At 47.1% G+C, this 118,133-nt stretch overlaps 3 protein-coding genes and 1 non-coding gene across 6 annotated transcripts; 2 read left to right on the forward strand and 2 right to left on the reverse strand.

The window, feature by feature from the left end:
* The first annotated feature begins 740 nt into the window (after positions 1–740).
* On the forward strand, positions 741–60,841 carry PDXDC1 (pyridoxal dependent decarboxylase domain containing 1). Of its 2 annotated transcripts, XM_062180304.1 has the most exons (24): positions 745–866; positions 17,764–17,837; positions 18,315–18,380; positions 20,944–21,024; positions 24,709–24,855; positions 26,358–26,547; positions 31,108–31,176; positions 32,560–32,638; positions 38,820–38,904; positions 39,803–39,851; positions 40,005–40,106; positions 41,622–41,747; positions 44,776–44,826; positions 49,080–49,143; positions 51,066–51,154; positions 52,049–52,154; positions 53,310–53,481; positions 54,682–54,800; positions 55,070–55,191; positions 56,237–56,329; positions 56,413–56,509; positions 57,353–57,457; positions 57,757–57,980; positions 60,754–60,841. In XM_062180304.1, exons 1-24 carry the CDS (start codon positions 846–848, stop codon positions 60,778–60,780), a joined length of 2,358 nt encoding a protein of 785 aa, XP_062036288.1. In that variant the 5' UTR covers positions 745–845; the 3' UTR covers positions 60,781–60,841. The 2 variants fall into 2 exon arrangements, with proteins under 2 accessions (XP_062036289.1, XP_062036288.1); XM_062180305.1 differs by lacking the exon at positions 60,754–60,841 and having other exon boundaries at positions 741–866; positions 17,768–17,837; positions 57,757–59,444.
* Positions 28,159–28,292, forward strand: LOC133751134 (small nucleolar RNA SNORA70). The gene has a single exon (XR_009864768.1). It is a non-coding gene; the product is annotated as a small nucleolar RNA SNORA70 (small nucleolar RNA).
* On the reverse strand, positions 60,152–76,468 carry NTAN1 (N-terminal asparagine amidase). 2 transcript variants are annotated; one of them, XM_062180306.1, is made up of 10 exons: positions 76,351–76,468; positions 70,343–70,445; positions 70,201–70,266; positions 69,787–69,895; positions 66,542–66,615; positions 64,808–64,861; positions 64,118–64,171; positions 62,977–63,074; positions 60,807–60,920; positions 60,152–60,445 (listed from the first exon to the last, which is right to left on the reverse strand). In XM_062180306.1, exons 1-10 carry the CDS (start codon positions 76,429–76,431, stop codon positions 60,266–60,268), a joined length of 933 nt encoding a protein of 310 aa, XP_062036290.1. In that variant the 5' UTR covers positions 76,432–76,468; the 3' UTR covers positions 60,152–60,265. The 2 variants fall into 2 exon arrangements, with proteins under 2 accessions (XP_062036290.1, XP_062036291.1); XM_062180307.1 differs by lacking the exons at positions 70,201–70,266; positions 70,343–70,445 and having other exon boundaries at positions 76,351–76,466.
* A 2,892-nt stretch (positions 76,469–79,360) lies between these two features.
* RRN3 (RRN3 homolog, RNA polymerase I transcription factor) lies at positions 79,361–117,835 on the reverse strand. The gene is made up of 18 exons (XM_062179735.1): positions 117,709–117,835; positions 114,458–114,563; positions 112,750–112,806; positions 107,906–107,995; positions 107,670–107,799; positions 107,221–107,280; positions 105,941–106,004; positions 105,176–105,245; positions 103,036–103,134; positions 99,952–100,044; positions 97,573–97,711; positions 94,730–94,860; positions 91,379–91,509; positions 89,683–89,867; positions 87,196–87,304; positions 84,109–84,261; positions 82,742–82,829; positions 79,361–81,106 (listed from the first exon to the last, which is right to left on the reverse strand). The coding sequence occupies exons 1-18, from the start codon at positions 117,795–117,797 to the stop codon at positions 80,924–80,926; spliced, it is 1,977 nt and encodes a 658-aa protein (XP_062035719.1). The 5' UTR covers positions 117,798–117,835; the 3' UTR covers positions 79,361–80,923.
* Positions 117,836–118,133: the final 298 nt, after the last annotated feature.

Below are 118,133 nucleotides of genomic sequence, written 5' to 3' on the forward strand. Positions count from 1 at the left end.
CCCTGGGGTCTGAATCTTACCCAGATGGGCACCGAGAAACGGGAACAGGGACCTCTACAGCGCCGGGCTGCTGGAACAGAAAGCCGAGGAGCGGCAGCCGACCTAGGATGGCCACCATCATCATTTTATGCCCATCCCGTGACAGGCCATAACGGCGACGGCGAAGGAGCAGGCCGAACCACTTGTCTGAACATCTCTCCCACCTAGAATTCCGCAGTGCACCTCATCTCCGAGCTTCGTATTCACAGAACGGCGGGCGCCGGAGAGACCCATCCCCGAAACCGTCCCACCCCTCAAACCCCTGAGCGCCCGGGACGCCCTAGCTACTGCGCGTGCGCAAGGGTGCTCGCTCGCCCCGCCCCCTGAAGGGGATGGCTCCATTCCTGAGGGGTGCCCGGGGTGAGGGGGCACTTGGAAGCGGGGGCCCGGAGGTGCGCTATGGTTTCCAGCTTTTTACTTGATGAGTGATAATTTTATGATTAGTAGAATCCTTCCTCTCTGATTGCGGAATGCTCCAGAAAAAGAGTGATTTCGGAGTGCTCCGCCATCCATCCTCCCCCGCTCACCTGGGCGCGTTAGGGTTGCCAGGCGTGACTGCCGGGTACGGAAGCCTAGAGGGCCCCGCCCACCTCACGGGGCCACGCCTCGTCCCGCCCCGCCTCCCCGCAACCCGCAGGTTCCCCGCCCCCGGCGCCCCCGGGCAGCTCCTCCTCCTCTCCGCCCCGCCGGCCGCGGGCGCGGGAGACGTCAGCGCTGCCAGCGTGGAAACCGCGGCGGGGCGCGGGAGGCGGAAGTAGCGCGCGGGACCGCCGGGCCACCCCTGGACTCTGCCGGCCGCCTCAGCCATGGACGCACCCTTGGAGAAGGTCCGTACGGGCGGCCGGGGGTGGGTGGGTGGCGCCGCGGCTCGGGGCCCTCGCCGCCGGGGCGACTGTTTCCGCGTCGCGGGTTGCCATTGTGACCTGGGGAGGCCGGCCGGGGGGGTTCCCGGGCCCCAGCTGAGAAGGCCTGGCCGCGGGGGTCGTTCGGCCCTGCGCTCGCGGCGAGGACCTGGTCACCTCCCCGGGGCCGGGGCCGGGGCCTGCGTCTCTCGACCGCCAGAGGGTGGACCGGCGTCTGTGGCGGCCGCGGAGGGCCCGGAGCCCAGTTCGGGGGCCGCGGCGCCGACCTGGGGCCCTGCGGTGGTCCTGCGAGGGGCCGGCCCTTTCGGATGACGGGAGCGGCCGCAAGAAGCAGCGCCAGTGGCTTGGGAGCCAGCTGCACACCTGTAGGTTTTCGGGGGGCCTCTAATTTAGGAGGAGAACGTCTTGGAGGCGGTGGTTTTCGACTCGAGCGCGCGTGGGAGTCACCCGGGGCCCTTGGAGAAAACCCAGCTTTTCGGCCCTGGGGTCTGAAGCTCGGGGGGCGGGACCGGGACCGGGACCGGGACCGGGCTCTGCGTGTTGAACAGGTTCCCCCCACGTGATGCCGATGCTGCGGCTTGCGAACGCCGGGATGCAGAAGTGGGGGGTGGGTGTTCCGTGCGTGCGGACGTGGTGTCGGGGTTCGCAGCGGCTCCACAACTTCGTGGCGCGCTCTTGCCGGGGGCGAGGAGGGCACCCCCGCGTGAACCCGAACTCCCCCCCACACCCCACCCGGAGTAGCAGCGCCTCCTCCTCTTCCTTTTTTTTTTTTTTTTTTTTTCTTTTTTTTGCCGCGGGGGGACAGCTAGCAGCGTGATGCACCTGGCTGGCGGCTCCGGCGTGTGCAATGGATTCCGATTGTCCTGGGTTTGGGGCTTGGCTTTTTCTCCATGGGTTCCTGCCTTCCCTCGGAGCCCTCCTTGGTGTTGCAGCTTGGGATTCTGCGTGTCCGGCGGGACGCAGACTCGGTTTCCCGCACTTGCGGAGTTCAGGAGCAACGCTGGTTTTAACTTTTTGAACTGGCGGCAGTAACGTTCGCACTCGTCTTTGTGGGTGCAGCTCCTGCTGTAGTTGTTCGTGGTCACTGAACAGTTGAAGGCAGTAATTGTAGAAGCTGATGTTTCCGCGTGCACACAGTGGTAATGCCCTGCTCCTTGGTGGCTTGTTGGGTAGAGATCAATCAAGAAAATAAGAACTTGTCCCCGCAGCCCCAAGCGCTCTGTCGGTGGTGAATGTTACCTGCTTTTCTGGCTGGGAATGACGTTTTTCCAGGCTTCTGATTAGCACAGTGTCTACCCTTGGGTGCTTTGAATTTCTGTCTAGATCAGTGGTTCTCAACCGCCTGGCCGTCTTGTTCCTCAGGGGACGTTCTGCGTGTTCTGCAGATATTTTTGATTGTCACCGGGGTGGGAAGGTGCTAGTCTCGGTCGGAAAAGACCACATTGGCTGCTAAACATCGTGTGTCCGACAGAACAGCCCCAACACATATCAGAGGATTCCCTGGGGGACACCTTGGTTTAGGTCCTGTGTGGCACGCCAGTCTTTGAACACAAAATGATGCTCAAATACCCCTTTTGTGTTGTTTCCAGTTTCGTAAGATGGAGTGAGCTTTGTGTCATTTCAGTTAGAAACCCGAAGAACTGGTGTGATCTTTTCTCCAGGAATAGCTCTTTATAGGGCGGCTCTGCAAAACGGAGTGGGCTGGAATCCTGCTGTAAATGTTACTTTTCTGACATCTGATCAGTGGATTACAGTGGTTGCTCCCTAAGTGTTAATTGATGATAAAAGGCCTGAAACTCTCGAGATGAAGATCTGAGGTGCTTACAGCCAGAGCATTCATAAAATTGACAGTGAACTTTTAAGAATTCAAAACATGTTGGCTAGAAGCCTCTGCCTCAGGCCAGTGTGAAAAGTTTGTAAGAACTAGAACCGTGTCTTACTTTTATATCCCATGAAGTATTAGAGGGACTTAGATATAATGAGTAATTTTTGTTGGTGCTAAGTGAGCAGAAAATGATTTGATGCAGTATAAATGGTGATGGCTTTGTGTTCGAAAAAGAGTCAAAGGAAGCATCACTTGTGTCCATTATTCCTGTTTAGTTGAGGAATAGGCTGTTCCAGGTTAAATCCTACATTAATAATACAAACTTGACAGTTATTTGAGCGGTTCTGAATCATCCCATTAAAAATGATCCCTCCATAATTTATACTGGCTACAGAAATTACAGTATTATTTGATATTCATCCTCTAAAATTTCAAGTAATACTTCACTCTAAGATATACTATGCTGTTATCATTTAGTAGAATCACTATGTATTTCTTTTGGTATGAATATGATTTTTTTTTAAAGATTTATTTGAGAAGTAGAGTTACAGAACAAGGGAGAAACAGAGAGATAAGTCTTCCGTCTGCTGGTTCACTCCCCAAATGGCAGAGCTGAGCTGATCTGAAGCCAGGAGCTTCTTCTGGGTCTCCCACCTGGGTGCAGGGGCCCAAGCACTTGGGGCATCTTGCACAGCTTTCCCAGGCACATTAGCAGGGAGCTGGATTGGAAGAGGAGCAGCCTGGATGCGAACTGGTGCCCACATGGGATCCCAGCACTACAGGCAGAGGCTTAGCCTACTAAGCCACAGTGCCGGCCCCCTGAATGTAATTCTGTACCCTTGCTTTTTCTTTAGGTAATACGAGTATGTAAACACGCAGACCTGGGATGACTGAGCCACTGTCTTGATTTGCTTTTCTTTTACGGAAGTATCAGTTCTCTTGTATCTGAAATTAGTAATTTTTCAAGAAACTACATATATTGAGGAGGCAAGGAATTCAAACTAGCAGAGTAGAAGAGGCTTCAGCCCCCAGCCACCCTATACACACTATGCCCAACCCCTAAGGAGTAAGACCCTATAAAATAGTCTCACATTTACTTGCATTAATTTTCAAGTAAACAAGATGCCATAGGAATTGATTACTGTGATGGTGAAAATCTTAAATTACTCAGCTTATACACATAGACTTTTCGGTAAGAATCTTCTTCTTTAAACTTGTAGAACCGTAGTTTCTCAGCCTCAGGACTCCTGATGTATTGAGCAGACAGTGGTCTGTGAGGGGCCGTCCTTCGCCTTACTGTAGCATGGTTATCAACATCCCCGGCCTTGCCCTATTGGATGCTCTCCCAGGTTGTGACAACTAAAAAGGTCTCCAGGTGGCAGAAACTGTCCGCCAGGGGTAGAGGAACAGCCTCTGGTCCAAAATTAATGAGAATCTAGGTCTGCACTGTTCACATTTGTTAGCCACTTGCCACATTTAGCAATTAAAATTAAGTAAAATTTAAAATTCATCTGCTGTTAATTGGCCCGTCATTCTCAGTAATATCAGTTCTCTTCTATTGGAAAGTACAGTGCTAGCCACAGGCACATATCACTTGGGGCTGCCCCCTGCAAGCATAGATGCAGATTCCCAGCACCAAAGAAAGGTCTAATGGAGTGCCCCCAGGGTGGGCAGTTCAGTGTACTTGTTATGGCTAAGTCTTAGCTCTGAAAGAGGCATGTAAATAATTACAACTCAGCCCTTTTTTAATTCTTGTTTTCATCAGGAACTAAGTTTTTTACTACTTCTTTGGACCTGGTTTTGGGAATTTATTACCTTATAGTGATGCTAGAAGTATATAATGAGGGCCAGTGCTGTGGCGCAGTGGGTTAAAACCCCGGCCTAGGCCAGCGCTGTGGCTCAACAGGCTAATCCTCCGCCTTGCGGCGCCAGCACACCGGGTTCTAGTCCCAGTCGGGGCACCGATCCTGTCCCGGTTGCCCCTCTTCCAGGCCAGCTCTCTGCTGTGGCTAGGGAGTGCAGTGGAGGATGGCCCAAGTGCTTGGGCTCTGCACCCCATGGGAGGCCAGGATAAGCACCTGGCTCCTGCCATCGGAACAGCGCGGTGCGCCGGCCACAGCGCGCTACTGCGGTGGCCATTGGAGGGTGAACCAATGGCAAAAAGGAAGACCTTTCTCTCTGTCTCTCTCTCACTGTCCACTCTGCCTGTCAAAAAAAATTAAAAAAAAAAAAAAAAAAAAAAAAAAAACCCGGCCTAAAGCGCTGGCATCCCATATGGGCGCCGGTTCTAGTCCCAGCTGCTGCTCTTCCCATCCAGCTCTCTGCTGTGGCCTGGGATAGTAGTAGAAGATGGCCCAAGTGCTTGGGCCCCTGCACCCACATGGGAGACCAGGAAGAAGCTCCTGACTTTGGATCGGTTCATCTCTGGCTGTTGCAGCCATTTGGGGAGTGAATCCGTGGATGGAAGACCTCTACTGTCTGCCTCTACCTCTCTCTGTAACTTTCAAATAATTAAAAAATAAATCTTTTAAAAAAGTATATAAAGAGCAGTAAGAGCAGCTTGAATGGAACATAGTGGTCATAAGTACTGATAAGAACTGGCAGAATTTATATTCCTACTCTTTAGTTGAGAAGTGAGAAAAGAACCTGTTAGGCAAGCTTGAAATGACCAGTTTCTGTGTATAGATGCCACTTCTTCATGTAGAGTGGGAGGACTTCTGTGATAAACTGTGACTTTAGTGTTCATTTCAAGCTGATGCCTACAACGTGATACTGTGAGTTTTGCATGCACACGTATGGGAGCAGTGGCAGCAAATGATCATGTAATGCTGAGTGTCAGGGACAACTGATAGGCCTTAGTAGTGGTGCAAAGTTTCCTGATCCTAAAATTTATGGTCTTGGTGATTCTTGAGTTAGTCAAAATGGCAGAGGTGGTCATGAGCAGAGCTCTTGGTGGTTCCCAGTTCCATGTTCTGTATCCGGGATTATGAGTTATAATTCTAGGTAAGAGTTGCTTGAGTTTACTGTCCTTTGTCTTCACCTAAAGTAGAAACCTGTTTTAATTATGGTTTTTATTAGAGTTCAACTATGGTCCAAGCCAAGTGCTGAGTGCGAAAGGAGACTTGGGGTGAATAGACGTGGCCCCTCTGGAATATTAGCTTCTGGTAAAGGGAATACAGTTTTAAGCAGATCCGTGTTTGGTAAGGAGGGGTGGAACCACAGGCATTAAACAAGCAGATAGGGGGTGCGTGCAGTGAGTGACCTGAAAGATTGTGTGAAAGAGGTTCTCTACGTAGATTATTTAATTCAGAATTGTACTTTTCTACAGTTTGTTTCATGTAACTGTAATTCAGTTTCTTTTTGGACTTTGGGCCAGGCTGAAACCAGGAGCCAGGCACTTCGTCCGGGTCTCCCATGTGGGTGCAGGGGCCCAAACACATGGGCCATCTTCCACTGCTTTCCCAGGCCATAAGCAGGGAGATGATCTGAAGAGGAGCAACTGGGACTTAAATTATTGCCCATATGGGATGCTGGTGTTGACTCCGTGGCTTTACCTTCTTTGTCACAGCACTGGCCCTGAGTATCCAAATCTTAAAACACAGAGAGAGACAATGGTGCTTTGTTACATTATTTTATTTTTATTTTTTGAGAGAAAGCTCCCATCTGCTGGTTCACTCCCCAAATGGCTACAACCACTGAGGCTGGGCCAGGCCAAAGTCAGGAGTTTAGAGTTCAGTCTAGGTCTCCCGTGGGTGGCAGGTACCCAAGTACTTGGGTCATCTTCCACTGCCTTCCCAGGAAGCTGATTCAGAAGTGAGTAGCCAGGACTTGAACCCAGCCCTCCAACATGGGATGCTGCAAGCTGTAGCTTCACCGGCTGCACCACAATGCTCGCCCCGAGTTGGTATGTCAGAAACTGTATTTGGCGCTTAATCTCATGACCTTGTCGTGGTTTTTTTTTTAATATTCTAATACATAGGGTGTAAACTAGCGTTTTATAACATCAAGGTCTTCTGTCTGATATGAGCTGCTGGTTTTTCTTTTTTTCACTGATTCTAGAATCCCGTCTCCCCCAAATATGAACATTCCTCCCATGAAAAAAGTTTATTGAAACTACAGTATTATGTACTTCTATGTTTTTTTTTCTAAAAATGTATTTTATTTATTTGAAAGGAAAAATTACAGTGAAAGAGAGGTCTTCCATCCACTAGTTCGCTCCCCAAATGGCCACAATAGCTAGGGCTGGGCCAGACTGAAGCCAGGAGCTCCATCTGGGTCTCCCACTTGAGTGCAGGGCCCAATCACTTGGGTCATCTTCCACTGCTCTCCCGGGCCATTAACTGGGAGCTGGATCAGAAGTGGAGCATCTGGGATTCAAACCGGTGCCCAGATGTGATGCTGGCTTTGCAGCTGGCAGCTTTACTTTCTACAGCACAATGCCAGCCCCCATACTTCTGTTATTAATGAATATTATGATTTATGTATATATATTTAAATTATGTTTTAGGTTTTTTTCCCCTTTTCTAGAAGCTGCCTCTTTTTAAATGATTAACACTGTATTTCTCAAACAAGTCATTCACATACTGTCTGAATTTTATCACCAGTTTACCACCCATACTGATATTTGCTAATATTTTATTTTAAATTGACTTCACATCAATTCACCCTCCTTTTTTTTTGAGGGAAATTTTCATACAATAAAAAAATCAATTTTTTAATTCAACAATCTGTGTTTTGGAAATTATTATAATCACTAGCAAGATCAAAGATTTCTGTCTCCCTAAAAGCCTCCTTGTGTTCCTTCTTAGTGGGTCTCTGATCTGCTTTCATTACTATAGTTTAGCCCTCCCCGCCTTCCTTCACCCCTTTTTAATTTCCTTTGATTTGTGCTAAACAGTGAAGTCTGAATTCAGGAATTTAAGGTATTTTTTCTTCCCAATTCATGTAAAAATAAATGTGTAATTTTAAAGTCACATTTTGGTAAACTAGTTTAACTGAAGAAAGTGTATACAAAAGCTTGGTTAAGTGTAGTTAAAGGCTGAGAAAATTTTAAAAGTGACTGTAATTTAGTATTGCCCAAATTGTAGGCCCCAAAGATCCCCTTTCATTATTTTTCTTTTTTTTTTTTTTATTTTTTTTATTTTTGACAGGCAGAGTGGACAGTGAGAGAGAGACAGACAGAAAGGTCTTCCTTTTGCCGTTGGTTCACCCTCCAATGGCCGCCGCGGTTGGCGCGCTGCGGCCGGCGCACCGCGCTGATCCGATGGCAGGAGCCAGGTGCTTCTCCTGGTCTCCCATGCGGGTGCAGGGCCCAAGCACTTGGGCCATCCTCCACTGCACTCCCTGGCCACAGCAGAGAGCTGGCCTGGAAGAGGGGCAACCGGGACAGGATCGGTGCCCCGACCGGGACTAGAACCCGGTGTGCCGGCGCCGCAAGGCGGAGGATTAGCCTAGTGAGCCACGGCGCCGGCCCCCTTTCATTATTTTTCTACTACTGTTTTTTAATTTTGGGACTACTTCTTAGTAAACATAAAAAATATTTATTGGCAAGTTATTATTTACCCCATTATTAGTAATGCAAAAATTCGTTAAAATGGGTTGCTTTTCAAACTTCAGGTTGTACCATGTATGTGGGATATTATATTACTTCAGTAGATCAGGACCAGCAATTCTTTAAAAATGAGTAGAAGAGGGGGCCGGCGCTGTGGTGCAGCGGGTTAACGCCCTGGCCTGAAGCGCCAGCACCCCATATGGGCACCAATTCTAGTTCCAGCTGCTCCTCTTCCAGTCTAGCTCTCTGCTATGGCCTGGGAAAGCAGTAGAAGATGGCCCAAGTCCTTGGGCACCTGCAGCCACATGGGAAGACCTAGAGGAAGCTCTTGACTCCTGGTGCAGCTCCGGCCATTGTGGCCAGCTGGGAAGTGAACCATCGGATGGAAGACCTTTCTCTCTCTCTCTCTGTCTCTCTCTGTGTAACTCTGACTTTAAAATAAATAAATAAATCTTTTTAAAAAATAGAATAGAACAAAATAGAAAGTGAAACGTGTCCCATATAAGGGTGGGGGTTGTCCCAGTATTAGAGGTCATCTAATTCTAGCCAAAAGCAAACATAAAAGTAGTTTTTTCCATTAATCTATAGAGCCTTATTCTAAATAAACTTATAGTTTCCTTCAGCTTATTTAAAACATGGAAATTGCTCCCTGACCTGCTTTACTCCTTTGCCTTGCGTTTGACGCCTGGCTTTTTCCTCTAACATTCATATTGCGAAAACTTTGAGTAATTTTAACATTTCACGTGTAATATTTCTTCTTCTGCTAGGACAGGGTATGTTAATATTTCTTACCGACTGAAAAGGGTGAAAATCATCTCGTGTCAAAATGATTCTTGAATAAATGCTCACAAAGGAGTGAACAGTGACACTTGTTTTATAAAATGAGCTGCCTCACAAGGTCGCAGTCTGTGGCACGCATACAGTTGAATGATTCTTAGGAACCCTGAAACAGCCTAGTGAGAGATATTGCTGTTTTTCTGATTCTCAATAATGCACACATCTGTCAATTTTGTAATTGGGAAATGTGAATGTGGTTATACACACTCTATAAAAGTTTTCCTGCAGTATTTAAGAAAAATAGTATGTGGGCCAGCCTTGTGGCATAGTGGGTTAAGCCACCGCTTGCAATGCTGGCATCCCGTATGGGTGCCGGTTTGTGTGCTAGCTGCACCACTTCTGATCCAGCTCTCTGCTAATGCACCTGAGAAAGCAGTGGAGGCTGTCCCAAGTGCTTGGGCCTCTGCACCCACATGGGAAACCCAGAGGAGACTTCAGTCCAGCCCAGCCTCGGCTGTTGCAGCCATCTGGGGAGTGAACCAGACTATGAAATCTCTCTCTCTCTCTGCCCCTCCCCCTGTCTCTATAACTCTGACTTTCAAATAAATAAGGAAATCTTAAAAAAAAAAAAAAAAAAGTATAATTGTTATAAGCCTCTTTAAGCCATGGGGATCCAGGGTAAGAAGAGTTCCTAGGAACTCTTGTTGGTTATGGCTTCTCTTCTTAGAAAAGCATCTTTTTCTTTTTCTTTTCTTTTTTTTTTTTTTTTAAGATTTATTTATTTTGAAAGAGTTACACAGACAGAGGAGAGGCAAAGAAAGAGAGAGAGGCCGGCTCCACGGTTCACTAGGCTAATCCTCCGCCTTGTGGCGCCGGCACACCGGGTTCTAGTCCCGGTCGGGGCACCGATCCTGTCCCGGTTGCTTCTCTTCCAGGCCAGCTCTCTGCTGTGGCCAGGGAGTGCAGTGGAGGATGGCCCAGGTCCTTGGGCCCTGCACCCCATGGGAGACCAGGATAAGCACCTGGCTCCTGGCTTTGGATCAGCGCGGTGCGCCAGCCGCAGTGCGCCAGCCGCAGCGCGCCAGCCGCGGCGGCCATTGGAGGGTGAACCAACGGCAAAGGAAGACCTTTCTCTCTGTCTCTCTCACTGTCCACTCTGCCTGTCAAAAATAAAAAAAAAATTAAAAAAAAAAAAGAGAGAAGTCTTCTATCCGTTGGTTCACTTCCCAGTTGGCCACACAGCCAGAGCTGTGCCGATCTCAAGCCAGGAGCCAGGAGATTCCTCCGGGTCTCCCACATGGATGTAGGGGCCCAAAGACCTGGGCCATCTTCCACTGCTTTCCCAGGCCATAGCAGAGAGCCGGATCAGAAGTGGAGCAGCCGGGACTTGAACCAGTGCCCATATGGGATGGCAGCACTGCAGGCGGCGGCTTTACCCGCTACACCACAGCACTGGTCCCTAGAAAAGCATCTTAAAACACCCCACGTTCATGTATATCACAACCTGGCTTGGCTTGCTGAGGGACAGTAGGAATGACAGCAAGGAAACAGATTACACACCAACTGGCCTCGAAGTGGTGGTTGGAATCTATTGAATTCTTTGTTAATAAAGGGTCCTTTTTTCCTGAAATTATTTCAAATAAGCCCCAGATTTTTAATAAGGTCATTTTACTCCTGATTTAAGTAAAGGAAAGTACATTCATATGTGTTTATAGGTAGGAAAAAGAAATCTCTTGTAACATCTCTGTGTGACCTTTGAGTATTGAGATTGATGAGTGGGTGACACCTGCACTGCAGGTGTACTACTTCAAATAATGTTTTCTAACCCATAAACAACCACCATCACAGAAATCTCCTGGTCTTTGCTAGGTGGAATAATGTTTGTTTTTTAATAAGATGTATTTATTTATTTGAAAGGCTGAGTTACAGAGAGGCAGAGGCAGAGAAATAGACGTCTTCTATCCACTGGTTCACTCCCCAAATGGCCGCAATTACCAGAGCTGGGCTGATCGGAAGCCAGGAGCCAGGAGCTTTTTCTGGGTCTCTCACGTCGGTGCAGGGGCCCAAGGAGTTGGGCCATCTTCCACTGCTTTCCCAGTCCATGGCAGAGAGCTGGGTTGGAAGTAGAGCAGCTGGGACTCGAACCAGTGCCTATATGGAATGTCGGCGCTGCAGGCAGTGGCTTTACCCACTATGCCACAGCACTAGCACCTGGAATAATGGTTTAAGATCCGAAGTAAACATGTTAGTTAAGAGTAGGATAACTTTTTGCACAGACCATCCCAGTTTGTACTTTTTGCCCTGGTTTAATTATTAATTGTAACCCCTTTCACTTTTAAAACTGCTCCAGTTTGGATGATAAGGGCAGTTGAGGCTGTTATAAAATAGAAGTGTTACTGTAGGGAGAGACTTTTTCTGGGTGCAAACATTTAGCAGTGTTATCTTTAAAATGAATCCTTAGTTCCTTTTTTTTAAAAAAAAAAAAAGATGTGTTTTATTTATTTATTTGAAAGGCAGAGTTAGAGAGAGAGAGACAGATTGTTCAATCTACTGGTTCACTCCCCAACTGGCTGTAACAGTCAGATCTGGGCTAGATCAAAGCCAGGAGCCAGAAACTCCATCCAAGTCTCCCACATGGATGGCAGAGGCCCAAAGGCCATCTTCTGCTGCCTTCCCAGGCACCTCAGCAGGAAAGTGGATCAGAAGCTGAGTAGCAGGGAGTTGGTGACTTGCTCCACAATATTGGCCCCTAAACCTAGTACTTGTTATGATTTTTGAGAATAGAGTTTTTTCAAAGTATGAGTTGCTTCATATACTTACTTGATAAAATTGAGAAGCGGGGGGGGGGGGGGGGGGATGGCGCCGTGGCTCACTTGGTTCATCCTCAACCTGCAGCGCCAGCATCCCATATGGGCACCAGGTTCTAGTCCTGGTTGCTCCTCTTCCAGTCCAGCTCTCTGCTGTGGCCCGGGAAGGCAGTGGAGGATGGCCCAGGTGCTTGGGCGCCTGCACCCGCATGGGAGACCAGAAAGAGGCACCTGGTTCCTGGCTTTGGATTGGTGTAGCTCTGGCTGTGGCGGTCATTTGGGGGGTGAACCAATGGAAGGAGGACCTTTCTCTCAGTCTCTCTCTCTCACTGTCTAACTCTATCTGTCAAATTTAAATAAAAAAAAAATTTTTTTTTTTTGAGAAGCAGGAGTGCCTAGTAGTTAGGAGTGCTAGTTATAGACTCGTGAAGACTGAACGCTCACTGTAAAGCATTCTGACTGTGATCTTGGGATAGTCAGGAAGCAATGCACGTAAAGCATAATGCTTGTAATATAGTAAGCAACCTGGTGTTAGAGATTTCTAAGATTCCTGAATCTTACTGAACACTTACTCTGTTCCATACTCTGTGCTCCACTTTAAGGGCTGCAGAAATTAAGACATTCTTCCTAGGAATGCTATTTTTTCCCTCTCAGTATCATAAAACAGTCTCCTTCTGTATATTGAATGATAGGCATCGTGAAAAAAATTAATTCTTCACTTAGGTTTGTATCTGGCTGTGCTCTGCTGTGTTTGTTAATATTGCTCACACAGCATCATTGTCTAGCACTATCACATATACTGAGGATATGAATGATTAAGAAAGTAGTGATTACTGGCCGGCGCTGTGGCTTAATAGGCTAATCCTCTGCCTTGCAGCGCCGGCACACCGGGTTCTAGTCCCGGTTGGGGTGCCGGATTCTATCCTGGTTGCCTCTCTTCCAGGCCAGCTCTCTGCTATGCCCCAGGAAGGCAGTGGAGGATGGCCGAAGTGCCTGGGCCCTGCACCCGCATGGGAGACCAGGAGAAGCACCTGGCTCCTGGCTTCGGATCAGCGAGATGCGCCAGCCGCAGCGGCCATTGGAGGGTGAACCAACGGCAAAAAGGAAGACCTTTCTCTCTGTCTCTCTCTCTTTCACACTGTCCACTCTGCCTGTCAAAAAAAAGAAAGAAAAAAAAATTCGTATTGGGGCTGGTGCTGTGGCATAGTGGGTAAAGCCACTGCCTGTAGTGCTGGCATCCCATATGGGCACTGCTTTGAGTCCCAGCTGTTCCACCACTTCCGATCCAGCTCTCTGCTATGGCCTAGGAAAGCACTAGAAGATGGCCCAAGTCCTTGGGTCCCTCCCTGCACCTGCGTGGGAAACCCTGAAGAAGCTCCTGGCTCCGATCGGCGAATCCAGCTATTATACCCAATTGGGGAGTGAACCAGTGGATGGAAGACTTCTCACTGTTTCTCCTTCTCTCTTTATGTAACTCTGTCTTTCCAATAAATAAAATAAATCTTTAAAATAAAATTTGTATTGTTCATTCAAAGTGGTTTCTAAACTGAGTCAACTGTTTTATCTTTTCTCGACTGAAAAACATTGTCCCAATCTATAAGAAAAATTGCTGTGGTGCACTTAGAGGCAATCTGTTGATATCCAGTCTGGCATGCCCCTTTTCTTGGGTAAATAATAATCTGAAAATTGGCTAACTTCAGACCCTTAGTCCTGTAAGAGAAATCAAACAGTTTTTTAAAAAGATTTATTTTATGCATTTTAAAGGCAGAGTAACAGAGACAGAAGAGGAAGTGAATCATCAGCTGGTTCACTCCCTGAATGGGCACGAAGGTTGGGTTGGACCAGGCCAAAGCCTGGAGCCAGGGATTCCATCCGGGTCTCATGTGGGTGGCAGGAGTCTAGGTACTTGGCCCTCCTCTGCCGGTTTCCCAGGTGCACTAGCAAGAAGCCAGATCTGAAGTTGGAGTATCCAGAATTTGAATCAGCACTCTGATAGGAGATGCTAGCATTGTAGGCAGCAGCTTAACCTGCTGTGCCACAGTGCTGGGCCAGAAGTCACAGTTAATAGAACTCTGGATCCTTGTCTTCATGAAGCATATCTATACTGGAAAAACCATGCGTAAAACAGTTCACAGAAAAGGATGTGTGGTATCATAAAAATGACAGTTGCTTGTCAGAATGGCTCACAGCTTCAAAGGTTCTGTCCCAGTATCCCCATAAATAAAACTTTCTATTAGAAAAACCTGGATTTTTGTTTGGAAAAAGCATTTTTTTAAAGATCCATTTTATTTATTTGAAAGGCAGAGTTAGGGAGAGAGGGAGGGAGAGAGACAGGGAGACAGAGAAAGAGGTCTTCCATCTTTCCATCTGCCGGTTCATTCCCCATATGGCCGCAACACCTGGGGCTGGGCCGTGCCAAAGCCAGGAGCTTCTTCTGGGTCTCCCACATGGGTGCAGGGGCACAAGCACTTGGATCATCCTCTGCTGCTTTCCCAGGCCATAGCAGAGAGCTGGATCGTAAGTGGCTTGCACTGGCGCCATATGGGATGCTGGTGCTACAGGTGGTAGCTTAAGCCCACTGTGTCACTAGAAAAAGTATTGATATCATAAAGGAGATGTGAAGCAGTGCAAATTATTATTTGGGGGGGGGGAGGGACAGGCAGACTGGATAGTGAGAGAGAGACAGAGAGAAAGGTCTTCCTTTTTGCCGTTGGTTCACCCTCCAATGGCCGCTGCAGCCGGCTCATCGCGCTGATCCAAAGCCAGGAGCCAGGTGCTTCTCCTGGTCTCCCATGCGGGTGCAGGGCCCAAGCACTTGGGCCATCCTCCACTGCCTTCCCGGGCCATAGCAGAGAGCTGGCCTGGAAGTGGGGCAACCGGGATAGAATCCAGCGTCCCAACCGGGACAAGAACCCGGTGTGCCGGCGCCGCAAGGCAGAGGATTAGCCTGTTAAGCCACGGCGCCGGCCTAATTATTTTTTACATAAAGATTTCTTGGCAATTTTGAATTGTGATTAAATGGATAGCTAGAGATAAAAGGCACGAAGATGTTCAGACATGGCAGGTGTTAACAGCATCAAATGTGGAGGTATGAATTATCAAGCAAAATTGTTTATCTTTTCATTGAGCCAGATAGCAGTGGACACATTGGAGTATCACAGGAAGTGAGGATAATAAGAAATATGACCAGAACTTAGGAGCTGAGATAAATTCTCTTGATCACTATCTGTTCCTCCTACTGTTATCACTGAGAACACAGAGACCTCTTTAGATTGCTTTCTAATCTATCTTGGGGTTTACATTTAAGTTATGAGTTTTATTGAAAACACCTGTCATGAAGCTGCCTGATTACTTTGTGAGCCCTCTTGGGCATCAGTGTGTTGTAAGAGTCTGTAAACAGGAGCCAGGGACTCAGGGTTCTAGCACGGTGCTGTCATTTGTTAGCTCCATGACCACAGGCAAGTCGCTTTACCGCTCTGAGTCTTGGCTTCCCTCCTCTAAAATGTAAGACTAGAATCAGGAGTCGTCATGCTATTTCATGTTTCCTGTTTCTTGATGAAACTTTATATATATATATATGTATATATATATATAATTATATAAAACAAAAATGTTACATATATATTTATATAGCTCTATATAAAACAAAGAAAGTTATATATATAACTCTCTGTATCAAACAGAACTGAGTTACTTAATGGGAGGAGGGGAGCTAGAAGCCACAATCCTTCTTCCCCAGAGTTCCTCCTAGTGGTTTTAAGGCTCAGATAAAACACAGCTGCAAGATCCCTGGGCTTGATCTCTAAGGTCCCTTCTAGAATTAAGCATTTTCAGATTCTTATTCTTATATTGATAAATTGAGTAGAATTTCTTTTTTTAAAAAGATTTAATTTATTTATTTGAGAGGTAGAGTTACAGTGAGAGGGAAAAACAGAGAGAAAGGTCTTCTGTCCTTTGGTTCACTCCCCAAATGGCCACAATGGCCGGAACTGCACCGATCTGAAGCCGGGAGCCAGGTGCTTCTTCCTGGTCTCCAGTGTGGGTGCAGGGGCCCAAGGACCAGGGCCATCTTCTGCTTTCCCAGGCCACAGCAGAGAGCTGGATTGGAAGAGGAACAGCCAGAACTAGAACTGGTGCCCACATGGGATGCCGGCATCACAGGCGGAGGATTAACCTATTGCACACGGTGCCAGTCCCTTGAGTAGAATTTAACAAATTGATTAGGTAATGTAATACTATGTTGTACACACTTGTTGCACACCTGTTCCATAGGAGATATTGGTACAATAGGCAATATAAAGAAGAGAGAAAACACGGAACCTTCTTCAAGCAAGCAGTACACTTGAACAGATGGAAATAAAAGTTTCTGCAGCTTTTTATAGCACAACTCATACCATATAGAGATTAAAGGCGACAGGATTTGTTCCCTAAAAATCTCTGCAAAAATTAAGGAGAAAGAAATAAAATTGAAAGTGTATGGCTTTAATTCTGCAAGATTTTTTAAATCTTGGTTTCATTTACTTTTTGGATAGGAGATAAATATACACATTGTACTAAAATCCAAAAGGAACGAAAGGATATGAACTTAAAAGACCTCCCACCCCTGTCTTCAAGCGCTGTCCATCTTCCCAGATCCACCCTCTCGAGGGAGCTGCTATCACCAGCTTCCTCCAGATGGATGCTCTCTCTGTAACAGCACTGACAGAGTGATGAGTATATTAGTTTCCTCTGGCTGCTGTAATAAATGATCCCAAAATGGGTGGCTTAACACAGTGGAAATGTATTCTCTCCCAGTTCTGGGTGCCAGAAATTTGGAATCAGAGTCACGGGGCTGGAATCACGATGTTGACATTGGATTGGAATTAAGGCTGTGCTCCAGAGTCTCTAGGAGAGAGGCCCTTCCTTGCCTGTTCCAGCTTCTGGGTCTGCTGACGTTCCTCCGCGTGTGGCCACATCACTCCATTATTCAAAGTCACCATCTTAAATGTCTCCACTCTGCCTTCCTGGGTGTGTGTGGGGAGGGTGTCCCTCTGCCTCTCTGTCATAAGGATATGAGTGATGACAATTTTGGACTCATGTGAATAAATCAAAGTAATCTCACCATCTCAACTTAATGACATCTATGAGGGCTTTGCCATATAAGAAAACATTCGCAGGTCCTAGGGTTAGGATCTTTTTTGGGAAAGGTTGCCTTTTCAATCTACTGCAGAGGTAAAACAACATAATACCCACACTTTTCTAGACCTTGCTTCTGATGGCAACAAACTGGAATGACCCAGAGGTTCCAATGAAGTTTGTAACTAGTTAAATAAACTATGATATGTCCATAGAAGGTGAAGTGGGCACACTGACATAGTACTGTGTTTACGGTAGGAAAAAGCAAGTCACAGAGTACATGAATAAGGTGGAAATTTGGAAATGGATATGTCATACTTCAAAGCGGCTTCCCTTGAGTGTGGAATTGTAGAACGTTTATTTTCTTTTTTTGAAAATTGTTTTTATTTAAAGGCAGAGTGACAGAGACCTTCCATCCACTGGTTTGTTCCCCTAAATGACTGCAACGGCCAGGGCTGGGCCAAACGGAAGCCAGGAGCCTGGAACTCTTATCTGGGTCTCCCACATAGTTGGCATGGAAGCTGTTTCCCCATGTGCATTAGCAATGCAGCTGGAACTCAGACCAGTGCTCCAGTATGGGATGCTGGCCAAGTGACAGTTCAACCCACTGTGCCACAACACTGCCCTATTTTATGTTACACTTTTGTATTGTTGGAAGTGTTTAAGTTGTGTGTGCTTTATAATAAATCCAAAAGAAGATGGACTTGCATTTACCTTTTGTGGATGAAATATGTTGCAAACGTGGTAGAGTATTATTAAAATTCAGCCTTTTGGTGTGTTTCCTAGATAGCAGACCCCACATTAGCTGAAATGGGGAAGAACCTGAAGGAAGCCATGAAGATGCTAGAGGACAGTCAGAGGTGAGCAAGCAGCTGGTGAAACGTGTCCGACCAGCTGGGGAGACTCAGGGCTCGACTTCCTTCTGCTGAAAACACCTCTTGGCTTTGAAATGTCACACAGCCTGGCTGACTTTAAAATCAGTGTTTATCTTGGGGAGAAGGTACTCTGTAATTAAAGGATTTTGAAATTGAGGGGAAGGACTTGTAATTTTCGGTTCTATTATGAGTTTCATTTACTTAATATATTGATTTGAACCTATAAATACTTATTATAGATTCAGGTCACGCAGAGCATCAACTGACCAAGTAATGAGTTGGTTTTGTTTTCTGGATTTTTTTTTTCCTTCATGTTCCTTTCTTTTCATGAAATTCAGACTATACCCAAAACTGGGGGGGAGGCAGATGGTAGATGTATTTGAAGACAGGCAACGTGGACATGTTTAAATGTTAGAAGTTTGCTATGATAAAATAAACAGTTCCTTCTTTCCTTTACATTAGAAGAACAGAGGATGAAAATGGCAAGAAGCTTGTATCAGAGGATATCCCAGGGCCACTCCCGGGCAGGTAGGTAACAGTGAAAATCCGTTTCTTTAGTGAGGGTGGAAGTTTTTCTTAAACCAAGATTTTACCATTGTTGATTTACAATTTCAGTTTTAGTGAGCAGAGAGCACGTTTAAGTAGAGTTATGTGCAGTGTGCTGTTGGAAACCTGACATGCCAGTACTGTTGGTGATACTGCCTAGCCAGCTAGCTTCTCGCCCTGTCCCGTTCAGAATTTAATACAACCTCATAACACACAGGTGATGCAGGTGTTGATAATTACAATGGGAGTTTCATACTTAGTTTATCCTTGAAACCTGTAATCTGTTTGGTAGAGTTTTATTGTGAGAGAGATTTTTTTTTTCCACTGAAACCTTTTATTGAGAAAAGATAAGGTGGGTCTAGCACTCTCAGAAGAAGAAACTTACATATTCTTTTTTTTCCCCCAGAAACCTTTTATTAAAGAAATACAAACTTCATGCATTTCATATGCACAACTTTAGGAACGTAATGATTCTTCCCACTGTACCCGCCTTCCCACCCCTCTACCTCCTCCCTCTCCTATTACCATTCTTATTTTTCACTAAGATCTATTTTCAATTAACTTTATACACATATGGTTAACTATACTTAGTAGAGTTCAACAAATAGTATGAAAAAAAAAACTTCCTCAGCAGTCGAGAAAAGGACTGTTGTGAGAGATATTGTGATTTGCTGAAATTTATGATTTTTATAATACACAAAGTTCAAACAGTCTTTAGTTATTGGCAGAATGATTTATTTTTTGGCTACCTAATCAAATCTGAAAAGTCTGTGTGGTTTCAGCTTGTGGGGAAAATGTCAGGAAAATAGGTGACAGGAATTGTCACAGGATGTTAGTCAATCTGGAATTAAAGTCCCAGCCCAGCTTCCCTGAGACAAACTTTTTTTTTTTTTTATAGCCAGGAAACTGCATATGGGTAAATAGTACAACTCCCTTAAATTGTCCTTTGACCTTAACGTAAATTGTACAAGTTTGCAAAAGAAAGGCATGGAAGAGGGATCGTGGTGTGCCAATAAATGTCACATCTAACACACCTAGATACTAATATTTTATAATAGTCACTCCTTCTTATAACCTGAATGCTGCTGATTCAGTGCCCTTTAGGTGTAAAATGCTTTCTACGGTTCAGAACAGGAAGCCAGTCCTGAAGTCTCTTCATCCCAGCTCTACTGAAAGGGACAAATGGCTTTAAGGTTTCTTTATTCTCCTGATTGCACAGAAGTTTCACTAAAGATTGACAGCTCCTTAAAGCCACTGGTCAGGAGTATTCACACAGCAGTGCTAATGCCCAACATTTGAGACTGGTCGTGTGCTTTACTGCCCTGATTGCACCCTCACCATTCTGTAACGTAGTGGCTCAGTGGGCTCCAGAGCTTTTTCACTGCCACGTGACCAGCACCCAGCTGTGCCTCACGGCCCCTGCCTGCCCTCATCTCTACAGTGTTCAGGGGACAGAGCCTCTGTCATTTGACAGTCAGCACCTTGGGGAGGATGAGTTTCTGAGACATTGTTTTGACAGTGTTTTTTTTTTGTTTTGTTTTGTTTTGTTTTGAAGAGAAAAGTTACTAGTCATCCTCTCACTAATGGAGGGATGATATTTTTACATCACACTTGTCACAAGTTGCTTTGCCATAGCTTACTGTTTTAGCCATTTGTGTTCTCAAAGAAGCTTGCAATGAGCATTTAGTAACATACCTTGGGTAGAAGTAAACTGATTTACATTCCAAGCCAACCTCAAGTGCCCCAGCTTGGAGAAGAGCTGGTAATAAATGACACTTGTTGGATTGCATGTTTAAGACTTGTTTGTCCAGACAAGACTCGTACATGGAGGAAAACTAGATATACCAGTGGCACAGAGTACTCATGGTACTTCTCTGAGCTTGTGGCATCTTATAAGGATTTCTGGCTTTTAAAACATGCTTATTTAAATCTCCTCTGTCCTGTGCTCCAAGATTCATATGAACCAGTTTAGAAATACTGCTTGAGTAAGACTGGTAAAAAAATTTTTTTTTACAGATTTATTTATTTTAAAGGAGGAGTGACAGGGACAGACAGAAATCTTTGGGGTTCACTCCCCAAAAGGCTGCAACAGCCAGGTTTGGGTCAGTCCAAAGCCAGGAGGCAGGAACTCCAACCAGATCCCCCACATGGGTGCCAGGGGTCCAACTTGGGCCATCTTCTGCTGCTTCCCAGGTGAATTAGCAGGAAGCTGAATTGGAAGCAGAGCGTCAGGGACTCTATACTGGATGCTGGCTATGGCTTAATAACCCCTTGTGCCAGCCCCTGACTCGTAAAGTTTTGACAAATCAAGCTCATATTTGGGTAAGAGATTGAATTAGTCACAAGTAAGAATTTGGTTTAGAATTTGAAGTTTGTTTTTAAAAATGTGTAAACTATGTTAAAACACGTTCTTTTTCTTGCAGCTCCTCAACTAAAAATAATGTATTTTTTTAAACCAAAAGCTAGTTTGAATGAGAGAAATGGTGGGAGAGTGATGGAGGGGGTTACTCTTTCCACCAGTATGCTAATTGTTTTTCTTCTGCAGTGGACAGGATATGGTGAGCATCCTTCAGTTAGTTCAGACCCTGATGCACGGAGAAGAAGAAGAAGAACCCCAGAGTGCTCGGTAATGGAGACCAACTTGCTAGCTTCCATTTGAAAGCTCAAGTGCGCATTCTCTCTCTCTCTCTCTCTCTCTCTCTCTCTCTCTCTCTCTCTCTCTTCTTAAGATTTCTTTATTTATTTGAAAGAAAGCGGTCTTCCATCTACTGGTTCATTTCCCAAGGAGCCGCAAGAGCCAGGGCTGAGCCAGGCAGAAGCCAGGAGCTTTATTCGTATCTCCTACATGGGCACAGGGGCCCAAGTACTTGGGCCATTCTCCTTGCTTTTCCTAGGTGCATTAGCAGGGAGCTGGATCAGAAGTGGAGCAGCTAGAACTTGAACTGGCAGGATGCTGGTGTCGCAGGCAATTGGCTTTCCCCACTGTGCCATAACACTGGCCCAGTTCACATAGTTCACATACTCTTGATCTTAATAGTGATTATATTCTGACAGGCTGCTGCTCATATAAGAATCTGCACTTCATAAGCATTACATATGATCTTAAAAAAATGTTTATTTTTTTCTTTTCAGAAAGACATATGTATTTTAGCTAATATATCTGTAAAAAGAAATCATCTACTAAAGTTAAATCCTTTAGGTCTTGTAATATTGTGTGTCAGGGGAGGGACTGGTGAAAGGACTGAAGAGTAAGGGCTGTGTGCTTTTCTCTTTCTGGTTGCTTCTGCTGCAGAATGGATTGGTGGCAGCTCAAGTTATCTGTGAATCATCCATTGTCTTATTTATTCCTCTATTTACTTAGTTGCACTTCTCTTTAATATTTTTAAATTTAAATTTTTTGAGTAACAGATTGTTCTGGCTCAAATCAGAAGATGACAAAGATTGTATAAAGGAAATTTTCTTTCCTACCTTGGCCTCCTGGTTCTCTTTCCTGGAGACAGTGTTACCAGTTTCTCTGGCTTTCTAGAAGTATTTTATGTATGTGTATAGTCTACATATATATATATATATATATATATATACACATGTACACACACACAAGCAAAATATCCTTTCCCTCCCCTCTAGTACATAAATACTGTGTACATATTCTTGTACCTCAGTTTTTTTCACTTGTGACTTGGAGTTCAGTGCCTATTCAGTATATAAGGTGCTGTCTGTCTTTTTTTTTTTTAAGGTTTATTTATTTATTTGAAAGGCAAAGTTACAGAGAGGCAGAAGCAGAGATTTAAGTCTTATCCACTGATTCACTCCCTAAATGGCCACAATGGCTGAAGCTGCACCGATCCAAAGCCAGAAGCCAGGAGTTTCTTCAAGTCTTCCACATGAGTGCAGGGGCCCAAGGACTTAGGCCATCTTCTACTGCTTTCCCAGGCCATGGCAAAGAGCTGGATCAGAAGTGGAGCAGCCGGGACGCAAACCAGTGCCCATATGGGATGCCAGCACTGTAGGCAATTGCTTTACCTGCTAAGCCATGGCGCCAGCCCCTCTGTCTCCCTTTTTAAAAAATTTTTATTTCAAATGTGGAGGAAGACAGACAGAAAGTGACCTCCCACCTGCTCGTTCACTCCGCAAATGCCCTCAACAGCTGGGACTGGATCGACCAAAGCCGTAGGCTGAGAATCCAGTCCGAGTCACCCACGTGGGTAGCAGAAATCCAAGCATTTTAGACATTGCCTGCTGCCTCCGGGGCGTGTCCCACCAGGAAGCTGGAATTGAAAGTCGGTCAGGGACCTAAACCCAAGCACTGTGACTTGGGATGTCGGCATCTCAGCTGCTGTCCCAAACACTGGCCTGTTTTTCTTTTTTTATTTTGCCTGTTTCTCTTCAGTTTTACTTTGAATGGGTGAACCATATGTTGTGTAGTCTCTTGCTCATGTTTCTCGTTATAAACCTTGCTGCAGCTGGTACTTTGGATGTATGTCATTTCCCGTAGAGACCAGTGTGTCTCGAGGGTAAACTGTCTTGAAAGTGAGATTGCTGGGTCAGGTAGTATGTGCAATTGTATGGTTTTTCTTAATTAATTAATTTATTTATTTGAAAGGCAGAGTTAGAATGACGAGATCTTCCATCTGCTTGTTCATTCTCCAAGCGGCCGCAGTGGCCAGAGCTGGGCTGATCCAAAGCCAGGAACCAGGAGCTTCTTTCAGGTCTCTCACATGGGTGCAGGGGCCCAAGGACTTGGGGCCATCTTCTGCTTCTTTCTCAGGCACATTATTAGGGAGCCATGTTGGAAGTGGAGCAGCCGAGACTCAACCGGTGCCCATGTGAAGTCCTGGCACCACAGACAGCAGCTTTACCTACTGCACCACAATGCCAGCCCTGCAGTTGTAGTTTGGCTCACTGGTGGTGTTATTTCCCTCCATGGTGTTAACAGTTAGCATTCCCACCAGTGATATGTGAGAGGAGTACTTTTCCTACACCTTTGCCTGCAAGGGCATTGTCAGACTTAAGGATCTTTGATAAATGATAAGTGAGAGATGATGTAATTGGTTTTTTGTTTTAAGACCTATTTATTTTCCCTTTCTATGAACTGTCTGTCCTTTGTCTGTGATCTTATATAGTTCTAAGTCTTTTGCTCACTGTTTTGTTTTTGTTTTTGTTTTTTTTTTTGACAGGCAGAGTGGACAGTGAGAGAGAGAGAGAAAGGCCTTCCTTTGCCGTTGGTTCACCCTCCAATGGCTGCCGTGGCCGGCACACCGCGCTGATCCGAAGCAAGGAGCCAGGTGCTTCTCCTGGTCTCCCATGCGGGTGCAGGGCCCAAGCACTTGGGCCATCCTCCACTGCACTCCCGGGCCATAGCAGAGAGCTGGCCTGGAAGAGGGGCAACCGGGACAGAATCCTGCGCCCCGACCAGGACTAGAACCCGGTGTGCTGGCGCCACAAGGCGGAGGATTAGCCTGTTGAGCCACGGCGCCAGCCTTTTGCTCACTGTTAACAGTTAATGGATGTAAACATTTCTTATTTACAGTTATTCTTTGTAAGTGAAATTAGTCCATCTCTTTCAGTTATTTATAAAATAGCTAGTTTCCATTGATTTTGCTGTGTTATTCTAATGAGTAACAGAAAATTTATTTTTATTGGGGCCGGTGCCATGGCTCACTTGGTTAATCCTCCGCCTGTGGCGCCGGCATCCCGTATGAGCGCAGGGTTCTAGTCCCAGTTGCTCCTCTTCCAGTGTAGCTCTCTGCTCTGGCCCGGGAGGGCAGTGGAGGATGGCCCAGGTCCTTGGGCCCCTGCACTCGTGTGGGAGACCAGGAAGAAGCTCCTGGCTTCGGATCAGTGTAACTCTGGCCGTAGCAGCTGTTTGGGTGGTGAACCAATGGAAGGAAGATCTTTCTCTGTCTGTCTGTCTCTCACTGTCTAACTCTGTCAAAAAAATTGATTTTTACTAATTCTTTAAAAATTGGTTTCTGCTAATTTTATAATGCCTCTATTTTCTATGGCTCTTAAAGTTGGTATCTAATTTTAAAATTATTTTAAGAGGAGATTATTCAAGAACAGTATAGATTTTTCAGTAAAAAGAAAGTCTATTTTGTGGGTCTTGAATTTTTAAAATTTTTTCTCCCCAAGCTGTCAATACCTTATATGCATTGAATTTTCTAAATTTATCTGAATTTCTGCCTTCTGAGCCAGTCAATTGATTTTGAGTGTAACAGAAATTTCTGTGGACTGCTATTCTTAGTTCTGTTTTCTTTTTCATGCTTCAACTCTAATACTTTTTTTAATCTAATGAATTTTTGATTAACAGAGTCCAGGATATTGGAGAACAGGGGCACATGGCTTTGTTGGGGCACAGTCTGGGAGCTTATATCTCAACTCTGGACAAAGAAAAGCTGAGAAAACTCACAACAAGAATACTTTCAGACACTACCTTGTGGCTATGCAGAATCTTCAGGTAACAACCTTGCGAGACTTCAGTTTCCCACAGACACGTTAGTTATAGAATGTGAGGGATCCTATTTGGGAGATATATCTGGATTCAGATTTGCCTCTTCTTAGAAGGGTTGCTTCCTTGGCCACTCTGTGCCTCAGTTTCATCATCTTTTAAGTGGGGATGGCACTAATTCCTATTTCATGGGATTTTTGTGGGTATAATGGGTTAATATGTAAGGAACTAAGGGTTTAAGAGCATGTACATTTGGTACTGTGAGCAGCTCCCGGGGGTCCTAATTGGCACATGCTAATAGAATAAAAAATAATAATCTGAATCAAATGCATTTTATCATAGTTTTTTGGGGGAGGTGTGGTTTTAGTTTTTGGGTGTTTTTTTTTAGGATTTATTTATTTGAAAGGCAGAGTTACAGAGCTGGGGGGTGGGAGGAGACAGGGAGAGATCTTCCATCTGCTAGTTCACTCCCCAAATGGCCACAATTGCCAGGGATGAGCCAGGCCGAAGTCAGGAGCCAGGAGCTTCTTCCAGGTCTCCCATGTTGGTGGCTGGGGCCCAGGAACTTGGGGCATCTTCCGCTGCTTTCCCAGGTGGTTTAGTAAGGAGCTGGATCAGAAGTGGAGCAGCTGGGACATGAACCAGCACCCATATGGGATGCTGTCACTGCAGGCTATGGCTTAACCTGCTGCACTACACACCGACCCCTATTATTTCTAAAAACTAATGATAGTATTAGTTTGTGCTTTTGTAGAAAAGAAACTTGTAGGGAAGATGAATGTGTGTTATGAAATTGAAATTTTCTGTATGCTCTGATAGTCTTGACATTATTAAGGAATTATAACAGATTAAGGATTCAGCAGGAGGAACAAGACCTGTGGTATTGTGTTTATGCTGTAATTTTCATGGAGAAGGATTGTTTGCCTAACACTGAAACATTCAAATTGAGACCTTCATTTGTAGATGTTGGGAAATAGCCTGGCCTAGTGAGAGAACTTGTCTGCCTAATGTTATTACAAAGGATAAGTTTTCTTTTCTGATAAAAATCTAATGCCTATAACTGAAATTCTTCCTCCTTCTCTAGTAGATTGTGAAGAATGAAAAACCCCCAAGTAAATTATGATAAGAGTAAAATTAGCCTGGCTAGTGTTTTTGACAGATTATTTACTTTGAGTGTTGTAGCGCTGAAACTCCAAGAACTAGGTTTGCCTTATCCAGTGCTGGCCTGTGCATGGAGTAACCAGAGCCGAGATTTTCAGGCTTCTTCTCTCTGGAGGACCCCCATCCTCTGCTTGCTCTCAGAGTTTCTATTCTTTGTGGAGTTGGGTGTGGATGCAGTGCCATTGCCATGCTCCTTCATAGCTCCTGGCTGTGAGAGTGGGCAGCCATCTAGATGAGGTGTTTCACGGTCCTGTAAACACTCACCTGTAGCTGCAGAAAGGAAGTGCTTCTGTATAGAACCCTGGTTAGCCAGGTAGAAGAGCATGTTAACCTGTGATTGTCTCTAACAGGTATGAGAATGGCTGTGCTTATTTCCATGAGGAAGAAAGAGAAGGCCTTGCAAAGATCTGTAGGCTGGCCATTCATTCTCGATATGAGGACTTTGTGGTGGATGGATTCAATGTGCTGTATAACAAGAAACCTGTTATATATCTTAGCGCTGCTGCCAGACCTGGCCTGGGCCAATACCTTTGTAACCAGGTAATGTGGCACAGTGTAGATATTTTAAAGAAACTGTGTTATTTTGTTCTGAGGCTTTTAAAGCATGTAGACTGCTTTCTCTATTTCATCTATTTCTCTATATAAATAAACTTAGAACTAAAGAATGTATAATAGATGTATGCAAATTAAAATTTTTTTTAATTTCCTTTTTTATTTGAAGAGGAGATAGAGATTTTTCCATCTGCTGGTTTACTCCCCAAATACCTGCAACAGGCAGGATTGGGCCATGCTGAAGCCAGGAGCCAAGAACTCAAGTACTTGAGCCATCATTACTTGAGCCATCATCTGCTGTCTCCCTGGGTGCACATTACCAGGATGCTGGATCAGAGGCCAAATAGTTGGGACTCAAACCAGGCACTGTGATTTGTGGTGCTATGAGATGCAGATTTCCCAAGCAGCAACAACCACCATGCCAAATGTCTGCCCCAGTTTTTAATTGCCTAAATGCAACCACAGTCAACATTTCACTTTCTTTCCACACTTTAATCAGAGGTGTGTATGTGTGTGTGTGTTTACATAATTTTGTCTGGCTTTTTCCACTTACTATTATAACAGGAGTATATAATTTTTTTTAAAGATTTTATTTATTTATTTATTTGACAGGTAGAGTTACAGAGAGAGAGAGACAGAGAGAAAGGTCTTCCTTTCGTTGGTTCACTCCCCAAATGGCTGCTGCACGCTGCGCCGATCTGAAGCCAGGAGCCAGGTGCTTCTTCCTGGTCTCCCATGCAGGTGCAGGGCCCAAGCACTTGGGCCATCCTCCACTGCCTTCCGGGGCCTCAGCAGAGAGCTGGACAGGAAGAGGAGCAACCAGGACTAGAACCAGCACCCATATGGGATGCCGGGGCCACAGGCAGAGGATTAACCTAGTGCACCACGGCGCCGGTCCCAGGAGTATATCATGTTTTAACAGGTCTTTGAAGTAAAGTTTATTTTTCATGTCTCCATAACATTTTTTCAAGTACCTGTGTAGTAACTATTTCCCTCTTGGATAATTAGTGTTTCCAATTTTTTTTTCTTTTCATAACCATTTTTAGGTAATGCTCTTTATTTAGTGCTGTTATGGATATTTTTGTGCATAAAACTTGTCCTATATAGAGTAATATCCCTCATCCACTGGTTCACTCCCCAAATGGGAGTAATGGCCAAAGCTGGGCCGATCTGAAGCCAGTAGCCAGGAGCCAGGATCCTCTTCAGGGTCTCTCACATGGGTGCAGGGGCCCAAGGACCTGGGCCATCTTCCACTGCTTTCCTAGGCCATAGCAGAGAGCTGGATTGGAAATGGAGCAGCCAGGACTCGAACTGGCGCCCATATGGGATGCCAGCACTGCAGGCCGTGGCTTTACCCACTATGCCACAGCACCGGCCCTATATATACATGTTTTTATACCTAGAAAAATACATCTATAGTAATAAATATATTTATACTTAACAAGTGTCTGAAAGGTTATATATTAAACTGTTAATAGTAGTGTATTGGTGGCTTATTGGACAGGTGGGCATTCTACTTATTTCTGGGTGGGGTTTTTTTTTTTTTTTTTTTTATGATTTGTGCTGTTTGAGTGTTTTATAATTTAAAGAATTCTTTACCTGCAGCTAATTAAGCTGACCAGCTCCCTTTCTTCATGGGGGCCTGGTATGTAGTGGCTACAAGCCGTGGCCTCCTCGTAGTGTATACAACCTGTTGTGTGTATGGGTTGCCCTAATGGACCTTGGAGACAGCCCTTCACAGTGGACATTCATGCCTCTGGTCTCATGCTGTTCCTAATCTAGGCTGCAGCCAGGGATGCAGGCACTTTTGGAAAGCCTGAAGGCACAGTCACATTGGCCAAGTCATCATGTCCATTCCCACCAAGCTGCAAAACAAGGAGCATATGGTGGAGGCCCTGTGCAGGGCAAGTTCAAGTTCCCTGGCCTCCACATCTGAAAGAAGGGGGGCTTTACCAAGTTTAATGTGGATAAATTTGAAGACACGGTGGCTGAGAAGCGGCTTTTCCCAGACGGTTGTGGGGTCAGATGTATCCCCAGTTGTGGTCCCTGAGACAAGAGCTGGGCCCTCCACTCATGAGGGCTTCACTGTTCTGCACTCCTGAATCATGATCAGTAATACATCCTGATCGCTGTGAAAGAGGAAATGTGTGAATAAAGTGCTCATTAAAGTTTTGGTTTTTGAGCACTACCAAATCTTAGTTATACGAGAGATCTTCAAAAAGGTCGTGGAAAATACATACTCTGAAAAACTGCATTAATTTCAAAATATTTTTTAAGGATTTTATTATTGATTTGAGAGGTAGAGTTACAGACAGTGAGAGGGAGAAACAGAGAGAAAGCTCTTCCATTTGCTGGTTCACGCCCCAAATGGCCGTAATGGCTGGAGCGGGGCCAATCTGAAGCCAGGAGCCAGGAGCTTCTTCTGGGTTTCCCACATGGGTGCAGGGGCCCAAACACCTGAGCCATCTTCTACTGATTTCCCAGGCCATAGTAGAGAGTTGGATCAGAAGAGGAGCAGCTGGGACTCGAACCGGCGTCCATATGGGAAGCTGACGCCGCAGGCGGAGAATTAACCTGCACCACAGTGCCAGCCCCAAATTTCAAAATTCTTTGCACTGAAGTAAAGCCACTAGTTTATTATGACATTTCTGAGCAAGATCAAGTTTGAGGCACTAAGAAAGATACCAGTTTAAAAATAGCCCTTCAGATGTCTGGTACAGTGGTCAGCTCCACTCAGGACACCTGCATCCGATATGAGAGTATCTAGATTGGAGTCCTGCCTCACTCTAGGTTCCAGCTTCCTGGTGATGCACTCCCTGGGAGGCTCCAGGTGATGGCTCAGGTGCTTAGGTCTCTGCCACCTGAACTGAGTTCAGGCCGTGGCTGTTGCAGGCATTTGTGGAGTGAACCGGCAGGTGGAAAAATCTGTCTCTGCCTCTGCCTCTCAAGTAAATAAAACTTGATTTAAGAAATTTTACAAAAAAGAGTACCTATCTGGGCAATATAAATTCTCCTAAAATTGAAGCAAAAACAGACATCAGATTTATTGTGAAACTTGTGTGGAAGAATGGTGAAATCACTGATGCTTTATGAAAAGTTTGTGGGATCTGTACCCAAAAGAAGTCAGCAATCAAATGTTTAACTCATTTTAAGAGGGTATGAAAACAGTGTTGAAGATGAAACCTGCAACAGCAGACCATCTGAATCAATTTGCAAGGAGAAAATTAATCACCTTTGTGCCCTTAATGAAGAGGACCAACTACTAACAGCAGAAACAACAGCAGTACCGTAGACAGTTGGTTCAGCTCTTGCAGTTCTGACAGGGAAACCAAAATTAAGCAAACTTTCTGCTCGATAGATGTCAAAATTGTTGCATCCATACCAGCTGCAAACAAGAGCAAAGCTTTCAATAGAAATGTTTAAAAAGCAGGATCAAGATGCTGAAGCACTTAAGAACTGTAACAGGAGATGATGGAACATGGGTTTCCCAGTACAGTCAAAGCATTCGCAGTGGTCCTGTCAAAGAAAAGCAGACCAGCCGGTCAAGAGCATAGATCGTAGCAGTAGTTTTTGGGGATGTCCAAGGCATTATGCTTATTGACTTTCTGGAGAGCCAAAGAATGATGACAATTGAGTGTTAGGAGAAAGTTAGCCAAATGCCAGAAGACACCTGGGACAGCTTCTCCACCTTGGCACTGTTCCTGTTCATTCCTGTAGCAAACAGTTTTGCAAGTTGCAACAGGAGGTCTATAGGCATCCATGTTACAGTCCTAATTTGGCTCCTTCTGACTTCTTTTTGTTTCCTAGTTTTAAAATATCTTTAATGGGCACCCAGTTTTTTGCAGTTAATGTCATGGTTAAATTCCTAGGTCCCTCAGTTCTTTAAGGATGGATCACATGGCTGATATTCTTTACAAAAATGTCTTGAACTTCATGGAGCTTGTATTGAGAAATAATTTGTTTTAATCGTTTAATTCCGCTTTTACAAACTTTGGAGGTCCCCTCATATAGAAAAATATACTACAACTGTTTATAATTCCTAAAACTACAAACCCTTCACACATTGAAAGCTAAAAATGAAGAATATAAAATTAATTTGGCAGTAACAGTCCATCTATAACACTCACTTCTTTCACAAAACACACTTCTGCTTTTCCATATTTATTACCTCTTAGGGGTGGGTGGACACATTAAAAACATACTGTTCTTCGAATACCTTTAGTTGATGTTACCAGTAATGCTTGGAGGAAAAATACCAAATTATACCACCCCCACCCCTCCGGAATGCTCAGGGCTCAGCTGGTTTTCTCTTTAGAAAATGAATATACCAAAGATAGATACTTGTCTCATTCAGAGCAGTTTGCATTGTATCCTCCCATGCTATTTTTGTTTTCAGCTTGACTTTCTAAATAAACATCTATAATGTTAAGATTTCCTCAGGGTAGTTTTTTTTTTAAGAATCGCTGTGGTTTGTCCTAGAGTCTTTCACAGTCATATGTGAGTGGGGGTGGAGATCTTTGATGTCAAGTTGTGTGTTTCTTCTTGCAGCTCGGCTTGCCCTTCCCCTGCCTGTGCCGTGTGCCCTGTAACACGATGTTTGGATCCCAGCATCAGATGGTGAGTTCTCCTTTTAGTTTGTAAAATAATATGGAATTGTGTTTGAAGCTGCATCTTCCTTTCAACTTTAGCTGGCTTACAGATAGTGGCATATTTACTTATTGCTCTAGTCTTTCTATTGTATAATACATATTTCAGTGTTTCATGTCCCTGAGGGTAGGCAGGTAGATCAGGAATACCTGGCTCTTAAGGAACCTTTTTTTTTTTTTTTTTTTTTTGACAGGCAGAGTGGACAGTGAGAGAGAGAGACAGAGAGAAAGGTCTTCCTTTTTGCCGTTGGTTCACCTTCCAATGGCTGCTGCGGCTGGCGCATCTCGCTGATCCGAAGCCAGGATCCAGGTGCTTCTCCTGGTCTCCCATGCGGGTGCAGGGCCCAAGCACTTGGGCCATCCTCCACTGCCTTCCCGGGCCATAGCAGAGAGCTGGCCTGGAAGAGGGGCAACCGGGATAGAATCCGGTGCCCCAACCGGGACTAGAACCCGGTGTGCCGGCGCCGCAAGGCGGAGGATTAGCCTGTTAAGCCACGGTGCCGGCCTTAAGGAACCTTCTAATCATTATGTGTATCACTTGTTTTAAGTAGGAACATGCTAAACCCAATTAAGCACTAGCAATTTCTTCTAAAGCAAAATTTTTTTTCATATTTCTTTTGAGAGAGACTGCTCAGCTACTGGTTCACTCCCTTAATGCCTGCAACAACTGGTCCTGGCCTAGGACTGAAGCCAGGAGCCAGGCTCACTAAGTCTCCCATGTGGGTGGCAAGAACTCCCCTAATTACTTGCACCATCTCCACTACCTGTTAGTGTCTACATCTGCAGGAAGCTGGAGACTGGAGTTGGGAGTTGCACCTGGGCAGTCCAGTGTGGGACACAGGTGTTTCCGCAGCTGGACTAAATGCCTGCTTTTAAAACTCTTACTTAAATTATCACTGTTGCCCGGATTTTTGCATGGGCAGATTGTGAAAATAAGGTTCCTCATTGTAAGCTTGGGATTGAGTTCTGCTTATTTTTACCAATACAGGTGCTAAACCTCTTCTTAGTAAAGCCAGAAGGAAAAGGGACAGATTTTAGGGTTCTGAATTTCTGTTTTAAAGGTAGTTTCACTTTCAATTTCAGATACATTAATAATAGAGATACTTTCTTGGCTGTTTCAAAGGGGTTGAGAGAACATTTCCTTTAAGTGTAAATGTTTAACTGATTTTTTTCCAGTCTTAAAGGAAGACTTTGATTTTCACACCTGTGATTAGAAATAATAGAAAAATTGTCAAGAATTTATTTGAGTGACTAATTTTGAAAATCAATATGCTTCCTTTGAAAGTCATAATTTTTCATTATATAACTTTATGTTGGTTGCCTCATGTTTTTATGGTTTGTTTCTTGGTTCCAGGATGTTGCCTTCCTGGAGAAACTGATTAAAGATGATGTGGAACGAGGAAGACTGCCCCTGGTGCTTGTTGCAAATGCTGGTAGGTGTTATGAACCTGAATCTTTCATTGGAATATGAGGGAGTTCGAGTACTTAGCCTAAACAATATCAAGACTTTAGAAATGTTTATGTGTCATATGTTTAAGATAGTCCACATTGTGGTGAGAACTGAAGTATTAACGTTGGTTCATAAGATTTCTTTAATTATTGATTTGTTAGGGGAGTTATTTTGTGAATAGGAAGCTCCTGACTCCTGGCTTTGGCCTGCCCCAGCCTCAGCTGTTGTGGCCAACTGGGGAGTAAACCAGTGCATGAAAGATATCTCTAATTCTCTCTGCCTCTGTCTCTCTGGAATCCTGCCTTTCAAATAAATAAGTAAATCTTTTTTTTTTTTTTAAGAATTATTTTATTTATTATTTTGAAAGACAGAGGAGTTACAGAGAGAAGTAGAGCCAGAGAGAGAGAGAGAGGTCTTCCATTCTGCTGGTTCACTCCCCATATGACCGCAACAGCCAGAGCTGAGCCGATCTGAAGCCAGGAGCCAGGAGCCTCTTACAGGTCTCCCATGTGGGTACAGGGGCCCAAGGACTAGGGCCATCTTATACTGCTTTCCCAGGCCACAGCAGAGAGCTAGATCGGAAGAGGAGCGAACTGGCGCCCACATGGGATGCCGGCACCACAGGCTAGGGCTTTAGCCCGCTGCACCACAGTGCCAGCCCCTAAATAAGTAAATCTTAAAAAAAAAAAAAAAAAAATCTATATGTTGAAAATAAACAATTGTTGCTGGGAGAAATTAAAGAAGACCCAAATATGTGGAATTACATGCCTTATGCCTTGGTTGGAAGATCATTGTTAGTTAGGTTTTCCCCAAACTGATTTACTGATTCACCTTAGTCCCTACTAAAACTTCAGTAGGCTTCAATTTCTTGTAGAAATTGATAAGCTAACTGTAAAGTGTGCCTAGAAATGAAAGATCTAGTAGGCAAAATAATTTTGAAAAAGTAAACTTTGAAATTTTCACCCCGTGTGACCTTGTAACTTCCTGTAAAACTAAGTAATCAAGACTCCATGAGACTAATCAGAGAATAAAGAATGTAGAAATAGATTCATGTGACATATATGGTCACTTGCTTTTTTATAATGCCAGGGTAATTCAATGGAGAAAGAATAATGTTTCCCACCAGTGCTCTTCGAACAATTGGGTACAAGTGGAAAAAACTTATCAATCACTCTGTGTATAAAAACTTGTCATAAATGGTTCACAGACCTAAAACAAATGCACTAAGATGATAGACTTTGAAAATATAAAGGATATCTTTATGGCCTTGAATTAGGCAGAGTTTTCTTAGAACACAAAAAGCATGAGCTTTTGCAGATCCAAAAAACCCTGTTAAAATGAAAAGCAGACTACAGATTGGGAAAAATATTTGCCAAACATTTGTCTTTTTCTTCTCTTTTTTTTTAATATTTATTTATTTGAACAGCAGAGTGACAGATCTTCCTTCTGCCAGTTCACTCCCCAAATGGCTGCAGTGGCCAGGTCGGGCCAGGCCCGACCCAGGATCCTGAAACTCTATCCAGGTTTCTATGTGCATGACAGGAGCCCAAGAGCTCAGGCCATTCCAGGCATTTAGCAGGGAGCTGCATGGGAGTGGAGCAGCCAAGACACCCATATGGGGTGCCAGCACTGCATGTAGTAGCTTAACCCACTACACCACAACACTTGTATCCAAAATTTATAAAAGGCTCTTAAAACCCAGTAATCAGGAGATAGGGCAATTTTGAAAATGAACAAAAGGTTGACTGGTCACCAAAGAAAATATATAAATGTATAAGCATTTACAAAGAGTCTTAATAACATTACTCATTGGAGAAATGCAAACTAAAACCACAATGAGATAATTATATCTATTAGAATGGAAAGAATTGGAGCCAGCGCCGTGGTGCACTAGGTTAATCCTCTGCCTGTGGCGCCAGCATCCCAATTGGGCGCCAGGTTCTAGTCCGGTTGCTCCTCTTCCAGTCCAGCTCTCTATACTGTGTCCTGGGAGGGCAGTGGAAGATGGACCAAATGCTTGGGCCCCTGCACCTGTAGAGGAAACCAGGAAGAAGCACCTGGCTCCTGGCTCCGGATCGGCGCAGCTCCAGCCGTAGCGGCCAATGGGGAGGGGAACCAACAGAAGGAAGACCTTTCTCTCTGTCTCTCTCTCTCTCACTGTGTATAACTCTACCTGTCAAATTTAAAAAAAGAGAGAGAGAGAGATGTTAAAAAAAAAAAAAGAATGGAAAGAATTAAAAAATACAGAACCAGGGGTTGGCATTGTGGCATAGTAGGTAAGCTGCCGCCTGCAATATGGCATCCCATATCAGAGCTCCAGTTAGCGTCTTGACTGCTCTGCTTCCATAGAAAACAGCAGAAAGTGGCCTAAGTACTTAGACCCCTGCCACCCATGTGGGAGACCCAGATGGAGTCCCTGGCTCCTGGCTTTGGGCCATGCCCAGCCCAGCCATTTGGGGAGTGAACCAACAGATAGAAGACCTCTCTCTCTTTCTCTGTCACCTACATTTCAAATAAATTTTTTAAATCTTAAAAATAAAAAGTAGAGAACCAAATGCTGATGAGGATGCAGAGCAACTGGAACTCTGACAAGGCCAAACAGAGGATATCTTTTCAGCCCTGGTTCTGCTTGTGGGAATTTATGAAGCGAAAGCATACCTCCACATAAAGACTGAAGCAAATTTTCATAACAGTGCAGATGTCCTTCACTTGGTGAATGGATGAACAAATTATGGAATATATAATGGATACTAAGCAGTAAATGGAAAAGACTTCTGATATACACATAAATGGGGGAATTTGAAAGCCAGATATGAAAAAGGACATGTATGCATTAATTGATTTTAAATTTTAGAAGCAACCCAACTACAGTGACAGCAATGGAGGAGGATTGCTAGGGGTGAGAAGTGGAGAAAAGATGACTGCAATGGGACTTTGGAGGTTTTTGAGAGGATGGAAATAGTCTATATCTTTTTTTTTTTTAAAGATTTATTTTATTTATTTGAAAGACAGTGTCACAGAGAGTAGTAAAGACAGAGAGAGGTCTTCCATCCGCTGGTTCACTCCCCAAGTGGCCGCAATGTTTGGAGCTAAGCTGATCTGAAGCCAGGAGCCAGAAGCTTCTTTCAGGTCTCCCATGTAGGTGCAGGGGCCCAAGAACTTGGGCCATCCTCCACTGCTTTCCCAGGTGCATTAGCAGGGAGCGGGATCAGAAGAGGAGCATCTAGGACTCGAACCAGAGACCATATGGGATGCCAGTGCTGCAGGCTGGGGCTTTAACCCACTGTGCTACAGCGCCAGCCCAAATAGGCTATATCTTGATTGTATTTGGTGGTTATATGCCATCCATTTGTGAAAATTCATTGAAACATACACTTAAAAGAGTAGTTTTATTGCATGTGAATTATACTTCAGTAAAACTGTTTATTAAAAGGAAAACTCCTACATACCACCTTATTTCTACCAGGAAAACCACTACTTCCTGCCTGACTGACTTTATTATATGTTTAAAAAGAAACACAATCCACCTATATTTAGTTAAGGGGTAAATCACTTGATTCACCTTAGTCACTATCAAAATCTCAGCAGGCTGCAGTTACTTGTAGAAATTGATAAGCTGATTCTAAAATACACACATAGATGGTCATTGTAGTGCAGTGTGGTAAGCCACTACTTGGGACGCTTGTGTCCCACTGGTACTCTGGTACCAGTTCAAGCTCCAGCTACTCTGCTTCCAATCCAACTTCCTGTCAATACACCCCAGGAGGCAGCAGATGATGGCCCAAGTGCTTGGGCCTCTGCCACCCATTTGGGAGACTCAGTTGGAATTCCAAGCTCTTGGCGAAGAGCTGGGTTATGAGCATTTGGGAAGTGAACCAACCAGCAGGTGGAAGACATATCAGTCTCTCTCTCTCTCTCTGCCTTTCAAGTAAAATAAACCTTTAAAAAACATGTGGTAGGGGCTGGTGCTGTGGCACACTAGGTTAATCCTTCGTCTGTGGTGCCGGCATCCCATAGGGGTGCAGATTCTAGTCCTGGCTGCTCCTCTTCCAATCCAGCTCTCTGCTATGGCCTGGGAAAGCAGTAGAAGATGGCCCCAGTCCTTGGGCCCCTGCACCCACATGGGAGACCAGGAAGAAGCACCTGGCTCCTGGCTTCAGATTGGCACAGCTCTGGCCATTGCGACCATTTGGGGAGTGAACCAACGGAAGGAAGACCTTTCTCTCTGTCTCTCCCTCTTACTGTCTGTAACTCTGGTTGAAAAGTAAATAAATAAAATCTTTAAAAAAGTTAAAACATGTGGTAGAAATAAAAAAGATCTACGAATACCCAATTTTTTTCGAAAGTTGAGAGTCTACCTTATCTGACTTTAAAATTTGATATAAAATTAAATATAATCAAGACCTTATGAGAATAAGCAAAGAGAATAGAAAATTTAGAAATAGACTCATGTGACAAACAGGTGACTGTGGGCTGCAGTTGGCATGTGACTCAGTGATTTTCCAGTGTGATTCCTTGCAGTCATCTGAGCAGACATATCAGGGAGGTTTGGTCCCGCAGCCAGTGCCAAAAAATATGAAAAGGAATCTGAATGTTGTCATAACAGCTGTGCTTTGATTTGCATGGAAGGGTCACATGGCACAGCCCAGGCATTGACATGAATTTGAGATGGATGTATGTGTGAGGGGAAAAGTTTTCAGCCATTTTCCTCGTATAGACCATGGCAAAAGAACCATTTTGTTTAGGCACATGGTAAGGATTTGAAATCTTACTAGTTTTACTGAAGTTCTGTCTGGAAAAGGGTCTGCCTGGGAAATTCTGGAGGGCAATCAGATTACCAAGGGAAGAGCTTAAAGAGTCCAGTATGTCTAAACTGGCGTCAGAATGCACGTTAACAGCCTGTGTGGGGCAGGAACCCAAATTCATCTGTGTATTTTTTTTACAGATCACACTTACATCAAAATCACCCAGTAAATGACAATTAAATAAAAGGTTAGAGGGGAACGGCGTTGTGGTGTAGTGGGTGAAGCCACTTCCTGTGATGCTGGCATCCTATGTGGACTTCATTAAGTGTCCCGGCTGCTCTACTTCCTACCCAGCTCCCTACTACTGTCCTGGGAAAGCAGCAGATGATGGCCCAAGTGGGAGACCCAAATGAAGCTCCTGGCTCCAGCCTGGCCCAGCACTGGCCATTGCAGCCATCTGGGGAGTGAACCAGCAGATGGAAGACCTCTCTCTCTTTCTAATAAATAAACAACTCTTTAAGCAAATAAATAAAAGGTTGGAAGAGTATATTGGACAAATGCTTAGAAAATGAAAGTACTCTGGCAATATTAATGTGAGATAAAATAGACATCATTTGATGAAAGACATAATCCACTAAAAGAGATAACAGTTCTGAATGCTTGTGAACATAACTAAAGAAAAAAAAAAATGATAGAATTCAAGTATAGATTGAAAGACCCAAAGTGTTGGTGAAAAGCAATACATGCTTTTTTTTTTTTTTTTTTTTTTTGACAGGCAGAGTTAGACAGACAGAGAGAAAGGTCTTCCTTCCGTTGGTTCACCCCCCCAAATGGCTATTACGGCTGGCGCGCGCACCGATCCGAAGCCAGGAGCCAGGTGCTCCTCCTGGTCTCCCATGAGGGTGCAGGGCCCAAGGACCTGGGCCATCCTCCACTGCCTTCCCGGGCCACAGCAGAGAGCTGGACTGGAAGAGAAGCAACCGGGACAGAATCCGGCGGCCCAACCGGGACTAGAACCCGGTGTGCCGGTGCCGCAGGCAGAGGATTAGCCTAGTGAGCCGCGGTGCTGGCCATGCTCTTTTTTTATATATTTATTTATTTATTTGAAAGGCAGAGTTACAGAGAGGGTGAGACAAAGATATCTTCCATGTGCTGGTTCACTCTCCAAATGGCTACAACGACCAGGGCTGTGCCAGCCAGGAGCCAGGAGCTTCATTTGGGTCTCCTGTTTGGGTAGAAGGAGCATAAGTCAGCTTGAAAAAGTTCATTTTAAGTCAGTCCACAAAGAAAATCGCCATAAAATAAGGATATCATATTATATTCCCCTCACAGGGAGGAGATAGTGTCTATAAAAACTCATATGCTGTAAAGACTCAGAAAATATTTGTTCTTTCAGTATCCTTGTTTGTTTTATCCCAGGAACTGCAGCAGTAGGTCACACAGACAAGATTGGACGTTTGAAAGAACTCTGTGAGCAGTACGGCATATGGCTGCACGTGGAGGGGTGAGTAGGCGGTGCATGTTAGGCCTGCAACACGGTCATCGTGAGAAGTGGCCATCCAGGCTCACGCTCGGTAGCAGCAGTTAGCGCTGAGGGCTCTTGACTGCGGTGAACAAAACCCCCAAACTGCCTTAAGCAGAGAGGGATTCCGTTGGCTCGTATATCTCAAAGACCAGTGTGAGCTACAGCTTTCAGCACGTTGTCAGCCATGCTTCTCTGTCTTTCTCCCCTTCCCCTGTGAATGGACACGGTCATTTGGCTTGGTTCCCTCCACGTGACTCTGATACTTTACTATTTTGGTGCAGCTATAGGAACTCCAGCCTTCTTTCCAGCCTCGTGTTTAGTTTGTGAGACGTCTCAGCAAAAGTCTCATATGGAACTGATGACTGTGGCCAGGAAAGTGGAGTGCTCTGATAGTTTAGGGTATTTGCCCACCTCTAGAGCAGGCGGTGGTGTGTCCTCTAACCAAAGCTTGAGGTCTGATCCTGGAAACCGGGGTGGTTTCCCAGAAGGACTTTGGTTGCCATGGAGAGAGGAGGGGGCAGTATACAGGGCAGCCAAAGTAGCCCCTGCCCACCATGCCATCCATGGTAGGTACATTTTCTACTTTATTCCTGGGAAAAGAATGATAACTTAAAAGAGTTACTGTGACAGATATAGAATAGTGTACTCACTATACCAAATAAGTAGAGACATCCTGTGAAAGACACTTTGATTAAAATGCATTTTCAAGGTTTTCCTAACACTTCTACAAACCTCATATTCTGTTGCTGTTATAAAAACTGGTAACCCAGCTGAAAGACTTAAATGTCTACTTGCAGCAGCACAGCCTTTTATTTTTTTACTTAGTGAGTAAGCAACAAGAAATAATCAGCTCTTAGACTGGTGTTTTTTTTTCCAGTGTGAATCTGGCAACATTGGCTCTAGGTTATGTCTCCTCATCAGTGCTGGTATGTTGTTGATTTACTAAATATTGGTGTTTTTCAGAATAAAATTAAAGTCACTCAGTTCCTAATGGCTTTTTATAGTTTTTATGACTGGAGAAGGGTGTTGGGTTACGTGTGTTCTGATAATGTAATGAACAGCTCCTCTCTTTTTGTTAGGCTGCAACCAAATGTGATAGCATGACACTGACTCCTGGCCCGTGGCTGGGTTTGCCAGCTGTTCCTGCAGTAACACTCTACAAACATGATGATCCTGCCTTGGTGAGCCTACTCACTGGGAGGTGGTAGGGAGGGGCTGATGCTCACTGGCTTTAGGGACAAAATAGAGAAAAGTAAGGGAAAAGTGAAAAATTGTCCTCAGTTCTATTTCTACTACATTAAAAATTTTTTCTGCTTATTCACGCTATGCATATGAAGAAATTTTATGGCATTTTATAACTGGGTCATATTCTGTCACTTAACTCTCAGAGTTTATTTAATCATTCTCCATTTGTGGACTTTCAGGGTGTTTGCAAATTTTTGTTACTGAAATAATGAGATAATGAATATCTTTTTACATTTCAAATTATTTCCCTAGAGTAGGTTTCTATTAGTAGAATTACTCAGTGGGAGTATTTTAAAGCTCCTGAACTGCATTGTCCAATAGGTTGTTAAGATGTTGTTTTTTAAAAATCAGAATTGTAGTTCTCAGTAACGATTGGTTAGAGTGATAGTGACATGCAAAGTAAGCTCTTAAGTGGTGCCTGTGAAGACAGCTTCTTTTTTTATTTATTTATTTTTTAATTTTTGACAGGCAGAGTGGATAGTGAGAGAGAAACAGAGAGAAAGGTCTTCCTTTGCCGTTGGTTCACCCTCCAATGGCCGCCGTGGTAGGCGCGCTGCGGCCGGCGCACCGCTCTGATCCGATGGCAGGAGCCAGGTGCTTCTCCTGGTCTCCCATGGGGGGTAGGGCCCAAGGACTTGGGCCATCCTCCACTGCACTCCCTGGCCACAGCAGAGAGCTGGCCTGGAAGAGGGGCAACCGGGACAGGATCGGTGCCCCGACCGGGACTAGAACCCGGTGTGCCGGCACCGCAAGGCGGAGGATTAGCCTAGTGAGCCACGGCGCCAGCACTGTGAAGTCAGCTTCTGAAGTCTTGCTCAGTGGATCATGGCCAGACCTTTGAGGACACAGAGCCTAGGAAGGGGCTCTCTGAGTGGCTGAGAGCCCCAGCTTTTCATCTGTGTTTATTTCCTTCTTTCCTTCCTTCCTTCTTACCTTCCTTCCTTCTTACCTACCTTCCTTCCTTCCTCCCTCCTTCCCTCCCTCCTTCCCTCCCTCCTAGGCCGGAGCCAGGAGCCAGAAACTCTATCCAGTCCCCCACATGGGTGTTAGGGACCCAAGTACTTGGGCCATCTTCTGCTACTTTTCCAGATGAATTATTAGTAGGGAGGTGGGTGGAAAATGGAGTTACCAGGACTTGAACCAGAACCCATATGGGATGCTGGTGTCACAGATGGAACCTTCATCTGCTGTGCTACAGCACTGGCCCTTCTATCTACATTTTCTTTCTGGCTTTGCCACTCCATGGTTGTGAACCCTTGGGCAAAGCAAAGTCTCTGAGCTAAGCTACCTAGAGTATTTCTTCATGGAGTTGTTGGAAGATCAAAAGAATGATGCAAGCCGAGTATGTAGCATAGGATCTGTCACAAACCAGGTGTTCAGTAAATGATGGCTAGTTAATTCTATTAGGAGAGTTCAATGACTGATGAATGAACCCATGTTTGCTTTTTTAGACTTTAGTTGCCGGTCTTACATCAAATAAGCCAGCAGATAAACTCCGTGCCCTGCCTCTGTGGTTATCTTTGCAATACTTGGGACTTGATGGGACTGTGGAAAGGATCAAGCATGCCTGTCAGTTGGTGAGTAGAAACCTGGAGTTCAGATGAGTCGCAAAGTTTCCTTGGCCAAAGCAGAGACAGACAAATGCTTGATTCTGTATGCTGTTTCCAGTCATTGTCTGGATCTGCTGCCTCATTAGCAGGCAGACTCATTGCCCTGCATGTATGTGTTGCTTGTTTAGAGTTCTGGGAGAGACTCTGGGATTCTCCCAGCATTTGTGTGCAGATGAAATCAGATTAACATGAAAGCCACTGTCCACATGGGCTGAGAAGAGAAGTCACAAGATGATTTGGAGGAGCAGATCAGGGGCATTGAACATTTGCTATAACCGACTGACTTTCCAGAGTGGGAGAATATGAAGGTTAAAGGTTACTTACAAGTAGCATGGATATTGTTAACCCAACTGACTTGGGTTCCCAAATTGCAGAGTTTTAGGGACAGTTCTAATTCTCTTTTAATTTGAGTTGTTTTAAGTATGAACAAGGTGGAATTATGCTATAGTTTAGTCTTAGTGCATTGGAACTGGGTAATTTACAAACAACAGAAATTGGTTACTTACAGGCTGGCAAGTCCAAGGTCAAGACACCAGCGGATTTGGTGTCTGGTGAAGGGCCATCCCTTGCAGATGGTGCCTCGTGTGTCCTCACATGGTGGAAGGGGTGGCCATGCTCCCTTCATGCTCCAGTCATATCCAAAGGCCCCACCTCTTTAATGCCATCACACTGGAGACTTGATTTCAACATTGGAATTTTGGGCAAGCACAAACATTCAGACCATACCACTTATAAAGCAAAAAAAAAAATTGGTCAGATTTGTACAGTGTGAGAGCTGAGCCCCTTCCTAAGGTCAGAAGCATGATGCCATATCTAGACATCTCCATTTTTTCACCTGTGAAAGAGAGATCGTAATAGAAGACTATTACAATTATTACAAGGACTTAATGAGTTCATCTCTTTTGAAGCTCTTATAGTGGTCCCTGATCTCACATGATAGGACTTGAAAAGGTTCGTGGAAAATGAAATTGAGGTAGATTTATCTTGGTGCCAGAATTTTTGAAATCCATATAAGTGGTTTTTGTTTTGTTATTGTTTATTTATCTGTTGTGCTGTGGTGGAGCAGGTAGAGCTGCCACCTGCAACATCAGCATCCCATATGGGCACCAGATCTAGTCCCGGCTGCTCCATTCCAGTCCAGCTCCCTGCTAATGCGCCTGGTAAAGCAGTGGAGGATGGTCCATATTCTTGGGCCCCTGCACCCATGTGGGAGACCCAGAAGAAGCTCCTGGATTTGCCTTGGTCCAGCCCTGGTGGTTGCGGCCATATGGGGAGTAAACCAGTGGATGGAAGACCTCTGTGTGTCTCTCCCTCTGTCACTTTACTTTTCAAATAAATAAATAAATATTTTAAAAAATATTTTCGAATAAATCTTTAAAAAATATTTGAAAGGCAGAGTGACAGAGAGGGAGAGACAGAGAGATCTTTTATCTACTGCTTTACTCCCCAGATGATTGCAACAGCTGGGGCTGGTCCAGGCCAAAGCCAGGAGCCCAGGACTTCATCAGTGTCTCCCATATGAAGTATTTGGGGCACCTTCAGTGCTTTCTGAGGTACATCAGCAGGGAGATGAATCAGAAACAGAGCAGCCAGGACTCACACTAGTATTCCCATGGGGGATGTTGGTGTCACAAGCTGAAGTTTAGCCTTTTAGCCTACTGTGAAAGGCAGAGCTAGAGAGGAGAGAGAGCGAGCAAGCGAGCTCCCCAAATGCCACAATGTTTTTGTATTGCCGTAGCAGTAGTCCTTAGGTTATGATGCTATTGGGATAGTTCATTTTTTACATTAAAAATAATTTCAAGGTTTACGTTTACAAAAGCCCCACTTTTTAAAAAAGATTTACTTATTTGAAAGGCAGAGTTAGAGAGTCAGAGGCAGAGAGAGAGGAGATCTTCGATTTGCTGGTTCACTACCCAAATGGCTGCAAAGGCTGGAGCTGTACCAATCGAAGCCAGGGTCTCCCACTCAGGGGCAGGGGCCCAAGGACTTGGGCCATCTTCTGCTGCTTTCCCAGACCATAGCAGAGAGCTGGTTCGGAAGTGGAGCAGCCAGAACTAGAACTGTACCCATATGGGATGCTGGCACTGCAGGCGGTGGCTTTACCTGCTACACCACAGCGCTGGCCCCAAGCCCCACATTTTTAAAAACAGTGCTCTCGTTGTTGACTCACATGTTGATTTGGTTCTTAGGAAAGGGAAATCTTCATTGCCATAGTAGCTTGGTCAGTTTAGAGAAGGTTTGGGCACTCAAGGAATTGAGTTTTTCAGTTCCCCTTGCCCTATAGAGTGCAGGAAAGCCATGATGGCATGAACTACTAAGCCTTGTGGTCTCCGCAGCTTTGGCATTTTGAATGATAACTTCATGTGTATCAGCTCCTCACAGCATCCCTGAAGACAGATGCTGTCATCCCCGTTTTATAGCTGAGGCAACTGAAGCGCACTCTGCGTTCAGTAACTCATTGAAGGACCTGACTAGTAAGCGGCAGATGAATTGCCTTACCCATGGTCCTGCTGGTGATACTGGTGAGAAATCCTGCCACAGCCAATGGCCTCAAACCCAATCCAGATCTCCCATGTGGAGTCACGGACCCAAGTTCTTGAGCTGTCACCTGCTGCCTCCTGGGGTGTGCATTAGCAGGAAACAGAAGCAGAGCTAGGACTTGAACCCAGGCACTTTGATATGAGATTTGGGCTGCCCTAGAGGCAACTTAACCACTGCACCCAATACCTGCTCTACTCTGACTAATTAGGTTAATGCAACAGATTCCCATGCCTCACTTAAACAGCTTTTCTTAAATCACTATGGTAACTTCTAAAAGTGAAAGATTGGGGAATATTTGCAGATGTTCAAATGTAAAAATTCATAGTCAAACTTAGAAATCACCAAGTTGCAGATGGCTTTGTCTGCCTGAGATCTTTGTTTGCAGAATGCAAAGATTCATGAAAACCACTGAGTCATTGAGTAATACATGAACTTTTTTTTTTGCCATTTGCAGAGTCAACGGTTGCAGGAAGGTTTGAAGAAAGTAAACCACATCAGAATCTTGGTATGGAAGATGTCATCCACTTAACTTCAACAATGCAAAATGGTTTTTTTGTCTAGAATTGAAACATGAATTTCAGTGGAAATATGGCAGCTCCAGTGAAATACCACATTCTTTGGGATGAATGTTTATGACCTAATTATGCAGTTAGCCTGAAGCCAAAAAATTTGTCCCACACAATGTTTAAATTCCTGTAGTGCTTTCATATAATCCATTCATTCTGTTAAGATGTGGACTTGCACAGAGATCTTAGAAACACCACTGACTTCACCAGCCTGAGGGCTGTATAACACCCATCTTCTTGAAATGAAAAACCGTCATGTGTCTCGGAGTGCTCTGCACTGCTTTTCTGAAACCTTCTGACACCAGATTTTCCGTTTGTACAAAGGGATTTTCTGTTAAAATGAATCTCTCAGAGATTACCCCCTAGGGATAATAACCAGACGAGGAAGTAAGGGTTGAGCAGTGCTCACAGCCAAGAGTGAGTGTCAGCTCCTGTTGGTTTGTCTCATGTTTATTTTCATCGTAGTGTTTAAGGAAATATATGGGTCAAATTCTGCTTTAAAAAGTTTTCGGACAATCCTTCAGGGTACAATTAAGTTGAATTAAGTTTTTGTTTTGTGTGTGTGTGTGTGTGTGTGTTTAAGATTTATTTTATTTATTTGAAAGAGTTAGAGAGGTAGAGCCAGAGAGAGAGGTCTTCCATCTGCTGGTTCACTCCCCAACTGGCTGCAACAGCCAGAGCTGAGCTGATCCAAAGCCAGGAGCCAGGAGCTTCTTCTGGGTCTCCCACCTGGGTGCAGGGGCCTCAGAACTTGGGCCATCTTCTGCTGCTTTCCCAGGCCATAGCAGAGAGCTGGACTGGAAGTGGAGCAGCTGGAATTTGAACCAGCACCCATATGGGATGCCGGTGCTGCAGGCCAGGGCTTTAACCTGCTGCACCACAGCACTAGCCCCTCAGTGAAGTTTGTTTGGAGTTCTAGTTAGTATAATTTCTTTTAAGCTTTATTTATTTGAAAGTCAGACTGGGGAGGAAGGGGAGATCTTCCATCCTGTGGTTCACTCCCCAGGTGCCCACAGCAGCCAGAGCTAGGCCTGGCTAAAACCAGGAGCCAGGAATTCCATCTGGTTCTCCCACATGGGTGGCAGTACTTGGGCCATCATTGTCATTGGCCCTTCAGCAGGAGGCTGAATCTGAAGCATGAAGTCGTCAAACCCTGCTTTCTAATATTGGATACAAGCATCCCAAGTGGCAGTTTAACCTGCTATCAGTGCCCACCCTATCTCTTATTTTAGAGCCTGGTTTGGTTTAGGGTAGTTGAGCCCCTCTGCATTGCCTCCTGAGCTGCTTGGAGCCAGTTGACCCGAGTTCTCCCTGGGAGAACCTTGACGTTAGAGGAGTCTGGAGACCTAGGTTCTGTTCTGAGCAGTGCCACGGTGTGGCCTTGTGACATTGAGTCATTCCCTTAGCCTCCTGAGCCCATGCACTCAGCTATCCAGCCAAGTTATGTTGGTTGGACTCCTGTTTGCAAACAGAGCTACGCATCAGGCATGCTAGGCCCGGGTGCCATTCCTGTCCCTGCCTTGCTGAGCCCACTCGGGTTCCTCCTCAGATCCTCTGTACTGCGCCTCCTCCTCCAACCAGAGGGATGCAGTGGTGCCCATCACCAGTTGTTTTGGAGCAGCTTTGTAAGGCCAAACGTGGACGGGCATGAACTCTGCTCCTGTGGCAGACACTGGGCATCTTGTGGCTGTCGGTTGTCCCCATCACCATGGCAGCTGCTGCTTGTGAAATGCTCCCTAGGTACCATGTGCAGCACTAAGTACTCACAGGTTTATTCCCTGTAACCCTCACAGCAGTCTCCTTTGTACATGCTGTTCCCGTTGCCTGGAAACACGTTCCCTCTCCTTGATTCTTCTTGTGACTGGTTTCTTACCTTTCAGATTTTACTTCAAGTATGACCTCTGGGAAAGGCCCTTCCTGACCCCTTTGGTCAGCCCCCTGCCATCCACCACTCTATTGCTGGGGTTTTTCCTTCCTCCTTACACTTCCTGCCATCTGAACCATACTACGTATTTGTTTGTTGTCTGTTTTTTCCCACAAAAGCGTTGGACAGGCTTTATGCAAAATCACCACTGTCCCTCCTTAAACTGCAAGAGCCTAGCTCTGAGAGTCGGGTGCAGGCCCTGTGCGTGTGCCCTCCCCCTGCAGCGCAGCTCGCTGTCGTCTCTCTGCTTCCTTCTCTCTGTGGATTCCTGTTTTTGTGAACTTTGTGAATCCAGCAATGACTTAAACTGGTTTTGATGATTGGTTCTATTTATTTATTTTTCTTTGACAGGCAGAGTTAGAGAGAGAGACAGAGAGAAAGGTCTTCCTTCTGTTGGTTCACCCCCCAAATGGCCACCACAGCCGGCGCACTGCACCAATCCGAAGCCAGGAGCCAGGTGCTTCCTCCTGGTCTCCCTTGCGGGTGCAGGGCCCAAACACTTGGGCCATCCTCCACTGCCTTCCCTTGCCACAGCAGAGAGCTGGCCTGGAAGAGGGGCAACCGGGACAAAATCCGGCGCCCCAAGCAGGACTAGAACCCGGGGTACCAGTGCTGCAGGCAGAGGATTAGCCTAGTGAGCTGCGGTGCCAGCCCAGTTCTATTTATTTTTTAAAGATTTATTTATTTGCAAATCAGAGTTACACACACAGAGAGAAAGAAAGAGAGAGAGAGGTGTTCCATCTGATGGTTCATTCTCCAGATAGCCGCAATGGCCAGAGCCGCGCCAATCTGGAGCCAGGAGCTTCTTCTGGGTCTCCCACATGGATGCGGGGGCCCCAGGACTTGGGTCATCTTCTGCTGCTTTCCCAGGCCATAGCAGAGAGCTGGATCTGAAGAGGAGCAGCCAGGACTAGAACCGGCGCCCATATGGGATGCCGGCGCTTCAGGCCAGAGTGTTAACCCGCTGTGCCACAGCACTGGCCCCAGTTGGTTCTGTGTAATCCAGTACTTCAGCATTAGCTCATTATAGCCAGCAGTTTGTGTGTTTAACCCTGGACCACATTTCTGTATTTCTTACGTATACCAAGTTTTGACACCCCCGAGTTCAAAGAAAGAAAAGGTGATCACAACTATACAGGTACTTAGAAGTCTTGGCACTCAAATCAGTCTTCCCTATCCTGAGGATAAGGGAACAACGGATGGGCTATTTTGTCACTTTTTTTATTCCTACTTGCTTTTACTGATCTTACTCCAAACTATAAATATTAGGCCTCTGTTCCTTTAAAAATACCAGTAGTTTTCTGTGAAGGAGATGATAAATGCGAAAGCACTTAGCACAGGAACTTGCTTCGTGAATAATGGGCAGATCTGAGTATAAATCTTGTTTCATCTGAGTCACATCCCCACAGTCTCGGAAAAGTGAGTGAGACAGATGTTGACCCAGCTACTGCCTGTCTTCCCCGGTCAGCGTCTCCTGGTGTGGCTCTCCAGATGAGTCACCACACTCAGGGCCTTGGAACACGGGTTTTGTGACTAGAATCCTAGTGCTGCGATTGTTGAATGCGTGGAGATCTTCTCCCCCTGCCAAATACCGCTGAGCCTGCTAAGGACACTGCGGCTCAGTGCACGCCTCGCCCCAGGGTGAAGCTAGGCCTCGAGTATGGAGAGCCTGAACTTAGTGCAGTGCACATCTTCATCTGTTAGGAAACCTGTTACTGAACTTCCAGTGTCTGCCACCTGTCTTGACCATAAGTACTAAATTTGTTTATAACATAGAGTTCTAGACTGTGGTTGTCTCCATCCCAGCAGGACTGTCTCCTGTTCTGAAAGTTGTACAAGGTGAGAGGAAAGTAGTCGTTCTCCTTCTTTTATTCCCTGTAAGTTGGGAAGTCCAGTAAACCCTCACGGATTGCTGAGCACTGGCTCTCCAGCACTGATTCTGGCTCTCCTTTGTGCTTAGCTTTTTTGAGCTGCAATGTCAGACCTTTATTGTGTCCACGGTGTTAGTTTCCTCCTGCCTCCATACGACTTAGTGTCAGGTGCTCATTATGTGATTCACAGCGTACTTCAATGGCTGGCTCATAGTTATATCTAAAAGTTTTACCTAACCCTTTATTTTCATTTCCATAGCAACTGAAATTAACCTTTGACCTTTCTAATGTGTTTATGGAACAGAGCATCTGTCCGGTCTTTTGCACACTCAGCGTTTCACCTTGTGGTTTTTGCGACTGAACGTTGCTTGGTAACACCAGGCCTCCACTTTTGCAGGTAGAAGATGAGCTCAGTTCTCCAGTGGTGGTGTTCAGATTCGTGCAAGAATTGTCAGGTGCAGGTAGGTGATTTTGTTGTCTTTTATCTGTTTTAGGGCTTTGAATGTGATTCCACTTTGAATCAAGTTAAATAGATAGTCCAAAATATCTTTATGGCTAAGATCTTCAGGCATTACTTCAGAAAAACTTCATAGTTTTCACAAGAACTTCAGTGCTAAGTGCCAAAGGACTCGGTGATTAAACCTGTGGTTGCTGAATGCCAATCCCTAGACTGGTGCGCAGGAATGGCTGAGAAAGTCACTTGAAGATAGACTCTTGGGCCCTACTCCGTAGGTATTTTGGTTCAGTAGGTTGGACCCAGGAATCTACTTTTAAAGAATGTGTCTAGGCCGGTGCTGTGGTGTAGTAGGCTAAGCCTCTGCATGCAGTGGCAGCATCCCATATGGGCACTGGTTCATGTCCCAGCTGCTCCTCTTCTGATCCAGCTCTCTGCTTATGGCGTGGGAAAACAGTGGAAGATGGCTCAAGTCCTTGGGATCCTGTACCACCCACAAGGGAGACCTGGAAGAAGCTCCTAGCTTTGGATCAGCTCAGCTCCAACCGTTGCAGCCATTTGGGGAGTGAACCAGCTGTCTCTCCCTCTCTCTGTATAACTCTGCTTCTCAAGTAAATAAGTAAAATCTTAAGAAAAACAATGTCCCTAAGGCTGGTGTTGTGGCAAAGTGGGTAAAGCCGCTGCCTGCAATGTTGACATCGCTTATGGATGCTGATTTGAGTCCCAGCTGCTTCACTTCAGATCCAGCTCCCTGCTAATGTGCCTGGGAAAAGTAGCAGAGAATGGCCCAAGGGCCTGCACCTGTGTGGGAGATGCCTGTGAAACTCCTGGCTTTGGCCTGGCCAAGCCCCTGCCATTGCAGCCGTTTGGGGAGCAAACAAGCAGGTGGAAGATCTTTATCTGTTCTTCCTAACTCTACCTTTCAAATAAATCTTAAAAAAAAAAAAAAAAAAAAAAGTCCAAGAATGTCCTCAACCTAGTCCAGGGCACAATTCTTTTTCACCTGGATGGTCAGAGTCTCCTCTTGGCCTCTGTCTGACTTCCATACAGTCTGTACACCCCATTCCAGAACCTTCTCCATGTGAAAGTGAGTGAACATTGCAAGTGGCAGCCACAGGTATTTCTTCTCCACCTGGACCCCTCCATATCTGCGCTGGAGTTGAGTACAGTCCAGGCGCTTCATTGCTGTGCCCGCCACGGCCAGCCCGTGTGTGCTGCCCTGCCTCTCTGATTGCCCCTCTAGCTCTCTGCTGCAGCTAGATTGGCGTGTGCGCCCCGGCGACACTGCTCCTTCCTCGTGCAAGGCCTCGGCACTTGCACATCCCTCTGCTTCAGACACACTTCCTCTCGCTCTCCTGACTGCCTCCTCACCACTGGGGTCCCCACTGCATGCCACCTCAGAGCGCCTCCCAGTCTGGCCTGTCTCGGGCCCTCTGCCATACTGTATGGAGCCCCTGCCTTCTCTCATGGCACTGACAGTGACACACGAGTGCAGTGATTTTATTTTCCTGAGGTTCTGCTTGCTAACTAGAATGTAACTTCCATGGTGACAGAGGCCTCCCCAGATTTCCATCCCAAGTGTCTGGCACAGGGCCTGGCCTCAGTGGGCACCAGACCACCTGCCGAGTGAGGGGGGTCTGGGGCCACCTGATAGAAAGCTTGCAGGCTCGGCCGGACCCTGCACAGTGCTCGCTCTTCCTCATGAGGACACATTTTTAAAACATAAAACTAGGACTAGCTTTGTGTGAGTGTATTCCAGTGTCCTATAGTTCCCGAGAGACAGACGTGGCGCTCAAGCCTTCCAGCAGGTGGACGTGGGTTCAGTGCCCTGTGAGACCTTCCCTGGGGGTGACGCCAGGCTCGGACAGCCGTGTGTTGCTGTTAGCCTGGTTTCTGGGAGCGAATCTCCTGTCTGTGTCTTGACCTCAGATCCAGTGTTTAAAGCTGTCCCAGTGCCCCGCATGGCACCTGCGGCTGCCGGCCGGGAGAGGCATTCCTGTGACGCGCTGAATCGCTGGGTAAGGATGGGCTCGGTTGTGTTTTCTTGAACATCTTGGGGCTGAGACAGCATGTGGTCCTGAAAAGGAAACCCCACCCACAGGGGAGGAAGGCACTAGACTCGCGCTGGGTCCTGCCGCGCCTCACGTACTGACTCCCCTCTGGCAAGGCCTCCTGGCATCGTTGCCTCAGCTTCCTTGTGGGAGCGTTCCTTGTCGCTGTGCGAGGCCGAGAGACGACCTGCGTGGAGAGCGAGGTCTGCAGAGCCCCTCTGAGCGCTGTCAGGTGCTCAAGGCCAAGTCCTCAGGGCACCTGCGACAGTCGGTTCCGGGAGCCTTTATGCTTTGGTAGCTCTTTTGACCCTGAAATGGTACCTCGGAGATTTTACCCTAAAGAGTATTATAAATGGTGTCAGGTGTTCACAGCGGTGTCCTAGCAGTTGTTGGATGTGAACAGCCAGACAGGCTTGGTGAATGAGCCCTGGAGCTCACCCACACCGTGGAGTTCACAACAGCCGTCACAGGCCGTGCAGCTGTGTGGTTACGGAGGGAAGTGGCTGTCTCGGATGCACTGGACAAGTGCAGGTCCCTGAGCTGTGTGCAGAAGCCACGCTTCATGACAAAACACCCCACCCCCAGTCCCCCAGGAGCAAAGCAGCTGGGGGAGCTCTCCGCCAGATGTCAGCAGTGGGGCCCCTGATCGGCGTGATACGGGTTTCAGTCTTCAGCTTACCTGTATTTCCTCTGTTTGTTTACAGTGAACTTGTACTTGCTAGCAAGAAAAAATATTCAGATATTCAGAAAAAGATCAGAGGAGACCTCTCTCTGAGAGCCTCTGGTGTGGGCGGAGTGCAGGAGGGAAGGGGGGGGTGCTGCCCCGCCCTGGAGGGCGCTCACCTCTGCTTTGCCCTGCAGCTGGGGGAGCAGCTGAAGCAGCTGGTGCCTGCCAGCGGCCTCACTGTCATGGATCTGGAAGCCGAGGGCGTGTGTGTGCGCTTCAGCCCCTTGATGACGGCGGCAGGTAACTGGTCTCGGTCGAGTCCCTCCCTTTTGCTCCATCTGTTACGTCCAGGCACATGGGTTGATAGCTTCCCCTGGTGATAGTCCCGTCTCCTGGAGCGTCTCGTCTTGGAAGGGCCGCTTCTTTACTTTGGTGCTAACTTTGGGAAGCCGAGCATTGCAGTGTCCTTCTCGTGCATAGAATGGGTCTCCCTGAAGTCCTTGGAGTTCCCGTGGTTTGCTGTCTTGTGCCCCTGGGTCTTTTCTTCCGATGGGTCTCACTCCTGGCTGCGCAGTAGAGCCCCTGTGGAGCTGTGAAAGCTCCCGTGGCTGGGCCACCACAGACTCTGCTTTCCCGGGTCTGCTGTGGGCCCGGACAGCTGCACTCGTAGCTTCCCTCAGGATTCTGAGTGTAGACATTGCAGACAGCAGTGTAGCCAAAGGAACGTGGTCTTTCACGACAGATTCCCGGCCCCGCGCCTCCTGGCAGGGATGTGAAGATTACGACAGGAGAAACGAGTTCTGGCACTCCATTGCACGGCAGCATGGCCACAGAGAACAGTAATCTCTGCATTTCAGAAAAGCTAGAAGAAAGGATTTTCGATGTTTTCCTCACAAAGAAATGATACGTGTTTATGGAGACATAGCTGCTGTCCCCAATTTGATTATTATGCATGTATCGGAACATGACACAGTACCCCATGCACGATTTTTATGTTTCCATTTTTTTTAAACACTGAAAAAAGAAGTAGTAAAGATTTGGTTGTGCTTTTTTTTGCATGACAGCTTAAAATTTTTCAGAAAATGTTTGGTGGTTTTTCATGACGTTTTCAACATTTTTGGAAAGATATTTTCTGAAAGACTTCAAAGTAGGAAAATGTGGTCATTTGTTCTGGAAAGAAAAAGCCATCATGGGGATTATCGGTAGCATCAGCCCAGCCTAGAGACTTGTCTGTAGAAAAATACTGTGAGACATAGATACACATACACACATGTGTAGACACAGGAATACTATGAGATACACACACACACACACACACATATACATGTTAATATAGACACAGGAATACTGTGTGATGCCTGAACTTTTGACCTTGCCGGGGTGGGCGAGGGAGCCTTGCCCTCTCATTGTTAGCCACCCCTTAAAGCAGTTCTCTGACGTGGTGAACGTTTTCAGTTCTAGGGACTCGGGGAGAGGACGTGGACCAGCTCGTGACCTGCATACAGAGCAAGCTGCCAGTCCTGACCTGCACACTGCAGCTTCGGGAAGAGTTCAAGCAGGAAGTGGAGGCGACAGCAGGCCTCCTATACGTCGACGACCCTAACTGGCCTGGTATCGGGGTTGTCAGGTAAAGTTGTGGCGTCTCGAGCAGAGTTCAAGGCTGTGCTGTATCAGGAATGTGGATGGGTTACTTTGTGCACCAGCTTAGAATGCGTGCAGTAGTAATACACTGGGCAGACAAACACTGAGCCCGGTTTTCTGGACACCAAAAACACAGTGGCAAAAGCACAGTGCAGGCAGTCGGGCCCCCACTGCCACTGCACTCAGTGAGGTCAGAGTGTCAGAGTGACTGCATGTGCCAACTCACAAGTTCCCAGGAGAGGATAAAGATGGGTGTGCAAGGGGACTTCATAGAGTTCACGGGAAACTGGAATTATAAATTGTAGCGGCCAGCATTGTGGCACAGCGAGTGAAGCTGCTCGTGGGGACACCGGCATCCCATATAAGCATCAGTTCAAGTCCCAGCTCCTTCACTTTTGATCTGTCTCCCCATTGATCGGCCTTGGAAGGCAATGGGTGATGGCCCAAGTGCTTGGACCCAGGCCATCCACATGGGAGACCTGGATGGAATCCCAGGTTCCTGGCTTCAGCCTGGCCCAACCCCCGCCATTATGGCCATTTGGGGAGTGAACCAGCAGATGGAAGTTCTCTGTGTAATTTTGCCTTTCGAATAAACAAATCTTTTTTAAGTTTATTTTAGTGCAAAAGATAGTTTGTTCACAATATGCATTCCCTTTAAGTAGAACTGTCACATTATCATATGGGGTAGATAGAGGATTACAAATCTGTAAGAAAAAGAGCCCGATTCCCAGGGAGCAGAAGCCCCACAGGGCTCCTCAGCGCCTGTGTGCCGCCCTCCTGTGGCTGAGTCCCCTCTGCTGTAAAGATGGGGCAAGTTGCCTTTTGAAAGAGATCTTCCAGTTCTCTCCCCAGGTATCCCCAGCAGCCAGGGCTGGGCCAGGCCAGAGGCAGGAGCCTGGACCCCCATGTGGGTGGCAGGGAGCTGAGTACCTGAGCCCACAAGTGCCTCCCAGGGTGCACTTCAGCTGAGCTCTCCTGCCTGCAGACCCAAGCGAGGCCAAACCCATGGCCCTTGTTGTTTTGAGGCCCCCTTGTGACAGCTCTGGGTTCCTGGGCCTGTGCCCTTTGCCTCACCCTGCATTCCTATTCATCTCTGCCAGGTTGCAGTCTACTTACGTGTAAACCTGTGTTTGGAGAGACATCTGATCTGCTGGACTAAAATGTCATTGCTTGATTCTGTTTCTAGGTATGAACACGCTAACGATGATAAGAGCAGTTTGAAATCTGATCCAGAGGGGGAAAAGATCCATGCTGGACTCCTGAAAAAGTTAAATGAACTGGAATCTGACCTGACATTTAAAATGGGTAAGCGCTGCTTCTGAGAGTCAGGTGTGAATTTGCAAAGGACGTCTTCTCATTGGCTGCGAGGAAATGTCTTTTATCTCTGCTGTAGTCCTGTTTTGGCGCAGTCCTTTCTAGGGAGCGAGCTCTCCCTCCTGGCTCTGTGCTTTGAGGGGCTCTCCCCCTCCTTTTCCTCATCCCGTGGACTCCGTGTCGCGTGACCATGTGATTGTGCAGAGCGGGCCTGTGCCTCCCAGTCCAGGACGTGAGGACCCAGCTTGTCTCTCCTGCAGGCCCTGAGTACAAAAGCATGAAGAGCTGCATTTACATCGGCATGGCGAGCGAGGACATCGAGGTTTCCGAACTCGTGGAGACCATTGCAGTTACAGCCCGGGAAACAGAGGAAAACTCAAGGGTCTGTGAGACTGACGGGTGCTTCCTTGCCTCTCTGGGCTTCTGCCTGTGCAGCTCGCTTGGGGCCACAGAGGAAGAAGCCGCTGTTGAATATCTGTTCGTTCATTCTTCGCCAACAAGCTTGTGAATGTCCCTAGTCAGTTAGGCACTGTGCCACACAGGCTAGACACAGTCCCCACCCACAGCGAACCCCTAAGCCAGTGGTGGACGGACACCTACAACCATGCCACGGGGTCGGTGCATGGCATTGCTGGGGTGGCCGGGCGCTCAGGTAGACATGTCACCTCTGCCTGGCAGGGCCAGGCTTCCTGAGGGGAGCGGGTCCTGACTGAGGGAGACAGGTGTTGGCCACTCCCAGGACTTGCCTGCCGCTCAGACCTGCTTGTCGGCCACTTGGCTTCAAGGACCTTCTGCAGACCAGACATTTGCTTCCTTAGAAACCACTGCAAAGGAAAGGGGACCCCAGTGAGTCTGGTCCACACCTGTCCCCTGGGTGAGGTGGGAAGAGAGAAGGAGGTCTGAAATGAGGCTGAGGAGTCGGCTTGCTCTTCTTTGGGTTTCTTCTAAAGCTGACTGCACGAAGATACTTTAAAAAGCTCGTGGAAACGAGAATTAAAAGGTGCTCTTATTGATGCAAAAAAATCTGAAATCCATGCATAGGTTCTTCAAAAAGTTCTTGGAAATGCATACCATGAAAAAACTATGCATGGTTTTAGAATTTTTTTGTACCAAAATAAACTTGTAATTCCATTTCTGCACAGACTTTGCATTCCTACTTCCTCCGCTGTGTCTCCAGAAACGTTGAGCAGGTGCCGCTTTTCCATCGCCACACATCCAGGCTCTCAGTCCCTGTGCGGCCGCTCACCACGCATGTGTGCCTGGTCTGCTGTGGCGTTCTGTCCTCTCCCGGTGGGCGTCCTGTTTCACTTTTACACTGGCAGTTAGATGTAGAACTCCGTCCTCTGACAGGCGGCCTTGCTGTGCTGATGGTTCTGGGCCCAGGCAGGAAGCTCAGACCGCTAACGCCTTTCTTGGCCTCAACACAGCTCCTGGAGAACATGACGGAAGTCGTCCGGAAAGGAATTCAGGAAGCTCAGATCCAGCTGCAGAAGGCAAACGAGGAGCGGCTTCTGGAAGAGGTGAGGCTGGCGCCGGGACCCCCGCTGGCAGCAGGCCGCGGGCCCAGCAGCAGCGTGGCCTGAGCGAGGGCTTTGTGTTGCAGGGGGTGTTGCGGCAGATCCCCGTGGTGGGCTCTGTGCTGAACTGGTTTTCTCCTGTGCAAGCTTCACAAAAGGGACGCACCTTTAACTTAACCGCAGGTAGGACCAAGCGCCTCTGCCCAGGTCTCGTTTCCCTGGACAGCTGTCACCAATGCCCTTGGCCAGCCCCCCTCCGGCCAGAAGCCCTTTACAGTCCCCTTCTTTACCACCGGGTGCTGTGCGCAGAACCTGAAGAGCCGAGCTTGTCGGCTCTGGGCTGCCTGCTCCCACCTGGAACCAGGGAGTTCAGAACAGATCCGTGTGCCCCCAGCAGCAGACTGCTCTGCCTTCAGTCCAGCGTGCGTGTCTGGGACACTTGGCTCAGGGTCACTGCTCTCCCTTCTGCCTCAGCACAGGGCTGCTCCTAAGAGGGGACAGGCGGAGATCAGCAGGTAGCACTGAGACCTTGTGCTTTAAGCCAGGCAGCCAGCAAGCACTAGATTTCCTGGGATTTGGGGAAGACAAACTGCATGGTTCTTTTCCTGTTCTGTTAAGGAATGAATTCCCGAAACTCGAGGTCCCTTCCTTTGTTCCTTCCCCAGGCCGTGCTGACTACGGTGTCATGAAGTAAAAGACAACACACAGTTTAATTCACCAGGCCACCACCGTCAGCACAGGCGTCTGTTCCTCATTGCTAAACGACACTTCCCAGTTGGGCCTGGCTCCCCAGGGTACTTGCGTACGTGCCCCCTGCTGCTGGCTAAGGCGAGTGGGGTGCACAGCAGAGCTGCAGGGCGCCTCCTGCCGTTGGTGGCACTCACCCGAGTGCAGGGCGCACCACCCTGGCCAGCTCAATGGCAGGAGCAGCTTATTTTAGGGAACAGGTTGAGTCAAGGCAGGTGGTGTCTCCGCGACAGCAGCCTGTGCCAGGAGCACACTCCCACCCCTTTCTCTCCCCGGCAGGCTCTCTGGAGTCCACAGAACACACGTATGTCTACAAAGTACAAGGTACAGGAGTGACCCCGCCTCCCACCCCGTCAAGCATGCGCACCAAGCAGAGACTGCCAGGTACGTTACACTACACCTCCACTGTGTGGGCTTCAGCCTCGAAATCCCTGGGCAGAGCTCCATAGAGGAGCTTACGGCCTGGAGAGATGGGTGTTTTAGCTGTGCTGCGTGCTCTTCTGAGCTTCTCCTGGTTAAGATCAGCTCCCGAGGTCCCAGCTCGCGGGCAGGGGCAAGAGAGCAGCAGTTCTCTGACCTGCAAGCCTCACCGTGCGTTTGCTTGTCCAGCAGTTATCACACAACAAGGCAATTGCAAGCCACCCACCCTGGGCTCTTCACATAGCTCATCCGTCTCTCCCCAGGCCAGAAGCCTTTCAAAAGGTCCCTGAGAGGCTCAGATGCTCTGAGTGAGACCAGCTCCATCAGTCACGTAGAGGACTTGGAAAAGGTGGAGCAGCTGTCCAGTGGGCCGGAGCAGAGCACCCTGGAGGCCCACGGCCCTGAGCAACCCCCGGGGACTCGCAGGCCTCAGAAGACAGAGGCCCTCCCAGCCGGGGCCCAGTGCCCAGAAGGTGACTGCACACAGGTAGAAGAACCAGAAAGCTTAAGATAAAATGCAGTGTTGGGTTCAAGACTGTACCATTGTTTCAGGGAAGATGAAGTTCTATTGAAAATGTGAACCGAGAAGTACAAGAGAAGTGACTGTCATTGTGTTGAACTGGATTTTTGCACAACTGTGTGCCTGGGAGCCAGGCTTTCTGGGAGGACAGTCAGAACAGCCACCGACAGACAGTCGGGTAGTGACACCCATTCTCCCCCTAAGTTACATGAACACTTTTATTCACAAAGAACACTTAGAATTTCAAGCTCCTGCCACTTGAAACACTTGCTCTTACCTTTTTAAACATAACTGTAATAAGTTATTAGGTTGCACATAGTAACTTTTTGGTGAAACAGCTTTTGTTAGAGTTCTCCATGATCTCTGCTGTCCGCCGGCAGAGGCGACACCCAGACGTGCAGTGGTAGTCGCTCTGCCGTAGGATCCAGTTGCAACCCCCACGTGGGTGGTCTGGCTTAAGGAGAGTGGTCTCAGTGGTGTAAATAAGTCCGAGCCCTCTCCTGCCGTCCGCTGCTGCTCTGCCTGGAGCTCTGAGTACGGACTGTGTCCATGTGAGCTGCGGCAGCCTCCTGTCTGGGGCTGGCTGCCGAAGCCGCCTCCCCCTTTCGATACTCTTTGTAAACACATGTAAGGACTCGTCTATTAAGAGTAAATATAAAGTCTCTTCCAGACCCATGTATGTTTATTTTTAAATGCCAGTAAAGCTTTTAAATTGGCACACAAGTAGAGGCTGTGCTCCTATGTTTAATATCCAAAAACCTGAAGATGCCACCCTTCGCAAACATTAAGTAGGCCGTGTAGCCCCCCTGGAGTCAGGATTCCACAGTAAGTGCGCCTCCGCCCCACTAGCAGTCACCCCTCTGGACCCAACTTAAAAGACAGGAACCAGAGACGACATCTTCCTTAGGTGGACCAAGCCAGGCTACTTGCTAAAAGGACTGTGTTTCTACATCACTTCATTTATCCCACGTAATGGCCTTGTGCCTTTCTAGTCAAGCTATGGGAGGTCTCCCACGGGTGAGGGATTGACACTGGGTTTGTGGATACTGTATGGGACGCCTTAGCTCTTACGTCACATTAAGCCTCTAATTACTCTCTGATTTGATGTGATTTTTGACATTTGGCACTTGCCAAGATGCAATTTTCCTTTGTGGGGGGGTGGGTACAAATGATTCAAGTCTTCCCTGTATATTTGGTGCAATGAAGTATAACAGATAAAATGGGGGTGGGGTAAATTATCACCTTTAACAAGATTAATTTTTAAAGGTTTTTATATATATTTGGAATTGTTAATTGGTTTTGGTGAAACAGAATTTCACCCTTGAGATACTATTTGAATGTTCAATAAAGATTCTTGAAATTGTTACCAATGAATTCAGTTCATAAGTCTATTATTAGGCATGGTAACTTCCTTCTGCAGGCAACTTTAGAAAAATAAAGGGTTTATAAAAATGTGACTTATTAAGAACCACAACTTGGGCATTTTAATGACCTTGCTTGTTTTATCAGTAGCTTTTTAATTCTCAGATTAAAGATAGCAAGCTCAAACTTTTTCTTTCTGAACCTTTCTTTTATCTAGAATTGAAGCTTCTAAAATATTTTGTGGCCAAAAAAGACTCTGTGAGGTATAAATTCTCACTGAATTTTACTGTTTTAAATACTATTTTTCGGCTGGTGCCGCGGCTCACTTGGCTAATCCTCCGCCTGCGGCACCGGCACCCCAGGTTCTAGTCCGGGTCGGGGTGCCGGATTCTGTCCCGGTTGCTCCTCTTCCAGTCCAGCTCTCTGCTGTGGCCCGGGAGAGCAGTGGAGGATGGCCCAAGTGCTTGGGCCCCTGCACCCGCATGGGAGACAAGGAGGAAGCACCTGGCTTCGGATCGGCGCAACGCGCTACTTGGGGGTTGAACCAACGGAAAAAGGAAGACCTTTCTCTCTCTCTCTCTCTCTCACTAACTCTGCCTGTCAAAAAAAAAAAAAAAAAGTTGTAAAAAACAAACTTTTTCAAGTCAATTGCAGTTTCATTCTATTCACTCGTTTAGCAGACTTAGAAATACCCAGGTGTCCAACACAGCTACCTTCACACGTTAGGTGCTCCTCTGCCCCTTATTAATCAAAAAGTAAAGCTAAGCAAATGCCTTTGCCAAAATAAGATTTTATTTTCAAAGTAAGGAAAGAGACCTACGACTCAACGGCTGTAGACCCCAAGTCCATGCTCTTCCAGCCCCCACACTGGTCTTTGGTAATTCCTATTTTCAGCTTCCTGGAGAAGTGATCTTTTCCCATAAGCCATCTTCATTTTTTCTGTAGAGTAGAGCTTTATTTCCAGGAAACAGTGTGTTAGTTGGAGATGGGTATTTTTTTAAAAACATCAAGGTAGATCTAATGTGTTCAACAAAGTGGGGGGGCTCGGCCAAAGGTGAAGTGGAAAGGTTCTGAAAGAAACAAGACCATCACCATGAGAGAGGAGTAGCCAGTTCCGTTCCCACTGCTTTGACCAAGCTGTCAAACACAGAGCATCGTCTTAAACGTTAGTGAGGGGAGTTCTTGGACCACTACCTGTAGAGGCGAATACACAGTAAAGGGAAACGAAGTGTGCCGGGTTACTGGGAGAAAGCAGTCGACTGCTCACTGCTTCATCCCTGCAGGAAGTGACGCAGGGCGTGCCAGCGGCAGCCACAACCAGTAGCAGCCCCGAAGGAAAGCGGCTGTTACCTGCTCTAAACCCTTTTTTTTCTTGCAGATGAGGAAACCAGGGCCCAGAGATTAAGATTTACCCAACCTGTAAATTCTCACCTCTAGTATTTGCTTATCATCTTGCTGCAACCAGAAATCCACATGTGGAAATGGCATCCAGGAATACGGTCCTATTCGAAGTTGTTCTGTCTTTGCATCATAAATGCTAATCATCTAGAAAAGAACAGTTGAAGGAGAGACCTGAAGGCGTGTTACCCACTTCTCAACTCCTACCGTGAACGCAAGCTCCAGTGTAGTCTAGTGCTTCAGGCATTTGTCTGGAAGACCAGCTTCTTAAAAATTCTGTCTCGCATCATTACAAAAACTGCCACCCACTGAATCCTTCCAACGCGTCTGATACTGCACCTCTGTGGGTACCGTACATTGCGGTGTGGAGCCCAGTGAGTATTTTCCCCACTCCAGGAGGCATGTCCAGTAAATAGCAGGGCGGGGCCTCCAACCCAGGTGTGTCAGACTAAAGTCTGGGCTCCTCCTGGCCGTGTAAACACTGCCTCCCCATTAACACAGCCCAGGCAGCCAATCACCTTGAACTTCAAAAGCACAGACACGCTCGGAGCTGCGCCTGGGTAAGGTACTGGTTGGAATGCCCACGCTCTTTTTCAGAGTGCCAGGGTTCTAAACCCGACTCCCAGCATCCTGCTAATGCAGACCCTGGGATGCAGCAGCCACGCCTCAAGTAACTGGGTTCCTGACCCCCACAGGGGAGACCTGGGTCCCCAGCCAGGGACCCTGTGGGAATTTGGGGAGTAAGTCTCTTTGTCTGCAGTCTCTCATGCTCTGTTTCTCAAAAAAAATTTTAATGCATTCAAAAGACAGGAAAAAACAGCTTGTAAAAAAACTGCCAATGGCCGGCGCCGTGGCTCACTAGGCTAATCCTCCGCCTTGCGGCGCCGGCACACCGGGTTCTAGTCCCGGTCGGGGCACCGATCCTGTCCCGGTTGCCCCTCTTCCAGGCCAGCTCTCTGCTGTGGCCAGGGAGTGCAGTGGAGGATGGCCCAAGTGCTTGGGCCCTGCACCCCATGGGAGACCAGGAGAAGCACCTGGCTCCTGCCATCGGATTGGCGCGGTGCACCAGCCGCAGCGCACCTACCGCGGCGGCCATTGGAGGGTGAACCAATGGCAAAAGGAAGACCTTTCTCTCTGTCTCTCTCTCACTGTCCACTCTGCCTGTCAAAAAAAAAAAAAAAAAAACTGCCAATGGTAGTTTTCAACTTAACCAGCAATATTCAATTTCAGTTCCTAAGACTAACAGAAGTTCCAAACACTAACTAAATTAAGGCTAATATGCTAGTTGAGAAATTGCACAAAGAATCCTAAAAATGTTCAAGGACTGGCACAATAACTCAGACTCCAAACACGCCCTGTGAAAATGTCAGCAGATTTCCTTTTGGGCGTGCTGAATGCAGTTGCTATTTTTTCATACTTTGAACATTTTAAATTTTTCTAACATTAAATTGTTATCTAATTAGAAAACATCCTAAGGAAATCAGACTTTTATATTAATTTGCATGTTCTCTTGGGTTAATTAAGTCATTCCAGCAAACTGCCCTTCACTGACTTTTCCAAAGGCATGCATGACCCCAAGAGCAGAGGGGAGAAAGTCCCTCCCTTCCTGTTCTTTCTGTGGGAACTTTATCTGCAAAGTTCTTAAAAGAAGTCCATTCTCTCTGGATCTGATGCTGTGAGTTCACAGGTACCTCACCTCCTCCTGCACATTTTACACAGAGAGCTGCGGTCTTGAGCTTAAAAAAAAAAAAAAGTTCATTGCTCTTCTGAGAAAGGCTGTGTGGTAGTCCTTGGTACCTTACAGCTTTAAGGAACTGACATGGGCAGGCCTGTGGTACCCAAGGTTGAGCCAACACTTGGATGCCCACATCCCATAGCAGAGTGCCTAGGACCGAGTCCCACTTCTGCTTCTGATCCAGCTTCCTGCCAAGGTGCCTCCTGGACTGCGACACATTAACAGCTCAAGTACTTGAGACCTGGATGGAGTTCAGGCTCCTGGCTTTGGCCTGGCCCAGCTATTGAGGCCTGGCTATTGAGGGCATCTGGGAAATGAACCAGCAGGTGCAAGGTCTTCCTCTCTCACTGTCTGCCTTTCACACACACTTTTAAGCAATGAAGCTGACATAACACTTTTTTAAGGTGTGTAAAGCCCTGGTCCCCTGGTCCCCTTAGCCCCTTAACACAAAGATGATTGCAGACTCACTGGTCCCCCGGCCAACGCCCGCGCAGCGCGCAGCTCCTCCTCGGGACCTCGGTCTCGGAAGGAGGCTCGGTAAATCTCTGCAGTTTTAATGTTGACAGCTGTGAGGGACGACAGGACGGCCACAGTGGGGAGTCAGCGCCAGCTCACTGCCTACCACCACATACAACACAGAAAACAAAGCGAGCCCTTGAGGGCCTGTAGCTGCCCCCTTCCTCGCAAGGGACAACGCGGCCATCCAGCATGGCACCTCGGGAGATGGCAGAGGCCTGTGCCGGGCCAGGTGAAACTTGGCCCATGAAGGACGCTCACGGCCAGGCAGGTGTGGCAAAAGCCCTGGTCAGCTCTGCGCCCAAGTGCATTTCTGAAGGGCTTAGGGCTAGGAAGGTGGCCTGTCTTTGTGGCAAGGGACCTCTGGCAAGTTGGAGCAAACTAACAGCCCTGTATCCACCGCCCAGCTAAATAAATACTACAGGTTCTGCAGGAGCCCCACCTACTTCCAGGTGTGTTCTCAGGAGTCCTGGGAGCTACTACAGAAGGGAGGAGGGCCTGGGTTTGAGCCTGGTCATTTACACTTGTCTTGTAGGATCTCTGTTCTCCAAGAAAACCTTACCATGGTCACCTGTGTCTTAAAAAGATGGGTTCCCTCCTCCCGCCCCTCTGCCCCCAGCACTGGCTAGAGTAGAGCACCCTGGTGGCCCTGGGGACAGAGGCCTCCCACACTCAGCCAGCTCCCAGCACAGGTAGGCATGGCCTGTGTTGGGAGTCACACGCCATGTAACAGCATTTCTGTCAGTGATGGAAGGCATATGGAAGATGACACGGCCTCGTGAGGCCATAGGCACGCTAGTTTGATTAAGTACGCCTGTGACCACAGTTCTCAGATCAGATGCCTGTCATTAAGCAACGTGTGACTATGAGTGGCTCTGTCCCCTGCTCAGTCCTAGGATGTGGGCACTAACTCACACCTGTGGCCATTACAGGCTAGTGAAGTTAAAGCTACTTTGCCTGAGCGTCCACAGCAAACACAGGAGCTGGGAGCTGAAGCCAAGGCCGTCACCTCTTGACAGCAGTGGGCATCAGTGGTTTGTTGAGTCAGACCTTAGCCTGGAGCCTCCAGCCCACTAGGAAACACGCTACTTACCAATGCCATAAATGATTGGAAAGTGGTTTTCATTTTCTTCCCGGTCATTTAATTCTAATGAGAAAAAAATTGAGATGATTTCAAGAATTAGTAAGCGGTTTTCAAAGCAGTTTAACGGAGGCCAAGGAGGAGGCCCCCTTGCTGTGCTCAAGTCCCCAGACAGGCAGGGTTCTACTGAGCAGGGCCTCCCCTGCCCAGCAGTCCAGAGAGGCTCCAGAAGGCCCGGAGGGAGCCTGGGGCCCCGAGGGGGTTGGCATCCACACTGGGGACAGGACTCAGGGAGGCCACGCCAGCCGCAGGAGGAGGGCAGGAAACCAGCAAGGCGGTGCCAGGCAGTGCTGGGGCTGGTCCCGCGGGAAGGGTGAGGGTGAAACCCTCTGAACCCCACAGCGTTGTTTCAGGGAAAAACAGCAGACCTGGGGCAGGCCCTGCCCCAGCAGTTAAGATGCCAGCGTCACATCACGGTGCTGGGTCCAGCGCCCAGCTCCAGCTTCTTGCTAACGCGCATCCTGGGAAGCAGTGGCGACAGCTCGAGTGACTGAGTTCCTGCCAACTGCGTGGAAGACCTGCGCTGAGTTCCTGGGGCCACTGCAGACCGTCTGGGGAGCGAACCAGTGGATGACAGCTCTTACTGTGTGCCCGTCTCTGCTCTTCAAATAAGCACACACGTTTAAAAAGGGCAGAACTTACCTGTGACACATAATGTCACTAAATGAATGTCATCTTCCTGTTTGTCAAATTCACCTACAATGAAAAATTTTAAAGTGCATGTCAACAAACTTCCTCTAGGGGCTGACACTGGCGTAGCAGGTTAAGCCACAACCTGCAGCACCAGCATCCCACATGGGCACCAGTGTGAGTCCCTGCTAATGCGCCTGGGAAAGCAGCGGAAGAGGGCCCGAGTGCTTGGGCCTCTGCCACCCATGCAGGAGCCCCGGAAGAAGCTCCTGACTCCTGGCTTCAGCCTGCCTCAGTCCTGGCTGTTGTGGCCAACTGGGGAGTGAACCCGGGGACCGAAGACCTCTCTCTCCAACTCTGCCTTTCAAATAGATAAATCTTTAAAAAACAAAAAACACTTTCTCTAATTAGCCAACACTGCTGAGAAAGTCAAGAGGGGAGGAGGGACGAAGCCAGCCGAGTATTCTCCGTTCCACCACCCTCTGGGCACAGCCTGGCCCAGGGGCCACTGGGGCGCCCATTCTTGGCCTCCAGTTCACCACCTTGCCGTTTCTCACTGCGTTCTGACGTGTCTGGGGGACGCCCAGATTCAAAAGAAATTTTTACTTAAACTTTTTCTCCCTGATTCTAGGGTCGGAAGAAAAATCTAGTTTGTAAGAACATTTGGAAGGTGCACGAGAGTGTAGGACTTCCAGGCCCACGATCCCAGCTGTGAATACGTACTGCTTTCGCCCATAATCTGCACAGTTAAGCTCAGACCCTGGAGGCAGTGTCCTGCCCACTTAGTCCTAGCTGCTTCTGTACAGCTGTTGTCCCATATACTTCACACCTCTTACTTAGTGACGATATGACTCCTCTACTGCGGGATGTCAGCTCAGTGCCTCCTGTAAGTCATTCTCTCCTGCTCGTCTGTGGGCACAAACCTCTGAGCACGCTGCAGATCATTTTCTTAGCACAGGTGCAGGTCAAAGGACATGAACCTCTGACAACCCCGGGGCCAAGCTGCTTTCCTCACCGCCCCGTGCACGTTCTAAGCACTTGCTGCCCAGTGGTTAAGGAACACACAGCAATGCCTTGTTTTCTTAAATATTTGATTACTTAAATGGGGGAGGGGGGAGTTATCAACATTTTCAACAGATTAAAATGGGCATGACTTCTAGGAGGGTGGCTGTTTGTACAGCACTTACTACACTTGAATGTATCAATTACTATTTTGAAAATACTGTCACCAGGGCCGGTGCTGTGACATAGTAGATAAAGCCACCACCTGCAGTGCCGGCATCCCATATGGGCACTGGTTTGAGTCCCGGCTGCTCCACTTCCGATCCAGCTCTCTGCTATGGCCTGGGAAAGCAGTGGAAGATAGCCCAAGTGCTTGGGCCCCTGCTCCCACGTGGGAGACCTGGAAGAGGCTCCAGGCTCCTGGCTTCGATCGGCACAGCTCCAGCCATTGTGGCCATTTGGGGAGTGAACCAGCGGACAGAAGACTCACTCTCACTCTCTCTGCCTCTGCCTCTCTCTAACTCCTCTGCCTTTCAAATGAGTAAATCTTAAAAAAAAAAAAAAAAGTCACCGTGGCCACGAGCCCCGGTAGTTGAGCTCCGTGCTCCTCAATCTAAGACGCCGAGAGCACTCCCGCTTCTTGATGCTGCTCTCAGGTGGGCTAGCTGGGATTTTTTTTTTTTTTTAAACTCAAGAAACAGATCCAAACGTTTGTTACATTTCAGGAAAAGACAGTGAACTTACTAAGGAGTTGATGCGTGAGTTTTTGTGACAGCTGCCTGTCGTCACTGAAGCCTCCCACGAGGTGCACCTCCAGCCTGGCAGAGAAATGGGACGGTGGTCAGGAGCCGGGCGACACGTGGACCGCGGCTCGTGTTTTCAGTTCTTAGCTTCCGCGGACCCTTGCTCCACAGCAGCGCCTGCAGGCCTTTTTCATGTGTGACACGTACAGAAATACTGTGGGGCCGCGGCCGGCGGCCAGCTCCCGGGGACCCTGCCCAGCGACCCTGATGGCTGCCCTAGGGGACCAACATCTGAACACCAGGGGATGCTGCCTCTGAGAGCATGGCGGCTGCACCCACCCCACCCCACCCCGGGGTGCTCACAGACACCGCTCAATCTTTAGCGTCCGGCAACCGGGCACAAGGCTGGGAGGGAAGCGAGCTCTGGCTTATTCAGCAGACACCTGGTGGTGCTGTGCCCTCTAACGCCCACCGTGTCTGAGAGACAGCGGGAGGTCACCTCCCACCGACCGAGGACCCGGTCTGCTTTGTAGCGCTCCTACTTAGCGCCACGTCAGACTTTCCCAGGACGGCTCCACCAAACGGGACAGGAAGAACGTCCTTCGAGGAAGTGTGGGAAACCTCACCTATGTAACCCTCCCTAGGAGAGGCAGAGTAAGGCGCTGACAAGGAGCAGGCATCCAGCAGCGGTTAGGACTCCTCTCGAGGCACCACAGCCCACACCAGAGTGCCTGGATTGGCTCCCCGTGCCTCCACTTCTGACCAAGGCCCATGCACATCCTGCGAAGGCTGCAGGCCATGGCTCAGTACCTGGGGCTCTGCCACTTACGTAGGACACCTGGACTGAGTCCAACTTCCTGGCTTCAGCCTGGCCCAGCCCTGGCCGTTGTGGGCAGCTGGGGAGTGAACTAGTGGATGGAAGATGTCTCTGACCTTCTTTTTCTTTTTTTTTTTCTTTTTTAATTTTTATTTTTTGACAGAGTGGACAGTGAGAGAGAGAGAGACAGACAGACAGACAGACAGAGAGAAAGGTCTTCCTTTGCCGTTGGTTCACCCTCCAATGGCCGCCACGGCCAGCGCGCTGTGGCCGGCGCGTTGCACTGATCCGAAGCCAGGAGCCAGGTGCTTCTCCTGGTCTCCCTTGCGGGTCTGCACTTGGGCCATCCTCCACTGCACTCCCTGGCCACAGCAGAGAGCTGGCTTGGAAGAGGGGCAACCGGGACTAGAACCCGGTGTGCCGGCGCGGCGCCGGCCGATATCTCTGACTTTCTAACAAAACAAAACAAAACAGCTCTGAGAAGTCCTACAAACTAGTCCTAGAACCCAAACTAGCTGTGTGTGACTCACAGCCCATGACAACGTGGAGAACGTAAGCTTGGGAAAGTGCTGCTGTTTTCATCCTGCCGTCCAAACTACTCCTGAGGAACGATCCAGAGTCTTCCATCTTCCTGGTACACGGTGCTGCCTCAGGGGCCTCTTAGGACATCAGGGCCGGTGCTGCGGCACAGTGGGTAAAGCCACCGCCTGCAACGCCAGCACCCCATATGGGCTCTGATTCATGTCCCAGTTGCTCTACTTCCAATCCAGCTTCCTGCTAAAGGCCTGGGAAGGCAGGAGGATGGCCCAAGTGCTTGGGCCCCTGGATGAGGCTCCTGGTTCCTGGTTCTTGCCTGGCCCAGCCCTGGCTGTTGTGACCATTTGGGGAGTGAACTAGGAGATGGAAGATTGCTCTCTCTCCCCCTCCGTAACTAACTTACAAATAAATAAATAAAACTTAAAAAAAAAAACAAAAAACAGAACATTAAATGGGAAGGGGGCTGTTACTTCTGTGGCTTTGCTGCCACAGAGACTATCCACAAGCAGACTGGGAATACGTGGTAATCATGTTCTAAAGAAGCATGTGGCCGGGATCAGATCTGGTTACAATTTGCTGGGACTAGTGAGTGCCCGGGAAGCAAGCCCAGCCTGCACAGCAGGCCCAGCCACAAGCAGAATGAATTTTAAAAACGGATCCAGGCCGGCGCCGTGGCTCACTCCTGCAGCGCCGGCACCCCGGGTTCTAGTCCTGCTTGGGGCGCCAGATTCTGTCCCGGTTGCCCCTCTTCCAGGCCAGCTCTCTGCTATGGTCCGGGAGTGCAGTGGAGGATGGCCCAAGTGTTTGGGCCCTGCACCCCATGGGAGACCAGGAGGAAGCACCTGGCTCCTGGCTTCGGATCGGCGCAGCGCACCGGTGTAGTGGCCATTTGGGGGGTGACCCAACGGCAAAGGAAGGAAGACCTTTCTCTGTCTCTCTCTCTCTCTAACTCTGCCTGCCAAAAAAAAAAAAAAAAAAAAAAAAAGATCCAGAGGCAGGCACTGGTGCGGTGGTGAAGCCGCCATGTGGAATGCCTAACGTCCCGTATCCAGGCGCCTGGGTTTGAGTCCTGGCTACACTCCAGTTTCCTGCCAGTAACACGCACCCTGCAAGGCAGCACGTGATGGCGCACGCACTCAGGTCTCTGCTACCACATGAGAGACCGGATGGAGTTGTGGGCTCGCAGCTTCAGCCTTGTAAATAAATGATCTAAGAAAATGATGTGTTGTCCTGGTGAAACTGACAGGCGTGTCCTTTTCTAAGGCCTGGGAGTCTAGCACGTGTCTCTGGCGGTACTACTTCATTTAATGGCTTAAGCTTCGGAGGAAGAGTGGGCGCTGCTCCGCCAGCCAGGCCTGGGGCACGGGCCCAGCGTGTGACTGGGTATGCAGACGGCGGTGCCCAGCTGGTCGGGGGACGGCAGCGGCACTCCGCTGGGGGCACGGCCGGGTCAGAGGCGCTTCAGAGAATCCAGGCCCAGCCACCCCCTGCCTGTGCCTCCCTGCTTCAGAACAGGACACCTGGGGGCAGCTCCGCCGCCTCTGTTCGCGCTCTGTCCTCGGGCTGTGTCCCCACTGTACCAAGTCTCTACTCCCAGGAAGCGTTTCAACCGAGCGCTGTGGAGGGGATGCCCCAGGGAAGGGAAGCCAGCGCCGGGCCTGACAGAGCCTGACGTCTCATCCTGCACGCACTGTGACCACTTCCAAGTCCAACCTCCTGCGTCAGGTCCAGCACCGACTCCCGCCTGCACCGTGCTCCCTCCTGCCTCCGTTCACACAATGTCACTGCTGTCCCTCGCTCTGCGCTGGGGACCAACTGGCCTCACAGCTGCTCCCCCCGGCCCCCATGCCGGCGCACGGCTCCCACCCCCACAGCGGTAGCACGGAGCTCACCTGCCACATTCAGAGTGGTCGGGAAAGGACTTTATGGAGTTCATGATCAAGGGGACCTCGGCTTTGGTGTCGGTTCCATCACAGTGTGTCAGGCAGGTGGCCCCGTTACCTGAAGAACAAGGGTGAGAGGATCGGGTTATTCCCCCGGGAGCTCCGGACGCCTACGTGGCTCGGTCTGCCCGGGCTGCCTTGCCCCCAGCCGTCCTGTTGGAAGAAAGCAGGCAGGCATGGGCTGCCCAGCCAACCCATTCGGCCCACTGGGACCAGGGCCACAGGGACGTACCATGCAGACTAGAAAAAAGGTAAGCGAGGTCAGGTTTAAGATAAGACACCAGGAAACGACAATGGGGACATCCAATGGTCCCAGGGTTGGGTCACTTTAAGCAACGGTTGCCTTCACCTCTCTCGTCCTACCTGTGTGCCTCAGGACCACAATGTGACAAGTGGTGGCATCATCAGAACCCAGAATGGAGATGGAGCCTGTTTAAAAAAGAAATAAAATAAAATATCCGGTCGCCTCTGGGGGTAGTGCCCAATTCACTGCTTCCTAACCTACCATCCTTTGGGGAGGTCACTGCCAGCTCTCTTTGCTGAACATACAGAAGGCCCTGGGGTCCCACTGGTTGAACACACTGACCTCTGAGAAGTCTGGCTCTTTCCTGTTCAATTAAAGAAAAATAAAATATTGACGTGAATTAGTGAGGTGTGAATACCTAGAGAGGCGGAGAGAGCCCAAGTGCAGTTTTGAGTGGGAGACGCACTGTGGGTGTGAGGTGTGCACCTGCTGCCAGGCAGGCTGAGCGCAAAGGCAACGCTCACAATCGCGTGGCCTAACGCGAGGAAGACGATGCAGTTCCGACTGCTATCTATAAAACATGACCTCAGCGCTCGGGAATTAGGATGCAAAAATCCTTTATCACGGGTCTTCCCTGAAGCATGAGACCCTGACATCCTGCAGGTGTCAAGGGTGGGCAGCTCGGAGGCCACCGCCCTGCTTGCCATTCCCGGAAGGGGAAGGCGGTGCAGAACTCCCCCGGCCGCTCCTGGGAATGAGCCCTGACGGCCCCGTGGCTGTGCTACTGAGGCGGGCACGAAGCTGGCAGCAATGACAGCCGCGTGAGTAACCTCCACAGCCCCAACGCGCGCCACTCGCTGCATGGCCGCGCAAGGCCAAGACAGAAAGAGTTCCGAAACGCTAACTGGAAAGCAAGACACAGACGTGGACAGTCTCTAAAGACAGCCCTAAGTCTGCTATTACAACAGTGACAGACAGCAGACACACGAGCCTTTGTCTTTTCTGTAGTCCCTAAATGTTCCAGGATGCTATGTTATTCAGATAGGGTAGGAAAACGTAACTTTAGGGTAGTAAGACAAAACGGTAAGCAAACATATAAAGAAGGTGGTATTATTAGGTATCACCAATTTGTCTAATTGGGATAGGCGTGTGGCACAGCAGGCTAAGCACCCACTTCTGTCACACACATCCCATCTAGAGTGCCTGGCTTGACACTCAGCTCCTTTGCTTAAGATCCAGCTTCCTGGGGGCCGGCACTGTGGCGTAGCAGGTAAAGCCACCGCCTGCAGTGCCAGCACCCTCTATGGTCCTGGCTGCTCCACTTCTGATCTGGCTCTCTGCTATGGCCTGGGAAAGCAGTAGATGGCCCAAGTCCTAGAGCCCTTGCACCTACGTGGGAGACCTGGAAGAAGCTCCTGGCTTCAGATCAGTGCAGCTCTGGCCGTTGTGGCCAGATGGGGAGTGAACCAGCAGATGGAAGACCTCTCTCTCTCCCTCTACCTCTCCTTCTCTCTGAATAACTCTGACTTTCAAGTAAATAAATAAATCTTGCACTTGGGTCCCTGACACCCATGTAGGAGATCTGGATGGAGTCCCAGGCTCCTGCTGTTGTGGGCATTTGGGGAGTGAACCAGTGGATGGAGGATCGATCTCTCTCTTTTTCTTCCTGTCATTCTAGCTTTTAAATAAATAGAAATCTTTTTTTAAAAAAATTGTCTATCCTATGTATTTGTATATTCTTAGTAAACCTGTAAAAAAAAAAAAAACCTTCAGGTGGTTAAATTCTTTAATGAAAAATGATTTAAACATTTTCAAAAATGACAAACTGGTACAATGGCAAAGTATATCCTTATTTCCTTCTTACTTGCAACAAATAAAGTCCTCCCTGTCAGTACAGAGTGTCTCTTCTCCAGTGTAGACGCTGTTAGAACAGTGCTGTGTATGCAGGCTTCTTACCATTCTCTTGACTGCTACAAAGTTAGGTTAGTGTTCAGTTACTCAATAAAATCCAAGAGAGGTAATGAACATAACAATTAGTTGGTACATTATATGCTGTTTTCCTCATTTATTTATTTTTTAAAAATGTATTTATTTGAAAGGGCGGAGTTAGAGGGAGAGACAGGAGAGAAATCCCAGATGGCCACCAACAGCCAGGGCTGGGCCAGGCCAAAGTCAGCGGCCAGGACTACCTGGGTGTAGGGGCCCAAGCACTTGGGCCGTCTTCTGCTGCTTTTCCCGGGCCATTAGCAGGGAGCTGGATCAGAGGTGGAGCAGCTGGGACACGAACTGGCACCTGTATGGGATGCCGGTGTAGCTGCCAGCAGCTTTACCCGCTATGCCCCAACGAAGGCCCCTGTTCTCCTCTTTACATAACTTCCATTAACAAGTCTATTTAAGAAACAAACTAAGGGTTAAGTGGACTGGAGTAAAATCCCATTGACAAAACAACTTTGCTCTGTCAGTTAATTAACGAGAAACAGACAGACGTGGCTGACTACCCTGAAACAGCAGGCCTGGGACCCCTGACCGCTCCTCATTTTCCTACCTGTCCTCACCTCACCTGAATTTAAAAACAGGAGAGAAAAAAAAATTCAGGGAATTAAAAAAAAAAAGAGGGGGAGTTCCGATCCCCCTGAACTCGGGTTATCCTTTGAGACTTACCTTCTGCTTTGTTCTTGGGCGGGAGGGGGAAGGAGTACAGGCAAAATTTGCAAAAGTGGGTCAGCACCCAAAAGCAAAGTGACTGGTGAGAAATGAATTAGCGCCTTCACAGACCACAGAATCCGCTTCAACTCAGCGCCTACCGGGTCCCCAGGGAATAAAAGCAATGACGCCACCAAGCTAACCCGGCTTTGCTGCTCTCGGCTTCCCCCTTAAGAAACACAGACGGCTCAGCCGACTTCTCCCTCTGGGACCACACGGCACCGACCTGACAAACTCACATCCTTCAGGAAGACAAGCAGCCCCACGCGTCTCCACGTCTAACACTCTGCTCTTTCACACTAAACACTGCCCCTGTCCCCTGCCCTGTTTCCCAGCTCCTAGGCAGAGGCACTGGTCTCAAAACCCAGCTTTTTCTGAGAAGCGAGTATTTGCGGCTCTCAGGAGGTGCCGCCCGCCCCTCCGGAAAGCAGTCCTGACAACTCCTAAGTGCACGTGGCTGTGTGCCGATAAAACTTTATTAATAGGTGACACGAAGAATGTGACTTTCACGCGGTTCTCCCCCAACCATTTCTTTTTCTTTTTTTTTTAAACTTCCACAATCCCTTTTTTTTTTTTTTTTTTTTTTTTTAGATTTTTATTTATTTGAGAGGTAGAGTTACAGACAGTGAGAGAGAGAGAAAGGTCCTCCTTGCATTGGTTCACCCCCCAAATGGCCACTATGGAAGACGCTACGCCGATCCGAAGCCAGGAGCCAGATGCCTCCTCCTGGTCTCCCATGCGGGTGCAGGTGCCCAAGCACTTGGGCCATCCTCCGCCGCCCTCCCGGGCCACAGCAGAGCGCTGGACTGGAAGAGGGGCAACCAGGATTAGAACCCAGAGCCCATATGGGATGCTGGCACCACAGGCAGCGGATTAACCTAGTGCGCCACAGCGCCGGCCCCCAACCATTTCAAACTGTAGAACACACCACTCACTGGCTCCCAGGCTGCTCAGAGGCAGGGCTGGGCCTGTGGGTCTCAGACACCCTGAGGCCCTGCCGCCAGGGGTCCCCTCTCATCCTTGCCTGGAGAGCCCAGGTGAAGGGGCTTTGGGAAGTGGGCCATCAGCACAGCCTTCTCCCCCACCCCACACCTCAATCCTTGGCACTGCATCTCAGCGGCCACAACACCTGAGCACAGAGAGCAGGGGCACCTGAGGGTCTGAGCGCATGGCCTCTGTGCTCCATCCCCTGGGCGGAAGGATGCCCACGCCTGCCAGTCTCCCCTCCTCCCCCTCTCGGCCCTGCCCCTCCTGCCCACCAGGGGCCTCCTCTTCCTCCTCAGCACCCCCCCCAACATTCCTGTAGGAGCAATGGGTCCCCACTGCACAGCCTCTGTAGGCCAAAACCTTCCTTGGAGAGGAGCCACCTGGTATGTGACCATGTCCCTGCCCCACATCTGGGTGTCCCTGAGTCAGGGACGACGCAGGTAGAACAGCAGACCAACCCACATTCTTCAGGTGGCTCAGCTGCCCCCCCCCCCCCCCCCCCCGTGAGCTCTGCTTCTGCCTTCAGTTAGTGACAAAGTACAAGGAAAGTGACACTGCACAATGCCTAGCTAAGTATTAACATATGAAGCTACTGCAAAAAAAATCCATGGTAGGGACCCGCGCTGTGGCATCCCATATGGGCACCGGGTCAAGCTCCCACTCCTCCACTTCTGATCCAGCTCTCTGCTGTGGCCTGGGACAGCAGTGGAAGATGGTCCCTGCACCCACGTGGGAGACCCGGAAGAAGCTCCTGGCTTCAAATCAGTCCAGCTCTAGCTGTTGAGGCCAACTGGGGAGTGAACCAGCGGATGGAAGACCCCCCGCCCCCTCTCTTTCAAATAAATAAATCTTAAAAAAAAAAAAGTTCCTGATAGGAACGGGCAGGCATCTGGCCTAGCAACTGAGACACCACATCCCACGTCAGAGCGCCTGGGCTGGAGTCCCGCCGCCGTGCACCATGGGAGGCAGCGGCGATGGCTCAGGTCCTTGGTCCCTTGCCACCCAGGTGGAAGATTCCTGGTTCCGGCCTGGCCCGGCCCTGGCCACTGCTGGGCATTGGTGGGGGAGGTGTCAAAGAGCAGATGGGAGCTCTCCCTCTGTTTCTGCCTCTCAAAAAACAAAAAGTTAGGTTTATGGAACAAATGGTATTAAACGACGCTTATTTTAGTGCAAAAACGATTTTGAAATGGCCGGGTAGTTACGGACGCATCTGAACAGCCTCAGCAGCCTGGATTTCCAGATCTGCTTCGCACCAAAACGAACCTACCTTTCAAACTCCACGTCCCAGGAACTTCCTGAGGGCCCTGGGATACACAAGCGGCTGAGGGTCGTCACCTTTCAGACCACCCTGGGGGGGGGGCGGGGGGCGGGCACTGGGCTCACTCACTCCTGGAACACTTAGGGAGCACACCTTCTACCCCAGGCGGAGGCCAGCAGAGAGAAGACCCCTACCCCCTGCACCTGCGCTGGACCGCGGACCACGGAGAGAGCAGACCATCACGGACCGCCGCGGCTGAGGGTCGTCACCTTTCAGACCACCCTGGGGGGGGGGGGCGGGCACTGGGCTCACTCACTCCTGGAACACTTAGGGAGCACACCTTCTACCCCAGGCGGAGGCCAGCAGAGAGAAGACCCCTACCCCTGCACCTGCGCTGGACCGCGGACCACGGAGAGAGCAGACCATCACGGACGGCCGCGGAGACACAGCGGCCGCACGCAGGCGGCCAGGGTCCCCGCTTCACGTCTCAGGGCGCCAGGGGCCACCCTGACAGCACGCAAGAGTTTACAGCTGACCGAGCCACGCCGGCGGGTCCCACGGGCGCCCAGCCCACGGATGTGTGTCTGCCACCGGTGGGGCCGCTCGGTCCCCCTCACCGCAGCTGTGGCGACGGGGACGTCTGGTTTCACTTTTTTTTTTTTACGTTAAGAAATTCAATCCCAACAGCCCCGGCAGCAGCACGGACGAAGGGTCCAGGGATCGTCCCGAGGACAAAAGCAGGAAAAACAAAACCCTGGCATCAGGGCGTGGTCCTCACCACAGCCCAGCTGCGGGAGAGCAACGCCCTTTCTTAGGCTAAAAATATCCGGGGGCCGGTCCTGCGCCCCGGGGCAGGAGGAGGAAGGGCTGGGGGCCCCGCCGGGACGCCCCCCGCTCACCCTGGAATGAGTTCCTGGCCCGCCGAGGACCCCAGGACCACGCGCGACGTCCACCACGGGGTGGGGACCCCACGCGCGTGCCTGGGAGCCCAGATTTCTTGAAACGGACCCAGTCCGGGTTGGGGGAGGGGACGCCTGCCTGGGAATTGGGGGGTCCCGCGGTGCTCTCAGGCGGCGGGTGCTGTGCGACCTTGGGCAAGTCACCTAACCTCTCTGGGCCACCGTCCCCTCCTCTGTCAGCAGATGCCCTCAGGTCTAGAGAAGGTAAAAGCTCCGCGGTTCGCCCCAGAGAAGAGCGAAGGCGGCGGCGGACTCCGGATGCGCCAAGTTTAAACTCAGTTCCCGGGGAGAGCGGGTGGTGGCGGCGGCGAGGAGGACTCTCGCCCGCCCGCCCCGAAGCCCCCGCGCCGGGCTCCGCTCACCTCCAGAGACGGGTGGGCTCGGACCAGGTCCCCGGCGGACTGCGGCAGCCGCACTCGCCGCCCCTCCACCAGCAGCGGCATCGCGGAGGCGGAGGCGGCCTCCCCAGCCCCGGGCCGCCCGCCGCCCCCGCCCCTCAGCCGCCGCGGCCCGCCCCGCCCTGCCCCGTCGCGGGCGCTGCCGGGAAGTAGAGTCCTGACAGAGGCGCGGCCGCTGAAGAGCTGGGGGAATCCGGCACGGTGCCGCACGGACTCCCGGGAAATGTAGTCCGAACGTAAGGAGGCACCACCGGACGTGCCCCGCGGCCCGAAAGGGGTGCTGGGAAATGTAGTCTCAAAAGCGTGGGAGGGAGGGAGGAAGTTAGAAAGTCGTCCCACGAGGAGCTGCGACACCAGGAGAGCCTTTGCCCTCACGGGTGGGCCAGCGTGGCTTGAGGGCGGGTCTGGGATCTGCTTGCTTCACTTTAAATCATTGTTTCAGAGACCTGCTTCTCAAGTGCGGGCCTTGCTCCAGTTTGAGTTTGGGACCAGGGCTAGTGTTGTCTTCAATAAGCAATGAATGTAAACTGTTTTCACCTGGGACGACGGGTCCCCACCTGTGCTAGCGCCACATCGTGAGAGCCCATCAGTAACACTTGTGCACCCATCCATGGGCTAGGAGCCCAGGGGCAGGACCAGTAAGACACTGTGCAGCCGCCTGCTGAGACCAGCCCCCCTCTCCCGTGGTGGGGTTCTCACTTCAAGCAGACCCAGCTCCACATCACCTTAACCAAAGTAGTCAGCGGTGCGGTGACGTGGAGCCGGCTCACACAGAGCATATCTGGGTTCCGGTCCTCCTCCCTCAGCCAGCCTACGTGGCCCACTCAACAAAAATGCTAGCAAGTGAAAAACCCACTCCAGGGGCCGACTCTGGTGGCAGAGTGCTACACGCCTTCGCCTGTGGCGCCAGCACGCCCGCCTGGACGCTGCTCCTGGTCCCATCCAGCTCCCGGCTGAAGCACCTGGGAGAACAACAGAGGATGCTCTAAGTTCTCGGGCCCCTGCACCCCTGTGGGAGACTCGGATGGCTCCTGGCTTCCGCCTGGCCCAGCTCTGGCCACTGAGCCATTTGAGGAGCCATTTCTCTGTCTCTCCCTCTCTTCTTTCAAGTAAATAAAATCAATCTTAAAAAAAAAAAATTACTACAGGAGACAGCTCATGATGCCCCACAGCCCCAGCTCACCCAACTTTTCCCTTCAAACAACTGTTTCTAGCTATCAGGAAAGTATTTCTGGTAACTCCTCAAAAACATAGAGGCTGGCATCAACAGCTGGTCATCGCAGGTGCAGTAACTTGCCCACTCTTACCGTAACTGTGGAGCCAAGGTTAAATCCAGCTTTGTGTGTCTCCAAAGGCAGTGCTCTCCATCCATCCCTTTAGTATACTGCTAGATAGTGGGACTTGTGAGCCACCCACTGAAATGCAGGTAACATGAAATCCCAGGTAGGAAGCGCCAGGTTAAGACCAGAGTTTGAATCCAGGGTGATGGACCAATTACAACCTGTGTGACTGAGCAAGTTACTAACTTCTCTCAGCTTTGGAATAGGGATGAGACCAGCACCTAGAGACACTTGCTACTGAAACTACAGATTATTCAATAAAGTGAGACATTTTGAGATGTAAAGGTTGAGAATGTCCCATGGTGTCTGCCTAGGGTTGATGCAGCTTGCCTTAATGAACTGGTTTTTAACGTCTGGGTGATCTTCCCATTTCAGAGTCCTATGTTAAAGGACGGAGTCGGATAACAAGAAGGAACCCACCGGAGCCACCTCCCTGCTTCAGCCACATTTAGTCTTTAAGTCGTGAGCAAGCACTAGGTTTCTGATTTTGTACCAATCATAAAGACGCAAAGCCTCTTCTCTCACCACTGAAACAGGAAGCCTACCCACCTACCTCCTAAGATGGATCATCATGAAGCCAGTGCTGTGGCATAGCGGGCGCCATCATCCCATGTTGGCACCAGTTCTGGTCCTGGCTGCTCCTCTTCTCAATCCAGCTCTCTGCTATGGCCTGGAAAAGCAGTAGATGGCCCAAGGGCCTGGTCCCCTGCACCCATGTGGGAGACCAGGAAGAAGCTCCTGGCTTTGGATTGGCTCAGCTTCGGCTGAGTGAACCAGTGGACAGTGAGCCCGTGGATAGAAGACCTTTCTCTCTGTCTCTCCCTCTCTCTGTAACTCTACCTCTCAGATAAATAAATCTTTTTTAAAAAAATCATTACAAGTTCAAAGAAGATATATAGGGAAGTGTCTTTATTTGAAAGGCATGAGATCTTCCATTCACTGATTCATTTCCCAAATGCCTGTAACTGAGAGGGCTGGGTCAGGCCAAAACCAGGGGCCAAGAGCTCAAGTGGGGTCTCCCTCACGGGTGGCAGGGACCCAGGCACTTGAGCCAGGTTGCGCATTAGCAGGAAGCTGGATTGAAGTGGAGCTGGAACTCAAGCACATCCTTGGTACAGGATGTAGTCTTCATGTCTGTGTCAAATGCTTGCCACATCTTACGTCTAGAGGCTGTGACTGGGGCCGGCAGGATGGCGCAGCAGTCAGACACTAGTCCTTTCACGCTTGCATACTTTCAGTCACTTCTCAGGAAGGAGGACCAACCAGAGCACAGATACATGGATGGAGCCCAAAGGCTTGCTTCTAGGAGAAAAGGCCCATTGTTTTCACGTCACTTCCAAGGAGACTTCACACTTTCTTTTCCCACAGATGTTCCTTCAAAGCATGTAACCTTTTTGGAAAAGTGCTTGTTTCTCTTGGACCTGTTCAAACCCAACCGGATGTGATCAGATGATGCACCTAGAAGACACCCCACCACAGGACGCATTCCTGCACACCTCCAACATGCCGGCTGTATTTCCCCCTCTTTAATCGTGAGCTCTCAAGAGCAGGTCTCCATTGCAAAAACTACAGTTCAATGCACCGAATCAGCAAATAAGTACACAAACACAGAAAAAGAACAACTATGTGAGAGGTCTTTTTATTGGGGTTCCCCCCTTTTTATTGGCATCATGAAAAGTTTCAGATTAACCGTGTTATTGTTTTATTTTACAGTGGAATTTTTTCTCAAAGTCCTTTCAAATTTTACAGACCTATTTGCAAATATATCCTACTTTAAATCTACTTTCCCAACCCACAAAGACCCACTGACTATTAACTGTAGTGAATACATTGACACATTTTATCCAGCATACAAAACCCCACCTTTCTGTCAGCAAATAAAGAGAACCTTAAGATTCTTAATGACTGTCCGAGTCACTGAAAGAAAAATCTCCAATATGCAAAACTTTTTAAAGCATTAAAATTTATGTTTTCCAAAAAGATATTTACAGACTGAAATTCAGACTCTACATTGCCATTATATGTAATTTATACAAGACCCCCAGGAAAGAGGAAGTAGTTAGTTCATTACAAAAGATCTGTGAACAAGAAAATACTAATTGCCTTTAAATAAATAGAAGTTTCAGAAAAATAAATATGCTTAAAGATGGTCATTTTCACAAATAAAGACGTATACACATAAAGAACCAAGAGCGCATATGCTGGAGTTCCAGAGGCCTCTAGCAGGCTTTGCACACACGTGGTTTGACAGCGAGGATGTCGGAGACTCCCCTCAGGGTTTAGTTGTAAAAATGCAGTCTGTTAGAAAAGAGTTCACTGGGCCGCACCCGTACCACGCACAGCCACGAGACAAAGACTGTGGTGGGAACTCTGGGCCCATCTGGCAAAACACTACCACCAAATCACGCACAAAATGTTTTCTTCCATGTGGACAAAAAAATGCTCAAAAAAAAACAACTGATGCTGGTCAACAAGAACTCAATGTACCTGCTGCAGGTGTGAAGTCTCTGTTCTAATGATCTTGCGAGTCAGAGTCCAAGCTCATTTCCAGTCTTTATCAATGGCAGTCACCTGGACCTCCATTTTTCTTTTAAATCCCTTTTTTACTGTGCTGAGTATGTTATCTGGCTCATTCTGTTCCCCTCAATCCTCTCTCTCTCCCCATTTCTGGCTGTTATGGGTCTCCAAAGTCCCTGGGATCACCGTCAGGGCCAGCTCCAAACCTGAGTGTCCTGGACCAGCTCTGGCCTCTCCCACTCTCCTTCTATCTTCTCTGCACCTACTGAGATCCCAACACACAGATACACTCACAACAGAAGGTAAAGAACGTCTTTAAATCTTATCAACGAAGTCCTGCAACTATGACAAAAATCTATGTCAGTTTAAAAATCCATCTGTTAAAAAACAGGGTGCTGCTATTAGAAATTACACAGTAATTATGTCAAAAGGCTGTAGCACAAAACAAGTACACACTAAATGTGCGAAGCCTTCAACATCTGTCATCAAGCCCACAGTAAAATATTGCACATGATATTCAGCCTTCTCAACTTCTGTCTCTACGGGGAATAAAAACAAAGCAAAGCGTCTGCTCAGACACTGGATGAGGTTTAACCGGAGACCTCGACTCACTGCAGTTCAATGCCACGCCTAACGCTGTGAACCTGGGTCCTGATGGCTCAGTGCGGGGGGAGCCTGTCTCAGTCACAGATCCTCGCGCTCACAGGGGACTGGTCGGGCAGGTACAGCACAGGCGGCGAGCCCACACTACTTGAAGGGCTTCGGAAATGCGGATCCAAGGAGCTGGGCGTAATTCCAATCACCGTGTCATTCTGGGGCACTTCACCTTTCAAAAAGTCATCATCTTCATCCTCCACCATCTCCTGCAGAAAGCACAGAGGTGAGCGCTAGGATACACCGGCAGTTTGAAAAGTTTAAGAATTCCTTTCCTCGGGAATGTGCTACTAACGTGAAGATGACGAAGAAAATATCTTAATTTCAAAAAGTTTCTTCTAATACCCAGTTCCACAGTACAAATCGCTCATATGGCGCACTAGGTTAATCCTCCATATGGGCGCCAGTTCTAGTCCCGGCTGCCCTTCTTCCAGTCCAGCTCTCTGCTGTGGCCTGGGAGGACGGTGGAGGATGGCCCAGGTGTGTGGGCCCTGCACCCCCATAGGAGACCAGGAAGAAGCACCTGGCTCCTGGCTTCAGATTGGCGCAGCTCCGTCTGTTGCAGCCATTTGGGGGTTGAACCAACGGAAGGAAGACCTTTCTCTCTTTCTCTCACTGTCTGCAATTTTACCCGTCAAATAAATAAAAATCTAAAATAAACAAATAAATAAAAACAAGCAAAAAATAAACCAAATCACTCATATGAAGGCTTCTCATTTTGCCCAAGGCTTGTGTAAAGCCTGGTTTTGGCACATGGCAGGGCATTCCACTGATTAGGCACACTATGGCTGAGCTGTAACGTGGAAATCAACGTGCTACAAAAACACAGAATAATGCCATCATCATGAGGTTCTCTTGTCTCCTTTGGCCTACGTGTTTCTGCCACAGCTCCTGTGCTACTGGAGGTCACGCCGCGGATCTGCCTCTTCACCCTCACTCCTGAAGGCCAAGACAATTGATGTAACTTCTGAAATAACCTTAACATAAAGCAATCAACTGGAGATGTTTACTTAGGGGAGACAGCAAGTGGTAAAGATCTAAAAATGTGTTCAGCTAAGTTCCATCTTCACTTCCTGAAGTCAGTACGTGAAGTGTCTGGTTTATATAATTCAACAAAACACGAAGAACTTGGGGTGGGTTTCAGTCCAGTGGTTAAGACGCTCACACCCTACATGGAGCCTGGGTTCAAGTCCTGGCTCTGGTTCCTGAGTCCAGATTCCTACCCACGCAGACCCAGGCAGCGGGCACAGCTCAAGTAGTTAGATGGGCTTCTGCCGTCCACGTGGATAACCCAGATTGTGTCCTGCCTCTGTCCCCAGCTCTGGCCACAACAGACATTTAGAGTGAACGAACGGCTAAGAGCTCTCTCTATCTCTCTGCCTCTTGAATAAATTTTAAAAATCCCCCCAAAATTCTTAATTGTAAGAACATAATCTGGGCTTGGAACTTTACAAATGCAAAATGAGTAAAATGTAGCTGTTGTTGTTTTTGTTGTTTTGTTTTGAAAGGCAGAGAGATAGAGCATGAAGAGAGAAACGGAGAACCCCCATTCACTGTTTCTCCCCAAATGCCTGTATCGGCCAGGCTGGGGCCAGAAGCAGGAACACAACCCAGGTCTCCTACGTGGGTGGCAGGAACCCAACTCCTTGAGCTGTCACTGCTGCCTCCCAGGGTGTGCATTAGCAGGAAGCTGACCTCAGGAGCTGGAGATGGGGATCACACTCAGGCACTCCAAGGTGAAACGGTGAAATACTCCAAAATGGAATGCTTTTTAAGTGGGACATTTGATTGTGACCTTGACCATAAGGGAGATTCCCAGAAAGCGTGTTGAATGACAAATTCACCTTTTTAATGGGCTTCTTAAACTCCTGGAGCTCTTCAGTACTCATGTCTTCCCATATCTGATAAATAGGATCAATGAATTTCTTTGACCTGTCAACAAAGACCACAATTCATAGTCAAGTTAAATAATTCAACACAAATAAAAATGTATTTAGCTACTTTTCCATAAGAGTTACTTTCTAAAAAACAAGAGTAAAGATCACAGTTCTTTTTTTTTTTGATAGGCAGAGTGGATAGTGAGAGAGAGAGACAGAGAGAAAGGTCTTCCTTTTTGCCGTTGGTTCACCCTCCAATGGCCGCTGCGGCCGGTGCATCACACTGATCCAAAGCCAGGAGCCAGGTGCTTCTCCTGGTCTCCCATGCGGGTGCAGGGCCCAAGGACTTGGGCCATCCTCCACTGCCTTCCCGGGCCATAGCAGAGAGCTGGCCTGGAAGAGGGGCAACCGGGATAGAATCCGGAGCCCCAACTGGGACTAGAACCCGGTGTGCTGGTGCCGCAAGGCGGAGGATTAGCCTGTTAAGCCATGGCGCCAGCCCAAGATCACAGTTCTAATAATAATGTCCAAAAAGACCAGTTAGCTAACATGCTGTGTTAAGAGGTTCACATATGCACGTAGATGGATAGTCATACCTACTGTTTCTCCTCTTTCCATTTACAGGTGAAATTCTTGATTTACAGTAACTGCCAGCTGAGTTACAGTAAAACCAAATGAAAACTAAATTACAATATTCTAGAATATCTTTTTTTTCTTTCATATTACCACAGAAACTTGCTGAAAAACACGTCTAGGAACAACAACTACTCTGTTTCCAGTCCATCAAGGCCTGGGAGACCACACACTTCCAGAAGGGCCCGCTGCTAGTTAAAAACTGTGTAACAAGCAAAAATCTTGCTTCCCTATTTAAATACAGAGGTAAGACTGGTTTGGAGGTTTTCCAGAATAACCCCCTAGATAAATCACTTGGCTTTTGTTTATCCTATGCAACAGAATGGGATGTGGTCTCGAGAGGAAGGAACAAGTCGGCAGAAAATTATACCAAGAAAAGATAGCACTTCCCTATACTGCCACCCCCTCATACATTTAAATCAACTTTTTTTTCCCCTACAGAACAGAAAACCGTTTTGTGTCCATCTGCGTTCCTACTAAAGAAAAGATCTACAGACCCTGGTATGCCTGTGACGCTCAGCAGACCCTGCAAGTGATCTCTACTGTGGCCTGGGAGATCCATGCCAAGAGAGCATGTGACTCTAATGAAGAGCTAGGAAGGGTCGCCCCAACAAAGAAACTGTAAAGCCAACCTTGGGAAAAGCAAACACACATCACATTTAAACTCACCACTGGCAGCACTGACTGTTTAAGGTACTCACCTCTTCAGCACACAAGGATCAAAGGGGAAGAAGGTGTCAAGTGGGTTGGTGCAGGTCTGCACCGAGTCCCCGCCAGCTGTATTTCTAATAACTGGTAGCATCTGGCGGTTGTTCCTCTCAATGATAGTGTAGCAGAAGACGAGCTGGTATTTGCTGTGGACAGATGAAGGCATTACCATGCTGGAATCACTGCATGGATGTGACTTACATGTCACAACTATACGCAGCACACAGATGTTGACAGAACAAGTGCATGAAAAAAACAACACAAAGCAGGAAGTAATGCTTTCAGGGTACTTTGGGCCTAGGACTAACAAGCCTTTTAAGGAAAAAGAAAATATGGCTTTCACTTAAAATATGAAATTGGACTTAGATCAACAGGCATTACCAAAAAAAATATCAGTATGTTTGCCAGGTAAAACTCTTTTACCACGCATACTTATATAGCTATCTTTATTTTTCCTGTTTGCAAAAGAACCGGGGTTAGTGGAAAAGGGATTCTTGGGACGGACATGGCGGCACAGCAGGTTAAGCCATCATTTGGCATGCCTGCGTCATACACTGGAGGCTGGTCTGAGTCCTGACAACTTCACTTCTGATACAGCTTCCTGCAAGGCAGCAGATGATGGTTGTGTCTGCATGGAGTTCCAAGCTCCTGATTTTGGCCTGGCCCAGCCCTGGCTGTTACAGGCATTCAGGACGTGAATTGGTGGACAGAAAATCTTTTTTTGTTGTTTTTAATTAATTTATTTAGGGGACAGCACTGTGGCAGAGCAGGTAAAGCCGCAGCCTGCAGTGCTGGCATCCCATATGCGCTCTGGTTCAAGGCCCAGCTGCTCCACTTCTGATCCAGCTCTCTGCTATCGCCAGGGAAAGCAGCAGAAGATGGCCCAAGTGCTTGGGCCCACGTGGAGACCTAGAGGAAGCTCCTGGCTCCTGGCTTCAGACTGGTGCAGCTCCAGCTGTTGCAGCCACTTGGGGAGTGAACCAGCAGATGGAACACTTCTCTCTCTCTGCCTCTGCCTCTAACTTTGCCTTTCAAATAAATAAGTAAATAAATCTTTTAGAAAAATTTGTTTGTTTACTTGAGAGGCAGAGTTACAGACAGAGAGAGAGAAACAAAGAGAGAGGTCCTCCATCTGCTGGTTCACTCCCCAAATGGCCTCAACGGCAGGAGCTGGCCCGATCTGAAGCCAGGAGCCAGGAGCTTCATCCAGGTCTCCCCAATGGGCGCAGAGGCCCAAGCACTTAGGCCATCCTCCACTGCTTTCCCAGCCCATCAGCAGGGAGCTGGTTAGGAAGTGGAGCAGCCAGGAACTGGCATTCTTATGGGATGCCGGTGCCACAGGCAGAAGCTTAGTCCACTAAGCCACAGTGCTTGCCCAGGACAGAAAATCTTTGTCTCTGTACTGTTCTGCCTTTCAAGTTGGCAAAAGGTTAAAAAGATTTTCTTTAATAATCAACATTAAGAACAAACACCACGGATTCCAGAGTCAGTGAGGGGAACAGGGGCTGCTGAAGGAGACTTAGCTGCTTCTGAATAGAAAATTGGGACTTTGCTGAAAGAGGGGCAAGGGGTGGACCAAATAATGGGTAGGAAAAGGAATGGGCACGGTGAGGCTAGAGATGTGAAACAGAAGAACATAATAAAAAGCAACATAACCGTATGAGATCTACATCTCCTACAACCTGTGTGACAAGAAACATGTGCCTGTACACGAGGGCACACACACAAGAATAATCTTATGCTGTTGCGCCCAATACTGAAGCAAAAAACCAAATACAAATCAAATTGCGACAAAGACTTTTTTAATTCTAAAAATATTAATAGGCTATACCACAGCAGTTAAAATCAAAACAAGCTTTAGTTGTCAATACAAGGGGACTTCAAAAACCTCATGGGAAAAATGGTATTAAGACAAATTTATCTGGGTTTGAAGAGAACTGAAATCCATGCATAGTTTTTCTGTAATACCCACACCTTCGGTAAACTTTTTGAACACACGTCATATGGCTGCATCCCAAAACCATGAAGAAAAACAACCTGGACCACTGGGCACAGACCTTTGTTTCAGTCTCCTGCTCTTCTGTCTGCTGCACGTGCCAACCTCAAACCCAGAGTGCAGTCCTCCGCCCTAACCCCTAAATGATTCTGGGGTCAGCGCCTCATCTATCCTCACTCTGCCAGCTGCTCCCCCGCTTCAGCAGTACAGAAACCTTTTCCCCACTAAGCGTGGCTACACCTCAGCTTCTCTATTCCTTTCCAGAATCCTTCCTTATCATTTCTGAGATCCCCGAGAGACAGGACACCTTGAACTAAATGCCTTCTAAAGGACATGAGGGTTCCTGGATGACAGCAGCAAGCTGCCTAAAGGGGACTGAGGGAGGGAGACAACCATAGCCTTCACTGTTGAAGACTGTGAGGACCCTGCCTGAACAGCCTCCTGAAGCGGCCAGGCTCTCCAGGTCTCTCTCCTTGAAGCAGAACCAAGCGAACGCGTGCACAGCCGCCACTATGCTCTCAGATCTCGGCTCTGCAGTGTTGCTACACAGCGACTTCTGTGCCTCCATCCCCCCATTTGCAAGTGGGGTGAGCGATACAGTTGCAGGGCTGTGTGAGGACTGAAGGAGTTCTGGATGAAGTGCTCAGAGTCGCCTGGTCACGGTCATGGCCAGGTATTAACAACAGCTACCAGGCCTGAGGTAACACAGGCCATCTCAGAACTAATCTCTTGTGGGTGGGTTTGTGTCTCATGACCAGATTATTTATTACTATTACAGGAGCCACCCTATCAAGCACCTTTGGCATGCACCTCTCAGCTTACCAGTTTCCTTATTTATTTTAAAGTGCCTAGGATTCCTTGAGTGCTCTCCTCAGGGTCAAACAGCACTTGTAATTTCCACTGCCACTAAGTATAAAAACAACAGCTCCACCACAGTATTTCCTGCAGGGACTGGATAACTGATTTTTTTTTTTTATGTTTTATTGAGATTGATTTCACAGAAATCTAATGCAATTTTATAATACTAATATGAAAACAAATTTACTTTTAAATAACTTCCATGAAGAAAATGTAAATAACTTACTTTGTGATAGCAGCAAAAAAGTTAACCACTGAGGGTAGACAAATCTTCAGAGGATTTAGCTGACTCATCACAATACGTTCAAAATTTAGACTTTGAAGATATCTCAAACCTTTGGATACAAAAATAAAAAGATTTGTAAAAATCCACAAATAATTGAAAATCTAAGGTAACTTTAAAAGCATAAATTATTTCACAGTAAAAAAAAAAATTAGGGGTAGGAGTTGTGGCACAGCAGGTTAACCCATCACGGAGTACCATTCCATTCCCAATTACTCTGCTTCCGATCAAGTCTCCTGCTAATGTGCCCGGGAAGCAGCAGATGATGGCCCAAGTACTTGAGTTCCTGCCACCCACATGCAAGACCTAGACGAAGTTCTTGGCTCCTGTCTTCAGCCTGGCTTCGGATTGGCGGATCAGTGCAGCTCTGGCTGTTGCGGCCAATTGGGTAGTGAACCATCGGATGGAAGACCTCTCTCTCTGCCTCTCCTCTCTCTCTGTGTAATTCTGACTTTCAAATAAATAAATCTTTAAAAAAAAAAAAAAAGAAGAAGAAAAGAAAAAAACAGTCCACAGAGTCACAGTGTATGGCCCAGAGTTTCACAAGGCTAACTGCATTCTCCAAGAACAAAGGCAGTTTTTCTAAACAAAGCAGTTCAGAAAAGACCCAGGAAGTAAGCACGTGTTCCTAGGCTATAAGATTATAAAACAATTTGGAATCCACACATTTGTAAGCTTATAATATGCTGATTTATGGGGGCGGGCGGGTGGCGTTCAGGCAGCAACCACAATAGACAATAAAGCAAAACAAAACAGCAACTTCATTTGAATTTGCACATCTTAAATAATCCATGAAGGGTGAGCATGTTCAGGTACACATTAGTTGTAATTCCCTCTCTCCCTTTCTCTCTCATGTGGGTGTCAGGAACACAGGTACTTTGGCCACCATGCGCTCCCTCCCAGATGCATTAGCTGGAAGCTAGATGGGAAAAGGAGGAGTGAGGACTTGAACAGGCACTCCAGTACGGAACAAGGGCATCACAAGAGGCAGCTTAACTCGCTGTGTCACAATACTGCCCCATCGCCCTTAAAGAAAAAGAAAACTCGAAAGGTAAAGGCAAATTTTAGACAAATCTCTGTTTTGGAACTAGTGAATATAATTCTCTCCTACACTGGTAAAGACACTTCACCTCTAAGAGTCAAGTAGACCAACTTCAATTATTTATAGAAAGAAGTATAAACATTTTACTTACCTTGTGATGCAGCCTAATTCACACAATTAATTTTAACCCTCAAGAGCACGCAGGATACAAGAAGAGGAATACAATCCACCCCAAGTTTCAGTTTAGAGCTGTGCCCCTCAGAAGACTGTCCCACCTGGGTGGGGTGGGGTGGGGGGAGTTGCTGCTGGCGTGGAGAGGGACACTGCTAAATCCCCTGCAATGCACAGGACAGCCCCTCACATGAAGGCTTCTCCAGTCCCAACGTTGATAATGCTGAGACTGAGAAGCTCTGGCTTAGAGGACACGCTCTGGTACGCTGCTTGAATTAATCTGTGAAAAGTACCAAAGTTCCCTACCTTGTTCTTAGGGACTCTCTTCAACTAAAATACACTAATGTAATAAATAAGTTTCACTTGGTAGATTGAAATCATAAATAATGTTAGAAATGAGCAGAACCCGCCGGCACCGCGGCTCACTAGGCTAATCCGGTCGGGGCACCGGATTCTGTCCCGGATGCCCCTCTTCCAGGCCAGCTCTCTGCTGTGGCCAGGGAGTGCAGTGGAGGATGGCCCAAGTGCTTGGGCCCTGCACCCCATGGGAGACCAGGAGAAGCACCTGGCTCCTGCCATCGGATTGGCGCGGTGCGCTGGCCGCAGCGCGCCTACCGTGGCGGCCATTGGAGGGTGAACCAACGGTAAAGGAAGACCTTTCTCTCTCTCTCTCTCTGTCCACTCTGCCTGTCAATTAAAAAAAAAAAAAAAGAAGAAGAAGAAGAAGAAGAAAAGAAATGAGCAGAACCGAAAAATGGTAAAAAACCTTCAAGGCTTAGATATGGGAGCCTAACTGATATGGCAGCCACACAGTAACCCACTGGGCTTCAATTCGGAATCCTGCGGATGGAGCCACGCGACCTGGGCCTGCGCTTCGGTCTCAGCTGTGGTGGGAATGCCCTTCAGGGACAAAGGGGCACGAGAAGCTTTATGCAAGGCACTGGTTCAGTCACGTGCTCTGCCTCGCCTCTGAAGATGTCTTCACACTGAACCCCTTCTGAAACAGGTGTTCTCAAACCCATCAGCAGTTGAGGAGGAGGCTGAAGGGAATTTCAGGGGCTTATGAGCTACATGAAATTATCTATAAAAGTCTGAGTACATGTGTGGTTTTCTGAATCATAGTTTTGATCAAATTCTCAAGGAAAGAGCTGTTATTCCAACAGGTAAGAAGTACACAAGGAAGATCCAGTCAAGTCCATCAGTCCCGTATCACTAACCTTCCTTCAGGTTTCCACTTAAAAGTTGCTTGTGTCTAAACACAAAAGTGTAGAATACAGCTTGGCAGGCTGAATAAAATGGTCCGTGAAGGGCAACATCACAAAAAGCCTTTGTTCCAGAATCCTGATTATTAAGGTATACATGCAGCCAATTAACCAAAAGATCTAGGCATGATTTTACAGTACTAGAGAAAAAGAGAAATTCAAGTCAACTTTATTAAAAAATTACAATAACATAAAGATAAGACACACATCTTTCCTTACAAATCATGAGTTCCCAGGTTGTGGGCTGGCAATGAGGCGCAGTGGGTTAAGCTGTGCCTACGATGCCCATGCCAGCATCCCATATCAGAGTGCCAGTCTGAGTCCTGGCTGCTCTGCTTCTGATCCAGCTTCCTGCTAATGCACCTGGGAAGGCAGCAGATAATGGCCCAAGTGCTTAGACCCCCAACACCTACATGGAAGACCTAGATGGAACTCTTGGCTCGTGACACAGCAGATGAAAGACCTCTTTTCTCTCTTCCCCTGTTACTCTGCCTTTCAAATAAAATGAAATAAATTTTTTTTTTAAGTTCCCAGACTTCAGTAAATATAAGCCATGGGAACACAAAAATAGCAAACAGAGGAAGGTAATGGATGGGTGGGAGGGAAGACAACCTTCCAATTACAAAGCAGAGCAGCACCCACCTTTTAGAAACAGAGAAGCCCCTAAGAATGTCCCAGGGGATGCAGAAGTTTCTCCATCAACTCAGTAGGGCTTCACTGTGGGCTCCCCACCCAACTAAGGGGATAAGGCTGAAGAATGGTATGTGTTTGCCAATATCTCACAAGAGAAAAACAGTCCGATTAACCTCACTATTCTCTATGGCATTCTGTTGAAATCTTAGGGCCACCAATTTGAGCTAGACACCTTTCACTTGTTGGGAAGGGTATTTAACAATACCCTTACCCACAGAAATCCTTATGGGTCACTGGCAGAAACCGGCCTTCTACGTGGAGCTTCCTGTTACCTTTACAAGGGGTTTTTTTCAGCCTTACTAGATATAACTGATTCAGAATGCAAAAGAAAAATGAGAAACCTACAAAAAGAATCACACAGTACACAACACTGTATGTTATCCATGAAGATAAATGCATCTTCATGTTCAAATGTGCTCACACAGAACAGACGACAAAAGCCTCACATATAAGATTTTAGGCTTAAAAAAGGAAACACGGGGTTGGTGCTATGACATAGTGCGCTAAGCCTCTGCCTGCGGCACTGGCATCCCATATGGGTGCTAGTTCATGTCTCGGCTGCTCCTCCTCTGATGCACCTCTCTGTTATCACGGAAAGCGGTAGAAGATGGCCCAAGCGCTTGGGCCCCTGCACCCATGTGGGAGACCCAGAAGAAGCTCTTGGCAAGCCCAGCTCCAGACATTTCAGCCATTTGGAGAATGAATCAGTGGATAGAAGACATTTTTCTCTGTCTCTCCCTCTTCTGTAACTCTGCCAGTTAAACAAAGAAATAAAATCTTAAAAAAAAAAAGAAAGAAACACTATTGGGAAACACAAGCGTCTTGCATAGACTTGAGGGAAAAATCACCACTCTAAAGATAAATCAAAAGTAAGGCTGGTATTTCTCTGACTTGAGACAAGGCTATAATCTTTTTAAAGCATGATATTAAAAAGTACTTGGAAAATTAGGTTACTTACATAAGAGGAATAAATTTAGCTCTTGCCAAAAAGCTTCCAATATAATTTCCAGCAGCTTGCCTGATGATGGCAGGATTATTTGGATCCTGCAGTTTTTTCCAGAGATGTTCCAAAAATGCTTCTGCGAATCCCTATTAAAAGAGAAGGTGCTGGTATGATCTTTTTCAATGCTTAAGATATTCTGGCTATGCGGTTGTTAGGCCTCAGCCTAGCAATTAAAGATACCTGTGTCCCCTATTTGACTGTCTAGGTTTGGTCCCTGACTCCAACTTTCTGCTAAAGCAGACACTGGAAGGCAGTGGTAGTGCTTCAAGTACTTGGGTCCCAGCCACCTAATTCACGTGGGAAATGTGGATTGAGATCTTGCCTCCTGGCTTCAACCTTCACCCAGCCCTTCACCACTGCAGGCATTTGGGAAGTTGATCAGCTTTTTATTCTCTCTTTCTTAAATAAATTTTTTTAAATAAATAAGACATTCTGGTGATCAAAATCTTTTTTTTTTTTTTAATTTTTTTTTTTTTTTGGACAGGCAGAGTGGACAGTAGAGGGAGACAGAGAGAAAGGTCTTCCTTTTTGCCGTTGGTTCACCCTCCAATGGCCGCCGCGGTAGGCGCGCTGCGGCCGGCGCACCGCGCTGTTCCGATGGCAGGAGCCAGGTGCTTCTCCTGGTCTCCCATGGGGTGCAGGGCCCAAGAACTTGGGCCATCCTCCACTGCACTCCCTGGCCACAGCAGAGAGCTGGCCTGGAAGAGGGGCAACCGGGACAGGATCGGTGCCCCGACCAGGACTAGAACCCGGTGTGCTGGCGCCGCAAGGCGGAGGATTAGCCTACTGAGCCACGGCGCCGGCCTCAAAATCTTTTTTTTTTTTTTAAGATTTTTATTTATTTGAAAGGCAGAGTTATAGAGCAAGGGAGAAACAGAGATCTCTTCCATCACTGGTTTACTCCTCAAATGGCCAAATGGCCAGGCTGAATGAAGGAGCCAAGAACTTTATCCCAGTCTCCCATGTGGGTGCAGAGGCCAAAGGACTTAGGCCATCTTCTGCTGTTTTCCCAGGCACATTAGCAGGGAGCTGGATCAGAAGTGGAGCAACCAGGATTCGAACCAATGCCTTTATGAGATGCCAGCACCACAGGCAGTGGCTTTGCCAGCTCCACTACAGTGCTGGCCCCAGTGCTGAGAATCTTAAATTTTTTACTTTATATGTATGTGTAGAAAATTCTAGTATCTCAATTATACTGCTAGATATTTTTCTTTTTTTGAAGATTTACTTATTCACTTGAAAGGCAAAGTTATAGACAGAGAGAAAGGGAGAGAGACCTTCTGTTTACTGGTTCATCCCTCAAATGGCTGCAATGACCACAGCAGTCCAAGACAAAGCCAGGAGCCCAGAACTCCACCCAGGTTTCCCATGTAGGTGGCAGGGGCCCAAGCACTTGGGTTATCTTCCACTGCCTTCCCAGATACATTAGCAGGAAGCGGAAGCTGGATCAGAAGCAGAGCAGCCAAGACTCAAAACAGTGCTCTAATATGGGATGCCAACATTGCAGGTGGCAGCTTAGCTCACTGTGACACAGGGCCAGCCCCTATACTGCTATGAATACAGCTGTCATGACTTCCATTAAAAAAAAAAAAAAAAAAACCCTGAGATAATTCTATTAAAAATAGAAAATGTTCTGGGTACTAAATAATCCAATGGACCTGAGACATCGCTGAGCAGGAAAACCAACCCTGCAGGCAGAAAGTCAAAAGTTCTGAATCAGCAGTTCTGGGAAAGAGCTTTGGAACTAGCACATTACACGAATCCTGAAGTGAGCCTGAAGTTCAGTAGAAGAGGAAGCCAGTGAGCACTCACGTCCTGTGGAGTCCACATGGAAACTCCTTTTGCGAGCAAAGCAGCCTTTCATTCTTTTCACACACTGAACAGCAACATGGACTAAAGCATACCTGGTATTTGATCCATTATGCTAATCAGAAAAAACAGACTAAATTTCTTGGAAAAAGGCACCATCTCCAACTTTGCCAAAAACAGCGCATTTCTAAAGCCAGGGACACAACGGTTTGGGAAGACTGGATTTAGCCTTTTTATCCAGGATCAGTACTCTCCCAACTGTTCTTGAGAGCTAAACAATAGTTGCAAAAGAGGGCCAGTACTGTGGGGTAGCAGGTAAAGCCGCCGCCTGCAGTGTGGGCATCCCACATGGGCACTGGTTCTAGTTCTAGCTTCTCCACTTCTGATCCAGCTCTCTGCTATGGCCTGAGAAAGCAGTGGAAGATGGCCCAAGTCCTTGGGCTCCTGCACCCATGTGGGAGACCTGGAAGAGGCTCCTGGCTTTGGATCAGCACAGCTCCAGCTATTGTGGCCATCTGGTGAGTGAACCAGCAGATGGAAGACCTCTCTCTCTCTCTCTCTGACTCTGCCTCTCTGTAACTCTGCCTGTCAAATAAATAAATCCTTAAAAAAAAAGAAAGGCTTGAACTGAAGGGAAGGGCACCACCTAGTGGCCAAAAGAAGGATACCATCTTCAGAGGTACCAGCTGAGACAACAGAGAGCAGTGAGTCCCTTTGCCCCTTGGAAAGTGCTGAAATGGAAAGTAAGCCGGCGTTACGGTGTAGTGGGTAAAGCGGCTACCTGTGATGCCTGCATCCCATGTGGTGTGCCCAGGAAAGTAGCGGAGGATGGCCCAAATGCTTGAGCCCCTGCACTCATGTGGGAGGCCTGGAAGAAGCTCCTGGGACAGCTTGGGCCATTATGGTCATTTGGAGAGTGAGCCAGTGGATGGGAGATCTCCAACCCTTACCCCGTGGCTCTGCCTTCCAAATAAATAAATAAATCTTTAAAAAAAAAAAAAGGGGGGGGGGGGGATATGTGTGTGCCAGCACTGTGGCGCAGCAGGTTAAAGCCCCACCTGCAGCCATCAGGTGCCATATGGGTGCCAGTTCAAGTCCCAGCTGCTCCACTTACAATCCAGCTCCCTGCTAATGCGCCTGGGAAAGCAAGAGAGGATGGCCTAAGTCCTTGGGCCCCTGAACCCACGTGGGAGATCTGGAATAAGCTCCTGGCTCCTAGCTTCAAATTGGCTCAGTTCCAGGCATTGCGGCCATTTGAGGAATGAATCAGCGGATGGAAAACCTTTCTCTGTCTCTACCTCGTTCTGTAACTGTCTTTCAAATAAATAAAATAAATCCTTTTTAACAAAAGAAAAAAGGGAAGGTAATTTTATTAAAGATATTAAACCAATGAGCTCAGGGGAAGAAATGGTCTCCCTGCATCCCAGGTCTAAACAAAAAAAATTACCAGCAAGAATCAAATACCCTCAGTTTAGATTAAATGACATTTTTACTTACCAGTTTGAAGCTGCAGAGATAGAACATGAAAAACTGTACATGGCAGGAAGCATGGGTGGGCAACAGGAGTTTGTCAAAGATGGTTATCAGATCCCGGTATAAATCCTTTGTTTTGTTGTTATCAATCTTACCTATAGAGAAAAATTGATATTTCAGTTTTATAAATACATATTTCAAGCTATAAGTTTCATCTGCCAAATTTTAAAATAGAATGCATTAAGAATCTGTGCAACATCCATTAAGCTACAATGAAAACAAAATTCATTAGCAGGGAGCTGGAGCAGAGAACAGGACTAGGAGTGGCTGATAGTGTCATAAACGGCGGTTTAACCAACCGAACTGCACGATCTGTCCCTCAAACCAACATTTTAATCCAAACTTTCAGACTTTAGGCTTTGATTTTCTTTTTGGGGAAACTTCTATTTTTCCTTTGAACAAACTTTTCTGTTCTGTTTTTAATTAATTTATTCGGGGACAGAGAGAGACAGCAAGTGTGAGCACTCTCTCCCCTCACATCTGATGGTCCATTCCCCAGATGCTTGTAATGGCCAGGATGGGCCTGGGGCTGGAGCCAGGACACAAGAACTCAATCCAGATCTCGCACTTGGGTAGCAAGGATTCAGCACTCAAGCTATCACTGTTGCCTCCCAGGGTCAGAAATGACAGGCAGGGGAAACTGAAAGCTGAAGCAAGGAATCAAACCCAGGCACTTTCAGGATGGGACACTGGTGTCGTAACTGGTTTCTGAACCAGCAGGCCAAATGCTCACCCCAGATTTTCCTTTTTAAATATAATCCACTAGTGCCAAGGAAGCAGGACTTCCCACACATACTGCTGTGATGTCAGAAACACGAACCCTTCTTTACAATTTATTTAGCCGAAGCTCTTTGATGTAGTAATTCTACTGCTAGAAATTTTATCACAAATAATTTGACAATATGTGTGTAAGGATGTTCATTAGACTGTTATTTGTAATCTTGACAAATAAGGTCAATATGATCAATAACAATATTTTATAACAGTGAATGGCATCAGAAAGTGTTCTCAATACATATAAAGCACAGATATGAAACATAACAATTAGGCCGGCACCATGGCTTAACAGACTAATCCTCCGCCTTGTGGCGCCGGCACACCGGGTTCTAGTCCCGGTTGGGGCACCGGATTCTATCCTGGTTGCCCCTCTTCCAGTCCAGCTCTCTGTTGTGGCCCAGGAAGGCAATTGAGGATGGCCCAAGTCCTTGGGCCCTGCACCCGCATGGGAGACCAGGAGAAGCACCTGGCTCCTGGCTTCGGATCAGCGCGATGCGCCGGCTGCAGCGGCCATTGGAGGGTGAACCAACGGCAAAAAGGAAGACCTTTCTCTCTGTCTCTCTCTCTCTCACTATCCACTCTGCCTGTCAAAAAAAAAAAAAAAAAAAGAAATATAACAATTAGTGTGGCCCCCTAAATCTACAAAAAATATACATATACTCAGGCTAAGAAAAAAGAAAAAGACATACATCAACACACTAACAATGGTTCTCAGAAGAGCAGAAATGCAGACACTAAAACTGTCTTTACCTTCCTGTAGTTTCCAGATTTTCTCTCATCAACATATTCATTTTGTAACAGCAAAATAATCAACACATAACAGTCAACTCAGATTCAAGTTATATTAATCAGAATCACTGAGCTCATCTTTTTAATGTTTATTTTCATTATTTAAATAGCAGAGAAGAGAGAGAGAGTTATCTTTCATCTGTTAGTTCACTTGGATATGGCATGCAGGCGTCCCAAACAATGGCTCAAACTGCTGCACCCAAATGCCTGCCCCACTGAGCTCATTCCTAAATCTGAGCAATGTGAATGGAAAAACTCCTGTCTTGTTCACAGCAAACCCTCTAGACTAACAGTTTCATATGGGCAAAAAACTCAGTATAGGGCCCGCGCTGTGGCACAGCGGGTTAATACGCTGGCCGGCATTAAGCATATGGGCGCCAGTTCGAGACCTGGCTGCTCCATTTCCTACCCAGCTCTCTGCTATGGTCTGGGAAAGCAGAAGATGGCCCAAGTCCTTGGGCCCCTGCAGCCGCGTGGGAGACCTGGAAGAAGCTCCTGGCTCCGGATCAGCACAGCTCTGGCCGTTGTGGCTGGTTGGGGAGTGAACCAGTGGATGGAAGACGCCACCCTCTCTCTGTCTGTCTCTCTCTCCTTCTCTGTTTGGCTCTTTCAGATAAATAAATAAATCTTAAAAAAAAAAAAAAATACAACAGTGAAAAGATCAGCGCACTGAAGATAAATATAACTAAGCCTGAAACCCAGTCCCACCATTTTAAAGTTAAGTGACGATGGCAAGTATGCTGAACTCTAAAATCTTTTTAAACCCATACTCAAAAGAATAATTTTTATAGGAGTTTTATTAGTACTAGAAATATCATATTGAAAATGCTCAGCCACCGGTTCTAGTCCCGATTGCTCCTCTTCCAATCCAGCTCTCTGCTGTGGCCTGGGAAAGCAGCAGAAGATGGCCCAAGTCCTTTGGCCCCTGCACCCACATGGGAGACTGGGAAGAAGCACCTGGCTCCTGGCTTCAGTTTGGCACAGCTCCAGCCGCTGCAGCCATTTGGGGAGTGAACCAACGGAAGGAAGACCTTTCTCTCTGTCTCTCCCTCTCATTGTCTGTAACTCTACCTCTCAAATAAATAAATAAAATCTTTAAAAAAAAAAAAAAAAAAAAGGGAAGGAAGGGAGGAAGGGAGGGAGGGAGGGAGGGAGGGAGGAAGGAAGGAAGGAAGGAAGGAAGGAAAATGCCCAGCAAGGAGCGGGACACATTAGCTGCTGTTATTACTATAGGTCATTACCATCCACAGAGCACACATCCTTAATGTAGGACAAAAGCAAGGATAGCAAGATGTCCAGGCGTTCAGCTACGGGATGGACCATCTGATCAGGCCGTTCTGGATCAGCCTTGGTTTCATGCTCAGTTTCTTCATCTTCATCCTTTGAAGATAAAAAATAAGAACTGACATTTAAAAAATAAAAGTGGTTTAGTGGGAAAACTGTTGCAAGTGATTATTTCCTCTCAAAGGAAAAAAAAAAAAAAAAAAGACACAGAAACCTTCCCAAGCAGGGGCTCTCACGTAGGCACATGAATAAGAACCATGTGTAAAGTTTAAAATACACACAAGGGGCAGAGCTGGCACTATGGCGCAGCGGTTTAAAGCCCTGGACTGAAGCACTGGCATCCCATATGGGCGCCAGTTCTAGTCCTGGCTGCGCCTCTTCCGATCTAGCTCTCGGCTATGGCCTGGGAAAGCAGCAGACAATGGCCCAAGTCCTTGGGCCCCTGCACCCACGTGGGAGACCTGAAAGAAGCTCCTGGCTCCTGGCTTCAGATTGGGGCAGCTCTGGCCATTGTACCCATCTGGGGAGTGAACCAGCGTATGGAAGACCACTCTCTCTGTCTCTACCTCTCTCTGTAACTCTTTCAAATAAATAAAATAAATCTATTAAAAAAAATACACACATGGGGCAGGCATCTGGCCTAATAATTAAGCCATCAGTTGGGATGCTTTATCCCTTAATCGGACTGCCTGGGTTCAAGTCCTGGGCTTGCTCCTCATTGCAGCTTCCTGCTAATATGCACCCTAGGAGGCAGGAGCTCAAGTAGCTAGGACCCTGCCATCCATATGGAAGACTTGGATTGCGTTCCCAGCTCCTGGCTTTAGCCTGACCCAGCCCCAGTTACTGCGAGCATTTGAGGAGTGAACCAGCAGATGGAAGCTCTGTCTCTCTCAAATAAAATGAAATAAAATAGTGAATAAATAAAAATTTAGGGGCAGGCATTGTGGAGCAGGAAGCTAAGCTGCCACTCGGCGTGCCTGCATCCCATGTAAGAGTGACTGAGATCAAGTCCCACCTCCATTTCCAATCCAGCTTTTTGCTAATATGCCTGGGAGGCCGTAGATGATGGCCCAAGTACTTGAGTTCCTGCCATCCATGCGGGAGACACAGACTGAGTTCCTGGCTCCCGGCTTTGCTTGGGCCCAGTCCCAGATAATGCAGGCATTTGGAGAGTAAACCAACAGATGGAAGATCTCCCTCCTTCTGTCTATCTTTTAAGTAAATTAAAAAAAAAAAAAAAAAAAAAAAAACAGCTTTAAACAATAAAAATCAATGTAGGGGCTGGCACAATGGCATAGTGGGTAAAGCTGCCGCCTGAGTGCCAGTATCCTACATGGGTGCTGGTTCGAGTCCTGGCTGCTCAACTTCCAATCCAGCTCCCTGCTAATGTGCCTGGGTAGACAGAGGAAGACGGCCCAAACACTTGGGCCCCAGCAACCACTGGGAAAGCAGTGGAAGATGATTCAAGTGCTTGGGCCCCTGCACCTGTGTGGGAGACCTGGAAGAAGCTTCTGGCTCCTGGCTTTGGAGCAGCCCAGCTCCGGCCGTTGCAGCCATCTGGGGAGTGAACCAGCAGATGGAAGATCTCTCTCTCTCTGTAACTCTGCCTTTCAAATAAATAAATAAATCTTAAAACAAAAACAAACCAGAAAGAAGCATTGTTTTCAAGCATACAACTGATAAAACATACAAAACACTGAAGCATTTTTCTAATCATCACTGCCTCACAAAACACATGTGCTTTACAACACACAAACACTAAGAATGAAAGTGAATCATGTCACTAAACTCAAAATTCAAAGCCTCGGAAACAGAGCAAGTACACGAGGCAGTAAATAACACTGCAGTTAAGTGCTACTTTCAGGAATCATTTTCAAGTCTGTTGAATTATTTTATGTGTTTTAACTTAAAGTCTTGAAAAAGATGAGACGTCACCAGCTGTCTCTTCAGACCCCTTGCAACAATGAACTATAAATGCCCGTTTTCATTTAATAAATTCTGACGGGCCTGGTGCTGTGGCGTGGTGGGCTAAGCCTCTGCCTGTGGTGCTGGCGTCCCATATGGGTGCCAGCTTGAGTCCCAGTTGCTCCTCTTCTAATCCAGCTGTCTGCTATGCTCTGGGAAAGCAGCAGTGGATGACCCAAGTGCTTGGGCCTCTGTACCCACATGGGAGACCTGGAAGAAGCTCCTGGCTATAGATTGGCCCAGCTACAGTCACTGCGGCCATTTAGGGAGTGAGCCAGTGGATGGAAGACCTCTTTCTGTCTCTCCCTTTCTCTGTCTCTAACTCTACCACTCAGATAAATAAAATCTTTTAAAAAAATAGAAACGCTGACCATATTAAACAACCCTTCCGTGGAATCCGTCCCAGCACAGGTCTGAGCAGCTGTTTCCTCAGCGTCTTCGATGTCCTGACGGGGGGCATTCACCTGCGTTGCAACAGAGAAGACAAAAGGATGAAGCATCTAAACCCTGACAGTGCTGTACGGGGCTGGAGAGCACGTGACAGACATACTCCGGAGGTGTCTACATGGGCACCGTCCACAGCACCAGGACACAATCAGGGTGATGTGGGTCATGGAGGAATTTAACTATCAACCAAATCCCCTTTACCACACACTCAAAACCACCACCAACTGTGACGACACTCTAACTTGGCCTCCCACACAAGTTCAACGTTTATTCCATCTTTTAATAAGCTCAACACACACACAGATGCTACAGAACTGCATCATTAATTAACTGAGCAGAAAAATGAACTGTGAGCCAATGTGAGTATCACACTTCAAATATCTTCTTGAACATTCTGAATCATGCCTTTGTCGCTGTCTATGCATGGCCTTCTTGGTAAACATACTCCAAAATATTCCCTACAATGTTTCAGACAAGGACTTTACAAAGCTAATGTACGCAGCTGGCCAGAGAAGTATGACTCCACTTGAACCCTGAGCCAGAGAGCCCAACTTCTAACTCTCCAAGACCTGACTCTCACTTTCCTTTTCCCCTAAAGCAGGGGTAGGGAACATCATGGCTGCAGGCTGTCAAAGGCCTGAAAAATAATTTGGTCTGGCCCTGCCAAGGCAACCGCAGAAGGGACTCCAAAATTCAATAAATCTATATAGCAGGCTAACTTTTAACAGGATAATTTTGCATGGCCCATGAATGGTGTTATAAATCCCCAAATGGCCTTTGGCAGAAAACAAGGTTCCCCAGCTCTGCCCTAAAGTATCAATGTTTGTCTTTACCAACAATTTTATCTCCTTTGTCCACAAACCTGTTCATTCTCCTCAGTCCTAAATCTTCTCTCACTGTTGCTCCATGCCCTCTTCACGCCACAAAGCCCAAAATTTCAAACAGCCATCCTCACTGGGCACTCGGCCTTCTCCAAACATGGCCCTCCAGCCATCTGTCTCCACGGCAAAGACCACCTTCCAACCATCAGATCCAAAACCAAGGACTTATGCTTTTCTCATCCTCCTTCAAAATGTCAACACCTGCTGGAGCTGATCAAGCCCTTCCTTCTCAGAGGTCTGCCCCGGACACCCATACACACTCACTCTAAACGGCATCATTCCAACGGCAACTCAGCTGCTGGAAGGTGTTCTGCTTGTTCCCGACCCACAACTCAACCTTTCAAAATGGAACTCAGAGCTCCCAACTCCTCCTCTTGACATTTCTAATTAATGTTATTGGCAACACCAAGATCTTATTTCTATCCCTTTCTATCCAATTCATTTTTCTTATCATCTGCTTCCCTAATTCCAACCAGTCTCAAAGACTACTGCAAGTATTTGGCACAGTAATTAAGATCCGCATAGGATGTCTGGGTTCAAGTCCTGGCTCCACTTCCAGTTCCAGCTTCTTGCTAATGCATACATATCCAGGAGGCAGCAGGACATAGGTTAAGTACTTAAGCCCCTGACACCCATGTGGGAGACCTACATTGACTTCAGAGCTTCTGGCTCCAGCCTGGCCCAGTCCTAGCTATTGTAGACATTTTGGGAGGATATGTCCGTCATTGTCTCTTTGCCTTTCAAATAAGTAACAACAAAGGACCCAACTCACTTTTCCTGAACAATGTTGCTAGAATCTACTTCTTCTTTTCACATCTCCTGCATCTTACTGCAGGACACTTTTATAGATTTATTTATTTGGAGTGAGTGCTGTGGTGTAGCAGGTTAAGCCGCTGTCTGCAGTGCCAGCATCCCATATGTGTGCCAGTTTGAGTCCTGGCTGCTCAACTTCCAATCCAGCTCCCTGCTAATATGCCTGCAAAGACAGCAGAAGACGGCCCAAGTGCTTGGGCCCCTGCAACCACATGGGAGACATGGAAGAAGCTCCTGGCTTTAGCCTGGCCCACTCCCCCCAACCCCCAAACCCATTTCAGCCATTTGGAGAATAAGCCATGTCTCTCTAACTCTCAGTTTCAAATAAATAAATCTTTAAAAAAATTTACATATTTGAAAAACAGAGCAATAGAAAAAGAGAGGAGGACAGAGAGACACAGAAGGTAAGAGAAAGAAATCTGTTGGTTCACTCCCCAAACGGCCAGTTCACTCTTCACAAGGGCCTGATGGTCAGGGCTGGGCCAGAAATCTAAAATTCCATCCTGGTCTCCAATGTGCGTGGCAGGGACCTAGGTACTGGGGCCATCTTTCACTACCTTCCCAGGTGCACAAAGGACTCAGATATAAGATGCTGGCATTGCGAGTAGCAGCTTCCCCTCACTGTGCCACAATGGCTGGCCCTGCAGGCTTTTTTTTTTTTTTTTTTTTTAAAGATTTATTTTTATTTGAGAGACAGAGTTACAGAGAGAGACAGAACCAGAGAGAGAGGTCTTCCATCCATTGGTTCACTCCCCAAATGACCACAATGTCCACAGCAGATCTGATTCAAAGCCAGGCACTTCTTCTGGGTCTCCTAAGGATATGGGCCATCTTCTATTGCTTTCCCAGGCCATAGCAGAGAGCTGGATCAGAAGTGGAGCAGCCGGGACTCAAATCAGTGCCCATACAGGGTACTGGCACTGCAGGCTGGGGCTTTAACCTGCTGTGCCACAGCACCAGCTCCTCTGTAGGCCTCTTTAAACAAAACAGAAAGCTTTCAGAATCTCATCTCAATGTCATTCCTCAGGAATGACTTCCTTCCTGACTACATCAGGTTCTTGAGCTCATAACACATGCATTTTCCAAAACCATCCTTGACACCTGTGTGGCTGTGTATGCACTGCACTGATCCCCAGCTCTGTGAGAGCTGCCTGTAATTCCCAGCACACAGATGGAGGTGAAGAAATGAAGCAAAGGAAGGTAGGACTGAGGATCCTTCTCCATTGTTGTTACTGCTGTTTCACATGCTGTGATTATAACAAATACCAAATAGTCAACGAATTAAACTCAAGGAGAAAAATATTCAATACTCACATCCAACTTGAGTAGTTTTTCAATAACAAGTTCCAGAATTTCATGCCTCAAGGTTGGAAAATACACACTTATCCTCAGTAAGTTATGAACGTAACATTCCTAAAGCACAAAGTATAAAAAGATATACATTTCAACAATGTTTATAATTCTATAACCAAAATATCAATTCTACTTCTTTAATTTACATACACAAAATAGGTGACCCAGCAATATAGAAACTGGTTTCCTTAAAAAAATTGTACTATTATTATCATCATTTGGGAGACAGAGTGCGAAGGAATGGAAGCAGGGAGGCAGGGGAGGAGGCAGAGGGAAGCTCCCATCTGCTGGTTTCCCACCCTTGGATCTAATACCATGAAAATTTATATCTGAGTTTTCTTCTAAGAGTTTTACCTCTTACATTTAGGTCTTTTATCCATTTTGAGTCACTTTTGTATGTGGATATCATATACTTTTTCTTTTATATGAGAGGTGGCATGGGAGAGACAAGACACATCAGCTGGTACAATGATGCCCAGATGCCCACAATGAGTAAGGCTGGGCCAGGATGAATATGAGCTCAATCCAGGTCTCCAGCTGAGTGCCAGGAACCTAATCACTTGAACTACCACCACTGCCTCCCTGGGTCCACCTGAGCAAGAAGCTGGAGCCAGGCACCGGAGCCAGAATTGAACTCAGGCACTTCAATGTGGCAGACAGGCATCTAAATTGCTAAGGCTAAACAACCGCCCACACACTTCATTGTTTTGCATGTATTTTTCCACTGTCACAGCAACATTTCTTGAAAATATTTCTTTCAACCCAGTTAAATTATCTTTAAAAAAAAGATAATCAAGGCCAGTGCCTTGGCTCAACAGGCTAATCCTCCGCCTTGTGGCGCCGGCACACCGGGTTCTAATCCCGGTCGGGGCGCCAGATTCTGTCCCAGTTGCCCCTGTTCCAAGCCAGCTCTCTGCTATGGCCAGGGAGTGCAGTGGAGGATGGCCCAAGTCCTTGGGCCCTGCACCCCATGGGAGACCAGGAGAAGCACCTGGCTCCTGCCTTCGGATCAGCGTGGTGCGCCGGCCGCAGCGTGCCGGCAGAGGCGGCCATTGGAGGGTGAGCCAACGGCAAAAGGAAGACCTTTCTCTCTGTCTCTCTCTCACTGTCCACTCTGCCTGTCAAAAAAAAAAAAAAAAGATAATCATGTGTTTTTTGTCCTTTCTTCTACTAACATGGTGCAGTCTATTAAATGATTTTCAGATATCTAATCAACCTCCAATTGCCAGGCTAAATCTCAGTTGGCCATGGTATGTAATTGTTTTTCTGTTACTACATTAAGTTTGCAAGTACTCACACACAAGAGACACAGTGACTCAACATTCCATTTGAAGCAGATCATTACAAACATCAGCAAAAGTTACTCCTTATCTAGTATGTGTAATAAACTTATTTAGGAAAAAATAATATGTGCTTACAAAGCAGCTACTATCAATTAGTGAAAACCATATAAATAACCTAAATACTGCATGAAAACTCAGCCTTCAATGATAGCAGGCTCTGCTTCCACTTTCAAATAAGGAAGGTTTATAATCAATAATATATGAACTGTTATCTCCCAGTAATTCTTACCTGTGTAAACATTAAACCCCCATAGATATTTCTGAAATGAACTCTGACCATGACTTGAACACAGTAATAAGAGAAAAGGGCATTGGGAATCCCCATTAGTCACTTGCTAAGAAAGGCACAGGATTCAATTTCTTAGTCCTAAGTTTACAGATGGGGTGGACATCTGGCAGAGGGTTACATCAGCTGGAACGCCCACATCCACACTGGAGTGCCTGCGTTAGAGGCCAGGCTCCTGAATCCGGCTTCCTGCTAATGTGCACTCCAGTAGGCAGTGGGTTCTGATTCAAGTAGTTGGATCTCTGCCCCTCACATAGCAGACCTGGACTGAGTTCCCAGCTCCCTGGGGATTTAAAGGAGTGAACAGTGGGTGGACTTCTCACTCTTTTTCTCATTCTGTCACGTAAATTAAAAAAAAAAAAAAAAAAAAGTAAAACAAAATGAACCACAAAACAACTCTAAAGAAAACTACCATCCAAAACAAATCACAGAAAGACTTTTCTATTATTTTCCCCATGAAAAAATTTCTTACCAGTGTTCTTTCTGATTTTCGAACAAAAGGAAACTTTTCCACCAGTATCGGCATAAGAAACCATGGTGCCCTGCGGGTGGAGGGAGGGCAAGAAAAAAAAAATCAACCAATCCACCTTAACTGGGTGTTGCAGGAAGATAACATTTCCATTCTATGAGCAAATATGGATTGATACAGGGGCAATTAATAGCCCTAACCTCAAGCAACTGAAATAAAATGAAAATATAGCTGCAATTAAAATCTAAAACTATTTAGGGGAAAACAATTTTCTATTAACTTTGACAGTAAAGGAGAGTTTTTTCCTTACAAAAGCTTAACGGAGCTTCAGTTTAAAATCTACACATTTCCCACTACACATACACATTATTTTAAATGTGAAAATAAGCTATCAACTTGGATTAAGTTAAAAGCATTAAATAAAAGGAACTAGAAGTCTACCCCTTCAAAAGAAATTCAGAAATCTGAAAAGCTTTTCTTTACTAAAATTTTTATGCATATGGTATCACACACAGGGGTTGAAAACTTTTAGATATCCTATCTCTTCCAGATAAAAGCAAAATTCTATCCACTATACAAAATATGGGGAAAAATGTACATGTATCACTTGCAAAAAACAATTAATGAACAGAAAGTTGAAATGCCATTTTCTGATTATTTCCTAAGACCCGAATTTTGATGCTATTAACATTTTATAATTTTCTGCCAATTGACTAGAATTTTCTTAAGGATTTAAACATTAGGATCCAAAGTAACAAAAGTACTCACGAAGGGACATATCGTGCTATTATTTGCAAGGCTCTGTGACATGTGTCAAAATTTCCAGGAAGATCTATAAGGAGAAAAGTTGAGCAGATAAGCATCAAAACACCAACAGACGGGGCGTTGTGGTGCAGCAGGTTAAGCTGCTGCTTGGGATGCCTGCACCCCATATCAAAGTGCTGGTTCAGGAACCAGCTTCTACTTCCCATCCAGTTCCCTACCAATGTCCCTGGGAAGAGAGTGGATGACAGTACTTGGGTCTCTGCCACCTACATGGGAGATCTGGATAATTCCTGATGCCTGGCTGTGGGCCTTTGCAGAGTGAACTAGTAAGTAGAACATCTTTCTTTCTCTGTCACCCTGCCTTTCAAATAAATAAATAAATACTTTAAAAAAACACTGAAAACTGAAAAATTACATACTTGAAGCTAAAAACATGTGCTTACTGACTGAATAATTTCAAGATTTTTCTGTCACAACCACCAGCAAAGATTAAATAAATGGACTAATTACATAACTAATACATTTAAGGCAAATGATTACATATTAATACCAAAATAAAACACAGATTCTATTAAAGGTTATCACTGTTTCAGTCTACTTTTAGAAGAGATGCTGAATTGGCCGGCGCCAAGGCTCCCTAGGTTAATCCTCCGCCTGCGGCGCCGGCACACAGGGTTCTAGTCCCGGTCGGGGCGCCAGATTCTGTCTCGGTTGCTCCTCTTCCAGTCCAGCTCTCTGCTGTGGCCCGGGAAGGCAGTGGAGGATGGCCCAGGTCGTTGGGCCCTGCACCCACATGGGAGACCAGGGGAAGCACCTGGCTCCTGGCTTCGGATTGGCGCGGTGCGCTGGCCGCGGTGCGCTGGCCGCAGCACACCGGCCGCAGTGCACCGGCTGCAGCGGCCCCTGGGGGGGTGAACCAACAGAAAAGGAAGACCTTTCTCTCTGTCTCTCTCTCTCTCACTGTCCACTCTGCCTGTCAAAAATAATAAATAAATAAATAAATAAAAGAGATGCTGAAGCCAGGAGCTTCTTCTGGATCTCCCATGTGGGTCGGGGCCCAGGGACTTGGGCCATCTTCCACTGCTTTCCCAGGTGCATTAATAGGGATCTGGAAGTAGAGCAGCCAAGATTCAAACCAGCGCCCATAGGGGATGTTAGCACTGCAGGCCAAGGCTTAACCTGCTGTGCCACAGTGCTGGCCCTAATGCCAGTATATTTATCATTCAGCATACATTCTCTATGACACAGGAGGCATTCTTGGCTTTATCCATTATTATACTTACTGTCATCTTCATCATCAGAATCTGAAACATCTACGTCACCTTCTTTGATGATCACTCGCGCTTTTGAGGAAAAAAGAAAAGGCATTACTATGTCACTGACCTAGACAATGAACAGCTCTACCAAAGAAAATTAATATTCTCAGAACTCAAAGTGTGATGATTAAATTTACAACTTGAAAAAAGAAAGACAAGAATTAAAGCAACTACAAATTCCTAAATGAGACTTCCTCAGAAGCTCACTGAAGCAATCACAATGCATAAAAATCACAGCAAAAAATGAATCCAGATACCTCTATAGCGGACTAACATTTGCCAGGACTGGTACCAACACAAGTACTGAAATCTTTCATGGTGGCGGATTCTCCAATGGGTAAGGGGAAGGTAGTATTTTAATGATGAGGAATTTTTTAGGAAAGAAAAATCAAAGCAAGCAAAGAAAAATCACTTACGAGGTACAAAATGAGAAGCAATCATGCTGAGACATGGCCTGAGGAAGACAGTCTGTGCGGACACAAGATTACCAAGAAAAGCCAAATACTCTTCTACCACTGTTTGATTTCTATTTAACCATGGCAATTTCTGGAATTGGGGGAGGGAGATAATGGAAATAGTTTACTGATACAATATATACTATTTTCAAAGTATTGAATTACATACTAGTCAGTGAAATAAATAGCAAACTTACCAACAGAATGTTGATGAGCTGCTCAAAGTCTTTGGTCAAATACATAATAGAAGAGCGGAATTCTAACAGCCAGTTAATGATCTGGTCATCCTTAATTTGAACAAAATAAAGTACTTTTATAAATCACTAAGATAACAGAAAATGCAACTACCTTACACCAGTCATTTATCAGTAATATGTAAACCGGGGGGAAGTCACAAACTTGGAATTAAACCAAAGTTGTGTATCAAAACAGAAAAGATGTCACAATAAGCTTTCCCGTACTTAACTCTGCTATACAGGAAGATGAATTAAATGCAATACTTCAACCTGGTCATTTTGTTTGCTTTTAAAAGTAAAAAAAAAAATGTGGAATGAACTTAAAAAAAAAAAAAGGCACACAGAGATCTTTCATCCACTGGTTCACTTTCCAAACGCCCTCAACAGCTAGGGTCAGACCAGGCCAAAGTGTGCAGCCCTGAACCCAATCCAGGTCTCCCTCAACTGGCAAGGACCCAAGTACTGGAGCCATCCCTGCTCACCTCCCAGGAAGCCAGGATGGAAGTGGAGGAGTCGGGACTCGAGCCCAGGCATTCGGATATGGGACATGGGCATCCCAAACAGTGACTTAACCACAGCACCAAGCACCTGCCCTGATAGCTGAGATTTTTTTTTAATCAAACTTCATATATTCCCATAGGCTAGTTTTTTTTTTTTTTTTTTTTTAAGATTCATTTATTTATTTGAAGACAGAGAGTTACAGAGAGGCAGAGAGAGAGAGAGAGAGAGACACATCTTCCACATCCACTGGGGTTCACTCCCCAAATGGCCACAATGGCCAGAGCTGGGCCAATCTGAAGCCAAGAGGCAGGCTTCTTCTGGGTCCCCCATGTGGGTGCGGGGGCCCAAGCATTTGGGCCATCTTCTAGTGCTTTCCCAGGCCATAGCAGAGAGCTGGATAGGAAGTGAGGCAGCCAGGACTCAAACTGGCGCCCACGTGGGATGCCGGCACTGCGGGCAGCAGCTTTACCTGCTATGCCACAGTACCGGCTCCAGATACCTGATATTTTTTAAAGCTGCACAATTACAGCAGAGTCAAATGAGAAGGCCATAAGGACCAACAACTACCTCTATTTTCTCTATATTCAAGCTGACCATAAAGCACACTGATAACATTCAGTCTAGGCTGACCAACGAGGGTCATCAATAAACTTAAGCTTTTCTAAACCCAATCTGTGGCTTTTTAAAAAATGCATTAAAGCCAGCGCCGTGGCTCAATAGGCTAATCCTCTGCCTTGGGGCGCCGGCACACCGGGTTCTAATCCCGGTCGGGGTGCTGGATTCTGTCCCGGTTGCCCCTCTTCCAGGCCAGCTCTCTGCTATGGCCCAGGAGTACAGTGGAGGATGGCCCAAGTGCTTGGGCCCTGCACCCCACAGGAGACCAGGAGAAGCACCTGGCTCCTGCCTTCGGATCAGCACGGTGCGCCAGCTGCAGCGCACCGGCCACAGCGGCCATTGGAGGGTGAACCAACGGCAAAGGAAGACCTTTCTCTCTGTCTCTCTCTCTCTCTCTCTCTCACTGTCCACTCTGCCTGTCAAAAAAAAAAAGAAAATAAATAAATCTTTAAAAAAAAAAGAGAGAGAAAGCTATACATAAAAAAAGTACCAGTTACACAAAATAAAGGTTATATAAAGGTTATTATTTATATTCATGTGTATATACAACATACACAAGAAAAAACTATGGAGAAAAACTCCCAATCTGTGAAAGAAAATGGTTAATGTTCATTAAGACCCAGTGTGGGCAGTGTGTGAGTGTGTGTGTGTGTGTGTGTGTATGAGAGAAAGAGTGGGTGAGTGTGGTGGAGGGTGGGCTTTTGGCACTCAGTTAAGACAGCACTTGGGATGTCTGCATCTCATACTGCAGTGCCTGGTTCAAGGCCCAGCTCCTCTACTACTGATGCAGCTTCCCGCTAATGCACACCATGGGAGGTAACAGATGATGGCTTAAGCCCTTGGGTCCTTGCCATCTATGCAAGAGACGCAGAGTGAGTTCTAGGCTTCTAAATTTGGCCTGGCCAGCCTTGGCTGCTGTGGGCATTCAGGGAATGAATGTCCCAGCAGACAGAAAATCAATATGTCTATCTGTCTATCTCTTTGTCTTTCAAATAAAAATTTAAGAAAAAAACATAAAAAAGGCTGGCATTTGGCACAGTGGTTACTGGGACATCCGCCTCCCATATCTGAACTCCTGGTTCAAGTCCAGATTTTCTTTCAGTTCCAGCTTCCTGCTGATGTACACCCTGAGAGGCAGCAGGTGACAGCTCAAGGGGTTGAATTCCCACTTCCCACCTGGGAGAACCAGGTGGAGTTTCCAGCTCCTGGTTTTGGCCTAGCCCAACCCGGGCTGTTGCAGGCATTTGGGCAATGAAACACAGATGAGAACTCTTTCTGCCTTTAAAATAAGTTTTTATTTATAAAAAGATGTATTTACTTCTTTACTTGAAAGGCTGAGTGACAGAGATCTTCCATCTGCTGGTTCACTCCCTAAATGGCCACAACAGCCAGGTCTGGGACAGGCAGAAGGCCTGGAGCCAGGAACTCCAACCAGGTTTCCCACACTGCTAGCAGAACTCAAGTACTTGGGTCATCTTCCACTGCCTTCTCAAGCGCATCAGCAGTAAGCTGGATCAGAAGTGAGCTGGCACTCGGGGCTGGCGTTGTGGCATAGAGTGTAAAGCTGCCAGCAACACCAGGATCACCTATGGGCACCAGTTTGAGTTCCAGCTGTTCACTTCTGATCCAGCTTCTTGCTAATGGGAAAGCAGCAGAAGATGGCCCTAGTTCTTGGGCTCCTACACCCACGTGGCAGATCTGGAAGAAGCTCCTGGCTCTTGGCTTCAGTCCAGACCAACTGTAGCTGGTGCAACCATTTGGGGAGTGAATCAGCAGATGTAAGATATCTCTGTCTGGGGGCTGCCGCTGTGGCACAGTGGGTTAAAGCCCCAGTCTGCAGTGAGGCCATTCCATATGGGTACCAGTTCGAGTCCTGGCTGCTCCACTTGCGATCCAGCTCTCTGCTATGGCCTCGGAAAGCAGAAGATGGCCCAAGTCCTTGGGCCCCTGCACCCACATGGGAGACCCAGTGGAAGCTCCTGGCTCCTGACTTCAGATCAACGCAGTTCCGGCTGTGGCAGCCATTTAGGGAGTGAACCAGTGGATGGAAGACCCCTCCCCCCCCTGCCTTTCTATAACTCTGCCTTTCAAATAAACAAATAAATCTTTAAAAAAAAATGATATCTGTCTCTCCCTCTCTCTGTAACTCTGTGTTTCAAACAAATAAATATATCTTTCAAAAAACACATACAAAAAAACCAAAAAGTACAGCATTCAGATGTTGAATTTTGGCTTTGCAGGCAGTGGCTTAACCTGCTGTGCCACAACACTGGGCCCAATAAATTCTTTTTTTCCAAAAAGAAAAGAACTAGTAGGAGAAAGACGTACAATCAGTATCAAACCTACAATGACAGAGTATCATTCAGTGCAGGTAGGGTGTCTTACACTATACATATACATCTCTTTCTAATCCTAAAATCCATGCAAGGGGGTAGGTTTTGTGGCATAGTGGGTAAAGCTGCCACCAGCAACATCAGTATCCTATATGGATGCCAGTTTGAGTCTCAGCTGCTTCACTTCCAACCCAGCTCTCTGCTGTGCCCCGGGAAGGCAGTGGAGGATGGCCCAAGTCTGGTGGCCTTGGCCATTCTCAAGTAAGCAGAGGCACAGAAGCTAAAAATGGGCCAGTTGCAAACTAACATTTTTATGAAGAACAGGCCTCATTTTAAAACCAAGCAAAATAACCTATTGTCTATAACCATCCGGGTGTGCTATACTTTGTAGACAAGTTAAACTTTAAGTCACTTGTCACACAGCAGTAGACTATGACCCAAGCCCTTGGGCCCCTGCACCCACGTGGGAGACCCGGAAGAAGCTCTTGGCTCCTGGCTTTGGATAGGCAAAGCTCCTGCCATTGCAGCCATCTGGGGAGTAAACCAGCAGATGGAAGACCTCTCTCTCTCTGCCTCTCTGTAACTCTGCCTTTCAAATAAATAAATCTTTAAAAATAAATAAATAAAAATAAACATTCCTTCCTAAATATTAAAAGAAAAAAAAAAAAAACAGCTAGCCGTTATAAAGTCAGGGGGTGTTCTTTCCAAATGCTTCTTGAATACTAACTCATTGGATCCTACTTAAAATCTCCATGATTTTACAGAGAATACACAGGCAGAGAGTTGAGGCAACTAGTTCAAGATCACACAAACAGTAACAATGAATTGGGATTTTATCCCAGGTAATCTACCGCTGTCATAGCAACAAACCACTTTCCAAAACTGGGCAATAAAGAGGGGTGAAACAAAACGCATTGAGTTACTACTACTTGACCTTGGAAACACTGAAACACTAGTAGCTTGAAGCCCAGTTAGCTCTTGATGTGTTTTTTGGCTTGAGCTTGGAGAGACAAGAGTTGCAGGCAGCAGAGGAAGTAGAAAGGATTAAAGCCGGGTTTCCCAGCCTCAGGACTGCGGCACTGGGGCTGGCTCACTCTTGGTGGCTGGGGCTGCACTGTCCGTGGTGAGATAAGGTTTAGCAGCATCCCTGTAACCCACTCCCAAACTGTGACAGACAAAAACATGTCCAAACATCACCGAATGTCCCCTAGCGGGTACACGGCCCTGACTGAGGAGTAAATCCAGAAAGAATAACGGAGAGAAAGGTCTGGAGGACAGAACAGGACCAAAAGTGCAAATTAATGTCTGTTCAAAATAGCAGTAACTTTGCTAAGAATCAAACAAAACATTAATTACCTTTATGTCTGGATCTGACAGCTGGTTCTTCAACAACTCAAAGTCATTTGTTTCACCCTTAACAAGAATGGGGAGAAAATGAAGTTTTGGTTTCCTGTTAAATATCAACAGCAAGACTTTTAAGTACACTTTAACATTTGATGAAATCACAAAAGGAGTATTGTGGGGCGGACAGATGGCCTAGCAATTTAAGACAATGGTTTAGATGTGCATATCCCCATCCCATATTGGCGTCGTCACATCTGGGTTCAACACCAACTCTAAATCCTGACTCCAATTCCCTGCTAATGCAGACCCTGGGAGGCAGCAGTGATAGTTCAAAAGGGTTCCTGCCACCCAAAAAGTAGACAGACCAAGATTAAATTCCTGCTCCCGGCTTCAGCCCAGTCCTGACCACTGCAGGCATTTGGGAAGTAAGCCAGGGGATGGAAGCTCACTCTGTCTCTTGGCCTCTCAATTTTGAAAAATAACACTGTATGTTTCATCCATCAGTTGCAGATTATGAATTCATGACCACAAGTTTTTTAAAGATTAATTTTATCTATTTGAAAGGCAGAGTTATAGAGAGAAGAAACTGGCCCAAGTTCTTGGTCCCTTGCAGCCATGTGGGAGACCTGGATGAAGTTCCTGGCTTTTGCCTGATCCAGCCCCAGCTATTATTTCTATTTGGGGAGTGAACCAGCAGATGGGAGTTCTATCTCTAATAAGTAAAATAAATAAATTTATTTTTCAAAGGAAAAAAAAACCTGCAGTGGGTTAGGCATTTGAAAGGCACAGTATTTAAGTCCTTGCTGGGATTCACACATCCCTGTCGGAGCGCCTGGTTCAAGTCAGGCTCTTCTGCTTCTGATCCAGCTTTCCGCGACGCGCATCTGGAACACAGCAGATTACGGCTCGCGTGTCTGGGTCTCTGCCACCCTGGCTTTGCCCGGGCCCAGCCCCAGCTACTGCAGGCATCTGGGGCAGTGAATGAGGGGATAAAAGATTTCTATGTGTTTTTCTCTCTCTTTCAAATAAAATGAAAATACATTTTCAAAGAATAAAATTTTTAAAAACTAATTGTTGTAATGATCTAATTTTGGGGAACTAAGACAGTACCTATTCATATGTACGGACATAAGCGGATACTATATATATAAATGTACAGTTATGTACATCTCCTTACTGCTGAGATTTGGTAGGATTACTTGTAAGCTAACACAAAAACAAATAAACAAAAATGATACATAATTCCTTAAGAAATAAAATCTTCTGATGGCTTTTTATTGGAGTAGTTGCTAAAGTTTTAAAAATATTGTGTAGGGGCCACCACCTGCAGTGCCACCATCCCATATGGATGCCAGTTCAAGTTCTGGATGCTCCACTTCTGATCCAGCTTTCTGATATGGCCTGGGAAAGCAGTAGAAGATGTCCCAAGTGCTTGGGCCCCTGCACCGACACTGGAAATCAGGAACAAGCTCCTGGCTCCTGGCATCAGATCAGCCCAGATCCAGCCAGTACAGCCATTTGGGGAGTGAACCAGCAGATGGAAGCCCTCTGACTTTTTCTGCTTCTGTCTCTCTGTAATTCTGCCTTTCAAATAAATAAATAAATCTTTAAAAAAAAAAAAAAGACACTATGTAAATAAAGCATTCAGTGTATCTACTAGTCCTGAGCAAAAAGCTAGAATAACTGTATTCTGACCAACAAAAAACAAACCTCCTCTTACCTTTTTGTACTTCAGTAAGACTTCTGTCACGGTTCCACCAAAGCGGACAGTTTTTCTTGGAGGAGAATTGAAGAAATCATTTTCTAACGCAAGCATATCTGAAATCCTGTAGAATCAAGATCACCAAGCTATTACGTTCACAATAGACAATAATAACGATAACAGCCAACATTTATTGAAACAACACTGTGTAGAGGAACTACTGCTAAAAGCCTTCTAATTATTTTTATTTATTTATTTTTTTTTTATTTTATAGGTAGAGTTACAGACAGTGAGAGAGAGAGACAGAGAGAAAGGTCTTCCTTCTGTTGGTTCACTCCCCAAATGGCTGATACGGCTGGCGTTGCGCTGATCTGAAGCCAGGAGCCAGGTGCTTCCTCCTGGTCTCCCATGTGGGTACAGGGGCCCAAGCACTTGGGCCATCCTCTACTGCCCTCCCAGGCCACAGCAGTGAGCTGGACTGTTAGAGGAGCAACCGGGACTAGAACCCGGAGCCCATATAGGATGCCGGTGCTGCAGGTGCAGGATTAGCCAAGTGAGCCACGCGCCTGCCCCAAGGCCTTCTAATTAGACCACCTGCTTCCATTCTTAAGCCCCAACAATCCGTTCTTAACTCATCAACCTAATGATCTTATCTTCCTGCTGCACTTAGAATAAAAATCCAAACTCTCGCATTAATCCTACAAGGCTCTACCATTAATTTGGCCCCTGCCTATGACTCTGACCTCACCTCCAATCACCTGTTTTACTGCAGGCATAGTGTCCTTTCTGGTCTTCACAGTTCCCCAGCTGGTTCCCATTTCACTGGCTGCTCATTCTACCAGAAACACACTTTCCCCAGACCTGTGTGTGGTGGAATTCCTGGCTTCATTCAAGTTGAAGTTCACATGTCAGAGGCCCTCCCCACCAGAAATCTAGAGCACCCAATGGGTCCCTTCCCCCTCCCATCACCCTGTTCCATTTCCTTACAGCACTTCTCTCTATCTGAAACCATCTTGTTCGTTTACTCGTTTTTCCCCACCTAGACTGTAAACTCCGGTTGAGAGCAAGAGCATTAGTCTTCTGGATAGACTGCTGTCCCCCAGTGCCTAACACAGTAGGAGGCTTAAAAAGGACTATGAATGATACTATGATAAGTGTTTTTTTTTCCCTTCAAACTTTTATTTAATAAATATACATTTCAAAAGTACAACTTTCGGATTATAACGGCTTTCCCCCGCATAACCTCCCTCCTACCCGCAACCATCCCATCTTCCACTCCCATCCCATTCTTCATCAAGACTCATTTTCAATTATCTTTTATACAGAAGATCTACTTGGTATATTCTAAGTAAAGATTTCAACAGACTGCACCCACACAGACACACAAAGTATAAAGTAGTTTGAGTACTAGTTTTACCGTTAATTCGCATAGTACAACACATTAAGGACAGAGATCCTACATGCGGAGCAAGTGTACAGTGATTCCCGTTGTTGATTTAACAATTGACACTTATTTATGACATCAGTAATCACCCAAGGCTCTTGTAATGAGCTGCCAAGGCTATGGAAGCCTCTTGAGTTCACAAACTCCAACCTTATTTAGACAAGGACATAATCAAAGTGGAAATTCTCTCCTCCATTTAGAGAAAGGTACCTCCTTCTTTACACTGGAATCTCACTCACAGAGATCTTTCATTTAGGTCAATTTTTTTTGTCACAGTGTCTAGGCTTTCCGCTTTCCATGCCTAAGAAACTCTCATGGGCTTTTTAGCTGGATCCGAATGTCTTAAGTGCTGTTTAGGACATCTGCCATTCTATGAGTCTGCTGTGTATCCCACTTCCCATGTTGGACTGTTCTCTAATTTTAATGCTATCAGTTATTATTATTAGCAGACATTAGTCTTGTTTATGTGATCCCTTTGACATTTAATTCTATCATTATAATCAATTATGAACTGAAACTGATCACTTTTAGTAAGATGGCATTGATTTGGAATCCCCTGGCATGTTTCTAGCTCTACCATTGGGGTAAGTCCGAGTGTGTGCCAAACTGTACATCTCCTCCTTCTCTTATTCCCACTCTTACATTTAACAAGGATCAATTTTCAGTTAAATTAAAACACCTAAGAATAATTGTGTGTTAAAGAGTTCAACCAATGGTATTAAGTAGAACAACAAAAAAATACTAACAGGAATAAAATAGTAAGTTGTTCCTCGACAGTCAGGACAAGGGCTGATCAAGTCATTGCTTCTCATAGTGTCCATTTCACTTCCACAGGTTTCCTTTTAGGTGCTCAGTTAGTTGTTACCGATCAGGGAGAAAATATGATATTTGTCCCTTTGGGACTGGCTTATTTCACTCTGCATGATGTTTTCTAGATTCCTCCATTTTGTTGCAAATGACCGGATTTCATTTTTTTTACTGCTGTATAGTAGTCTATAGAGTACATAATACATAATTTCTTTATCCAGTCTACTGTTGATGGGCATTTAGGTTGATTCCATGTCTTAGCTATTGTGAACTGAGCTGCAATAAACACTGAAGTGCAGACAGCTCTTTTATTTGCCAATTTAATTTCCTTTGGGTAAATTCCAAGGAGTGGGATGGCTGGGTCATGGGCTATATTCAGATTCTGAGGACTCTCCAAACTGTCTTCCATAGTGGCTTTACCAGTTTGCATTCCCACCAACAGTGGATTAGTGTGCCTTTTCCCCCACATCCTCGCCAGCATATAAGTGTTTTACAGGGTTTGCTTCATTTAAACAGCGCAGACTGGGGCAGGGACGCAGCATCCTTCTAAAGACTCCGAAAGCTAAACCTCAACGTGTTTTATGGAGGTTGGGACTTTCAAGATTGGGCAAGATTAAGACGGTTAAACACACAGGAGCGTCGAAACATATTTCAAACAAGGTTTTAGGATTCAATTTGCCATCAGTGACAGCATCTAGATGAAAACCCAAACAGGCCATCCCTTCCACATCTAGACGAAGAAGCGAGAGGGAAGACAACGCAGTGCCCGGCCTGGGACATCCAGGGGCCCGGTGGGGAGAATGGGGGACCGTGCACACTGCCAGCCTTACTTTTCCAGATCCCTTTTACTTGCAATGCCTACGAGGAACGGTCTCGCTCTTGGGAACCTACGACGAGCCTCTACCTCCCACCAACACACTCCATTAGCTTTGTCTCAGATCCCTCCACATCTGCTCCCCCCAAACCCGGCCCTGGGCTTTGGTCCCAGACGCGCATAAGGAAGCGACCCGAATCTCACCCAGCCCGCGACGCACTCAGGTTCTTGACTGCAGAGGTAGAAGCAGCCGCATCCCCCGGCAACCGCGTGTGAAGCAGCGGTGCCGCCATTGGGCCGGACAAGCCTGACTGCGACGCCTCGCGCCGGAAGTCGGGCGCCTTCCCGCTACCGCCCTGTCCCGGAAGAGGCGTGTGCGAGCAGCGGGCCTTCAGCCAATCAGGACCCCACGTTGAGAGAGCGCAGGCGCTCGGCGGGCTAGAGCGCCGCCCAAGCTGGCTTCCCGACTCCGCCCACGTTAGGCCCCGCCTTCTTCCTGGAGGACTTTCTCCGCCCAGAAAGGCCGAGCGGACTCAGCGCATCCTCTGCTCCGGGCGGAGGGGAGACTCGAAGCTGGGCTCCGAGGAGCCCAAAGAGGGGGCGGGAACTCCCAAGGGGAGCTAAGCGGC

This window comes from Lepus europaeus, chromosome 21, assembly GCF_033115175.1.
Source record: "Lepus europaeus isolate LE1 chromosome 21, mLepTim1.pri, whole genome shotgun sequence".
Lineage (NCBI taxonomy): Eukaryota > Metazoa > Chordata > Mammalia > Lagomorpha > Leporidae > Lepus > Lepus europaeus.

Excerpts from the sequence above, each read along its gene's own strand:
- RRN3 (XM_062179735.1), bottom strand. The coding sequence starts at position 117,797 with ATGGCGGCACCGCTGCTTCACACGCGGTTGCCGGGGGATGCGGCTGCT. Across the intron at positions 97,712-99,951 it reads CGGAAGGGTTGTTTAATATG|GATGAAGATGAAGAAACTGA; the intron begins GTCAGCGTTTCT and ends TTATCTTCAAAG. Across the intron at positions 82,830-84,108 it reads GATCCTTGTGTGCTGAAGAG|GTCAAAGAAATTCATTGATC; the intron begins GTGAGTACCTTA and ends CTTTGTTGACAG.
- NTAN1 (XM_062180306.1), bottom strand. The coding sequence starts at position 76,431 with ATGCCGCTGCTGGTGGAGGGGCGGCGAGTGCGGCTGCCGCAGTCCGCC. Across the intron at positions 70,446-76,350 it reads GAGCCCACCCGTCTCTGGAG|GAAAGAGCCAGACTTCTCAG; the intron begins GTGAGCGGAGCC and ends TTAATTGAACAG. Across the intron at positions 70,267-70,342 it reads AGTGACCTCCCCAAAGGATG|GCTCCATCTCCATTCTGGGT; the intron begins GTAGGTTAGGAA and ends TTTTTTAAACAG.
- PDXDC1 (XM_062180304.1), top strand. The coding sequence starts at position 846 with ATGGACGCACCCTTGGAGAAG. Across the intron at positions 39,852-40,004 it reads ATGTCTCCTCATCAGTGCTG|GCTGCAACCAAATGTGATAG; the intron begins GTATGTTGTTGA and ends TCTTTTTGTTAG. Across the intron at positions 55,192-56,236 it reads AAACAGAGGAAAACTCAAGG|CTCCTGGAGAACATGACGGA; the intron begins GTCTGTGAGACT and ends GCCTCAACACAG.